A 124653-nucleotide genomic window follows, 5' to 3' on the forward strand; every position below is an offset into this window, starting at 1 on the left:
CCTGGGTAATTTTTGTATATTTTAGTATAGAGGGGTTTTGCCATATTGGACAGGCTGGTCTTGAACTCCTGACCTCAGGTGATCTTCCCACCTCGGCCTCCCAAAGTGCTGGAATTACAGGCATGAGCCACCGTGCGTGGCTGGTGTATTTCTTTTATAGTATTTAAGAATTATGATTAGTCTTAAAAGTACTTAGCTTGATTTCCTTATCCAGGAACCTACTTTTCTCTCAGACTAGCCACTTTGGTCTCCTTTTTCTGTCCAGTAAAATTTTTGTACCCTATGATTTGCTTTTGTCTTCAAAACCCACGATTAATTTGGTAAGAATATCCTGAGTGATGAGGAAACTTTGCCCTTTGAGGGTAGGTAAAGTTATCTGGAATCTTCTCTGATGAATAAAATACATAATTGAGTTGATTGTTACCATGTGGCAAATACTGTGCTAAGCACTTGATATGCATTATCTAAATTATTGTTGCAGTCGGGCACAGTGGCTCATGTCTGCAATCCCAGCACTTTGGGAGGCTGAGGCAGGTGGATCACCTGAGGTCAGGAGTTCGAGACCAGCCTGGCCAACATGGCGAAACCCCCTCTCTACTGAAAATACAAAAATTAGCTAGTGTAATGGTGGGCGCCTGTAGTCCCAGCTACTCGGGGGGGCTGAGGCACGAGAATCGCTTGAACCCGGGAGACAGAGGTTGCAGCGAACCGAGATTGCACCACTACACTCCAACCTGGAGAAAGAGTGAGACTCCATCTCAAAAAAAAAAAAAAAAAAAAAAAAAAAAAAGTTGCTTAGGCTCAAAGTACAAAATGATGGAACTGAGATTTGAATTAGGGTTGAATGACTCCAGAACCTGTGCTTTTAATCACTTTTATAGTCTTGCTTCATCCACTTAAGAGGCTCACTTGAGTGCAGCTTTGATCTCTGTATGGAAATTCTCCCGTACTTATCATCATCCCACATCAAACAAGGGCTATGGGGGCATCTCTTTTCCTGCTTCGGGGGTACTGCTTGCCATTTGGAGGCACAACCTGTAAGTGTGGGGGAATTAATATCCCAGGGGAATTCTCAGTTAGAATTGGTGGATAAATGCCCCAACCTCCCTGCTCTTCAGTAGGACGGTCCAAAGTACTGTCTACATGGTTCCTTAGAGAGTCCCAGTAAGATTGAGCCCCAGTTGTTCTTTGCATGGTGACCACTTTAGTAACACCCTTTATTGGATTTTTTTCCCCTTTCTTATTTCTTTTCCTTTTTTTTTTTTTTTGAGACGGAGTCTCGCTCTGTCGCCCAGGCTGGAGTGCAGTGGCGGGATCTCAGCTCACTGCAAGCTCCGCCTCCCGGGTTTACGCCATTCTCCTGCCTCAGCCTCCCGCGTAGCTGGTACTACGGCCCCGCCACCTCGCCCGGCTAGTTGTTTTTTTTTGTTTTTTTTTTTTTTTTTTTTTTTCACCAGTTGTCAAATGATCCTTTATTGAAATACTTTCCTTTGTGCTTAACTGGCTGGGCATTCCACAGCACCACTGTTGATGTCATCTATGATGTCATGAGGGTGGCGGCCATCAACATTACAGCCCACAGACTGGGCAGTCCCCAGGATCTCTTTAATGGTTCCAGAGAGTTCTCTGGCTAAGGATCGGTGCCGCATCTGTCGAGCAATGTTGATGATCTCATCAAAAGTGATATTCCCACTGTGTTTAATGTTTTTCTGTTTCTTTCTGTCTCTTGGTGGTTCCTTGAGGGCTTTGATGATCAGGGCAGAGGCAGAAGGCACCACCTCAATCTGGGCCTGTCTGTTCTGAATGGTCAGTTTCACTGTAATCCTCAGGCCCTTCCAGTCACCCGTTGCCTTGGCAATGTCATCACCAACCTTCTTCGGAGACAGACCCAGGGGGCCGATCTTGGGGGCCAGCGCAGAAGTGGCACCGACTTCACCTCCGGTGCACCTCAGGTATACGACTTTGATCTCGTTGGGGTCGAACTTCGGCGGCATGGTGGAGGCGGCTGGTGTCGGATGAACCCGGATTCGGGACGACCGAAGAAGGTTGCACCTTCGCCCCCTCCGAGCCGAACGCCGAGAGCTTTTTTTTTGTATTTTTTAGTAGAGACGGGTTTCACCGTGTTAGCCAGGATGGTCTCGATCTCCTGACCTTGTGATCCGCCTGTCTCGGCCTCCCAAAGTGCTGGGATTACAGGCTTGAGCCACCGCGCCCGGCCATCCCTTTCTTATTTCTTTTTTTTTTTTTTTTTTTTTTTTTTTTTTTGAGACGGAGTCTCGCTCTGTCACCCAGGCTGGAGTGCAGTGGCCGGATCTCAGCTCACTGCAAGCTCCGCCTCCCGGGTTCACGCCATTCTCCTGCCTCAGCCTCCCGAGTAGCTGGGACTACAGGCGCCTGCCACCTCGCCCGGCTAAGTTTTTGTATTTTTAGTAGAGACGGGGTTTCACTGTGTTAGCCAGGATGGTCTCGATCTCCTGACCTCGTGATCCGCCCGTCTCGGCCTCCCAAAGTGCTGGGATTACAGGCTTGAGCCACCTCGCCCGGCCCCCTTTCTTATTTCAATCATATTCTCCACTCCTTCACTTCCACTTCCTGGGGTCACCTCCCAAATAAACAACCCCAACCATGTCTTTGTCTCAGGCTCTGCCTTTAGGGAAAAAATACCTAAGAAATCTATGAATTCTGCCTCTAAGAAATGAGACTTAAAAAGTAATTGAACATGGGCCGGGCGCGGTGGCTCAAGCCTGTAATCCCAGCACTTTGGGAGGCCGAGACGGGCGGATCATGAGTTCAGGAGATCGAGCCCATCCTGGCTAACACGGTGAAACCCCGTCTCTACTAAAATACAAAAAAAAAATTAGCCGGGCGAGGTGGCGGGCGCCTGTACTCCCAGCTACTCGGGAGGCTGAGGCAGGAGAATGGCGTGAACCCGGGAGGCGGGGCTTGCAGTGAGCTGAGATCCGGCCACTGCACTCCAGCCTGGGCAACAGAGCTAGACTCCGTCTCAAAAAAAAAAAAAAGTAATTGAACATGAATATAAAAACAAGAAGATGGAACAAGATGTTCTATATATAGATGTTCTTATATTACTTGTCAGTTGTTCCTGAAATGTATATCTGAGCCTCTATAGAATTCCTAGTGTCTGTGAGTCACTAATTCTACCCACATTTATTGAGGGATACGTGATACACAATAAAATGCATATATTTAAACGGTATAATTTGATACTTTTACATTTTTTTATTTTTTTAGAGACAGGGTCTTTCACTTTATCACCCAGGTTGGCGTGCAGTGGTGCAAAGATAGCTCACTGCTGCCTTGACTTCCTAGGTCTGAGAGATCCTCCTGGCTCAGCCTCTCGAGTAGCTGGGAGTATAGGCATGTGCCACTATGCAGGGCTGATTTTTCTTTTTTTTTTTTTTTTTTTTGAGACAAAGTCTCGCTTTGCTGCCCAAGCTGTAGTATAGTGGTGTGATCTTGGTTCACTGCAGCCTCCGCCTCCCGGGTTCAGGCAATTCTCCTGCCTCAGTCTCCTGAGTAGCTGGGACTACAGGCACACACCACCATGCCTGGCGAATTTATTTATTTATTTATTTATTTATTTATTTATTTATTTAATTGGTTTTTGAGATGGAGTCTTGCTCTGTTGCCTGGGCTGGAGGGCAGTGGACCGATCTTAGCTCACTGCAACCTCTGTCTCCTGGTTCATGCAATTTTCCTGCCTCAGCCTCCCAAGTAGCTGGGAGTACAGGCACCTGTCACCACGCCTGGCTAATTTTTGTATTTTAAGTAGAGACAGGGTTTCACCATGTTGACCAGGTTGGTCTCGAGCTCCTGACCTCGAGTGATCTTCCCGACTTGGCCTCCCAAAGTGCTGGGATTATAGGCATGAGCCACCGCACCCGGCTGTGTTTATACTTTTTAGACAAAGGATGATGAACTTGAGAAGCAATGACAGAATAAAGAAAATCTGGCGAGGGGTAGTAAATTTCTAGGGGAGTCACTAGGCAATGTAGGGGAGGGTGTAAAACTAACAGAAGACAAGAGTTACTTAGTTGAGTATGTTTATTTGGGTCTATGGCAGCCTCACAGTGTGTCTCTGATAATGAGGGCTATTTTCTCACCCTGGTATGGGGAGGGTACTCCTCCTGGAGGAATCCTTATGGTTTGCTGCGTGCAGGAAGGGACAGGTCAGCTAGTTCTTCCCGAAACTACAATTTCGCTAACATTTTGTTTTGTTTTTGTTTTGAGACAGTCTCCCTTTGTTGCCCAGGCTGGAGTGTAGTGGTTTAATCTTGGCTCACTGCAACCTCCACCTCCCGAGGTTCAAGCAATTCTTGTGCCTCAGCCACCCAAACAGTTGGGATTATAGGTATGCACCACTATGCCAAGCTAATTTTTGTACTTTTTGTAGAGTCAAGGTTTCACCATGTTGGCCAGGCTGGTCTCGAACCCCTGGCCTTAAAGTGTTGGGATTGCAGACGTGAGCCACCACCTCTGTCCTCACCAATGTTTTTAGCTAGAAATAATCAATATACCAATCCAGCATATTTTGGGATGGCATGTCCTTCACTCCTTCAACATCAAGGTCTTTAAATTTGTACCAGACGTCCAGGTATCTGCAGAGGGCCTCCCTCAAATATTCAGCAGAGTGCTGATCAGTGCATGTGTGAGAGAAACTTCCTGAAACTGAGATAAAACCATTAGAATGGATTGGAGAACAGTGCCTGGCACTCATACAGGACTGAGAATAGTGCCTGTTCTCAGCAGCTAGACTAGAAAAATTCGTAATTCACCAGGCACTGGGAAAATAGGTAGGGCTTGCTTTGTCTAATTAGCCCCAGCTTGAGCACTACTTCAGACCTGCTGGACAAATGACAAAACTAGTAACAAAATGATCAAACTCTTTCCATGTAAGTTAACTGAATCCCAGAACAAAGAACAAGAAGTTGTATAATAGAAAATAGGCCGGGCGCAGTGGCTCAGCCTGTAATCCCAGCACTTTGGGAGGCTGAGGCAGGTGGATCACGAGGTCAGGAGTTTGACACCAGCCTGGCCAACATGGTGAAATCTGGTCTCTACTAAAAATACAAAAATTAGCCAGGCATGGTGGTGCACACCTGTAATCCCAGGTACTCGGGAAGCTGAGGCAGGAGAATCTTTTGAGCCTTGGAGACAGAGGTTGCCGTGACAGAGCAGGACTCCATCTCAAAAAATATATATATATTGTATGACTCCACTTATATGAGATCTCTAGGATAGACGATAGAGACGGAAAGACGAGAGATTATCAGACGTTAGGGTAGGGATGAATGGGAAGTTTCTGTTTGGGGGTAATAAAAAATATGTAAATAGATTGAAGTGATGGTTGGATAACATCGTGAATGTAGTTAATGCCACTGAACTGTATACTTCAAATGGTTAAAGTGGCAAGTTAAAAAAAAAAAACAACACTCAATAAAAGAAGAGCTCCCCCAACACTTTAAGGAGCTTAGAGGGCAGATATACATGCAAATAATTACAATACAGCGTGCTAAGGTTATAATTGTGATGTATACAGAGTGTGATGAGTTTTGGGAGAGAACTCATATGTTTGTGGGTGTCGGGAATTTGGAATAATCATGGTGAGTGCCGGAACCTCTCTCAGCTCAGTGTTAACAGGGTGTGGAAGGAAAATATCTTGGGCCCCCAAAATTACTGAGCTAAAGGGAAAAGTCAAGCTGGGAGCTGCTGAGGGCAAACCTGCCTCCCATTCTATTCAAAATCACCCCTCTGCTCACTGAGATAAATGCATATCTAATTGCCTCTTTTGGAGAGGCTAATCAGAAACTCAAAGGAATGCAACCCTTTGTCTCTTATCTACCTATGACCTGGAAGGCCCCTCCCTACATCGAGTTGTCCTGCTTTTGCTTTCAGTTGTCCCACTTTTGCTTCGAGTTGTCCCGCCTTTCTGGACCAAACCAATGTTCATTTTACATATGTTGATGGCTGTCTCATGTCTCCCTAAAATCTATAAAACCAAGCTGTGCTCTGACCACGTTGGGCACATGTCATCAGGACCTCCTGAGTCTGTGTCATGGGTGTGCATCCTCAACTTTGGCAAAATCAACTTTCAAAATGAACTGAGATCTGTCTCAGATTTTCGGGGTTCATGTTTTGGTAACCATGAAGGGATTCTGAGTGGAGGTGCCCCTGACCTTGACAAACCTCCTGTTGGTGCCTGGTACCAGCTTGATCTATCTTTATGGCTCAAACCAATAGGACAACCTGCTGAGGCCTGGATCACCCACTCCAGAGAATCCCTGATTTCCCAAGATTTGGTTGAGATCTAAAGGATTATTTTGCTGTACAACTTCCTTTTTTTTCTTTTAGTTTTACTTGCTTCCAACAAGGCAGGCAAGTTTTCCAGCTTCCATGATGATGGAATGCAGGTTAACTCCTCTACGGAGTTTGAGCTTGCTTCCAATAGGGAAGGTGAGTTTTTTTTTTTTTTTTCTTCTTGCTTCTAGGATGGTAGGGAGCAGTCTTCAGCCTGAGATCCATCCCTAAGTAAGTAGATGAATTGGAGTTTTGTCTTGTCTAAAGGTAACAACCAGCTGCTCTTAATTTCTCCTTACCATTAGAGCACTCAGTAATCCATGTAAGTTGTGCGGTCGTTTGTTTTGCTTAACTGTTTTTTGTTGTTGTTGTTTGTGTCCATTTTTGTTGCTGTTTTGGTCCTTTTCCCATTGGGTTTGACCAACTTTATCTGTCTTGATCAAATCCGAAGGAAAGTTCCAAATTATGGGGAACAAGGCCCTGAAATGGTTAAATTCCCCCTCCACCCCCACAACACAAAAGTGGTATGGTGGGGGAGAAAAAACAGCCAACAAAAGGAAAAAAAAAAAAAAAAAAAAAAAAGGAAAGATTTTTTTATTTTGACTACTAAGGGGTTTATTTACATAACAAGGACACCTTTTTGCTAGCCAGGCCAAACTGAAAGAGCAATGACTATACTTCCAAAATAGCAATTTGTCCTAGCTGAAATATGGTAATGAGGTTAAAATTTTTTTTTTAAAGGAACTCAATAGTTAAAAGTCAGCTTAATTAAAAGCTAGCATCCAAGATGTCTGTGTGATGGCTGGGTGCAGTGGTTCACGCCTGTAATCCCAGCACTTTGGGAGGCTAAGGCAGGCAGACCACCTGGGTCAGGAGTTTGAGACCAACCTGGCCAATATGATGAAACCCCATCTCTACCAAAAACACAAAAATTAGCTGGGTGTGCTGGCGGACACCTGTAATCCCAGCTACTCAGGAGGCTGAGGCAGGAGAATTGTTTGAACCTGGGAGGCGGAGGTTTCAGTAAGCTGAGATTGCGCCACTGCACTCCAGCCTGTCAACAGAGGGAGACTCCATCTTTAAAAAAAAAAAAAAAAAAAAAAAACCCCGCTCGCGGGCGGCCGCGGGGCTTACTGGGAAGGGAGCCGAAGCCCGGTCACCTTTCAAGGACCCAGAAGTAGGGTTTTGGCCTAGATAACGGGGCAGAGATGTGGTTCGAGATTCTCCCCGGACTCGCCGCCATGGGCGTGTGCTTGTTTATTCCAGGACTGGCTACTGCGTACATCCAGAGGTTCACTAACGGGGGCAAGGAAAAAAGGATTGCTCATTTTGGGTATCACTGGAATCTGATGGAAAGAGATAGGCGCATCTCTGGAGTTAATCGTCACTATGTGTCAAAGGGTTTGGAGAACATTGATTAAGGAAGCATTTTCCTGATTGATGAAAAAAATAACTCAGTTATGGCCATCTACCCCTGCTAGAAGGTCATACAGTGTATTATGTAACATGCAATGTGTTATGTAGTGCTTAATAAAAATAAAATGAAAAAAAAAAAAGTTAAGTGTACTTTATTTTTTTTTTATTTTTTTATTTTTTTTGAGACGGAGTCTTGCTCTGTAGCCCGGGCTGGAGTGCAGTGGCCGGATCTCAGCTCACTGCAAGCTCCGCCTCCCGGGTTTACGCCATTCTCCTGCCTCAGCCTCCGGAGTAGCTGGGACTACAGGCGCCCGCCACCTCGCCCGGCTAGTTTTTTGTATTTTTAGTAGAGACGGGGTTTCACGGTGTTAGCCAGCATGGTCTCGATCTCCTGACCTCGTGATCCGCCCGTCTCGGCCTCCCAAAGTGCTGGGATTACAGGCTTGAGCCACCGCGCCCGGCCGCCGAGTGTACTTTAAAAGCATCGCGTGGTCTAATCTCATAACAAGTCTCCCTTTTTAGAGACCCAGGATTCACTGCTAGCACTGCCCAGAGCTCAGAGATCCAGTTAAAAGATATCCCTATCTAAATAAAATTGACCTCCTTATACAATCCTATGATAGATTTCTAGAATTTTATGTTTGATTTGATATCCATCTTTAATTTCCCTCTAGCACCACCAGACTTTTTCTTTCTGTACCTTATGATGTACATTTTGCTATTTGATTTTCACCTGAGTTGTTTCCTTGAATATGCAAATTTAAGGCTATTTAGCTGACAGCTGCTTAGGGTTGTGAAACAGGTTATTAAGAATCTGAAAGTTTAAGATGGCAAAAAGAAAGGTTTTTATAAATCAAGATGTACTTCTATTGGCATACCTAATACAGCTGTGTATTCATGTATTGTGTACACAATGTTTCACTCCTGAAAATATATAAAATAGTTCTATTAATTGGCTTAAAGAAAAACAAAAGTGTATAAATCAAATACTTTATCTGAACATGGAAAGACTAGTCAAATGGTTTTTCAAGTTTACGTGACGTAAGTAAAATCTTTAATAAATGAGGTAGCTTTAAAATTATTGGTAAAGTAATATCAGAAATGTCTTAAGATTGCCAGCATACTTTTTTTTTTTTTTTTTTTTTTTTTGAGACAGAGTCTCGCTCTGTTGGCCAGGCTGGAGTGCAGTGGCATAATCTCGGCTCACTGAAACCTCCATCTCCCGGGCTCAAGCAATTCTCCTGGCTCAGCCTCCTGAGTAGTTGGGATTACAGGTGTGCGCCACCACACCTGACTAATTTTTGTGTTTTTAGTAGAGACAGGGTTTCACCATGTTGGCCAGGCTGGTCTCAAACTCCTAACCTCAGGTAATCTACCTGCCTCGGCCTCCCAAAGTGCTGGGGTAACAGGCGTAAGCCACTGCGCCCAGCCCAGCATATATTTTTGTTCACATTTATTAATCAAGCAATTTTATACTCATCCCTGCCAAATACTATAAGATGTCAAAATTTGGCATAGGGTTACAAAAGTATAAACATAGCCCATAACAGAATGATCTTTGCTTGTGTATTTTTAAATAAATAACACATTGATATTGGTTTAATGAAAATAGCTACATCTTGAATTTACTAAGATGACCATAACTTCTAATGCTTGGCTTTAGGCAGTCTAGTCCATAGGTAGTAAGGAGGTTTGCTCTGGGAAAGGACTGTTCGTCTTTTCTTCAAAGCTAAACTATAAACTAAATTCCTCCCAAAGTTAGTTTGCCTGACACCCAGGAATGAACACGGACAGGTTGGAGGTTAGAGGCAAGATGGAGTCAGTTAGGGCAGATCTTTTTCACTGTCTCAGTTATAATTTTGCAATGGCAGTTTCATAACTTTAAATGATGACAATTGCAATTTTCACAAATAATATAGGTAAATGATTAAAATAAAATAAGGTAAATGTAATGGGATAAATACTTGTAGACAAACTTGTCATAATTTAGAATCTAAAGTTATATTAAATAATACATAATTTGGCCAGGCATGGTGATTCACACCTGTAATCCCAGCACTTTGGGAGTCCAAGGTGGGAGGATCAACAGAGGTCAGGAGTTCAAGACCAGCCTAGCCAACATGATGAAACCCCATCTCTAAAAAAAATTAGCTGGGCGTGGTGGTGGGTACTTGTAATCCCAGCAACTTGGGAGACTGAGGCAGGAGAATCGCTTGAAACCGGAAGGCGGAGGTTGCAGTGAGCTGAGCTTGTACCACTGTACTCTAGCCTGGGCAATAAGAGCAAAACTCCGTCTCAAAAAAAGAAACCAAAAAACAAAAACAAAACAAAAAAAACCAACCAAACAAAAAACGTTGCTGATTCTTTTTTTTTCAGAGTCAGTAAAATTTTTCTTTTAAGCTATTTACAGCTTTTAACAACTGAGTAAAGTATACTCCTATGAACAAAATTTGGAGCATATTTGTTTCTCTCTACCTGATTTCTACAGAATTTGGAAAGTGTGAGTATTCTTAAATTATGACAATACAATTATTTGCATAAGTGCAATAAGAATCTGTTTTCATTTGTAACAGGACACAATTGGAGAAACTGGATATTTTACCAAGGCTTTGACTGGAATGGTGTGCTTTCCTTTAAGGAACTGAACATGACTTATGGAGCCAATAAAAGCCCCTTGGAAAAAACTGGCCTCATACTTTTGTCTACACAGTCCCTGTACAGGGTTCCTGACCTGTGGTAAGTAAAGAATGTCACTTTCTGACAGGCCCAGGAGCCCCAGGTTTATCTTGGAACCTCAGAGGAGATGAATTCACCCAACTCATAGGTATTTGATGATACAAATCCATGGCTGGGCTCACCTTTAAAAAAGTCTTATCTGAGATTCCTTCTATTGAACAAAGTTCCATCAAAGCCACTTTAAAAGCCTATGGAAAAAAATAATTATTATTCTTGCTGCAGTGTATACAAATAATCAGGCCAAGTATAACAAAGCACATCAGTCCTGAAACTGGAGAGAGAATAATTGTGTTTCAGAAACTTTACTACACCTGTTGTTAGATTCTAGTCTTGCCTAATGTTTACCAATTTTTATTTTTTTCTACAGTTTGGACTGAATTCTAATTTTCTTGGCTACGAGCCTGCAAAATAATATTTTCAATTTTTTTCTCCTTCTTCTTCTCCATTTTCCCTAATTTGGAGTCACTGAAAATTAAGCTGTGCTTTCTTTTCTTTTCTTTTCTTTTTTTGAGACAGAGTTTCGCTGTTGTTGCCCAGGCTGCAGTGCAATGGCACGATCTCGGCTCACCACAACCTCTGCCTCCCAGGTTCAAGTGATTCTCCTGCCTTAGCCTCCCGAGTAACTGGAATTACAGGCATGCACCACCATGCCCAGCTAATTTTGTATTTTTGGTAGAGATGCAGTTTCTCCATGTTGGTCAGGCTGGTCTCAAACTCCCAACCTTAGGTGATCCGCCCGCCTCAGCCTCCCAAAGTGCTGGGATTACAGACGTTAGCCACTGCGCCTGGCCTAAGCTGTGCTTTCTTAAAGCCCTGAGAACTGAAGCTAGACAACTTAAATTTCAGAAGAAAATAACAGCAACCTATTTACATAGATAACCCACTTTCATACCTGCCTACTAATGTACTGACTTCAGAGTATTGTGGCCTATATTGATTTTCCAGGATAGTTCTTTGTTTGTTGTTTTTCTCCCTTCCTCCTCTATTTTCTCTTTACAGGACATGAGACTTCGCAACCTTTTAAAAATAAGCTTTCTGGCCAAGTGCAGTGGCTCATGCCTGTATCCCAGCACTTTGGGAGGTCTAGCAGGGTGGATCGCTTGAGGTCAGGATTTCAAGACCAACCTGGGCAACATGGCAAAATCCTGTCTCTACTAAAAATACAGAAATTAGCCAGGTATTGTGACATGAGCCTACAGTCCCAGCTACTTGGGAGGCTGAGGCATGAGAATTGCTTGAGCCCGGGAAGTAGAAGTTGCAATAAGCCAAGATTACACCACTGTACTCCAGCCTGGGTGACAAAGCAAGACTCTGTCTCCAAAAACAGTCTGGGGGGAAATGGAATTGTCATTTTATCTCTGAAAGGATATTATATTAAACAAAGAAAAGGGGATACAGAGCTGCTTTACAGCCTCCTTGGAGGACAGAACAATAAGGAATATCATAGGCAACAGGAAGAGCTGAGATTTAAACAAAGAAAGAACTTTCCCAGGCCCTGGAACTAGTGGACAGGGAGATTTGAAGCATCTACTTCCCCAGGGCATTTCACTTCTTTTACATACTGTGAATGGAAGCAACATTTTTTTTTTTTTTAAAGCAGCCAGATGGATCACCTGAGGTCAGGAGTTCAAAACCAGCCTGGCCAACATGGTAAAACCCCCATCGCTATTAAAAATACAAAAATTAGCCAGGTGTGGTGGCAGGTGCCTGTAATCCCAGCTACTTGGGAGGCTGAGGCAGGATAATCGCTTGAACCTGGGAGGTGGAGGTTGCAGTGAGCCGATATTGTGCTACTGCACTCCAGCCTGAGCGACAAGAGCAAAACTCTGTCTCAAAAAAAAAAAAAAAAGAAAAAAAGAAAAAAGAAATAGGAAAGCAGCCAGAGAAAAAAAACACAGCATGTAGAGAATAAAGATAAGAATGACAGCCAAGTTCTTGAAGAAAACAATGCAAGCAGAGGTAGTTAACTCCTTTAAAGTACTGAAAGAAATAAAAAAAAAAAATCCAAAAACTATTAACCTCTAATTCTATACCCAGCAAAAATATCTTTCAAAACAAAATGCAGGCCAGTTGCAGTGGCTCATGCCTGTAATCCTAGCACTTTGGGAGGCTGAGGTGGGCAGATAACCTGAGGTCAGGAGTTCAAGACCAGCCTGGCCAATATGGCAAATCTCTGTCTCTGCTAAAAATACAAAAAGTAGCTGAGCATGGTAGCTCGTGATTGTAATCCTAGTTACCCAGGAGGCTGAGGCAGGAGAATCGCTTGAACCTGGGAAGCGGAGGTTGCAGTGAGCTGAGATCACACCACTGCACTGCAGCCTGGTGACAGAGTGAGACTCCGTCTCAAAAAACAAACAAAAAGACATACCTGTTCTAAACACTACACACTTAATAATAAAGATTCAAAATAGGCCGGGCACGGTGGCTCAAGCCTGTAATCCCAGCACTTTGGGAGGCCGAGACGGGCGGATCACGAGGTCAGGAGATCGAGACCATCCTGGCTGACATGGTGAAACCCCGTCTCTACTAAAAATACAAAAAACTAGCCGGGCGAGGTGGCGGGCGCCTGTAGTCCCAGCTATTTGGGAGGCTGAGGCAGGAGAATGGCGTAAACTTGGGAGGCAGAGCTTGTAGTGAGCTGAGATCCGGCCACTGCACTCCAGCCTGGGTGACAGAGCGAGACTCTGTCTCAAAAAAAAAAAAAAAAAAAAAAAAGATTCAAAATACACAAATCCAAAACTGCTAGAACTGCAGGAAAAATAGAGAAGTTCATAATTAAGGTTGGAGATTTGGTGTGCCTTCATAATCAATATTATGCAATTATTGAGAAAATCAGCAAGGAATAAGAAAATTGAGCAACACTATCAGCCAACCTTATCTGATATTTATTTATTTATAACTTTTTTTTTGGCTGGGTGTGGTGGCTCACGCCTGTAATCCCAGCACTTTGGGAAACCGAGCTGGGTGGATCACCTGAGGTCAGGAGTTCAAGACCAGCCTGGCCAACATGGTGAAATCCCATCTCTACTAAAAATACAAAAATTAGCTGGGCCTAATTTTTTTTTCTAGAGACTGAGTCTTCCACTGTCACTCAGGCTGGAGCGCAGTGATACGATTATAGTTCACTGTAACCTCAAACTCCTGGGCTCAAATGATCCTCCCAGCTCAGACTGCCAAGTAGCTAGGACTATAAGTGCATGCCACCATGTCCAGTTAAGCTTGTTTTTGTTTGTTTGTTTGCTTTTGGTAGAGAGGGTCTCACTATATTGCTCAGGTTGGACTCGAACTCCTAGCCTCAAGTGATTTTTCCAGCCTTAGCCTCCAAAATCATGCGGATTATAGGCATGAGCCACCATGCTGGCCTAATTGATATTTATAGACTACTCTACCTAACAACAACAGAACACATGTTATTTTTAAGGGCAGATGAAAAATTTACTAAGATAGACCACAGTCTGGACTGTAAAATAAGTCTGGTGATAAACATAAATTTTAAAAGATTCAAATCATCCAGTGAATGTTCTCTGACTACAATGGAATTACATTAGAAATTAATAACAAGATACCTGGAAAATACCCCCAAATTTGGAGATTACATAATATACATTTAAATAACTCATAAAGGAGAAATCAAAAGGAAAATTAGAATTTTTTATTCTTTTGAGATGGAGAAATAGCCAATTTTTTTTAAAAAATTATTTTTTATGGTTAAATATTACTTTTATGTTTTAATTAATTTTTTTTATTGAGATGGAGTCTTGTTCTGTCACCCAGGCTGGAGTGCAGTGGCGTGATCTTGGCTCACTGCCAACCTCTGCTGCTGGGTTCAAGTGATTCTCGTGCCTCAGCCTTCGGAGTATCTGGGATTACAGATGCACGCCACCAGACCCGGCTAATATTTTTTATTTTTAGTAGAGACGGGGGTTTCGCCATGCTGGCCAGGCTGGTCTCAAACTCCCGACCTTGGGTGATCTGCCCGCCTTGGCCTCCCAAAGTGCTGGGATTACAGGCGTGAGCCACCGTGCCCGGCTACTTTTATTTTTCCACCTATTTTGGTTTAGGACAGATGCCTCTGACTTGAACAGACCATCAGAGATGTGCAACATGAATTTTAGAAAACCAGTCAGAGAGTGCTGAGCTCACTTAGGAAACAACACAAGTTTCTGCTTTCCCACCACCCATGCTTTTGGGCCTGTGCTCGCAGAGAAGTCCTCTGTTATCAGGCTGGCTTCATAAGTCAGTCCCAGCATCTTTGAAGGCATATTGATGCTGAAATGGAAAGGGTTTCAGTGCAATCTCTTCCAGTTTCATAGATGAAGCTCTAGGACAGAAGTAAACTTTCCTATTTACAGAAGGTCTTTGAATAATGTTTTTTCAACATCATTTGGTTATAACATTGATGAGAAAAAAATCTGACTCCTGGCTGGGGCCACTGTCTGTTTGCATGTTCTCCCATGTTGGCGTGGGTTTTCTCCGGGTACTCCCACATCACAAAGCTGTGCATGTTTGGTTAGTTGGCATGTGTAAATAGTCCCAGTCTGAGTGTGAGAGTGTGTATGAGTAAGCCCTGTGATGGGATGGCGTCCTGTCCAGGGTAGGTTCCCACTTTGCAGTCTAAGCTGCCAGGATAGGCTCTGGCCACTCATGACCCGACCCTGCACTGCTTATTCATTTCTGTGATGTTTATTCAGACTTTGTTCAAACTCATGTCTCCAGATCCTATCTTCTCACGTTGTTTTTGCTTGCTGAGTAGTTTTTCATTAATTTTGGGGATTTCTTGGAATGAGTTTTTCTGATTAGATTCCATTGTTCGAAATTTTTCCTTGAGGGCATCCAGATCCTCCTTGAGAGCAACCTGCATCCACACCAAGCCAACATAGGCCACAACACAGGCAGCGAGGATGACAGAACCACAGAGCAGATAACAGATCTTGCAGCATCCTAAATAGCCTCCCTTGGCAAAGCGAGAGCCATTTCCAACCACAACGAATTCCTCTTCCTCCTGGGAGCTGGACTCAGAGTCTGAGTCAGGAGGCTCAGGGCGATGACTGCTTGGACCTTTCTTGGGCTTCTTTCTCTGGCTGTCCCCAGTCAAACCAATCAATGCATTGAGCTCTTTGGGCATTTTCATTTTCTTGTGTGGGGTAAGTGGAGCCCCTACTCCTGAGCTGCCAGGTGCGCATCGGATGCCCCATTCTCTTCCTGCCTTGGCAGCTGCCTTCCAGGGTTGGGGATCCTGGGCCAGAGGCCCCTGGTCACTCCCACCTAGGGGTGGGACTGACCGGATCCGCCAGGGACTGGAGATTGAAGCCCAGAGGAAGCTGGATGGGGGAAGACACATAGAAATGGCCAAGGAGCTGATGACCCCAAAGGATAAGGCCTTGGGCGCAGAGCGTTAGTAAAGAGGGTGGAAAGGGACCTTTATCTCCCAAAGCCGGGAAAAAAGCCAAGTCAAAAATGAAGGGTTCTCAACCCTGATAAGTAGGCAATACTTCTAAGGGTGCTGCTCCAAGAGCTGGGGAAGGGCACACAAAATAGATGTTTTGGACCTCCGGGGCAGAGTTTTCAATGGAGAGGGAAGAGAAACTTATTCTTGAGTGGGAAGAGTGGGGAGGTGTAGAGCAAGAAGGTGGGAACGCGTCAGTCCCTTCCTAGCAGGAGAGGTGGCGGCAGGAGGGAGCTCCCAGCGGCTACAACCCCAACACTGCTTGGCCGCGGAGAAAATGCCCAGGCCAGGAAGCCGGACGGGGTGTGTGATGATCACCGTTCTCTGCCTCTGGCCTGAAAGTGAAGGGGGCCCGAGGCCGAGGAAGATCTCGAGCCGGGCTCTAAGGGCTCGCTCTGAGAGAAGCCAGTCCCGCGCCTGCTAGACCTTCGCCCCGCGGTCTGGGCCTGGGGGGCGCCGCGCCGCGGGCGACGGCTGCTCAGCCCACCAATAACGCTTCCGCCTGGAGTTTGAGGTCTCCGGCAGGGGCAACTCTCGGCCACTCATACGCGCAGGCCCCACGCTAGCCGCAACTCTGGCCCCTGCTCAGTCTCCGGCCGCCGCTACTCCCTACACGTTGTTGTTGTTGGCGGTGGCGGCTGCTAGCTTCAGACCGGGGCCATCGCCCCCGCCCCCTATTTTTTAAATATTTATTTATTGAGACAGTGTCTTACTCTGTCATCCAGGCTGCAGTGCAGTGGTACAGTCACAGCTTACTACAGCCTCGACCTCCTGGGCTCAGGCAGTCCTCCCACTTTTGTCTCCCAAGTAGCTGGGACTGCAGGTGTGAGCCACCATGTCCAGCTACTTTTTTTATTTTTTGCAGAGACGGGGTCTCACTATGTTGCCCAGGCTCTTTTAGCTTGTTTCGAAACATCATGTTAATTTTCACCTGTTTGGTAGGGATTTACTTTGCTGTTTTCTATGCAATTTTGTATTATATTTCATAATCCTTTTTTGTTGCTTACTTTCATGTGAAATGCATTTTCCTGTACTTATTGGGAGAGACGGGCCAGAATAGCTTTTCTAGCCTCAAGGCTCATGAAGTTCCATTATTTTCACAAAGTGACTAAAATAGCCTAATACTTTGAGATGTTTCCTCTGCTTCTCTCTCACTTCTGTCTGTACCTTTTCTTTCCTTTACCTCTTACTGTCACTGTCCTGCTCAATTTGGAGTCTACAACCTCAGAGGAGTTTTGTTTTGGAATGAAGCTCAAATTTGTTAGTTTCAAGACTTCATGAGAACCTAGACCACTACAACATCTTCAGAACTTAGCACTGTCGGCCGGGCGCGGTGGCTCAAGTCTGTAATCCCAGCCCTTTGGGAGGCCGAGACGGGCGGATCACGAGGTCAGGAGATCGAGACCATCCTGGCTAACATGGTGAAACCCCGTCTCTACTAAAAAAAATACAAAAAACACAAAAAACTAGCCGGGCGAGGTGGCGGGCGCCTGTAGTCCCAGCTACTCGGGAGGCTGAGGCAGGAGAATGGCGTAAACCCGGGAGGCGGAGCTTGCAGTGAGCTGAGATCCGGCCACTGCACTCCAGCCTGGGCGACAGAGCAAGACTCCGTCTCAAAAAAAAAAAAAAAAAAAAAAAAAAAAAGAACTTAGCACTGTCCCCAAACTCACGGGCAAATTGGAGTCAATAGAAACTTTCCGTGTTTCAGCTGTTGCTAGATTTTTTTTTTTTTTTTTTGAGATGGAAGTCTCGTTCGTTCTGTTGCCCAGGCTGGAGTGCAGTGGCAGGATCTCGGCTCACTGCAACCTCCACCTCCTGGGTTCGAGAGATTCTCCTGCCTCAGCCTCCTGAGTAACTCGGATTACACGCGCCTGCCACCACCACCTCTGGCTCATTTTTGTATTAGTAGAGATGGGGTTTCACCATGTTGGCCTGGCTGGTCTCGAACTCCTGACCTCAGGTGATCCACCTGCCTCTGCCTCCCAAAGAGCTGGGATTACAGGCATGAGCTACCACACCTGGTTCCAATTTTTTAAATTTTTTTTTTGGCCTACCATGCTTTCCAGTGAAAACATGTTGACTTGGGGGCTCTCCTATTCTTAAGGCCATCAGATGTCCCACTGCCTTTCCTCCATGGCTTTCTACACAGATGTCCCAAGCAGATCTTATAGCTGCTTTTGAGTTTGTCACTATCTGATCATATTTTGGAATTGTGGATACCTTGTCACAAAGATTAGCAGTAGATGCCGTGCATAGATTTCTGCTTTAAGTCTCCTAGTTGCTGTTTTTATGAAGGGATTTGGGGAGATTAACAAATGACACAACTATTTCTGACATCTACTTTTTTTTAAATTTTTTTCTGCGCCAGAGTCTCGCTCTGTCACCTAGGCTGGAGTGCAATGGTGCAATCGTGGCTCACTGCAACCTCTGCCTGTCAGGTTCAAGCAGTTCGCCTGTCTCAGCCTACCAAGTAGCTGGGAATACAGGTGTGCACCACCACGCCTGGCTCATTTTTTTGTATTTTTAGTAGAGATGGGGTCTCACCATATTGGTCAGACTGGTCTTGAACTCATGGCTTCAGGTGATCCACCCGCCTTGGCCTCCCAAAATATTGGGATGACAGGTGTGAGCCACCATGCCCAGCCATCTATTTTTTAATGGACTTCTGGTAATCTTTTATTTAGGAATATTTATAAGTGATAATGGTTGTCTAAGAGGTAGTACAGCATGGTGATTGATAGGATGGGCTTTGGAGTCAGGCTACCTGGGTACAAATCCTAGTTTCCCCCGTATTAGTTGTGTAATCTATAATGTCTGTTTTTTTTTAAGTTTCCTCTGTAAAATAATAGGTTGTTGTGAGAACTAAATGAAATAATATATGTAAAACACTGAGGGAAGTACTAGGTTACTTAATAGGCTAATAGGCATTCAACAAAGATAGCTGTTATACTTAAGTTCATTTTTTTACATTATTGGCTTTATAATAGACTACAAAGAGTAGAAAACACTTGAAAATGAAAATAAGAACACCAACCTCTTGATTTTATGACAAGGTAGAAACTACAACTAAAAACAGCTGGAAAATGATGAAAAACACACATGGTTGACCAAGGTGACTTTAGAGGAAAGTTCATAGTCTAAAGCACTTCCATTAAAAGACTGAAAATATATGCAATAAGCATTCAATACTAGAGTTAACTGTCTTCTATTTTCTTTTCTTTTTTTTTTGAGACAGAGTTTCACTCATTGCCCAGGCTGGAGTGCAATGGCGCGATCTTGGCTCACTGCAACCTCTGCCTCCTGGGTTCAACTGATTCTCCTGCCTCAGTCTCCTGAGTAGCTGGAATTACAGGCACCCACCACCATGCCCGGCTCATTTTTTTTTGTATTTTTAATAGAGATGGGGTTTCACTATGTTGGCCAGGCTGGTCTTGAACTCTTGACTTCGTGATCCGCCTGCCTTGGCCTCCCAGTGTTGGGATTACAGGCATGAGCCACCATGCCCAGCCTATTTTATTTATTTTTACCTTTTTTTGAGAATTTCGCTTTTGTCGCCCAGGCTGGAGTGCAATGGCACGATCTCGGCTCACCACAACCACAGTCTCCGGGGTTTAAGCTGTTCTCCTGCCTCAGCCTCCGGAGTAGCTGGGATTACAGGCATGTGCCATCACGCCTGGCTAATTTTGTATTTTTAGTAGAGACGGGGGTTTCTCCATGTTGGTCAGGCTGGGCTCGAACTCCCAACCTCAAGTGATCCGCCTGCCTCGGCCTCCCAAAGTGCTGTGATTACAGGTGTGAGCCACTGCGCCAGGCCTGTTTTCTCTTTCTTAAGGTGGAAATCAGTTAATTAGGGCTGGGCATGGTGGCTTATGCCTGTAATCCCAGCACTTTGGGAGGCTAAGGTGGGTGGATCACTTGAGGTCAGGAGTTCGAGACCAGCCTGGCCAACATGGTGAAACCCCATCTCTACTAAAAATACAAAAAAATGAGCCAAGTGTGGTGATGGGCACCTGTAATCCCATTTACTTGGAGGCTGAGGCAGGAGAATCGTTTGAACCCGGGAGGTGGAGGTTGCAGTGAGCTGATATTGCGCCACCTTACACACTCCAGCCTGGGCAACAGAGGGAGACTCCATCTTTAAAAAAAAAGAAAAGAAAAGAAAGAAAGTAAAACAGGTATATAGAAGATACTAAGAGAATTTTTTCTACAACTCTAGGCAAATGCATTTGAAAGAAAGCCTCAATGAAATGGATGTTCTCCTAGAAAAAGTATAAGTTTTCAAAATTGATGAGAGGGTAAAGGAGAAACAGCTGGAGAAAAGTGCCAGAGAAATAGTCTTTAAAAAAAAATTCCAGGCCTAGATATATACACCATTTGATTCTTTCAAATCTTTGAATAAAACATTTTCTTTGTTATTCAAACTTTTCTGGCCAGGCATGGTGTCTCATGCCATAATTCCAGCACTTTGCGAGGCCCAGGCGGGCGGATCACCTGAGGTCAGGAGTTCAAGACCAGTCTGGCCAACATGATGAAACCCCATCTCTACTAAAAATACAAAAATTAGTTGGGCATAGTGGTATGCGCCTGTCATCCCAGCTACTTGGGAAGCTGAGGCAGGAGAATCGCTTGAACCTGGGAGGCAGTGGTTGCAGTGAGCCGAGATCACACCACTGCACTCCAGCCTGGGCAACAAGAGCAAAACTGTCTCAAAAAAAACCCTCTTCTCTAGTATAAATAGTCTTTTCTTTTGAGGTTACTTAAATATAGTTATATTTTCATAACGTGGCTTAGTAATTTATTGTGTCATACAGCTGAGATGTATAAACCAAAAACACAGCAATGACTTTAACATTTAAACAGGACAGTTTACAAAAAAGGAAATACAAATGGCTCAAACAAATAGATACCTAATTTTATTCTTGTTTTTTTTATTTATTTTTATTTTTATTTTTATTGTTTTTGAGACAGAGTCTCGCTTTGTCGCCCAGGCTGGAGTGCAGCGGCGCCATCTCGGCTCACTGCAAGCTCCGCCTCCCGGGTTCACGCCATTCTCCTGCCTCAGCCTCCGAGTAGCTGGGACTACAGGCGCGCACCACCACGCCCGGCTAATTTTTTGTATTTTTAGTAGAGACAGGGTTTCACCGTGTTAGCCAGGATGGTCTCGATCTCCTGACCTCGTGATCCGCCCGCCTCAGCCTCCCAAAGTGCTAGGATTGCAGGCGTGAGCCACTGCGCCCGGCTCTTGTTTGTTTTAAAGAGATAAGGTCTCACTCTGTTGCCTAGGCTCTGGAGCATAGTAGTGCAATCATGGTTCACTGCAGCCTCAAATTTCTGGGCTTAAGCAATCTTCCTGCTTCAGCCTCCCAAGTAGCTGGGACTTCAGGTATGCACCACCACACTTTGCTAATTAAAAAAAAAAAAAAAATTGTAGTTTTGGGGTCTTACTATGTTGCCAAACTGATCTTGAACTCATGGTCTCAAGTGATCTTCCTTCCTGCGTAGGCCCTCAAAGAGCTGAGATTATAGGTGTGAACCACCATGCCCAGTCCCCAACCTTATTCTTAATATACAAAATTCTACTGAGATTAAAATGCCATTTTTAAAGTAAGAGATTGGGAAAGATCAAAACATTTGATAACACTTATAAAAATTTAATAGGCACTCTCATGCATTGTGGGTGGGACTGTAAATTGGCACAATACTTATAGATGGCAACTTGCCAATATCTATCAAAAGTAAAAATGCACATATCTTAACCTAATAATTCTAACTTTAGATTTCCAGCTTACAGTAACTCACTCGAGTGCAATATGACCTATATAAAAGGTTAAAAAATGAATCATTATTTATACTAGCAAAAGGTTAGGAAAAAACATGTCTGTCAGCAGGGACTGCTCAGATATATTATGGTACATTCATACAATAACATCTGCAGTTATAGACCAAGAATCAAGAAACTCTTCATGTAACGACATGGGACAATCTCAAAAATATGTTACACAGAGAAGACAAGCTAAAAACAGTATACACTGTACAATACCACTTAGGAAAAATATCTCTAGAGGGATATTTAAGGAAAAGATAACACTTTCTGGGATGAGAAAATGAGTTCTAAAGGAGGGAAGAAAACTTCACTGTATATCATTCTGTGTCTTTTGAATTTTGAACAATTTTGAAATAAAAACATTCCAACAGATATACAAGTCTTTTAGGTAAGTTCAAATGAACAAGTATTATATTTCTTTCATCTGACTGATAAACTTTTCCACAATTTCATTGAGTCTTTCAGGCTCCATTAGTTTATTTACCAACTCCTGCTCAACAGCCATTAGGGCTGGGCCAGTAAGCTTCTCTTGTCCCAAGGTATTACATAAATATGTCTTAAGACGAGGCAGGGTAGAAAATGAATTCTCAGTACTTGCTGAAGTAATTGGCCAAGACAAAGCAATATACAATAGCTTTGAGAGACAAGGAATATTACTGTGAAGACCATGCTGAATAAACAAACAGCCGAGACTGACGAAGTTTATGCAATTATCATCTATGACAAAGTTGAGCTTTGCATAATGTCGATAAAATCTAAGTTCTGGGATAATGTCCTCATCCAGTTTATAAAATTCCTGAACATGTTTTGCTGTTGATTCATTTAATGGCTCATTCCATTTAAATAACAGTTCTGAAATTTGCTTTATTTTGCAATAATCAAACTCTGAAAAACATAACTTTAAATTTTGTAATATAGTATCTAATCCTTGGTAATAGATATTAATTTTATATTGTTCTTCTGTTGAAGTAGGAAAAAACGTATTATCTGAATTGCCAAGATCTACTGATTTCTGAATTTTTCTTCTTTTCTGAAGAGAAGGTTTTTCAACTTTAAAACCTTTACAGGTTATTTTTTGACATATTTCCTCTGCTCCATCCCAGATTGTTTTAAAGTATACATCATTTCTTTCAGATGATAAACATTCCAAAATTGCTTCTATTTTTGAAGACAAAGAAAAAATGTCTATGGTTTTATTTTGAAGCTCTTTGGAAAGAATTCCTGTAACACTCAGCACTCGATACAGGAATTTCAAACAAAAGACAAATTCAAATTTGGAAACCAATGTCAGCAAATGACTCAATTCATCAGCAAAACTTGTATTTGAAGAATGGCTTGCTATAACTTCCAATGTTTCAATAATCTCTGGAAGAGTGTCAATCACAGATAGTAATGTACGATCATGGACTGTCCAACATGATTGTGATATATGTTTCTTGCATGTTTTGTTTTGACTTAGCCTACAAATGTTTCGAAAATTTGCCAACATTTCTCCAGACATACAAATAGTGTTGAACAAAGAACTGAGAGTTTTTAGAGCACTTCGGAGTTCTTTTACTTCTTTACAAAACCTAATTATTGATAAATCCAAAAAGTGTGCATAACAATGTATGTATAAAGCTCTTGGTTCTTCTTTCTTGAATTCTGCTGCTACTTTATTAAATTTTATTCTCAAATTAGTGGTGCTATCATAGGCCTGGCCATGTATTTTATCCATATCTACTCCAATTTGCTGCAGATAAGTTTTGATGGTGCTATGTAAGTGGGTCCCAGTCATCTCCTCAGTATCAACAAAACCCAAGAATCTTTCCTTAATTAAGATAGCCTTTGATGATTTTTGTGGGTATCTTACACAAATTGAAAGCTGTCCTTTCATGGCACTGTTGGTTGTCTCATCACATATTATTGAAAATGCTGAGGAGTCATTGATCTCATTCACAATATCCTGCAACATTTCAGTCTTTATTATTTCAATAATATCACTTTGAATTTGTGTACTGTTATAGAAGTCAACTTGTGAATTCATAAGTCGAAATGTTTCTTCTCCTTTATCTTTTGCTCTCATTTCTAACAATTCTAAAAAATTGCCTTTATTCGCAGATGAAACTGACTGGTCGTTTCCTCTTAAGGGTAAACACTGCTTTCCAAGAAATAAAATATTTTCAATTATAAGCTTTAGGTACTTTTTATTTCCCTCAATCTGTTTCGAATGAATAGATAAATCATCAGTGACAGCTCCATCACAAAATTGGTATTCTCTCCAAAATTCCAGTGACTTCAAATGCATTTCACTTTTTTCATGCTTTCTGAATTTTTCCAGAGTTTTTTTCCAATTAGAGGTTCCATGCGTTGCAAATGACTCTCTTCCACAGCTAAAATATTTTTGGCAGAACAACTGGCATGAATAACAGAATGCCACATCTTTTTTACTGTTTTCCAAACACTGAAAATCTGCACAACAAGATTTTTTAATACTTCTTGATTTACCTTTAACTTTTTGTACTTTGGATGTACATTTTGGGTGACATAGTTCATCACTTATTTTCATAGATTTCATATTGTCTTTTTGTACTTCTATACTGGAACCAATTGCATGCTGACTGAATACTGATGAAGATGGTGAAAGGCTTGGCTGTTCCATACTACTACTAGCAATAGCACTGCTGGGTTCACTAGGTGAACTCTTAGAAAGCTTTGGGAGAAAATGGGAAAAGAACATTTAAGAGTTTTCAAATATTAATTAAAATATCAAATATATCTACTCTAATAACATAGTAAAATAAATGGCTGAGTTACAGTATGAGCTCCACTAGGGGGAAACATTAACAATTACGTATAACTTATTTATTTGCAATCTAGATTCAGCATTAAATGTTTGAAGGACCTTTTGGTATGTAATTGTCATAAAAATAATTTTTATTGCTCAGATGACTCAAATTGCATAGTATTTTTTTAAACGAAGAACCCAGAGGAAGCCGGGCGTGGTGGCTCACGCCTGTAATCCCAGCACTTTGGGAGGCCGAGGCGGGCGGATCACAAGGTCAGGAGATCGAGACCACGGTGAAACCCCGTCTCTACTAAAAATTACAAAAAATTAGCCAGGCCCGGTTGTGGGCGCCTGTAGTCCCAGCTACTCGGGAGGCTGAGGCAGGAGAATGGCGTGAACCCGGAAGGCGGAGCTTGCAGTGAGCCGAGATCGCGCCACTGCACTCCAGCCTGGGCTGGGCGACAGCGCGAGACTCCGTCTCAAAAAAAAAAAAAAAAAAAAAAAAGAACCCAGAGGAAAAAAATCCTTCTGTTTAAAACAATCTACACACATATAATACATATATTTAAAAACATATAAGAAATATATAAAATATAGAAATATATATTAAATATATATATAAAAAACATCTGGGCCGGGCGCGGTGGCTCAAGCCTGTAATCCCAGCACTTTGGGAGGCCGAGACGGGCGGATCACGAGGTCAGGAGATCGAGACCATCCTGGCTAACACGGTGAAACCCCGTCTCTACTAAAAAATACAAAAAAATAGCCGGGCGAGGTGGCGGGTGCCTGTAGTCCCAGCTACTCGGGAGGCTGAGGCAGGAGAATGGCGTAAACCCGGGAGGCGGAGCTTGCAGTGAGCTGAGATCCGGCCACTGCACTCCAGTCTCGGCGACAGAGCAAGACTCCGTCTCAAAAAAAAACAAAAAACAAAAAAAAAACATCTGGGCCAGGTGTTTTTTCATGAGCTGAGATCATGGCACTGAACTCCAGCCTGGGTGGCAGAGCGAGACTCTGTAAACAAACAAACAAACAAACAAACAAACAAAAAATTCTGCTTATTAAAAACAGACAGTGGTAAAAAAAAAAAGGTTAAAATAAAACCTACCTCCACAATGACATCTGCTGTTGCTGTTACTGAAGAAACTGTATCTGTTAAAATAGAGCATAAATTCAAGATCTTACATACTATAACCTATAAAATAGCATCATAAACTATAATTGCTTATTTCATACAAGAAACAAAAAGGAAATTTAGCATATAGACAGATTTATCAAGTGTGACAAAACAATATTTATGTCAAATATCTTTTTTTTTTTTTTTTTTTTGAGACGGAGTCTTGCTCTGTCACCCAGGCTGGAGTGCAGTGGCACGATCTCGGCTCACTGCAAGCTCCGCTTCCCGGGTTTATGCCATTCTCCGGCCTCAGCCTCCCGAGTAGCTGGGACTACAGGCGCCCGCCACCTCGCCCGGCTAGTTTTTTGTGTTTTTAGTAGAGACGGGGTTTCACCGTGTTAGCCAGGATGGTCTCGATCTCCTGACCTTGTGATCCGCCCGCCTCGGCCTCCCAAAGTGCTGGGATTACAGGCTTGAGCCACCGTGCCCGGCCTATGTCAAATATTTTAACGTCAACTTTTACCTTGCAAGACATCAGTGTTCATGATGGGCAAGGCAACATCGGTGTCTGCCAATGACACTATATTGCTTATAACTGGAGTCGTATCTTTCTTTGGAGAGAGAAGCTCTGTTGAAGTATTGTGCACCACGGAAACAACATTTACTGACAAAAACAAAAAGATTTCTTATAAACTAAGCGAAAACAATCATCAGAAAGTACTGTTATAGTAATACTGTTTCAAGAAATAATGCAAGCATCTAATAGCTTAAGGAATTGGTAGTTACTGAAGTAATTTTTATTAGGGCTTAGGAATAGCCAGGTTCTTTAGTATCATATTTATAATTACAACACTACACTGAAAATTTACACTTCTCCAATATTTTATGTCTTTTACCTTTGTGCACAATTTCCCAGTCCTTTTAAACAATTTAAAAAGTTTAAATTATGAGAAAATTTTTCTGTGAAATTACTCATGAAGAAAAGAGATTCTGATAGAATCTCCTAATGGGCATCAATTTCAAACTCTTTCAGGATTCATAAACCTTAACATCAATAGAGTGCTAGGTTGGTGTCCCAGCTATTATTGCAGAAATTTCTGTAACAAGCCAGTTTGTATGACTTACAAATCCCAGAGGCAGCAGTCACTCTATGGTCTATGTAAATAGCACCACTGGTCCTATCCTGGGGCTTTTTGATGGAATACTTAGTTGGCTCAGATTATTTGTGTTTTTTTTTTTTTTTTTTTTTTTGAGACGGAGTCTCGCTCTGTCACCCGAGCTGGAGTGCAGTGGCCGGATCTCAGCTCACTGCAAGCTCCGCCTCCCGGGTTTACGCCATTCTCCTGCCTCAGCCTCCCAAGTAGCTGGGACTACAGGCGCCCGCCACCTCGCCCGGCTAGTTTTTTGTATTTTTTAGTAGAGACGGGGTTTCACCGTGTTAGCCAGGATGGTCTCGATCTCCTGACCTCGTGATCCGCCCGTCTCGGCCTCCCAAAGTGCTGGGATTACAGGCTTGAGCCACCGCGCCCGGCCTATTTGTGCTTTTTAATTATTAAGTCCTAAAGCATTTACAATCACCTCTATTTCATGTGAAAAATGTAATGAAAACTCTTTTTACAAAGCAGGGCTAAGTAAAACATTCTATATTCTAATAAAAGCAGTCTTGTAAATGGATTAAACTCTATATTGAGTGCCTCCTATGTACCATGTTTTGCAGTAGTTGCTCAATATATATTGATGTAAACATACATATGTTCATTTACTAAAGAATCTAAATAAAGACATGTATCTTTTAATTTTTATTATTATTATTTTTGAGATGCAATCTTGATCTGTTGCCCAGACTAGAGTGCAATGGTGCGATCTTGGCTCACTGCAACCTCCACCACCTGGGTTCAAGTGATTCTCCTGTCTCAGCCTCCTGAGTAGCCAGGACTACAGGGACCCACCACCACGCCAAGCTAATATTTTTGTATTTTTAGTAGAGACGGGGTTTCACCATGTTGGCCAGGCTAGTCTCAAACTCCTGACCTCAGGCGATCTGCCTGCTTTGGCCTCCCAAATAGGCATGAACCACCGTGGTTGGCCTACAAATATTAACTCTCTGGTGGTAAAGTAGCCTTCCTTTTATACAAAAATACTGAAAAATAGTTCTTTGCAACAGGTTTAGATTGTTTTGACTTTTAAAAGTCAGTTTAATTTGAAAATGAATCAAGGTTATAAATTAAAGCCAAATAATAGTATTTATTAATAATTACTAAACCCCTACAATTGCTAAACAAACATTACCTGAAGAAGATTCCATCTTAGCTTTACTGTATGCAGAGAAACAATTAATAGAGCAGAAAAGCTCTGTCTTCCCCAAATCACTGGTAGTCTCAATCATTTCATCTGAGGGCTTCAATGGTTTGCAAGGAACAGATATAAGTGGTTTGGCAGGTTTCTGTTTAGAGATTAAAATAATATTCATATTTCTGGTATGTGATATATTGTTAATGAAGAAGAACCTATCACCACTGCTTTTAGTTGGAATATTAAAAAGAATAACAAGATATTTTTTACATTTTCTTAAAAAAAAAGACACTACAGATTGCAATAACTAAAATGAAGAAAATTGGCAAATTTGAAAATGATCTTTATTATTTATCAGATATATTTAACAGCAATTATAATAATAATACCTATGAAAGCAATAAGGCCGGGTGTGGTGGCTCACGCCTATAATCCCAGCACTTTGGGAGGCCAAAGCAGGCAGATCACCTGAGGTCAGGAGTTTGAGACCAGCCTGGCCAACATGGTGAAATCCCGAGTCTGTACTAAAAATACAAAAAATTAGCTAGGTGTGGTGGTGAGCACCTGTAATCACAGTTACTCAGGAGGCTGAGGCAGGAGAATCACTTGAACCCGGGTGGCAGAGGTTGCAGTGAGCTGAGATCGCACCACTGCACTCCAGGCTGGGCAACAAGAGCGAAACTCCATTTCAAGGAAAAAAAGAAAAAGCAATGAAGAAAGTGGTCACAGAAGAAGTTAATCATTTCAGGCAGTCAAAGCCTATTGGATAAACAAAGGCCTTTTATAGTTATAGATCTATCCTCAATGGTAGCTTGGGAATTAACTTGGGAAGATGTCTACTGATGCTGAGGAGGAGCCAGGAAGGAGTGCTTAACACACTTTATAAGATACTGTGGGAATAACTGTTTTTCTAGGCTAACTTCATGGTAAAAATTACAAGCATATTGTAAGAAAGCAGCATACAAGCAATAGACAGTATAGAGTATTCTGAGTTGAGTAAGTAGTAACTGTGCAAAAGAAAGGATATAAGCTTTGAAAGGCAGGCATTACTGCAAAGATTATGCTCACCATCTATTCTTTCTAGTCAAACAGGAACCAATATTCCTGGATTTCAGAATATGTCAGAGCCTAGGCACAGTGGCTCACGCCTGTAATCTCAACTTTCAGAGGCTGCAGCGGGAGTATCACTTGAACCCAGGAGTTTGAGACCAGACTGGTAAAATAGTGAGACCTCATCTCTAATAAATAAATAAATAAATAAAAATAAAAAATTAGCCTAGTGTGGTGGCCTGCGCCTGTAGTCCCATTTACTTGCGAGGCTGAGGTGGGGAGGATCATTTGAGCCCAGGAAGACAGAGGTTGCAGTGAGCTGAGATCATGCCATTGCACTCCAGCCTGGGCAACAGAGTAAGCCTCTGTCTCAAAACAAGAAAAAAAGAAAAATTAAACATCAGGCTGGGTATGGTGGCTCCTGCCTGTAATCCCAGCACTTTGGGAGGCTGAGGCAGGAAGATCACTTGAGCCCAGGAATTCGAGACCAGCCTGGGCAACAAAGTGAGACCCATCTCTACAAAAAACACAAACATTAACCAGGTGTGGTGGCGCATGCGTGTGATCCCAGCTACATGGGAGGCTGAGGCAGGAAGATTGCTTGAACACCTGAGGTTGGGCCTCCAGTGAGCTTTGCTCACACCACTGCACTCCAGTCTCCAGCCTAGGTGGAAAAGCAAGACTCAGTCTAAAAAAAAAACAAAAAACAAAAAAAGTCACTGATGGAATAAAACTGCTTTCGGAGATACAAAGTACACAGACAGGCTGGGTGCCGGTGCCTCACACCTGTAATCCCAGCACTTTGGGAGGCCGAGGCAGGCAGATCATCTGAGGTCAGGAGTTCAATACTAGCCTGGCCAACATGGTGGAACCCTGTCTCTACAAAAATACAAAAATTAGCTGGGTGTGGTGGCGGGCACCTGTAACCCCAGCTACTTGGGAGGCTGAGATGGAAGAATTGCTCGAACCTGGGAGGCGGAGGCTGCAGTGAGCTGAGATTGTGCCATTGCATGCCAGCCTGGGCAACAGAGCAAGACTCTGTCTCAAGAAAACAAAAACAAAAACAAAACAAAAAAAACCCCACCAAAGTACAAAGACAAAAAAATACATATATGTTTTTCTGTGAGAGAATGGGATATTGGCAAAGGCACAACAAAACAAAAAGGATAATTTTGAAAATTTCTATTTTTATCCTTTATTAGTATGAAAAACTTTTATATTTTGAGAAATCTTAACAATTCACTAATCTTTAACATTAATCAACAATAGTGGCGTCATTTATTTTTATTTATTTATTTATTTTTGAGACAGAGTCTTGCTCTGTTGTCCAGGCTGGAATGCAGTGGTGCGATCTCGGCTCACTACAACCTTTACCTTCCCCAGGTTCAAGCAATTCTCCTGCCTCAGACTCCTGGGTAGCTGGGATTACAGGCATGTGACACCATGCCCAGCTAATTTTTGTATTTTTAGTAGAGATGGAGTTTCACCATATTGGCCGGGCTGGTCTTGAACTCCTGACCTCAAGTGATCTTCCTGTTTGGCCTCCCAAAGTGCTACGATTACAGGCATGAGCCACCGCTTCTGGTCCAATGTATAATTTATAATTAAGTTAGTTTATTATTCATAAGAGAAGGCTAACTTAATATACTCTATTAACATATGGCCAAAATAATTATAATTGCATCTAATAATCCACTTTTAAAAAATAAAAAGCTATCCCATTTTTAGATTCACATATTTGGACATTTTTCTAATTCTGGATTATAGTTCCCTAACATTGTAGATTTACTCCAGTATCACTGTCACATGATGTCTTACATTCAGATGTAAGAGGAAAGTGTTAGGTTGTGCTTGTTAACTAACTTGTTTACCCAAATCAGTCCTGCCCCATCACATAAGCTGAACAACTGGGTACTCAATACAGGCTTTTAAAAACAGAACAAGGCCTATTTATTGAGTGTCAAAAATAAAGAAAAAAAAAAGGAATATTATTTCCTGCCTTTGGGAGAAGTCTTCTGTGCTTTCCATTCTGGTCCCAAGACAGGATACTCTCAAGATGGGGGCATTCTGCCATAGAAAAGATGTGAGTCACAAATGATCTATTTGAATTATGGCTTGTTTTGACTCCCATCTTCAACTGCTTTTTTTTTTTTTTTTTTTTTGAGGCAGAGTCTCACTCTGTCGCCTAGGCTGGAGTGCAATGGTGCCATCTCGGCTCACTGCAATTTCCGCCTCCCGGGTTCAAGCAATTCTTCTGCCTCAGCCTCCTAAGTAGTTGGGATTACAGGTGCCCGCCACCATGCCCAGCTAATTTTGGTATTCTTAGTAGAGGCAGGTTTTCGCCATGTTGGCCAGGCTGGTCTCCAACTCCTGACCTCAGGTGATCCGCCCACCTCAGCCTCCCAAAGTGCTGGGATTATAGGCGTGAGCCACCGCACCAGGTCAACTGCTTGTTTTTAAGGAAATTGTATAGGGAAAGAGTTGGGTCTCAAAACATGATATGAACAAGCAACATATCTAAGAAGTCCCACCTCATCTCATTTGCTCTTTCTCTGTTCTCAGAAGCACCCACCCAGAGCTCGTCTCATCAGAAATAGGGACAAATAATCCAAATCTCATTGGATTATTTCCTCCTATGACTGATTCAGAAAAAGCATGTGATATTTTTTGTTTGTTTTTTTAAAGATGGGTTCTTGATATGTTGCTCAGGCTGGTTCTGAACTCCTGGCTCAACTGAACCTCCTGCCTTGGTCTCCCAAAGTGCTGGGATAACAGGTGTAAGCCACCATGCCTGACCACATGTGACATTCTTGATTCATCTTTGCATTGTTTGGTATAAGAGTTAAACACGTGGAATTAAAAACAAAAACATGGCTAGGTTCACATCTGTAATCCCAGCACCTTAGGAGACCAAGGCAGGAGGATCAGCTGAGTTCAGGAGTTTTAAGACAAGCTTGGGCAACACAGTAAGAGCTTGTCTCTACAAAAAATTTAAAAATTAGCCAGGTGTGGTGGCGTGTGCCTGTAGTCCCAGCTACTCGGGACGCTGAGGTGGGAGGATCACTTGAGCTAAGGAGGTCAAGGCCACAGTGAGCCATGATTGCCACTGCACTTCAAGCTGGCTGACAGAAGAGAAAGACCTTATCTCAAAAAAATAAAAATAAATAAAAAAAATAAATAGCTGGGCACGGTGGCTCATGCCTGTAGTCCCAGCTCCTTGGGAGGCTGAGGCAGGAGAATTGCTTGAACCCGGGAGGCAGAGGTTGCAGTGAGCCAAGATTGTGCCACTGCACTTCAGCCTGGGCAAAAGAGTGAGACTCCTTCTCAAAAAAAAAATAAATAAAAATAAAAACAGAAATACTTTCATGTTTGGGTTTTATTGACCAATAAAATAGTCAATAAAATAGTATTTTTGCTGGTCAATAAAATAGTATTTTTGCTATACTTATTTGTAGTTTATAAACTGGCTCCAGCCTGCTTGCCTTTTCTTTAAGATAACATAATCAATCTGAGATTATTTAGGAAAATCTCCATATAGCATTTATCATGAATTCTTATGCAAGAAGAAACTGTTAAAAAGTCTTCTATTTCATCTTCATCAACTTACCAACTGACATTATTCCAAAGGGTACCAAAAACTACTTCCCACATTTTCCTAGAGTGAAACCATTCATAGGCCAGTTAATAGAAGAAACCATAGGTCTTTATTCATACCTGCTTATATGCTGTAATGCTCTTTGAACTATTAAAGTAATGAGACTGTCCTTCCATCTGAAGTATGTGAGACAGACTAGAGCTGGTGTAACAGTAAGTGCCACAGTTCTCACAGCAGTTCATGATGAAGTTGTTAGCAGAGTGAAACTTTGAAAGGCAGGCATTACTGCAAAGATTATGTTTCACATTCTGGTATTTTACTTCATACTGAATCTAGGATTTAATAAAAAGATTCAGTAAAAACTCTGATATTTAAGCAGAATCATCAGAATCCCTGTAAAGGTTATAATTGGAACTTACAGTAGCAGTCTTCTGGCACATGCTGCACTTGGTCATAATGCTATTAGTACATATGGTAACAAATGGTTTTCTTTTTTCTTCATATGATGAAAGACAAGACAGGCTGCAAAAAGTTTTGCATGAGGTAGTGTCTTCCAGTTGAACACTGATCACATCCTTTGGATTTAAAATGTCTCTAAGAATAAATAACAAGGACACCATTAAACAGTTTAAACACAATTATAACTTCTTCCTCTTTATAAACAAAATCACCTCTCAAAATAGAGTAAGAACGTTAGCCTTGAGATGAGAAAACCTGAATTTGGTATCCAGTTCTGTCACATTTATACTCCCTAAATTTTAATTTTCTCATATATAAAGCACATCTAATAGTGCAGTTTTGTTTTTTTTTAAGAGATAGGATCTTGCTATGTTGCCCAAGCTGGCCTCAAATTCCTGGGCTCAAGAGATTCTCCCACCTCAATCTCCTAAGTAGCTAGGATTACAGGCACATAATGTCACCATGCCTGACTTTGATGGTGCAGTTTTGGAGACTAGCCAGCCTGTAGTATTAGGTGGTGCTAGTGAAAACCGAGGGATCACATATTCACACGAGCAACTCTAGAATCTACAGGACAGAGAATCTCAAAGAATAGTCTTCAAATCCCTGGGCGGGGGGAGTCCCCAACATCAAAACTATTTTCATAAGATGTTATTTGCCTTTTCACTGTGTTGATGTTTGCAACATCACTTTGCCACTGATGTTGCAAAGCTAACGGTAGGACCTTGCAATCCCGCTCCTTGGTAAACACCCAAAAAAACTAAAAACAGGTACTTAAACAAGCACATGTACATGCAAAACAGCACTATTCACAATAGTCAAAAGATGAAAACAGCCCAAATGTTCATCAGTAAGTGAATGAATCAATAAGCACATTGTGTTACATACGTACAGTGGAGTATCATTCGCCTATTAACAAAAAGAATAAAGTACTGATACATGTTACAACATGGACAAACCTTGAAAATATTATGCTAAGGGAAAGACCCAGACACAAAAAGTCACTGCACTCTAGCCTGAGCAACAGAGTAATAATACCCTGTCACAAAAAAAGTCATATATGATTCCATTTATATGAGATATTCAGAATAGATGAAATCTATAGATATAATGCATACTGGTGGTTGACAGGCACTGGGGGTAGTGCGAACTTGGGAGAAACTGCTTAGTGTTTAAGGTGTTTTACTTTGAAGTGATGGAAATGTTTTGGAACAAGATAGAGGTGATAGTCACCCATTATGAATATACTAAATGCCAATGAAATGGTTAATTTCTTGGTATACAAATTTCACTTCAATGAATTTGGAAAAGAAAAAAGGCAATGGTGGGTAAAACTGTCAGAGCCTTAGCAGAAATCAAGGCAGTGGCATCAAAATGTACTAATATTCATGTTACTCCCTGCTACACATTCTCTGCCAAAAAAAATTTTTTTTAAGTATCAGTTTCACTTAAGGATGTACTCAATGAAACAGCAAAATATTTTAGATTATTTAAACTTCATCCTTAAGTACATTTAAAAAATATTCTGTCTTGGCCAAGTGGTAGGGTGAGGAAAAAAAAATTCTGTGTGACAACATGGGACATAAGCATAAAGTACTTCTGCACACCAAAGGATGATGGTTGTCTCAAGGAAAAGCCCACACGGAAATGTTGAGTTATAAATGAATTAGCCACTTTTTTCATGGAAAACATTTTTACTTCAAAGTACTATAAACAGTTTACTGTAAATAGTTTAAAGACAAACTATTATCCACAAGTGGGTATCTGCAGATATTTTCTTGAAAATGAAAAAAAATGAGACTGCCACTTCAAGTAAAACAACTGACAGTATTTATCGCCAACAACAAAATGTTGGCTTTCAAGTGATAAGTAGAATTTGGAAATCTTGTATCTTCCAAATTAACTTGATCGATACCCAAAACTTAAAAACTTTTCTGAGACTAGTGGTGATTTTTAAAATACTGCATAATAAAATATGAGAACACTTAGAAGATCTGCAGAACTCGGTGAACCAGTATTTTCCAAATTACAATAGCATATTATAAAAATCATTCACGTGTAAAAGATTCATTCAAAGTACAAGATAAATTAATGAATTTTAACATAACAGAGTGCAAAAAGTTCACTGATCCACATGGTACAAAAAGTTTGATCCCACATTGCAACTAGCCTTTAAGAAACTACCACTTGATTTTTGGTTGTAGTATCAAAAGTATCAAAGAACGCCCACAACAATCTAAAAGCCTACTAAAACACTCCCTGCTTTTCCAGTCACGTATTTCTGAGGCCAGATTTTCTTCAGACTTCAACCTAAACGACATTTTGCAATAAAGCGAAGGCAGAAACTGATACAAAAATCCAGCTAGGCCGGGCGTGGTGGCTCACGCCTGTAATCCCAGCGCTTTGGGAGGCCGAGGCGGGCGGATCACAAGGTCAGGAAATCGAGACCACGGTGAAACCCCGTCTCTACTAAAAATACAAAAAATTAGCCGGGCGCGGTTGTGGGCGCCTGTAGTCCCAGCTACTCGGGAGGCTGAGGCAGGAGAATGGCGTGAACCCAGGAGGCGGAGCTTGCAGTGAGCCGAGATCGCGCCACTGCACTCCAGCCTGGGCGACAGAGCGAGACTCCGTCTCAAAAAAAAAAAAAAAAAAAAAAAAAAATCCAGCTAGATGTAAAGTGATTTGCAAAACTGATAATGATATTTATCAATTTTTTAAAAATATGGGTATTTTTCATTTAAAATGTCATTTAATTTTTGATACAGTTAATATTCATAATCTACATAACTAAAGCTCTTTGGGTCTTCAATAATTTTTCAGGGTATAAGAAGTCCTGAGACCAGAAAGTTTGAGAACTGCCACTATAGAAAATACCTATATACTTAATAGCCAGGCGTGGTGGCTCATGCCTTTAATCTTGGGAGGCCAACGCGGACGGATCACTTGAGCTCAGGAGTTCGAGACCAGCCTGGCCAACGTGGTGAAACCCCATCTCTACTAAAAATATTTAAAACCATTAGTATTTTGTGATCAGTGTTTTGGGAGTTATGAACACAACACTGTAAAATCACAGACCACAGAAGAATTAATTTGGGGAGTGGGTGGTTGTAAGAAGAGAGTGAGGAATGGTGTGGGAATAGACAAAAGGTAAAGATATTTGAGGCATACCTTTCAGACAGAATAAAGACACCAGCCAGATGGGAAGGGAGAAGAAACTACATCAACGACGCATGGACGTCTGAAAATGCTTCCTAGTTTTATTGTTATCAGCATACTAGATTGCTGGCTTCTAGTGATCTACTAAAGCTTTATAAAAAATTAAAAAATGAATGTTGGTCAGGCACGGTAGCTCACATCTGTAATCCTAGCACTTTGGGAGGCCGAGGCAGGCAGATCACCTGAGGTCAGGAGTTAGGGACCAGCCTGGCCAACATGGTAAAACCCCGTCTCTACTAAAAATACAAAAATTAACTGGGCATGGTGATGGGCACCTGTAATCCCAGCTATTAGGGAGGCTGAGGCAGGAGAATCTCTTGAACCTGGGAGGCGGAGGTTGCAGTGAGCCGAGATCCTGCTATTGTGTTCCAGCCTGGGCAAAAGAGGGACACTCCGCCTCAAAAAAAGAAAAAAAAAAAAAAGAGAATGTTGGCTGGGTACAGTGGCTCACGCCCATAATGCCAGCACTTTGGGAGGGCAAGGCAGGAGGATCATTTCAGCCCAGGAGTTCAAGACCAGCCTGGACAACATGGTGAAACCATCTCTACAAAAAAATACAAAAACTGGTCAGGCAGGGTGGCATGTGCCTGCAGTCCCAGCTACTCGGGAGGGTAAAGGTGGGAGGACTGCTTAAGCCCAGGTGATCGAAGCTGCAGTGAGCCAAGATGGTGCCACTGTATTCCAACCTGGGTGGCAGACAGAGATCTTGTCTCAAAAAAAAAAAAAAAAACAAAAGAAAGAAAGAAAGAAACGCCAACAAATTAGGAACAACTTTCTGATAAATAAATCAAACCTAGTGCAGGGGCCGATTTTGGGCTTTATTGATTGCATTCAGGATTTCTGGTTGGTTCCAACTGAGACACTAAAGTGAAGAAATGACACTTAAATACACAGTTCCCAAGAACAAGTCACATCGTTTTTTTTTTTTTTTTGAGATAGGGTCTCGCTCTGTTGCCCAGGCTGGAGTGCAGTTGCACAATCTCAGCTCACTGCAACCTCTGCCTCCTGGGTTCAAGCAATTCTCCTGCCTCAGTCACTGGAGTATCTCGAACGCCTGACCTCCAGTGATTCTCCTGTCTTGGCCTCCCAAAGTGCTGGGATTACAGGAGTGAACCACCTTGCCTGGCCCACAAGTTGCATCTTTCTAGTAAGATTTAAAATGTTATCTTCAAAGTGATCTTCCATTTAGTCCATGAAATAGAATAAAAACTGCATTGACTCAAAACAGATATTAAATCATTCCTATAACAGAAATCTTAAAAAGTAATTAAAAATCAGGCAGGGTGTGGTGGCTCATGCCTGTAATCCCAGCACTTTGGGAGGCCGAGGTAAGCAGATCACCTGAGGTCAGGAGTTTGAGACCAGCCTGGCCAACATGGCAAAAGTGCATCTCTACTAAAAATAAAAAAGTTAGCTGGGCACAGTGGCGTACGCCTGTAATCCCAGCTATTTAGGAGGCTGAAGCAGGAGAACTGCTTGAACCCAGGAGGTGGAGGTGGCAGTGAGCTGAGATTACACCACTGCACTCTGGCCTGGGTGACAGAGTGAGACTCTGTCTCAAATGAAACAAAACAAAACAAACAAACAAAACTGAAAACCAGCATGGTGGCTCACACCTGTAATCCCGGCACTTTGGGAGACCAAGGCAGGAGGATCACTTGAGCTCAGGAGTTTGAGACCAGCCTGGGCAACACAGTGAGACTCTGTCTCTGCAAAAATAAATAAATAAGTAACTGAAATTTATTTTCAGTTCAGGATAGTTTCACTGGAAGATAAAAAACCCCAGAAGACTAGCTAAAATTTATATAAAAGGCTAATTAATGTGGAATTTTTAAGTTTTGAAAAAAGCACAGTCTACTCTGAATCATGGATGGCGTTTCCCAGCCTAAAATTTACTACCATCTTTCTACCCACTACAATATAGTATTTTTAATTTAAAAATTTTATTCTAGAGGAAGTAAAACTTATCTTATTTTTACTCATATTGGATTTTCATGCCTAGGAGAACTTACACACTAAATCTTTCCTGCTTCAGCCTTTTTCAATCTGTCTGGGACATCTGCTGAAGATGTGTAGTGAGTCTCTAAGGTCCCTTCCAGTTTTATGATTCTGCAGGGAGAGAAAGCAGGCTGAAGAAAGTACTATATGGCCCATAGCAAGAAAGTAAAAAGACAAAAGGCTAGTATAGTATTGAAGGGTTGAAAAGCAAAAGAGAATGTAAGTAACCTTCCATGGAATAAGACCTGAAGCAACAGATAAGAACTGAAGCAGCAGCCAGAGGAGCTGAAGCAACCCATCAAAAGGGTTTGTGAGTTTGTTAAGAAAATAATAAGTTAGGCCGGGTGCGGTGGCTCAAGCCTGTAATCCCAGCACTTTGGGAGGCCGAGACGGGCGGATCACGAGGTCAGGAGATTGAGACCATCCTGGCTAACACGGTGAAACCCCGTCTCTACTAAAATACAAAAAAAATTAGCCGGGCGTGGTGGCGGGCGCCTGTAGTCCCAGCTACTCGGGAGGCTGAGGCAGGAGAATGGCGTGAACCTGGGAGGCGGAGCTTGCAGTGAGCTGAGATCCGGGCACTGCACTCCAGCCTGGGTGACAGAGCGAGACTCCGTCTCAAAAAAAAAAAAAAAAAAAAAAAAAAGAAAATAATAAGTTAACATTTATTGAGTTCTTATTACCTGCTAGTATTATTCTGACCACTTAAATGTACTATTTAATGCTCATAATTCTTTTGTACATTTATAAAAACAGATACGAATACTAAGTAACAAAGAAGTTCTCAATAGTGATCCAAATTTGGCATGTATAGGAATCACATGGGGATAAATGCAGTTATGAATCAGTAGGTCTGGGTGAGACCTGAGAAAGTGCATTTCTTGTTTTTTCTTTTTGAGACAGAGCCTCACTCTGTCGCCTGGACTACAGTGCAGTGGCCTGATCTCAACTCACTGCAACCTTCGCCTCCCGGGTTCAAGCAATTCTCCTGCTTCAGCCTCCCAAGTAGCTGGGATTACAGGCGCACGGCACAGCACCCGGCTAATTTTTTGTATTTTAGTAGAGACAGGATTTCACCGTGTTGCCCAGGCTGGTCTCAAACTTGAGCTCAGGCAATCCACCCACCTCGGCCTCCCTAAGTGCTAGGATAACAGGCATAAGCCACCGTGCACGGCCTGAAAAAGTGCATTTCTAACAAACTCTTGGGTGATGCTGATCTAGCAACTCAGGTATGAAACTTTGAGTAGTAAAATATAACTAAACAGAAGCAGCAAAATTCAAATTATGGCAACCTGAGTCCAAAACAAGTATTATTTGGAAGAAATTTATATTTAGAAGCACTGTGGTTGCCTATGAATTTTCTTGTTCTGAATAAGAACATTTAAAAATTAGCATTCCTAAGTGCTAACAATCATAATTATACTGCCTTAGGACTCTCAAAGCCAAAATGACACTGATTTTTCACATATTCTCACATAAGTTTTTAAAAGATTACATACAGTCACGTAGGTTTATCTATGGCCATCAATTTTTCAAAAGAATCACTTCATTTACCATTATAAAAGAAACGTAGTATTATTCTACATCTTGGAAAATCCAAAATAACTGTCATAGGATTAATTTTGTAGTAGGTTGCTCCCTATACAGTTAAATAGAACAGAATGGATAAACAATAATCCCACTTACAGAGAATTTCAAACGAAAACGAAAGTAGGAAAGTAAGTTTTGGAAGTCACATTACTTAAAGGTGAACAGAAACAGAACTTTTCACATGTTAAATTTCTGCAAAAAAAAATATTTCTAGAGAATCCATGAGAGGAACTAAAAGTAGAAAAAACTTTTTACTAAACCAAGACGACGTCTTCAAAAGAAATGAAAATGGCCGGGCACAGTGGCTTACACCTGTAATCCCAGCACTTTGGGAGGCAAAGGCTGGCAGATCACCTGAGGTCAGGAGTTGAAGACCAGCCTGGCCAACATGGCGAAACCCCATCTCTACTAAAAAATACCAAATTAGCCAGGTGTGGTGGTGCATAGCTGTAATCCCAGCTACTCAGGAGGCCAAGGCAGGAGATTCTGGTTGAACCCAGGAGGAGGAGGTTGCAGTGAGCTGAGATGGTGCCACTGCACTCCAGCCAGGGCAACAAGAGTGAAACTCAGTCTCAAAAAATAAAAAAAGGAAATGTAGAAATTACAACTAAGACTATGATCAAGAACAAGGTAGGGAAATAAAAAGGGGCATAATTTAGAATTATATACTTTGAGCAGTTTGAACAAGTTCTCTTAGAAGGAACTGATGAACTGGCAGATGAAATGTATTCAGTGATGCATGGTATGGAGCAGAAAAGTTGAGCAGATCCTTTCCTCTGATAAGCAGTTTGCCCCTTCTGAAGAATTTTTTTACAACCAGCACAGGAAACCTGAATAGCTGTGGTTGAAACTGAAGGAAGCATTTTATTCATGCCAGATGATGCCAGAGAAAGCTGAATGCCTGTAGTCAACTGTGAAGCTATAAAAACAGAAGAGGGAGAAAAAAAATCGAGTTACACAAAATTAAGTAGGCATTCTTTTATTTTCTTTCTTTCTTTTTTTAGAGACAGGGTCTTGCTCTAGTTGCCCTCTTTTGCACTCTAGGAAGTGTAGTGATATGATCATGGCTCACTGCAGCCTTGACACCCTGTACTCAAATGACCCTCTCGCCACCTGGTGCGGTGGCTCACGACTATAATCCCAGAACTTTGGGAGGCCAAGGCGGGTGGATCACCTGAGGTCAGGAGTTCAAGACCAGCCTTGGCCAACGTGGTGAAGCCCCATCTTAATAAAAAATACAAAATTAGCCAGGCGCAGGGGCTAACACCTGTAATCCCAGCATTTGGGGAGGCCAAAGTGGGTGGATCACAAGTTCAAGAGATCGAGACCATCCTGGGCAACATGGGAAAACCCTGTCTCTACTAAAAATACAAAAATTAGCTGGGCATAGTGGCACACACCTGTAGTCCCAGGTACTCGGGAGGCTGAGGCAGGAGAATCACTTGAACCTGAGAGGTGGAGGTTGCAGTGAGCCGAGATCGCGCACTGCCCTCCAGCCTGGCAACAGAGCGAGACCGTCTCAAAACAAAATTATCTGGGTGTGGTGGCATGTGCCTGTGATCCTAGCTACTTGGGAGGCTGAGGCAGGAGCACTGCTTGAACCTGGGCAGCGGAGGTTGCAGTGAGCCAAGATCATGCCATTGCACTCCAGCCTGGACAACAAGAGTGGAAACTCCATCTCAAAAAAAAAAAAAAAAAAAAAAAAAAATCCTCATGCCTCAGCCTCCCAAGTAGCTGGGACTACAGGCATGCACCATCACACCTGGTTTATAAATCTTCTGTAGAGATGGGATCTCACTATGTTGCCCAGGCTGGTCTCAAACTCCTGCCCTCAAGCGATCCTTCCACCTTGGCCTCCCAAAATGTTGGGATTACAGGCATGAGCCACCATGCCCAGGCTCTTTCATTTTCTTCTTTTTTTTTTTGAGACAGAGTCTCGGTCTGTTGCCCAGGTTGGAGTGCAGTGGTGTAATCTCAGCTCACCACAATCTCCACCTCCCAGGTTCAAGTGAATCTCCTGCCTCAGCCTCCTGAGTAGCTGGGATTACAGGCATGCACCACCACGCCTGGCTAATTTTGTATTTGTAGTAGAGACGGGGTTTCACTATGTTGTCCAGACTGGTCTCGAACTCCTGACCTCATGATCCGCCTGCCTTGGTCTCCCAAAGTGCTGGGATTACAAGTGTAAGCCACCGTGCATGGCCTCTCTTTAATTTTCTTACAGGTTACTTCTCCTGGACTTGAAACCCAACACAAACAGAGCAACATTCAAAGGCATTAAAAAAGAATGAATCAGCTATCATATTGGTCTGAATAAACATAATTAACTTAAATCATTCTATTACCACTCTCTGAAAACACAGCGTTTATTTTCAGTTCATTCTCCTGAGTTCTGGATTGTTGCCTATGACAATACTCCTAAAAAGAAAAAAAGAAAAGAATTAAAAATAATGAATACAATGAATTTAAGACAACCACTCATTCAACAGAAAATGATAAATTGTGGTCAGGTCTGGTCAATGAATTGTAAACTGAATTGAACCAAAATACATGGGTATGCACTACCCTTTTGGTGCTCTTTGACTGACAATACCAATCACCTAATACATTATTTTCTGTGGTATCCAGGTGTGACATCAGATTCTTTTGTCAACAAAATCCTTCCAGTCACTACCAATAGGGAGCAGACATATTGAATTACAACTATTTTCCCTACTTTTTTTTTCTTTTTTTTTTTTTTTTGAGACGGAGTCTCGCTCTGTCGCCCAGGCTGGAGTGCACTGGCCGGATCTCAGCTCACTGCAAGCTCCGCCTCCCGGGTTTACGCCATTCTCCTGCCTCAGCCTCCCGAGTAGCTGGGACTACAGGCGCCCGCCACCTCGCCCGGCTAAGTTTTTGTATTTTTTTTAGTAGAGACGGGGTTTCACCGTGTCAGCCTGGATGGTCTCGATCTCCTGACCTCGTGATCCGCCCGTCTCGGCCTCCCAAAGTGCTGGGATTACAGGCTTGAGCCACCGCGCCCGGCCGTTTTTTTCTTTTTTTTTTGGAGACAAGATCTTACTCTGTCACCCAGGCTGGAATACAGTGACGCGATCTCGGCTCACTATAACCGCCTACTTCTGGGTTCAAGTGATTCTCATGCCTCAGCCTCTGGGACTACAAGGACGTGCCTCTATGCCCGGCTAATGTTTGAATTTTTAGTGGAGGCATGGTTTCACCATGTTGCCCATGGTCTTGAACTCCTGGCCTCAAGTGATCTGCCTGTCTCACCCTCCTAAAATGCTGGGATTGCCGGGCACGGTGGCTCAAGCCTGTAATCCCAGCACTTTGGGAGGCTGAGACGGGCGGATCACGAGGTCAGGAGATCAAGACCATCCTGGCGAACACGGTGAAACCCCGTCTCTACTAAAGAAATACAAAAAACTAGCCGGGCGAGGTGGCGGGCGCCTGTAGTCCCAGCTACTCTGGAGGCTGAGGCCGGAGAATGGCGTGAACCTGGGAGGCGGAGCTTGCAGTGAGCTGAAATCCGGCCACTGCACTCCAGCCTGGGCTACAGAGCGAGACTCCGTCTCAAAAAAAAAAATAAAAAAATAAAAAAAAATAAAATGCTGGGATTACAGGCATGAGCCACCATACTCAGTCTTCCCTGCTTGTTCTAATCATTAACAGCCAATTGTTTTCATAAAGACCTTAACCCCAGAAATTGTTAATTGGACAGAATGATTCTTACAAAGGACAATTTTTTCAGAGCAGGAGGCAATTTCATAGCTGCTATATCTAAACTTGATCTATGTATGAAAGTCCACGGGATGACGAAGCAATAGATAGTTCCTAGATTAATAACATTCCCCAGTGTCAACAACTCAATGGTAAGCATACCCTTATTAATATTAAATATTAATATTTAATTATTTAATTAAATATTATTTAATATTAATATTAAATTTATTTATATTTAATATTTTAATTAATCTTATTTAATATCAATCTACTTTGGGCTATTTCTAAATAGAATACTACAAATAAATTACTCTTTTTAGCCATTTTTCTTTCATTAGAACTTTCAGCTGGTTCACAGTTCATATACAAACATTCTTCTTTTTTTTTCTTTTTTTTAAGAGACAGGGTCTCGCTTCATCACCCAGGCTGGAGTGCAATGGCACAATCATAGCTCACTGCTTCCTTGAATTCCGGGGCTCAAGCGATCCTCCTGCCTTAGCCTCTCAAGTAGCTGAGACTACAGGTGTGCACCACTATGCCTGGCTAATCTTTGTATTTTTTATACAGACAAGGTCTCGTCATCCGGTTGGTCTCAAACTCTTGGGCTCAAGTGATCGTCCCGCCTTGGCCTCCCAAAGTTCTGGGATTACTAGTGAGCCACTGTGCCCGGCCATATATTACAAACATTCTAAGGAATGTTTTCCCTACTTAAACAATACTCACAGCTCAAGTCAGTTCATCCTTTATGGGTTCTTTAGTAAGCAATATGTATAAAATTTTTTTAAAATTTACATAAAAAATTAATTTAGATTAAAAAATTGTAATTTGTATTGTTTCAAGTTAAGAAAAACAAAAATAAAATGTGTTAACCTCTGGAAGTAGACTCTGGCAGAAAAAAAAAAAAAAAAAAAAGTGTTAACCTTAGCCAGGCCCATAACACCTTAAACAATCCTTTTATCTACACAAAAACTCAATTCCAGGCCGGGCGCGGTGGCTCAAGCCTGTAATCCCAGCACTTTGGGAGGCCGAGACGGGCGGATCACGAGGTTAGGAGATCGAGACCATCCTGGCTAACATGGTGAAACCCCGTCTCTACTAAAAAATACAAAAAACTAGCCAGGCAAGGTGGCGGGCGCTTGTAGTCCCAGCTACTCGGGAGGCTGAGGCAGGAGAATGGCGTAAACCTGGGAGGCGGAGCTTGCAGTGAGCTGAGATCCGGCAACTGCACTCCAGCCTGGGCCACAGAGAGAGACTCTGCCTCAAAAAAAAACAAAAAAAAACCCAAAAAAACCCAATTCCAAACAGTCTAATTTTTCCTCAAATCATTTTCTTACATATACTTGTAATGGCACTTAACACCATATACCTTGTATTATTTCATTAACTGCTTTGGAGCAGACAAAGATTTGAGTTTTTCAATGAATAATTTCAGCACCTTTATAACTAAAATTTATAATTAAATGCTGCTCTAGAAATAATGGAAATAAGGGAAAAGTGTTTACTTGAGCATTGTCGGGTTCTGTCTTAACTTCATCTAGCAGCCCCAGCTGTGATGCCACTGACTTGTCACATTCACCACCTAACAGTGGTTCTTTCATTTTAGTATCTGATGCAAAGGAATTCTCCAGTTCCAAACTAATGGGTTTCTTCCTGAAGAACAGTTTCCAGATTCCTAAAACAAAATATTGATAAAGAGTTTGATTTTAAAATTAGTCCTTTTAAATACAGTAATTTTCTGGAACCACAAAAGGGTCTTTAGACAGCTTGGCATCAAGGTTCCTTCACTGTAAGAACACTGGCTTCTTTCCTTTCATTCATTATTCTTCAATATAGTTTTGCTGTATACTTCTCTGGTAGCTACTACCAACTCTGTGCTTTCTTCTGAAATAGTCTCCATTTCTGTTCCCCCAAGCCTGAATGCAGCATAAAACCACCAAAACTTACAAGTTTATTTTTAACTTTTCAATAGTAGAGAACGTAAAGCTTTCAGCCGGGGGCGGTGGCTCACGCTTGTAAACCCAGCACTTTGGGAGGCCTAGGTGGGTGGATCACCTGAGGTCAGGAGTTCGAGACCAGGCTGGCCAACATGGTGAAACCCCATCTCTACTAAAAATACAAAAATTAGCCGGGTATGGTGGCACGTACCTGTAATCCCAGCTACTTGGGAGCCTGGGGCACGAGAATCGCTTGAACCTGGGAGGTGGAGGTTGCATTAAACAAACACTGAGCCACTGCACTCCAGCCTGGGAGACAGAGTGAGACTGTGCCTCAACAAACAAACAAACAAACAAAAAAGAAATGTAAAGCTTTCTATCTGAGGTTAACCCAATCTGTACTCACTACCCCTCTCTGCCCTCCAGTTATCCTTGTCATTTGCTTCTTCGATTTCTCTTCCATTCCAGGATATAAGCATTTAAATACATTCTAGAATCTAAAGCTACCCACCGTCTCTCTGACCACCCCTTTCCCCATTCTTGAAATTCCTTTGATTTTTCTTACTCCGACGTCTCCTGTTTCTCATTTTACCTCTTTGGCAGTATTTTTCACAAATACTTATTTTACCGCTTCTGAAATGTTTGTGTTCCTCAAAAACACAATTTCCCAGCAGTCTTCTTGCCTGCTCTATGATCTTGAACTCCTGGCTTTTAAAAAATAACCAAGTTGGCTGGGCGCAGTGGCTCACGCCTGTAATCCCAACACTTTGGGAGGCTGAGGAGGGTGGATCACGTGAGGTCAGGAGTTTGAGACCAGTCTGGTCAACATGCTGAAATCCCATCTCTACCAAAAATACAAAAAATTAGGCTTGGTGGCATACGCCTGTAATCACAGTTACTCGGTAGGCTAGGGCAGGAGAATAGCTTGAACCTGCGAGCAGAGGTAGCAGTGGGCCAAGATCATGTCACTGCACTCCAGCCTGGGTGACAGAGCGAGACTCTGTCTCAAAAAAAAAAAAAAAAAAAGAAAGAAAAACCTGTTATCTGGGTGCCGTAGTTCACACCTGTAATCCCAGCATTTTGGGAGGCTACGGCGAGTGGATCACCAGAGGTCAGGAGTTTGAGACTGGCCTGGCGAACAAGGCGAAACCCTGTCTCTACGAAAAATACAAAAAAAAAAATCAGCTGGGTGTGGTGATATGTGCCTGTGATCTCAGCTACTCGGGAAGCTGAGGCAGGAGAATCGCTTGAACCCAGGAGGTGGAGGCTGCAGTGAACTGAGATTGCACCACTGCATTCCAGCTGTCTCAAACAAACAAAAAAACCAAGTCTTTGGCCAGGCGCGGTAGCTCATGCCTGTAATCCCAGCACTTTGGAGGTCAAGGCAGGTGGATCACCTGAGGTGAGGAGTTCGAGACCAGCCTGGTCAACATGGCAAAAGCCTGTCTCTACTAAAAATACAAAAATTATCTGGTCATGGTGGCAGGCGCCTGTAAGTCCAGCTACTCGGGAGGCTGAGGCAGGAGAATCACTTGAAAATGAGAGGCAGAGGTTGCAGTGAGCCGAGATCGTGCCATTGCACTCCAGCCTGAGAGACAGAGCGAGACTCCATCTCAAAAAACAAAACAAACAAAAACCAAGTCTTTTTTTATTTTTTTTTTTGAGACAAAGTCTCGCTCTGTCACTCAGACAGTGGCACTATCTCAGTTCACTGCAGCCTCACCCTCCTGGGATCAAGCAATTCTCCCACCTTAGTCTCCCGAGTAGCTGGGACCACAAGCATGCGCCACCATGCCCAGCTAATTTTTTTTTTTTTTTTAAGAGAAGGGGTCTCACTATGTTGCCCAGACTGATCTCGAACTCCTGGCTCAAGTGATCCTCTCACCTCAGCCTCCCAAAGTGCTCAAATGACAGGTGTCTATCTGCGCCCGGCCTATGATCACAACCACAGATTCAACTATCACCTATGGGCTGTTTCTCCCTTACGTTCCTAAGCTGCAGTCCATATACCTAACTGCCTATTAAATATCTCCATTTGGCCGGGGCGGTGGTTCACACCTGTAATCCCAGCACTTTGGGAGGCTGAGGCGGGTGGATCATGAGGTCAGGAGATTGAGACCATCCTGGCTAACACGGTGAAACCCCGTCTCTGCTAAAAATACAAAAAAAATTAGCCAGGTGCAGTGGCAGGTGCCTGTAGTCCCAGCTACTTGGGAGGCTGAGTCAGGAGAATGGCGTGAGCCTGGGAGGCGGAGCTTGCAGTGAGCAGAGATCGAGTCACTGCACTCCAGCCTGGGTGACAGAGCAAGACTCCGTCTTGATAATAAAATAAATAAATAAATAAATAAATAAATAAATATCTCCATTTGAATGTTCCACAGGTCCCTCAAACTCAAGGGATTTGAACTCTGGTCTCAAGCAATCCTCTTGCCTCAGTAACACTATATTCTTTTATTACCCCCACAAACCTGCTTTACAGATATTCCCTTTCTTGGTAAATAGCAGTGTCATATACCTAATTTCCTATACCAGAAATCTAGGATTAACCTAGAATTATTATTCTCCCTAAATCTAATCATGAAATTAGATCAATCTACCCCCTTTAAATAAGTCTTTTTTTTTTTTTTGAGACAAGAGTTTTGCTCTTGTTGCCCAGGATGGAGTGCAATGGCGTGCATCTTGGCTCACTGCAACCACAGCCTCCTGGGTTCAAGCGATTCTCCTGCCCCAGCCTCCTGAGTAGCTGGGATTATAGGCATGTGCCACCACGCCCAGCTAATTTTGTATTTTTAGTAGAGATGGGGCTTTTCCATGTTGGTCAGGATGGGCTCACTCTCGACCTCAGGTGATCCGCCTGCCTTGGCCTCCCAAAGTGTTGGGAATACAGGCGTGAGCCACCACGACCAGCCAAATAAGTCTTAAGTCTATTTTCCCATCACACATGCCTGCCTGCTTCTCCTCACTATCCAAATCAGTAGATTCATTTTTGGTCAATAGGCAGCTAAAATCCAAACTCACATTATAAAAGACTGTTGTGCATTCAGGTTTTAAAAAAATTCCATCTTACAATTTTTGAGGAACTACGAAAGCAAGGTCTCTTTTACTTTTTTCATTATACTTTAAGTTCTGGGGTACATGTGCAGAACATGCAGTTTTGTTATACAGGTATACACATGCCATGGTGGTCTGCTGCACCCATCAACCTGTCACCTATATTAGGTATAGCTCCTAATGCTATTCCTCCCAGCAAGGTCTCTTTTTCAAAGACAGATTGGTTCCTTATTTTCTCCTTTTTCCTTGACTGAGGCCTACTTTCCACTTTTCTGGTAACTGCCACCTCTGATTCTAAATCCTTTGGAACTCTTTCCTTTCCTGCTACTCTAGCTTGGCTTCAGAGTGCAAGTCTTCCTGTCTCCTAGATCCTTAAAAAAGAGCCTTGAGGCCGGGCATGGTGGCTCACGCCTGTAATTCTAGCACTTTGCGGGGCCGAGGTGGGCAGATCACCAGGTCAGGAGATAGAGACCATCCTGGCAAACACGGTGAAATCCCGTCTCTACTAAAAATACAAAAAAAAAAAAATTAGCTGGCCGTGGTGGCAGGCGCCTGTAGTCCCAGCTTCTTGGGAGGCTGAGGCAGGAGAATGGCGTGAACCCGGGAGGCGGCGGAGCTTGCAGTGAGCGGAGATTGTGCCACTGCACTACAGCCTGGGCGACAGAGTGAGACTCTGCCTCAAAAAAAAAAAAAAAAAAGAGCCTTACAGCAGGCATTTGTAGTCCCAGCTACTCGGGAGGCTGAGGCAGGAGAATAGCATGAACCCAGGATGCGGAGCTTGCAGTGAGCTGAGATTGCGTCACCGCACTCCAGCCTGGGTGACAGAGCAAGACTCTGTCTCAGAAAAAAAAAAAAAAAAAAAAAGCCTTCATTATGGAGGGCAGATGATAACTAACACAAATGTGGAGAAGCTGAAGTTGTTACAGGATCACTTAGAATGGGCTCCAAAAAAGAAAAAAAAACAAACAAAAAAATCTCTTATAGGAGTAATTCCAGGACTACGGTTTTATTCTGGGTTAGTACACGAAAGACCCAAGTAATCCTGCCATTATTTTTTATTTCTGTGATTGGGGCTCAACCACCTTCCCTCATTTCCATCTTTAGCTCAACTTTTGCTGAAAGTTCCTATCCCAACACAGAAAGTTAAATAAGGCCTGAGTGTCAAGTGCAATAAATAGTTCATACAGCCTCTGTCCAGCCGATTTGAGCACTACACACAAGTAGTAAAGCAAAACTCACTAATAATTAACTATTTGTCATTAGGTAGATTCCCTTCACCTGGAAGTACATACGCCATGCAAGTCTAAACATCAGTTAAAAAGAAAGCACCAAGTTTTGTGCAGTGGTGGTATCATAGCCAATGAAGTTTATGTGAGGTACAATTACTGCTATTTGTAAGACAAAACAAAACAAAGTAAAACAAAACAAAGTACCTATGAGCTTTGGCATCTTGCAACCCCTTCAAACATGTCATCATACAAACATAAAAATAGTGGAGACTGAGCGCAGTGGCTCACGCCTGAAATCCCAGAGCTCTGGGAGGCTGAGGTGGGTGGATCAGGAGGTCAGGAGTTCAAGGCCAGCCTTACCAACATAGTGAAACCCCATCTCTACTAAAAAATACAAAAAATTAGTTGGGCGTGGTGGTGGGCACCTGTAATCCCAGCTACTCAGGAGGCTGAGGCAGGAGAATAGCTTGAATCTGGGAGGCGGAGGTTGCAGTGAGCCGAGATCTCGCCATTGCACTCTAGCTCAGGCAAGAGTGTGAGACTCTGTCTCAAAAAGAAAAAAAGGAAAGCATCCTGAAAATTTCTGAGGCAAGGGAAAATGCAATGCAACATATGGCTATAAGAAGAGCAAAACATGTATTAGTGACAGATCCATTACTTCCTTTTCCAACAAGATGCACATTAGAGTAAAATAATTCCTACAGACTTCCTTTTAACATAGCCCTACTCATCTTTCCAAACTAGGGCTAAATCATAGTATAACAGAGTACAGGTATTAATAGTCAAAGGATGAATGCTGCACATCTTCCTGCTGGGCAATACTACTTGGTAGTAATATAAAATATATATACATATATACACATACACACATTTTGAGATGGAGTCTTGCTCTGTCACCAGGCTGGAGTGCAGTGGTGTCATCACGGCTCACTGCAACCTCTATCTCCCAGGTTCAAGCGATTCTCCTGCCTCAGCATGCTGAGTAGCTGGGATTACAGGCATGCGCTACCATGCTCAGCTAATTTTTGTATTTTAGTAGAGACGGGTTTTCACCATGTTGGCTAGGATAGTCTCTATCACCTGACCTTGTGATCCGCCCGCCTCGGCCTCCCAAAGTGTTGGGATTACATGTGTGAGCCACCGTGCCGGGCCATAAAATATTTTAATTCAAACCGAAGAGAGAAATATGATAGAGCACACAACAAAATTCACATTCATTCTTTCTTTTTTTTTTTTTCCGAGACGGAATCTCTCTCTGTCACCCAGGCTGGAGTGCAGTGGCACAATCTCAGCTCACTGCAACCTCCGCCTCCCAGGTTCAAACAATTATCTGCCTCAGCCTCCTGAGTAGCTGGGATTACAGGCGCCTGCCAGCACGCCTGGCTATGTTTTGTTTTTTAGTAGAGACGGGAAGTTTTGTTTTTTCAGTAGAGACGGGGTTTCACCATCTTGGCCAGGTTGGTCTCGAACTCCTGACCTCATGATCCACTGGCCTCAGCCTCCCAAAGTGCTGAGATTATAGGCATGAGCCATCACACCCAGCCCACATTCATTCTTAAAGTAAAACAGGAGATCACAAAGAAATTGGAAGTTTCAAGACCAGGCACGGTGGCTCATGCCTGTAATCCCAGCACTTTGGGAGGCCGATGCGGGCTGATCACCTGAGGCTGGGAGTTCAAGACCAGCCTGACCAACATGGAGAAACCCCGTCTCTACTAAAAACACAAAAAATTAGCCGAGCGTGGTGGCACATGCCTGTAATCCCAGCTATTTGGGAGGCTGAGGCAAGAGAATCACTTGCACCTGGGAGGCAGAGGTTGCAGTGAACCGAGATTGTGCCACTGCACTCCAGCCTGGGCAACAAGAACGAAACTCCATCTCAAAAAAAAAAAAAAAAAAAGAAAATGCAAGTTTCAAGAGTTATTTCCAGATACACATATAGACCTCCAGGGGATATCATCCAGATTCTTCCTGGAAAATTAGTAAATAGTATTAATATAACCCTGATGGTTCAAACTACTGTTAAAAAATGAATTTTTGGGCGGGCACTGTGGCTCACCTCTGTAATCCCAGCACTTTAGGAGCCTGAGGTGGGCAGATTATCTGAGGTCAGGAGTTCGAGACCAGCCCGGCCAACATGGTGAAACCCCATCTCTACTAAAAATACGAAAAATTAGTCAGGTGTGGTGGCACACACCTGTAGTTTCAGCTCTTGGGAGGCTGCGACAGGAGAATCTCTTGACCTGGGAGGCGGAGGCTGCAGTGAACGGAGATCGTGCCACTGCACTCCAGCCTGGGTGCAACACAGCAAGACTCCATCTCAAAACAAACAAACAAACAAACAAAAGGCCGGGCGCGGTGGCTCACGCCTGTAATCCCAGCACTTTGGGAGGCTGAGGTGGGTGGATCACGAGGTCAGGAGTTCAAGATCAGCCTGGCCAAGATGGTGAAACCCCATCTCTATTAAAAATACAAAAAAAATTAGCCGAGTGTGGTGGTGGGAGCCTGTAATCCCAGCTAGTCGGGAGGCTGAGGCAGACAATTTCTTAAACCCAGGAGGTGGAGGATGCAGTGAGCCGAGATCAGGCCACTGCACTCAAGCCTGGGCAACAGAGCAAAACTGCATCTCAAAAAAAAAAAAATTTTTTTCAATTGAAAAAAAAATTTGCATGAGATTTCAATGAAATATAAGGCAGCTACAATAATGAAAGGAAACTGCATGACGATGAGTAAGATGCACAGACATATAATCTCAAAACTAATTTATATAGAGACTATTTTTTTACTGCTACAGATAAAGTTATAATCTTGGTTGGAGAGAGATCTGAACAAATTTAGCAACAAACTTTCTGGGTTTTTTTTGTTTGTTTGTTTGTTTGTTTTGAGACGGAGTCTCGCGCTGTCACCCGGGCTGGAGTGCAGTGGCCGGATCTCAGCTCACTGCAAGCTCCACCTCCCGGGTTTGCGCCATTCTCCAGCCTCAGCCTCCTGAGTAGCTGGGACTACAGGCGCCTGCCACCTCGCCCGGCTAGTTTTTTTGTATTTTTTAGTAGAGACGGGGTTTCACTGTGTTAGCCAAGATGGTCTCGATCTCCTGACCTCATGATCCGCCCGTCTCGGCCTCCCAAAGTGCTGGGATTACAGGCTTGAGCCACCGCGCCCGGCCAACTTTCTGTTTTTTACAAGTAATAGCCCAGACTGTAGTCCCAGCTACTCAGGAGGCTGAGGCAGGAGGATCACCTGAACCTGGAAGGCAGAGGTTGCGGTGAGATACGATTGCGCCACCGCACACCAGCCTGTATGACAGAGTAAGATTCCATCTCAAAATAAATAAATAAAATAAACTAATAACCCAATATTGAAAATTTTGGGGAAAAACCTTAAATTCTGTATGACTATAAATATAACTTGAAGAAATTATTTTTTAAAAAGTCATATTATGGATGACATTGATTTATATAATGAAATTCAAATCTTCTATATTTTCTGTGATAACAATTTACCATGAGTGACCCAAATACAATGTTTAAACATAATACACAAAATTGAATTCTGACATCATTGATAATTTGCTTACTTTCAGTCCTGAAAACCACAGCTTTACATGTATTTTTCTATTTGGTCATTACAAAGGTGTATTTGTCACAGTAGGAGGATGGAACTCATTTTATTCCGTGATGTGTTAGCTTAATTTATAACTTTTAAATATTTAGACACAGAGTTCATAATCTTAGCAAGGACCCCACAAAGGCTAGGGGCCAGTGTGAACCTAGCACCCCAACCACAAGTATGTTTCAAAACTAGACTGGGAATGAGGGGTGCAGAATACTGATTAACAACAATTCCCTATTAGAGCTAGGTGGCTGGCATGTGCCACACCAAAGGCAGGAATGGGCAGGCCCAGGAGAGCCCTAGGAATGACTGTTCAAGGAAGGAGGCTATTGTCCCTCAAGCTGGAATGTAGTCAAGGAGATGCTTTCAGCGTCAGCAAATGACAGCTGCAGCTAAAGGGAGATCTACAACAACCACAGAAGAAAACACCATCCTCCTCTTTGGGCCAGAGGGAAAGAGAGACAGATGTCAAGGCAAAGAATCAGCTGCACCTTAATCTCCTCACTTTACTTGTCCCCATACTGCTTTCCTTCCTGCAAGTCATTTCTGCCTAATCAGATCCTACGCAGTTTGTAAATCAACTGAACTCCAGATTTTATCAGACTAGCAAGAATTAAAAATAATATGGGGGCTGGGTGCAGTGGCTCACACCTGTAATCCCAGCAATTTGAGAGGCCGAGACAGGTGGATCACGAGGTCAGGAGATCGAGACCATCCTGGCTAACACGGTGACAGCCCGTCTCTACTAAAATTACAAAAAATTAGCCAGGTGTGGTGGCAGGCGCCTGTAGTCCCAGGTACTCGGGAGGCGGAGGCAGGAGAAGGGTGTGAACCCTGGAGGCAAGACCGTACCACTGCACTCCAGCCTAGGCACAGAGCGAGACTGTCTTAAAAAAAAAATAATGGGGCTGGGCATGGTGGCTCACACCTGTAATCCCAGCACTTTGGGAGGCCAATGCGGGTAAATCATCTGAGGTCAGGAGTTCAAGACCAGCCTGGCCAATATGGTAAAACCCTGTCTCTACTTAAAATATAAAAAAAATTAGCCAGGGCCGGGCACAGTGGCTCACACCTGTAATCCCAGCACTTTGGGAGGCAAAGGTGGGAGGATCACTTGAGGTCAGGAGCTCAAGACCAGCCTGACCAACATGGTAAAACCCCATCTTTACTAAAAACACAAAAATTAGCAGGGCATGGTAGCACATGCCTGTAATCTCAGCTACTAGGGAGGCAGAGGTTGCAGTGAGCTGAGACTGTGCCAGCCTGGGACTCTGTCTCAAAAAAAAAAAAAAAAAAAAGTTGGGCATGGCGGGAGGCACCTATAATCCTAGCTACTTGGGAGGCCAAGGCAGGAGAACTGCTTGAATCCAGGAGGCGGAGGTTGCAGTAAGCCGAGATCACGTCACTGCACTCCAGCCTGGGCAACAGAGGGAGACTCTGTCTCCAAAAAAACCCAAACAAAACAAAACAAAACAAAAAATGGATAAATCCAGGCATAGTAGAGTAGCCTTTAGCATACTAAATCCTTTCACTAGAATCAATTACAAAATTTAACAGACTTTATTTACTGGTAAGGGGACTTTCCATGACAAAATAGTGGAAACCCAAGCAGAAAACAGCAGGAGACAGTTAGCAGTACTGGATTCTAAAGTAGCTGGAACTCAAGAGGCATAATCTGGGAGAGGAGGAAACCACAGAAAAATAATGTGCATACAAATCTCCTCTCCTCCAAGTCATTGGCTGACTCCTAAACTGCACATTTACAGAGTGAGACTTCAAAAACTTAACAGTTAAATGTCAAAGAGCAGTTAAATGTCAAAGAGCTGATAAGATTATAGCAGCTATGCTGAGTTGAGAGTTGAAATTTAAGACTAGCAAGAGAGGGGTTTTGGTAAAGACCTGGATTTCTGGTTGAGACTCAAGGAGGGCCTTGCTCTAGGAGTAATGGCCATGCCCCAAGAAGAAAAGAGACCACTTCCAAGAAGAAAGGACAAACTGAAATAGAACAGCCTTAACAAGGCCTGTAATCAACAGGATCAATGTCATCTGCTACTACTATCCACCTGCCTAATGGCAACCTTAGCCTGAAGGAAGTACATCCAGATGCTAATAATGTTCATCCAAAATATCCAGAATCTAATAACAATTTATGGACCAAGAGGAATTTTTAAAATCCCAAAACTGACTGAAAAAAAATGGCAACAGAAACAAACCCACAGGTGACTCAGATATTGTTCTTGTCAGACAAGGACTTGGTTATGTTTGAGAAAATAGAGGAAAAGATGGAGAAGTTCTGCAGTGACCTGGAATCCATTAAAAAAAAAAAAAAAAGAGAGAGAGAGTTAAATGGAAAATCTAGAATTGGAAAACACAGTGAGGAAATTAAGAATTCAATAGATGAATATCAAATTAGTGAAGACAAGCTAGAAGGTAGACTGACGCACAGAGATAAAAGGATGGAAAATTGAAATAATGTGCCATGTGGGATTCCTATTCAGTTCTAGAATAAGAATCTAGAATAATGTGCCATGTGGGATCTCTTATTCAGTTCTAGAATAAGAGAAAATAGACAATGCAAAAGAAGCAATATTTGAAAGAAAATACCAGGCAAGGTGGCTCACGCCTGTAATCCCAGGACTTTGGGAGGCCCAGGCAGGAGTTTGAGTCCAGGAGTTTGAGACCAGCCTGGGTGACATAGTGAGACCCTCATCTCTATAAATAAATTAGAAAAATTAGCTGGGCATGGTGGTGGATGCCTGTAGTACAGGCTACATGGGAGGCTGAGGCTGGGGGATCACTTGAGCCCAGGAAAGAGTTCCAGGTTATGGTGAGCTATGATCGCACCACTGCACACCAGCCTGGGTAACAGATGAGACACTGTCTCGAAAAAAAAATAACAAAAAATACCTACCATTTTTTGGGACAATTTCCCAAAACTGAAGAAAAACATCAAACCACATGAATTCAAGAAGTTCTGTGAATCACAAATAAGACAAATATAAAGAAAAAAGCAAGTAGGCATATCATAGTCACACTGGTGAAAACCAAAAAGAAAATCTTAAAAGCAGTAAGAAGGTTGGGTGTGGTGATTCACACTTGTAATTTGAACATGTTGGGAGGTATTGGACAGAGGACTGCTTGAGCCCAGGAGCTCGAGGCCAGCCCCTGGCAGCATAGTGAGACCCTCCCATCTCTAAAAACAAAAATTAGCTGGGTGTGATGGTGTGCATCTGGAGTCCCAGCTACTCAGGAGGCTGAGGTGGTAGGACTGCTTAAGCTGGAAGGGTGAGGCTACAGTGAGCTGTGATCATGCCACTGCATCCAGCCTGGGGGACAGAGTGAGACCCTGTCTAAAAAAAAAAAAAAAAAGAAAAGAAAAGAAAAGAAAACAATGAAACTTCAGAAGCCAATGTAGTATCTTTAACGTGCTGGGGAAAATCTACCTAAAATTCTATATTCAGTAAAAATATCCTTCAAGATTAAGAGCAAAATAAAGACACTTTCAGATAAATGAAAACACTGTAGAAATGCTAAAGGAAATTCTTTTTTTTTTTTTTTTTGGAGACAAGAGTTTTACTCTTGTCGCCAAGGCTGGAGTGCAATGGCACAATCTCGGGTCACTGCAACCTCCACCTCCCAGGTTCAAGGGATTCTCCTGCCTCAGCCTCCTGAGCAGCTGGGATTATAGGCGTGCATTACCACTCCCGGCTAATTTTTTGTGTTATTAGTAGAAAAGGGGTTTCACCATGTTGGCCAAGCTGGTCTGGAACTCCTGACCCCAGGTGATCCACCTGCCTCGGCCTTCCAAAGTGCTGCGATTACAGGCGTGAGCCACTATGCCCAGCCACTAAGGGAAATTCTTTAAGCTAAAGTAAAATAGTAGATGGGAATTTAGCATAAAAGTTCGAAAGGAGGCCAGGCATTGTGGCCCATGCCTGTAATCCCAACACTCTGGGAGGCTGAGGCAGGCGGATCACTTGAAGTCAGGAGTTCGTGACCAGTCTGGCCAATGTGGTGAAACCCCATCTCTACTAAAAATACAAAAATTAGCTGGGTATGGTGGTGCACGCCTGTAATCCCTCGGGAGGCTGAGGCAGGAGAACTGCATGAACCCAGGAGGTGGAGGTTGCAGTGAGCCCAGATCACGCCATTGCACTCCAGCCTGGGTGACAGTGCAAGATTCCGTTTCAAAAAAAAAAAAGAAATTGGAAAGGAAGAAAACTGTTTTTATTTGTAGGCATGACTGCATATAGAAAACTCTAAGGAACCTCCCCCAACTCAATCCCGGTAAAAGAAACTACTGGAGTAAGTGAATTCAGCAGAATCATAGGATAATACAAGATCTGCGTTTTAGAATTTTTCTTATCGCTGATCTTCAACATTGTAGTAGAAGTTCTAGTCAGATCAATAAAGCAAGAAGAAATAAAAGACAAACTTTGAAAAGTAAGTAAAATTGTTATTATTCATGGATGACATGATTCTGTATAAAGAAAATTCAAAAGAATCTCCAAATTATTAAGCTTAGCAAGACATTTGAAAATTAATTTTGGCCAGGTACAGTGGCTCACACCTGTCATCCTAGCAATTTGGGAGGCAGAGGCGGGTAGATTACCTGAGGTCAGTAGTTCAAGGCCAGTCTAACATGGTGAAACCCGTCTCTACTAAAAATACAAAAAAATTAGCTAGGCGTGGTGGTGGGCACCTGTAATCCCAGCCACTCAGGAAGCTGAAACAGGAGAATCACTTGAATGTGGGTGTCGGAGGCTCCGGTGAGCCATTGCGCCACTGCACTCCAGCCTGGGCGACACAGCGCGACTCCGTCTCAAAAAAAAAAAAAAAAAAAATCAATTTTATTTATTTGCACTAGAACAGAAAAATATAAAAATAACCATTTCTACAGTATCATAAATATCAAGTATATGGATAACTCTAATGAAAGCTATTAAAGCTACAGTGAAAACAAAACATTGCTGAGTGAAATTAAGGAAGATCTAAATAAATGCTCATTGATGGAAAGAGTCAATATTAAGTTAATTTTTCTCCTAATTAAGCTGTAGAAGAAAATCCCAGCAGAGGTTTTTGTGGAATTTGCAAGGTAATTCTAATGTATATATAATGTGCATACAGAGCCTAGAATAACCAAGACAATCTCAAAAAAAAAAAAAAAAAAAAGTTGGAAGGGCTTATAAAGCTACAGTACATTAAGATAGTGTGGTATGGACACAAGCAAAAACAAAACATAGAGTCCGGAAGCAGATATACTCCTCTTATTTCTTTGCATTATACCACTTCTTTATACATTACACTTTGCTAAGATTTATTTTATTTAGCCAGGCACAGTGGCTCCTGTCTGTAATCCCAGCACTTTGAGAGGCCGAGGCAGGTGGATCACTTGAGGTCAGGAGTTCTAGACCAGCCTGGCCAGCATGGTGAAACCCTGTCTCTACTAAACCAAAATTAGCCAAGTGTGGTGTAATCCCAGCTACTTGGGAGGCTGAGGCAGGAGAATCACTTGAATTTAGGAGGTGGAGATTGCAGTTAGCTGAGATCGCGTTACTGCACTCCAGCCTGGGCGACAAGAGTGAAACTGTCTCCAAAAAAAAAAAAAGAAAATTATCTTATTCAACTGAGTTCTGCAAGGTCTTTTACTAGTCTGATGGGAAGGCTGGAGGCAGAAGGCTATATGCTTTTCAAACCAAACTAAAATGTCCATGGTTAATTCTGCAGGCAATGGGGAGCCATCATTTCTGAAGTGCCTCAGTACGGGGTTACACTGATGAGCAGGATGTCCCAACCAGTAAGTATATACAAGGTACTGAGAAGAAATGAGAGGTGAAATTTGAGCTGGGTTTTAAAGTGTCTACTACCAACCAATAATACGGGATATTCCTGGTATAGAGACAGTAGGTACAGAACCACAAATAGTCGGGCACAGTGGCTCAAGCCTGTAATCCCAGCCCTTTGAGAGGCCGAAGCGGGTGGATTGCTTCAATTCAAGAGTTCGAGACAGCCTAGGCAACATGGAGATAACCTGTCTCTACAAAAAATATAAAAATTAGCTGGGCGTAGTGGGGAGCACCTGTTGTCCTAGCTACTCTGGAGCCTCAGGTGGGAGGATCGCTTGAGCCCGGAAAGCTGAGGCTGCTTGTGAGCCGTGATCTTGTCACTGCACTCAGCCTGGGCCAAAGAGCGAGACCCTGTCTCCAAAAAAAAAAAAAAAAAAAAAAAGAAAAAGAAAAAAAGCACAAATACATGGGAACTAGAAGGAGCGGGACTATTGTTGCAGATAAAGTACAAATGCAAGAGTGCCAGTAAAAGGAACTGGAAAGCTGGGAAAGTAGACATGGGTCATGGGTCATGTCAGGAAGGTCCCTGATACCAAATGCCTTAAAATTAATCTTGTAAATCAGCAGCGTTCAAACTGTGCTTTTGGGGTTCAGCAAACATTTCATTCTTTTTTTTTTTTTTTTTTTTTTTTTTTGAGACGGGGTCTCGCTCTGTCGCCCAGACTGGAGTGTAGTGGCGCGATCTCGGCTAAATGCAACCTCTGCCTACAACTCAAGCGATTTTCCTGCCTCAGCCTCCTGAGTAGCTGAGATTACAGGCGCCTGCCACCAAGCCCAGCTAATTTTTGTATTTTTAGTAGAGACGGGGTTTTCGCCATGTTGACTAGGCTGTTCTCGAACTCCTGACCTCAAGTGATCCGCCCGCCTCGGTCTCCCAAAGTGTCAGGATTACAGGCGTGAGGCACCGCGCCCGGCCAGAGTCAAACTTTTGAAAAATCACTGCTTAATGAAGGAGAGCTACAGGTGTGATGAGGGCTTTTGAAACGGAGGCTGCGGAGGGAGACCAAAGTCTGAGGGCCCAGTTACGACACAGGGGCAGGAGGCGGCGAGAATCGCTAGAAGCGGGGAGCAGTAACCCCCCGAATGTGTGAGGGTAAGATTAAAGGGGGCGACAAACACAATCCAGGTCAGGGCCTGGCCCGGAGTTCCCGACCCCCATCTGGCGGAATCTGCACTCAAAGTCCCATCTCTAAAACCCCGACCCGACGCCTCATCCTCCCTCCGACCGACAGGAGAAACCCTGCCCCTTTCGAGTAAGGCGCAGGAGTAAAGACCGAAACCAGAGCCGCATGAGGAGGCTTACTAATTTCTCTCAGAGACGCCCGCCGCGCAAAGCTTCTCAATCTCGAAGCGAAACGGCCCCGCCGGCCCCGCCCCTCTCCCGTCGTGCTCTGCGGCTGAGCATGCGCAGGGCAGCTGGCCCAGGGTGGTCCCAACTCCCTGCGTTGGGAAGGGCGACCTTGGGATTGAAAACGTGGGAGAGAGGGAGGGGAAGAGTCCTTACGGCCTGCATAGGATTTTACCCTTGAAGTTGTCCCTGGCTGGCAGCCAAAGTGGGACCCTTGACTCAGAGCTCAGGCAAGGCAGTTAGATTTCCTGTATTTGAGAGATGGCTTTACCACTTATTAGCTGTGTGCTAGTAAGCGATTTGACAACTTCTATAAATCTCAATTTCTTCGTCCTTGAAATGGGGATAATTGTAGTGGCTGCATCGTAGTTTTGTAAAGATTCGGCAGGCTTCTGCAGAAGCTGGACTGAAAAAAGGGCAATGTTAGTGAAGTGCCAGGTGCAGAGTAAATTTCCAGTAAAAGGAAATTATCCTCAGAGGTAGGGAGTTCAGACTTCTTTCATTAGTACATTAAAATTAAAATGACCCCAGGCTGGGCGTGGTGGGTCACGCCTATAATTCCAGAACTTTGGGAGGCCCAGGCGGGTGGACTGCTTGAGTTAAGGAGTTCAAGACCATCCTGACCAATATGGTGAAACCCTGTCTCTATTAAAAATACAGAAATTTGCAGGGCATGGTGGTGCGCGCCTATAATCCCAGCTACTTGGGAGTCTGAGGCAGGAGAATCGCTTGAAGCCAGGAGGCAGAGGTTGCAGTGAGCCGAGATCCCACCATTGCACTTCAGCCTGAGCGACAGAGACTCTGCCTCAAAAAAAAAAAAAAAAAAAAAAAAAAAAAAAAAATTAAAATAACCTTAAACTGCATGTCAAAAATAATGGTATATTTTAAATGTTTTTAACAATACTTTCAACATCTAAAAAAATATAGGATCAACTGTGCCATTCCTAAAGGCATAAGAGGATTCTAAAATATATTTATATAAAGTTGAATGATGAACTTATTATAATCATATTTGACAATTACTTTTAAAGGAGATATTCTCAAAAATCTAAATTTGAGGCCCTTGTGAAGGTGAGGTCCAGACCAAAAGGGCCTCCTGATCCTTGCTGCTATGGTCCTTAAACATCCTTTGGAGTTAGCCTCAAATCTAATATAAACCCTTTGATAATTTGAAATATTATACAAGTAACTGAAGTTAATTTCTTCAACATTTATTATTACCTTCTAATATTCATAATAATCTATTTAGACTGTTAGGATTAGAAGGGACCGGCCGGGCGCGGTGGCTCACGCCTGTAATCCCAGCACTTTGGGAGGCCGAGGCGGGTGGATCACAAGGTCAGGAGATCGAGACCACGGTGAAACCCCGTCTCTACTAAAAATACAAAAAATTAGCCGGGCGCGGTGGCGGGCGCCTGTAGTCCCAGCTACTCAGGAGGCTGAGGCAGGAGAATGGCGTAAACCCAGGAGGCGGAGCTTGCAGTGAGCCGAGATCGCGCCACTGCACTCCAGCCTGGGCGACAGAGCGAGACTCCGTCTCAAAAAAAAAAAAAAAAAAAAAAAAAAAAGGATTAGAAGGGACCTTACTGAAATGATCTCTCCCCTAATACTCCCTTCTTACCAAAGGAAAAGCTGAAGGCAAGAGGATAAAGGTAATTTGCCCCAAGTTACACAGCAACTCAGTGACTGGGATTAGATTGGAACCCAGAAATCAGTCCTGGTTCAGTGGGCATCCAAAGGCAAGTGATGTCATTGTAACTGCCCAGTGGGCTCACCTTGCCTGCTACTTGAACAGAATCCATTTATCAAGACGGGAATTGCAATAAAGAGTAATTCACGTAGAGTCAGCTGTGCGGGAGACTGGAGTTTTATTATTATTCAAATCAGTCTCCTGGAACATTTGGGGATCAAGAGTTTTTAAGAACAGTTGGTGGGTGGGGGGAAGCCAGTGAGCCAGGAGTGCTGATTGGCTAGATAGCAGATGAAATAATGGGAAATTGAAGCTGTCCTCTTGCGCTGAGTTAGTTCCCTGATGGGGGCCACAAGATCAGATGAGCCTGTTTATCGATCTGGGTAGTACCAGCTGATCCATCAAGTGCAGGGTCTGCAAAATATCTCAAGCACTGATCTTAGGAGCAGTTTAGGGAGGGTCAGAATCTTGGCCTCCAGACTCCTAAACCATAATTTCTAATCTTGTGGCTAATTTGTTAGTCCTAAAAAGGCAGTCTAGTCCCCAGGCAAGAAGGAGGTTTGTTTTGGGAAAGGGCTATTATTGTCTTTGTTTTAAACTATAAACTAAATTCCTCCCAAAGTTAGTTCAGCCTATGCCCAGGAAAGAACAAGGACACTTTAAAGGTTAGAAGCAAGATGGAGTCCTTTAGGTTAGATCTCTTTCATGGTCTCAGTCATAATTTTGCAAAGGTGGTTTCATCATCACTACTAACTTCCTTGGGAGTTGAAAAAAATGATAGGATTCATGATATCACCAAAAATTGAAAGGATGTGTGATAATTCTGAGATGTGATATTCCAACCACCCCCACAGATAGATCTGAAAATTTGTCTCAATATTTCAAGCAGTAGATGTAAGTCACAAGTTACATGTGTCTTTCTTGCCCTGAAGTCTCAATAGTTTATACTGGCTGAAAGATTAAGTCCTAAGGAATAGGAGGAGAGCTCTGGGAGATAGGAAGCTTGATTCATTCTTTTTCTTTTGTTTTTTTATTTTGAGATGGAGTTTTGCTCTTGTCGCCCTGGCTGGAGTGCAATGGCATGATCTTGGTGGCTCACTGCAACCTCTGCTTCCTGGGTTCAAGCAAATCTCCTGCCTCAGCCTCCCAAGTAGCTGGCACTACAGGTGTGTGCCACCACGCCCAGCTAGTTTTGTATTTTTAGTAGAGATGGGGTTTCCGCCATGTTGGCCAGGCCGGTCTTGAACTCCTGACCTCAAGTGATCTGCCTGCCTCGGCCTCCCAGTGTGCTGTGATTACAGGTGTGAGCCACCGTGCCTGGCTGATTCATTTGTTTTCTTTCTTTTTCTTTTTGTGATGGAGTTTCGCTCTTGTTGCCAGGCTGGAATGCAATGGCGCAGTCTTGGCTCACCATAACCTTCACCTCCCTGGTTCAAGCGATTCTCCTGCCTCAGCCTCCTGAGTAGTTGGGATTACAGGCATGTGCCACCATGCCCAGCTAATTTTGTATTTTTAGTAGAGATGGGGTTTCTCCATGTTGGTCAGGCTGGCCTCGAACTCCCAACCTCAGGTGATCCACCCGCCACGGCCTCCCAAAGTGCTGGGATTACAGGTGTGAGCCACCGCATCCAGCCAGAAATCAAACCTTGTTTTACTGGGGGCATATGGGTAAAATCAATTTGCCAGTCCTGTCCTGGGAGGTGTCCCCTGGCTTGATGGGTTGGGAAAGAAGGAGGTCTAGTGTTGCAGTGGGGTGAAGCTTTCTGGCAAATAGAGCATTGATGGGGGATGACTTTTAACTGTTCCTTTATATGTGGGGTTATGCCTGCCTCCCTCCCTCCCTCCCTCCCTCCTTTCCTCCTTTCCTCCCTTCCTCCCTTCCTCCCTTCCTCCCTTCCTCCCTTCCTCCCTTCCTTCCTCTGTTGCTCTGTTACCGAGGCTGGAGTGCAGTGATGCGATCTCAGCAACCTTCACCTCCAAGGCTCCAGCAATTCTCATGCCTTAGCTCCCTGTCGCCCACGCTGGAGTGCAATGGCGTGATCCCCTGCCAGCCTCCTGAGTAGCTGGGCTATGGGGTTCTGGGTACTGGCTTCAAGCAATTCTCCTGCCTCAGCCTCCCAAGTAGCTGGGACTATAGGCGCCCGCCACAATGCTGGGCTAATTTTTTATTTTTAGTAGAGATGGGGTTTCACTATATTGGCCAGGCTGGTCTGGAACTCCTGACCTCAAGTGATCCACCCGCCTTGGCCTCCCATAGTGCTGGGGTTATAGGCATGAGCCACTGTTCCCAGCCTTTTTTGTATTTTTAGTAGAGATGGGGTTTCACTGTATTGACCAGGCTGGTCTTGAACTCCTGGCTTCAAGAGATCTACCCTCCTTGGCCTCCCAAAGAGCTGGGATTACAGGTGTGAGCCACCATGCCTGACCAAGAAGAAATATTTCTAATTAACTACCTAACCATGCACCTCAAGAAACTAGAAAAACAAGAAAAAATGAAACCTAAAATTGATAGAAGGGAGGAAATAATAAAGCTCAGAGCAGAAATAAAAACATAGAGACTAAAAAAAATTCAAAAGATCAATAAAATGAAGAGTTGGTTTTTTGAAAAAAAAAAATTAACAAACTTTCAGCTAGACTAACCAAGCAAAAAAGAGAAAAGACTCAAATAAATAAAATGACAGATGAAAAAGAAGACACTGCAACTGATATCACAGGAATACAAAGGACCATAAGAGACTATCATGAACAACTAACTATATGCCAACAAACTTTAGAAGATTGAATTCCTGAACAAATACAACCTGCCAAGATTATATGATGAAGAAGTAGAAAATCTGAACAGAGCAATAATGAGTGAAGAAATTGAAACTGTAATAAAAAGTCTGCCATCAAAAGACTCCAAAACATAAATACATGCAGGACCCAATGGCTTCACTGCTGAATTCTTTTTTTATTTTGTTTTATTTTTTGAGATGGAGTTTATCTCTTGTTGCCCAGGCTGGAGTGCAATGGCATAATCTTGGCTCACTGCAACCTCCACCTCCTGGGTTCAAGCAATTCTCCTTCCTCAGCCTCCCAAGTAGCTGGGATTACAGGCATGCACCACCATGCCTGGCTTATTTGATATTTTTAGTAGAGACAGGGTATCACCATGTTGGTCAGGCTGGTTTGAACTCCTGACCTCAGATGATCTGCCCGCCTCAGCCTCCCAAAGTTCTGGGATTACAGGCATGAGCCACTGCACCCAGTCTTCACTGCTGAATTCTACCAAACATTTAAAGAAGAACTAATGTCAATTATTCTCAAACTATTCCTGAAAATTGAAAAGAAAGGAATACTTCCAAACTAATTTTAAGATGCCACCTTTACCTTGATGCCAAACCATACAAAGACAAAACAACAACAACAACAACAACAAAACTACAGTTCAATATCCCTGATGAACATAGATGCAAAATTCTCAAGAAGATACTAGCAAACTGGAAGGCTGGGTGCAGTGGCTCATGACTATAATTCCACCACTTTGGGAGGCTGAGGTGGGAGGATTGCTGGGGCCAGGAGTTAGAGATCAGCCTGGGCAACATAATAAGACTTTGTCTCTACAAAAAATTTGAGAAGATGCACCTGCAGTCCCAACAACTCAGGAGGCTAAGGTGGGAGGATCACTTGAGCCTGGGAGGTCAAAGCTGTGGTAAGCCATGATTGCACCATTCCACTCCAGTCTTGGTGACAGAGTAAGACCCGACCCTGACTCCAAAAAAAAAAAAAAAAAAAAAAAAAAAAAAAAAAAATACTAGCAAACTAAATTCAAAAGCACATCAATAATATAGTTCACCATGAACAAGTGGGATTCATCCTAGGGATGCAAGGATGGTTCAATATATGCACATCAATATGATATATCACATTAACAAAAAAAAAAAAAGGTTGGGCTTGGTGGCTCACACATGTATTCCTAGCACTTTGGGAGGCTGAGGTGGGCAGATCATCTGAGGTCAGGAGTTTGAGACCAGCCTGGCCAACATGGTGAAACCCCATCTCTACTAAAAATATTTAAAAATTTGCTGGGTGTGGTGGTGTACACCTGTAATCTCAGCTACTTGGGAGGCTGAAGCACGAGAATTGCTTGAACCTAAGACGTGGAGTTTGCAGTGAGCCAAGATCGTGCCACTGCACTCCAACCTGGGCAACAGTGAGACTCCGTCTCAAAAAACCCAAAAACCAAAAACCCATTATTTTAATACATGCAGAAAAAGTATTTGACAAAGTTCAACATCCCTTCATGATTAAAAAAAAAAAAAAAAAAAAACCTCAACAAATTAGGCATAGAAGGTATGTAACTCAACACAATAAATGCCATATATGACAAACCTACCACTAACATCATCATATATCACAAACCCACAGCCTAATATTAGTGTCAATGAGGATATGGAGAAAAGGGAACACTTACACACCATGGTGAAACTGTAAACTAGTACAGCCACTATAGAAAAATGGATAGCAGTTCCTCAAAATATTAAAAATAGAACTTCCAGGCCAGGTGCTGTGGCTCATGCCTGTAATCCAGCACTTTGGGAGGCCGAGGCAGGCAGACCACCTGAGGTCAGGAGTTCGAGATCAGCCTGGCCTACATGGTGAAACTCTGTGTCTACTAAAAAACCCATCTCTAAAATTAGGCAGGCGTGCCTGTAGTCCCAGCTACTTGGGAGGCTGAGGTAGGAGAATCGCTGGAACCTAGGAGGCAGAGGTTGCAGTGAGCCAAGATCATGCCACTGCACTCCAGCATGGGCGACAGAGCAAGACTCCATCTCGGGAAAAAAAAAAAAAAAAAGAAAAGAAAAAGAAAAACAAAAGAAAGAAAAAAAGGACTGCCACATGATCCAGCAATCCCACTACTGGGTACATAGCTAAAGGAAATGAAATCAGTACATCAGGGAGATATCTGCACTCTCATGTTTATTGCAGCCACTATTTACAATAGCCAAGATATGGAATCAATCCAGGAGTCCCACAATGAATAAATGAAGAAAATGTGGTATATGTACACAATGGAATATTATTCAGCCATAAAAAAGAATGAAATCTTGTCATTTGCAACAACATGGATGGACCCGGAGGCCATCATGTTCAGTGAAATAAGCCAGACACAGAAAGACAAATACTGCATAATCTCACTCCTATGTGGGATTAAAAAAAAAAAAGTTGATATCGTAGAAGCAGAGAGTAGAGTTACCAGAGACTGGGGAGGGGAGGAAGGCGGGAAGATGGGATAAGTTGGTCAACAGGTACAAAGTTACAATTAGACAGGCAGAATAAATTCTGGTGTTCTATTGCAACAAAGGTTAATAGTATGGTATTGTATATTACAAAATAGCTAGAAGAGAGGCTTTTGAATGTTCTCACCACAAATAAATGATAATGCATGGGGTTGTGGGCACACTCAATACCCTTATTTGATCATTATAAAACATATATATGTATGTTATATATATGGGGTATAATTATATGTATATATAATTATATACAATGACTTATACATATGGTATATTATTTATATGTATGTACTTGTATGTATACCATACATATAAGTAATATACCATACATATAAGTATACCATATGTATGTATACTTATATGTACATAGAAGTAATTGTACATATCTATGGGCATAATTATATGTATATATATGGTATAATTATATGTATATATGTATGCATACATATATACATATACAATTATATGTACATCATACATATACATATACAATTACGTGTATACCATGCATATAATCACATATAATTGTACCATACATATATATACACACACACACAACATATATATTGAAATGGGAAAAATTCCCTTTTCCCCCTCACAAGGCATGCAATGGGAGAGTGGCTCGCTTCTTCAGTGCCCTGCTGCTCAAACCCCTAGGGGGAGCAAGCAGATGGGTTGGTTATGGGGCTCTCCCCTATGGCAGTGTCCAGGGTAAGTGTTTACCGCTCCTGCGGCCCCAGTGGGCATGTGTTACTGTGTCCTCTTTTACTTTAGTCGTCCACAGGGGGCTTGTGTTTGCTCAATTAGATCTCCTGCCTTATCACAAAGACAGAGGGCTTTCTGTGTCCTGGGGTTTCTTGCCTTGGCGTACTAGAAGAATCCGAGGACACGTAGGCTTGGAGAATGAGTGCAAGATTTTATTGAGTGTAAGCAGCTCTCAGCAGATGGGGGAGCCAGAAGGCAGATGGAATGGGAAGGTGCTTTTCCCCTCAGCCCGCGCTCTCCTCCAACCGCCCTGGCAGCCAAACTCTGAGTAGTTCCGTGGTCGATGGTCTGCTGGTGTCTGTCGGCAAGCTCTTCAACTGTTGTGCTCCTCTCGACGTCCAGCCACATGTGTGTTCTGCTGATGTGATCCTCTGATGTCCAACCACTTGTGTACCTGCCTGCTAGGGTCTTGGGGTTTTCATAGGCACAGGATGGAGGCGTGGTGGGCCAGGATGGTCTTGGGAAATGCAACATTTGGGCAGAAAAACAGAAATGCTTGTCTTCACCTAGGTCCGCAGGCACAGGCCCAGGGATGGAGCCCTAGTTAGGGACCACGCCCTTCCCTTCCCTGCACTTCCCTGCCCCTCCCAGGCTGGAGTGCAATGGTGTGATCTCGGCTCACTGCGACCTCTGCCTCCCTGGTTCAAGCAATTCTTGTGTCTCAGCCTCCTGAGTAGCTGGGACTACAGGCGCCTGACACCACACCCAGATAATTTTTGTATTTTTAGTAGAGATGGAGTTTTGCCATGTTTGCCAGGCTGCTCTTGAACTCCTGGCCTTAAATGATCCTCCCATCTTGGTCTCTCAAAGTCCTGGCATTACAAGCATGAGCCACCGCACACAGCCAACACAATTTCTTTCTCTTTTTTTTAGACGGAGTTTCACTCTGTCGCCCAGGCTGGAGTGCAGTGGCGCCATCTCGGCTCGCTGCAGGCTTCGCTTTCTGGGTTCACACCATTCTCCTGCCTCAGCTTCCCAAGTAGCTGGGACTACAGGCGCCCGCCACCATGCCCAGCTAATTTTTTGTATTTTTAGTAGAAACAGGGTTTCACCATGTTAGCCAGGATGGTCTCGATCTCCTGACCTTGTGATCTGCCCGCCTTGGCCTACCAAAGTGCTGGGATTACTGGCATGAGCCACTGTACCCGGCCACAATTTCTTGATTACAGTAGTTATACAGTAAGTCTTAAAAATTTTAGGCTGAGTTCTGTGGCTCACGCCTGTAATCCCCACACTTTGGGAGGCCAAGGAGGGAGGATCACTTGAGACCATGAGTTCAAGACCAGTCTGAGCAAAATAGTGAGAACCTGTCTCTACAATTTTAAATTTTTTTAAAAAAATTTTTCCATAGATACAGGTGGTGTTTGGTTACATGAATAAGGTGGTTTTCTTTTTGGACAGAGCTTTCCTCTTCTTGCCCAGGCTGGAGTGCAATGGTGCGACCTCAGCTCACCACAACCTCCACCTTCTGGGTCCAAGCGACTCTCCCGCCCTAGCCTCCCAAGAAGCCAGGACCACAGGCGCACATCACCACGCCTGGCTAATTTCTGCATCCCTAGTAGAAATGGGGTTTCACCATATTGGCCAGGCTGCTCTCGAATGCCTGACTTCAGGTGATCCACCCACCTCTGCCTCCCAAAGTGCCAGGACCACAGGCATGAGCCACCATACCTGGCCATGAGTAAGTTCTTTAGTGGTGATTTGTGAGATTTTGGTGAACCCATCACCTGAGCAGTATACACTGCAACCCTATTTGTGGTCTTTTATCCCTCACCCCTACTCCCAACCTTCCCCCCAAGTCCCCTCTACAAAATTAAAAAAAAAAAAAATTAGCCAGATATGGTGGTGCATGCCTGTAGCCCCAGCTACTTGGGAGGCTGCAGCAGAAGGATTGCTTGAGCACAGAAGTTAGAGGTTGCAGTGAGCTGTGATCACACCACTGCACTCCAGCCTGGGCAACAGAAGGAGACCTTGAGTTTTATTTTTATTTAAATAAAAAGATTTAGGCCGAGTGTGGTGGCTCATGCCTGTAATCCTAGCATTTTGAGAGGCCAAGGTGAACAGATTACTTGAGGTCAGGAGTTCAAGACCAGCCTGGTTAACATAGTAAAACCCCATCTCTACTAAAAATACAAAAATTAGCCAGGCATGGTGGTGCGTGCCTGTAATCCCAGCTACTCAGGAGGCTGAGGCAAGAGAATTGCTTGAACCCAGGAGGCAGAGGTTGCAGTGAGCCAAGACTGCACCACTGCACTCCAGCCTGGGTGACAGAGTGAGACCCTATCTCAAAACAATTAAATAAGTAAATAAAAATATTTAAATATTTCGATCTTTTTCAAAATTGTTTTGACTATTTTAGTTCCCTTGATTTTCCATAACATTTTAGAATCAGCTTGTCTACATTTACAAAAACATTCTGCTGAGATTTTCTTTTTGAGATAGGGTCTTGCCGTGTTGCCTGGGCTGGCCTTGAACTCCTGGGCTCTAGTGATCCTCCTACTTTACCTTCCTCAGTAGTTGGAACTGCGGGTTCAATAGGTGCAATTACTACCTTTGCTGAGATTTTGATTGTGTGAAATTTATAGATTAATTTGGGAAGAATCAGTGTCTTTAGTACATTAAGTCTTTCAATCATGAACACCTATAGCTCATCATTTATTTAAATCTTCTTTTAATTTCTTTCATTATTCTTTTCAGCCACAGAACATATTTTATTAGATTTGTATCTAATTATTTCATATTTTGAGCTATTGTAAATGCCATTTAAAAATTTTTATTTTTGGCCAGGCGCAGTGGCTAATACCTGTAATCCCAGCACTTTGGGACGCCCAGGCCGGGGGAGCACCTGAGATCAGGAGTTCGAGACCAGCCTGGCCAACATGGTGAAATCCCATCTCTACTAAAAATGCAAAAATTAGCCGGGTGTGATGACGTATGCCTGTAATCCCAGCTACTTGGGAGGCTGAGGCAGGAGAATTGCTTGAACCCAGGAGGTGGAGGTTGCAGTGAGCTGAAATCAGGCCACTGCACTCCAGCCTGGGCAACAAGAGAGAGACTCCGTCTCAAAAAAAAAAAAAAAAAAAAATTATTTTCGAATTGTTTGTTGCCAGTATATAAAAATACAATTGATTTTTGTATGTTAACCTTGCAACCTTACTAAGCACATTTATTAGTTGTAGGAGGTTTTTTATAGATTCCTTGGGATTATGTGCATATAAAATCATGTCACATGAGAGTCTCTCTGCACCTATTATGGCTCAGGAGGCTGCTTGATTTGAAAAAAGAAAAGAAAAGAAAAGTGGCCGGGCGCGGTGGCTCACACCTGTAATCCCAGCGCTTTGGGAGGCTGAGGCAGGCAGATCATGAGGTCAGGAGTTTGAGACCAGTCTGGCCAACATGGTGATACCCCGTCTCTACTAAAAATACAAAAATTAGCCAGGCATGGTGGCAGGCGCCTGTAATCCCAGCTACTCGGGAGGCTGAGGCAGGAGAATTGCTTGAACCCGGGAGGCGGAGGTTGCAGTGAGCTGAGATTGTGCCCTGCACTCCAGCCTGGGCAACAGAGCGAGACTCCATCTCAAAAAAAAGAAAGAAAGAAAGAAAGAAAGTTGTATTTCTTTCTTTCCAATCTGTATGCCTTTTATATTGGTTAGGACTTGCAGTACAATGTAGAATTGGAGTGGTGAGAGTAGACAATCCCGGTTTATTGACGTTAGGGGAAAAGCATTCAGCTTTTTGCCACTAGGCATCATGTTAACTATAGGTTTTTGTAGATCCCTGTTATCAGGCTGAGGAAGTTCCTCTTTATCCTACTATTCTGAGAGTTATTTTTCTTTTTTAAAATTATGGACGCTGAATTTTGTCAGATACCTAGAAAGGTATCCAGTGCAGAACATCAACTGCGGAAATGGATATGATCATGTGGTTCATCTTTAGATTATTAATATGTGATTAGTAACAATCTTTAGATGATTAATATGTGAGTAATAACAATCAATCTGATTGATTTTCAAATATTGAACCAGGCTAGGTGAGGTGGCTCACACCTATAATCCTGAGGCCGACATGGAGGATGGCTTGAGCTCAGGCGTTCAAAGATGCAGTGAGCTAGCTATGGTTGCACCACTTTACTCCAGTACAGGTGACAGAGTGAGATCCTCTCTCTTTAAAAAAAATTAAAAAAAAATGCACATTTATATATACATAACACATACATTTATATATAAATATATATAATATAGAATTATATAAATTATATAAAATTATATTATGTTATATAAAATTATATAAAACCAGACTTCCTGGAGTAAACCCCAATTAGTCATGGTGACTTAGTCATGGTGTGTTATTCTTTTTATGTATTATATTTAATAATATTTTAAAGATTTACTAAGATTATTTGTTGAGGATTTTTGTGTCTATATTGATGACAGATATTGGCTTGTAGTTTCTTTTTTTTTTTCTTTGAAACAGAGTCTCGCTCTGTGGCTCAGGCTGGAGTGCAGTGGTGCGATCTCGGCTCACTGCAACCTCTGCCTCCCGGGTTCAAGCAAGTCTCTGCCTCAGCCTCCCGATTAGCTGGGATTACAAGTGCCCACCACCATGCGAGGCTATTTTTTTTTTTTTGTATTTGTAGTAGAGACAGAGTTTCACCATGCTGCCCAGGCTGGTCTCAAACTCCTGAGCTCAGGCAACCTAACCACCTCAGCCTCCCAAAATGCTGGGATTACAGGCATGAGCCACTGCGCCTGGCCGGCTTGTGGTTTCTTATCTGTCTTTGTCTTGCTTCAGAATCAGGATAATTCTGGCTACATAGAATGAGATGAGAACTGTTTCTTTTTCTTCTACTAGAGGCTACTTTGAAGATTTAAATGTTATTTTTTTCATTAAATGTTTGGTAAGGTTTACCAGTGAAATTATCTGGGCCTGGAAATTTATATTTTAGAAAATTTTTAGCTATGAAATCAATGTATTTAATTTGTATAGAACAGTTTATCTGGTTTATCTTGGATGGGTTTTGCTAGTTTTTGTTTTCTGAGCTCTTGGCCCATTTCACCTAAATTATTGAATTTTTATGGGTAGAGTCGTTTGTGGTATTTTTGTCCTTTTAATGTTTGTGTGCCCTGTAGCAACATCCCCTCTTTCATTCCTGATATTAATTAGTTGTGGCTACTCTAATTTTTCTTTCTCAGTCTTGCTAGAGGTTTATCCATCTTATGATCTTTCCAAAGAGCCAAGTTTTGGTTTTATCAGTTTTCCCTATTTTAATTTCATTGATTTCTGCTCTTTATTTCCTTCCTTCTGTTTGCTTTGGGTTTATTTTCCTTTTCTTTTTCTAATTTCTTAAGATGGAAGCTTAGATTATTTATTTGAGATCATTCTTCTTTTCTAACGACTTAATGCCATAAATTTCCCTTTAAATACAGGAAATACAGGTGGTTGACTCTTGGCCAACCACCCTGCACAGTTGAAAATCCATGTGTAACTTTTGAATCCCCCAAAACCTAATTACTAATAGCCTACTGTTGACCAGAAGCCTTCAATTAACTATATTTTGTATATGTATTATGTACTATATTCTTACAATAAAGTAAGCTAGAGAAAAGAATATGGTATTAAAAAAATCAAAAGGAAGGGAAAATATGATTATTATTTATTATGTGTAAATGAGTCATAAAAGTCTTTTTTTTTTTTTTTGGTGCCGAAAGCTGGGAATGAACCAGTCATAAATGTCTTCATCCTCCTCATCTTCAGGCAGAGTAGGCTGAGGAGGAGGAGAAAGGGAAGACAATGGTCTAGCTATCTCAAGGGTGGCAGGGGGAAGAAAACTTACGTATAAAAGTGGACCCATGCAGTTGAAACTCATGTTGTTGAAGGGTCAACTGTACTGCTTTAGTTGTATCCCACAAATTTCGATAAATTATATTTTTTTGTTCAATTAAAATATTCTAATTTTACTTGAGTCTTCTTTAATCCATGGTCAGTGTGTTTAGAAGTTTTAGAGCTGGGCGCGGTGGCTCACGCCTGTAATCCCAGCACTTTGGGAGGCCGAGGTGGGAGGATCATGAGGTCAGGAGATTGAGACCATTCTGGTTAACACGGTGAAACCCCATCTCTACTAAAAATACAAAAAACTAGCCGGGCGAGGTGGCGGGCGCCTGTAGTCCCAGCTACTCGGGAGGCTTTCTGTCATTTGCAGCCAGTCATCCTAACAGTCACATGCTGCATAAGGACGTTTTTATCAAGGACAGACTACATACACAATCGTGGTCCCATAGGATTATAACATTGTATTTTTCACTGTAACTTTTCCATGTTTAGATATGTTTAGATACACAAAAACTTACCATTTTGTTATAATTGTCTATAGTATTCATTACAATAACATGCTGTAATAGGTTTGTAGCCCAGGAGGAATAGTCTATACTGTATAGCCTAGGTGTGTAGTAGGCTATACCATCTAAGTTTGTGTAGGTACCCTCTATGATGTTCGTGCAATAACAAAATCACCTAACAACACATTTCTCAGAACATATTCCCATCGTTAAGCCACGCATGACTATATGTGTGTGTGTGTGTGTGTGTATATATATATATATTCATGAGTGATTCCTGATAGCAAGTATGCTTTAGTTTGTAAATTAATAGAGTTTGTTTCACTAAGCAAGATAAAGCAGTTGACCCTATAAGACATGTAGGCGCCTGTTTCCAATAAATGAATAGTTCTTGCAAGTAAAAAATATCAATGAGAGATAAGCCCTAGCACTTTTGTGTAACGCCTTTACACGAAACAGGAGAACTAGAGTAGTGAGTATACATCCGTGCCTCTGATGATAGGAGCGAGAGGGAACAAATGCTATAAAAAAGATAGAAACCTGGTTCCAGGTGAGGACTTCCATTGGATATAAGCTGCTTGTTCATGGGGCAGGGTATGTTTTCGGTTTTGTTGTTGTTGTTGTTTTGAGATGGAGTCTTGCTCTGTCTCCCAGGCTGGAGTGCAGTGGCATGATCTTGGCTCACTACAACCTCCGCCTCCTGGGTTCAAGTGATTGATTCTCCTGCATCAGCCTCCTGAGAAGCTGGGATTACAGGCAAGTACCACCACACTTGGCTGATTTCTGTATTTTTTTTCTGGGAGCCGGCAGGGATGGAGTCTCGATCTGTCTCCCAGGCTAGAATGCAGTGGCGTGATCTCGGGTCACAGCAACTTCCTCCTCCCGGGTTCAAGCGATTCTCCTACCTCAGCCTCCTGAGTAGCTGGGATTACAGGCACGTGCCATACCCAGCTAATTTTTGTATTTTTAGTAGAGATGGGGTTTCACCATGTTGGCCAGGCTGGTCTCAAACTCCTGACCTTAGGTGATCCGCCCACCTTGGCCTCCCAAAGTGCTGGGATTACAGGTGTGAGCCACCAAGCCCAGCCTAATGTTTGTATTTTTAGTAGAGATAGGGTTTCAACCATGTTGGCCATGCTGGTCTTGAACTCCTGACCTCAAGTGATCCTCTTGCCTCGGTCTGCCAAAGTGTTGGAGTTACAGGTGTGAGCCACTGTGCCTGGCCATAAGTTTTGAAATATTATTTTTTGTTGTTTGCTGTGTACCATTCCTCCCTTGCATCCTTGTCTTAAGGGTTTTGGTAGGACCAAAAGCAGAAGCTGTTGGAAGTCAAGAGCTGGTCCTAAATTTTGCAAAAATTTTAGCTGACTGAAAACATTATGAAAGTATCCAAGGAGGGAGGGAGTGTGTGTGTGTGTGTGTGTGTGTGTGTGTGTGTGTGTCTGTGTGTGTTTGCATGTGTGTGTTGGCCTAGGAGATAGGCAAGTATTTTTGAGAAAACTAAGGGAGAAAATATTTCAGAACGGTAGGAGGAGGGTGAAGTTCTATAGGTTGTGTGATTTGAGGGTACCTGTGCCATGTTCTTTAACAGCATGGTGGGGAGAGGGCTGAACCCTGAGCACACAGAGTCCTGTTCTTGATGAAGATGCTCATGCCCCAGGCCACTGATCCTGATAATAACATGTAGGCTGGAGCAATGGCCATCTTTGACGTAACCAGGCTAGAGGCTAGACTATTGAGCCAATGGCTACAGAGCCTCTGGGATGCTTTGGTGGTGAGACTCACTGTGGGACCTGTACATAACCCTAGTGGTAGTCTTCTTAGGAATGCCAATAACAACTGAGATTAAATTTTCTGCCAGTATACCAGCACAAGGTCTCAGATTCTAATTTAATTTTAATATGAGAAAAGGAAGAAATACGTTCTTTCTTCCATACCTGAGTCTGCCCCAAAATGTATATTTTACTTTATTTATTTATTTGAGATGGAGTTTCGCTCTTGTTGCCGAGGCTGGAGTGCTATGGTGCGATCTCGGCTCTCTGCAACCTTCACCTCCTGGGTTCAAGTGATTCTCCTGCCTCAGCCTCCCAAGTAGCTGAGATTACACGCATGCACCACCAAAACCAGCTAATTTTGTATTTTTAGTAGAGATGGGGTTTCTCCATGTTGGTCAGGCTGGTCTCGAACTCCGGACCTCAGGTGATCTGCCCACCTCGGCCTCCCAAATTGCTGGGATTACAGGCTTTAGCCACCACGCCTGGCCTATTTTACTTTAGAATGAAGCATTGGAAGCCAACTTGGTTCCTTGATTTTTCTCTTTTGAATAAGTATCTGAAGAGAGAGGCCAAGTAGCAGCCAAACCATAATCCAAGAAGGGTTCCCAGGATCTCATGCATCATCAGTGACATTCATACTCTTAGGAGAATACACAGACATTAAGAGTACACTCTTGCCGGGCGCGGTGGCTCACTCCTGTAATCCCAGCACTTTGGGAGGCCGAGACGGGCGGATCACGAGGTCAGGAGATCGAGACCATCCTGGCTAACACGGTGAAACCCCATCTCTACTAAAAAATACAAAAAACTAGCCGGGCGAGGTGGCAGGCGCCTGTAGTCCCAGCTACTCGGGAGGCTGAGGCAGGAGAATGGCGTAAACCCGGGAGGCGGAGCTTGCAGTGAGCCGAGATCCGGCCACTGCACTCCAGCCCGGGCGACAGAGCCAGACTCCGTCTCAAAAAAAAAAAAAAAAAAAAAAAGAGTACACTCTTGGCCGGGCGCGGTGGCTCAAGCCTGTAATCCCAGCACTTTGGGAGGCCGAGGCGGGTGGATCACGAGGTCAGGAGATCGAGACTATCCTGGCTAACATGGTGAAACCCCCGTCTCTACTAAAAATACAAAAAACTAGCCGTGCGTGGTGGCGGGCACCTGTAGTCCCAGCTACTTGGGAGGCTGAGGCGGGAGAATGGCGTGAACCCGGGAGGCGGAGCTTGCAGTGAGCCGAGATCACGCCACTGCACTCCAGCCTGGGTGACACAGTGAGACTCCTTCTCAAAAAAAAAAAAAAAAAAAAGAGTACACTCTTTTGAGGGCAGGTGCAGTGGCTCATGCCTGTACTCCCAGCACTATGGGAGGCCTAGGTGGGAGGATCACTTGAGGTCAGGAGTTTGAGATTAGTCTGGGCAACATGGCAAAACCCCAGCTCTACTAAAAATACAAAAATCCGCTGGGTGTGGTAGTGGGCGCTTGTAGTCCCAGCTACTCCCAGCTACTCAGGAGGCTGAGGCAGGAGAATGGCTTGAACCTGGGAGGTGGAGGGTGCAGCGAGCAGAGATCACGCCATGCACTCCAGCCTGGGTGACAGAATGAGACTCCGTCTAAAAAAAAAAAAAAGAAAGAAAAAAGAAAAAAGTAAAAGAGTATACTATTTTGAGTTCACAACTAGTAGAGAACTAATGGAAGTTAATACTACCGTTTTATTCTTTGTATTCTATATCCACAAAAATAGTCTTCATCTACTTTTTAACAGCCTAGTGCTAAAATTTCTTCATTTGATTATCCCGTGTGTGTGTGGGGGGGTATATCTGTTTAGCATGCTTGGTTGCCAGTAATATATAATTCAACTTTAATAGATTTAAATAATAAAGGGAATACATTGACCCATTAATTGAAAAATAGGAAAAGAGGACAAGCTCCAAACTTGGCTCAACCTGGGCTGGGCTGCATTTTTCTGTAATTCTCTCAGCTCTGCCCTCTTCGATTGTCTTTATTCCCAAGTTGGCTTCTTTGTGGTAACAAGGTGGTTATCATGGAATATATACCTCCTCATTCACAACCAGGAAGAACGAGGGTATTTCTTTCCACAACGGTTTGATTAGCTGGCCTGTCTGGGGTCTTGTGCTGCTTCTGAATCAATTAAGTGTGATAAGGAGGTTGAGACACTGTTACTGAATTGTACCAATCAGATCCCACCCACGGACTTGGATGGAGGTAGTGTCAGTCCCATTCAAAGCACATGGCTGTCACAGAGCGAGAAGTGTTGGAATGGAGGATTGCACAAGTAGCACAATTTCAAATATTTTATTTATTTTATTTTTTTGTTTTTTGAGATGGAGTCTTGCTCTGTCACCCAGTCTGGAATGCAGTGGCGTGATCTCATCTCGCTGCAACCTCCGTCTCCTGGGTTCAAGAGATTCTCCTGCCTCAGCCTCCTGAGTAGCTGGGATTGCAGGCATGCAGCACCATGCCCGGCTAGTTTTTGTATTTTTAGTAGAGATGGAATTTCGCCATGTTGGCCAGGCTGGTCTCAAATTCCTGACCTCAGGTGATCCACCCGTCTCAGCCTCCCAAAGTGTCAAATACATTTGAAAAAACAACTCATGAAAGAAGATGGGGGGCAGGTGCCGGGCATGGTGGCTCATGTCTGTAATCCCAGCACTTTGGGAGGCTGAGGTAGGCGGATCACTTGAGGTCAAGAGTTCGAGATCAGCCTGGTCAACTTGGTGAAACCCCGTCTCTACTAAAAATACAAAAATTAACAAGGCGTGGTGGCACGTGCCTGTAATCCCAGCTACTCGGGAGACTGGGGCAAGAGAATCTCTTGAACCCTGGAGGCAGAGGTTTCAGGGAGCCAAGATTGTGCCACCACACTCCACCCTGGGTGACAGAGCGAGATCCGTCTCAAAAAAGTAAAAAAGAAAGAAGATGGGGGCGGGAGGGAAATACATTAAATCTAAAGTGTCTTTGAGACAATGAAACTGAGGGTGGATTTCTCTTTCTGTTACATTTTAACTTACAAATCTGTATATCTATACTTACATAGTTATAGATAGATAGATATCCCTGACCATAATAATGTACCACCTTTATAATGGAAAGAAACACCCCACACATTTACTGGGGGAAAAAAACAAGAGCTGGAGAATGATGCAAAATAGAGATATAAGAATTCACCAGATAGCACACAGCTAATTGCCAATAAGTGGAACAATCTGCAATAGGGAGAGTAAGAATGAGTCATAATTCTGTTTGTCTCCTTGAAGAACCCTTCTCTCTCTTCAAGGCTCTTTATGCTAAAGAAAAAACTAAAAAGCACTGTAATTATGTGTAACATCCCATCTCAGGACAGCATTTGAAAGGTTTTTTGAGTTTTATTTGCTGGCTATCAAAGCCAAATGAAACTTTCTGTATAGGTCTTGCTCTACACTTCTGCCTGACATACACTGTCGGTTTTTTTTTTTTTTTTTTTTTTGAGACAGAGTCTTGCTCTGTCACCCAGGCTGGAGTGCAGTGGCGTGATTTCGGCTCACTGCAAGCTCTGCCTCCTGGGTTCAGGCCATCCTCCTGCCTCAGCCTCCCGAGTAGCTGGGACTGTAGGTGCACACCGCCACGCCCGGCTAATTTTTTTGTATTTTTAGTAGTTTTTTGTATTTTTTGTATTTTAGATTTCACTGTGTTCGCCAGTATGGTCTCAATCTCCTGACCTTGCGATCCACCTGCCTCAGCCTCCCAAAGTGCTGGGATTACAGGCATGAGCCACCGCACCTGGCCAATAGTACTTTCTTTATGGGGCTGCTGAGAAGATCAAATGGAATAATATATGGAAAGCATATCTGCCCTGCGAAGAGTACTGAAAAAAATGTCAGTAATTATTATTATTTAACATCCATCTGTAGAGTGTTGTCTGTGTGCTAGATAGTGGGGATTTTTAAATTCCCATCACTATACTAGATGGTGGGGATTTTTTAAAGAAGAAGAACCAAGATAGATATAGTTTATACTCTCATGGAGCTGGTCCAGAGGGGTATTTGAACATGTAAATAGGTATTGCCAACATGAGACTATGAGAGTAGAAGCACAGTGTGCTAGGAAGCCCATTCAAGGACCACTTATTCTGAGCTTGGAGGTTAAGGAAGGCTTCCAGAAGAAAGTGACATAAAAAGTGACACAAGAAGGCTGAGTAGGACTTAGCCAAGTGAAGAGAAGGATATTCTAGAAGCAGCATATTCAAAGGCTTAGAAACCGGAAAAAGCTTGAAGTGTTTGAGGAATTAAATTTGGCATATTGTAACCTATCATGCAAGGTGGAAGTAGTTGCAAGAATTGAGGCTGGGCTGGGTGTACCTGTAATCCCAGCACTTTGGGAAGCTGAGATGGGAAGATCACTTGAGGGCAGGGGTTAGAGACACTCCTGACCAACCTGGTGAAACTCCATCTCTAAAAAAAATACAGAAATTAGCCAGGTGTGGTGGCACATGCTCTAATCCCAGCTACCTGGGAGGCTGAGGCACAAGAATCACTTGAACCCAGGAGGTGGAGTTCGCAGTGAGCCGAGATCGCATCGCTGTACTGGGCAACAGAGCAAGACTCTGTCTCAAAAAAAAAAAAAAAAGAGGCCAGGTGCAGTGGTTCATGCCTGTAATCCCAACACTTTGGGAGGCTGAGGCGGATGGATTACGAGGTCAGGAGATCGAGACCATCCTGGCTAACATGATGAAACCCCGTCTCTACTAAATATACAAAAAATTAGCCAGGCGTGGTGGCGGGCGCCTGTAGTCCCAGCTCCTGGGGAGGCTGAGGTGGGAGAATGGCATGGACCCGGGAGGCAGAGCTTGCAATGAACCGAGATCGCATCACTGTACTCCAGCCCGGGCGACAGAGGGAGACTCCATCTAAAAAACTAAAAAAAAAAAAAAAAGAATTGAGGCTGGAGGCAGATGAGGCCACAGCATACTGAACCTTATAAGCCACATTAGGAAGTAGGAAGAGTAGTGGGAAGACTAAGAGAGCTCTAATCGAGAAAGTGACTTGATCAGATTTGCATTTTAGAAAGACTGCTCTGGCTGTTTCTGTTAGGGGTTAGGGTGGGGAGGGCAGAAAAACTATGCCACAGAGAACACTTCTGAAGATGAATTCAGAGACTGTTGTAATCTAAATCAGAGATGATGATGGCCTGAACATGGAGGGTGGAAGTGGGAATGGAAAAATACATACAGATTAAAGAGACATTTGAGAGAAAGAGTCACTGTGGATGAATGTGGAGTTGAGGGGGTTTACTATGATGATCAGAAAACTTGGTGGATGGCAGTATTATTCCACGAGATAGGAAACAAGGAGGAGGAGCAATTGAAGGGGCAGGGCCCTGGGGCAAATAATGGGTTCAATTTTAGATCTATTGAGATGAGGTGCCGTGGAATAACTGAAGGGAAATATTTAATAGGCAGTTGGAGAAACAATTCAGAAGAAACGCCTGGGAAGGGGTTATAGCTTTGTGAGTCATTCCATAGGGTTGATTATAGCCACAGAAGTGTACCCCTATTATGGGCACAGTGAGGTGAAAAGAGGGCCAAAGAGAGAAATCTTGAGGAACACTGATAGATAAAAAATTAGTATAGATATGGAAATGCAGAAAGAGATTATGAAGAAATGGGATATTTCTTCATAAGCCAAGGGATATGAGGAAAACTTGGGGAATAGAGTATCATAAAGCCAAGTGGAGAGGTTGATTAAAAAAGATAAGGTCAATCCTGGTGCAGTAGCTCACACCTGTAATCCCAGCACTTTGGGAGGCTGAGGTGGTTGGATCACTTAAAGTCAGTTGTTCAAGACCAGCCTGGCCAAGATGATAAAACCCTGTCTCAAAAAAAAAAAAAAAAAAAAAAAGAAAAAAAAATAGTAGAAGAAAAAAATAAATTGACTGAGAGACCAGGATGTTAGAAGTATCCGTGAGAATAGTTAAATTGTGGCAGGATTTGGGGTGGAGAGGAAAACAGGAAGCAGCAACATTTTTGTGGGTGTGTTGCAGAGCAACGAGGAGATGAGTAGAAGCCAAGTAATAAGGAGAGGTAGAAGTAGGGTCTGATAAAGCCTGATGGAATAACCTTTTTTAAAAAATTTTTTTGTTTTTTTTTGAGACAGGATCTTGCTCCGTCTTGTAGTTCAGTGGCATGAACACAGCTCACTGCAGCCTCAACTTCCTGGGATCAAGCAATCCTCCCACCTCAGCCTCCTGAGTAGCTGGGACTCCAGGTGTGTGCCACCACGCTTGGCTAATTTTTTATTTTTATTTTTTGTAGAGATGGGATCTCACCATGTTGCCAGGCTGGTCTCGAACTCCTGGGCTCAAACAATCTTTCCACCTCAGCCTCCCAAAGTACTGGGATTACAGGCATGAGCCACTGCACCTGATGGAATAAACTTTAAATGAACATGAATTTTTGCTTAAGAGCAGCAATGGGGAGCAGAAAGGACATAGACTCAACTTTAGAGAATAAGCAGGTGGTATAGGAGTATTCTCCACTTGACAGAGCTGCAGGTCAAGTAGTTATCACTAGAAATAAACACAGTCAAGAGACCACAGAGGAGTGTGTCTAAATGAAAAAAGAACAGGAACTGGATCCATACAGTATTGGTGTCCACATTCTATGTCTATCACTTACAACCTGACAGAACCTGGGGAAGCTGCTTACTATCTCTAAGCCTGTTTCCTAATTTGTCTGTAATCAGCATTTCTTGGGCTCTTTGCCTAGTAATGTGGATCTCTGGATATCTGGAATAAAGTGAAGAGGCCAGGTGTGGTGGCTCAAACCTGTAATCCCAGCACTTTGGGAGGCCAAGGCAGGAGAATCGCTTGAGTCTGGGCGTTGGAGATCAACCTGAACCACATAGAGAGACCCTGTCTCTACAAATAATTTTTTTTTTTTTTTTTGAGACGAGTCTCGCTCTGTCACCAGGCTGGAGTGCAGTGGCGTGATCTTGGCTCACTGCAACCTCTGCCCCCTGGGTTCAATCAATTCTCCTACATCAGCCTCCTGAGTAGCTGGGATTACAGGCACCTGCCACTGTGCCCTGCTAATTTTTGTATTTTTAGTAGAGATGGGGTTTCACTATCTTGACCAGGCTGGTCTTGAACTCCTGACCTCGTGATCCACTTGCTTTGGCCTCCCAAAGTGCTGGGATTACAGGCGTGAGCCACTGTGCTTGGCCTACAAATAATTTAAGAATCAGGCAGGTGTGGAGGTGTGCACCTGTGGTGGTCCCAGCTACTTGGGAGGCTGAGACAGGAGGATCACCTGAGCCCAGGAGGTTGAGACTGCAGTGAACTGTGATTGCGCCACTACACTCCAGCTTGGGGGACAGAGTGAGACCCAGTCTCTAAATAAATAAATAAATAAATAAAAGTGAAGAGATGATCTCTTCCAAATTTGGCATCACACTCTATTAGAGGGATTCCCAGGTAATGTTAATACCTGTCAGAATTTTTAGGAAATCTTCCATTTCAAATGTTGATTCTTGCTTTTTCTTGCTTCCTCTCTTCACTCCTCTGTTCTCTCCCATTCTCTAGATCTAGATATAACTCCGTTTGAGCTGAGGCTGAATTAGATCCAAGTGACAGACACTGTACTCTGTTCATTCTGTTCTCAGTCCCTGTGTCTCTGTTACTGACCAGGTTTATCTTGCTGGCTTATTTTTTTCCCGCCTGTTAGGGAAGCAGGAGGCTAGGAGAGTCAGAGTAAGGCCATTTTAAGTTCAGCTCCATCTTGAGACTAACAAGGCACATTCCTTGCTGGTCACTACCCGTAGTCACAAGATATTTGCATTTGAGGAAACAGCCTAAAGATACCTACAAAGACACACTCCTACAACAATAGAAAGTCCAGATGTCCCTATATTCATCACAGTGTATGTTTTCAAGATAATTATAGTTATGCTTTGATGTATTCACACACACTAAAATGTCAAGGATAGTTTTTTTTAAATCAATAGAATAATAAACTTTGTCATGCTGTCAGCCCACCCACACGTAGGCACAGTTTACTTTAGTCTTTACATAGACAAGACCCTATATAAGAAAAACGTAAAGATGATGTGTTCCTCTGCTTGCTTTCTGAGAACACTTCACTCTGTAATGGAGTAACTTTCAACAAACTCTCTTTTCACTGCACTCTGCAACTCATCTTGAATTCCCTCCTGTTTGAGATCCAAGAACCTCCTCTCGCGGTCTAGATCAGATTCCTTTTCCCATAATACCTTCACATCAGTTTTCTCCCGGAAGTCCCTCAGCAAACAGATTTCTTGGCCATCCTACCAGTTAGTTAGACCTCGGGGATATGTCTAGATCCCAGCCGTGGGGACACAGCTAATCTGGTTTCTCTTCATTGTGAAAAAGACTTGTCATTGGAACTGATGTGAGGTTTCCATGATATTTGGTTATAAACATCTCGTCAATCACATAGTATTTTATAATGTACTATGTCTTGTTAGAAACAAATGCTTGGTGCTGCAAAGAAGAATCAGCACTCCAGCAAAAAGATTTCTCAGCAAAGCAATTTACTTCTGCAGAAGGGTGCCACTCGTGCTGGGTATGGTCACAAGGGCACACCGAGTGGGGTGGGGCAGGGGTTTTTATTCCTAACACAGCAGCTCCTGTACATGTGTCCTTTCCCCACTGGCTGGAGTTGGACTGCACAATCTAAGCTGACCCGAGTGGCTACTGTTTAAAATTGAATAGGGCTAACTAGGCGGGAATGGAGAGGCTGTCCGTTACAGTTTTAGGGTGCAGTAAAGACGGGAAGGACAGTTTCAGTGGGAACCAAGGAAATCGATGTGTTATAGATTAGGACTGCCAGGAAAGTTGTTTACTGTAAACAGGGACAAGGAGGCACAAAGAACGAGGAAGTTAGGCTTGGAAAATCGAGATCAAAGAACAAGAAAGGTGAACAAGCTGACTCTTTGAAGAGGAACCCATAAAAGATACATAGAAAAGGTTATTTCTCTCTTTTCCTAACCATCCCAGGCTGGGTTAACTCCTCTTCCCTCTGTGCTTCCAGAGCATCCCTTCTGTAACATTCACCACACCATAGACTAATCACCTGTTTGGCTGTCTTCTCAGAAATTATACATGCCACAGTAACCCTCATTCCAGTTCCCTTAAGTGGTAAGTCTCCAGACTCATCACTTCCCCTTCTTCCTAAGGAGTGGTAAAAACAAATTATCTATTTGGTGCCTTGTGACTCAGTATTTTTGATGGATTTTTTTTTTCATGTCCAAAGGACTTTTGTGCATGGACAGGAATACTAATAGCTATTTTATTGTTTAATGCCCAATTTACTAGTTATATTTCTAATACACGAAACATTGAAACCCTTTTTTTCTTGACCATTAAACATGTAATAAATTTAATTTAATTATATTAAACAATTTAAACTGCAATTACAAAATTATTAGGTCTGATACAGTTGAATACTTCAAATGCCTTAAACATTAGTAAAGCATGCACAAATGCAAAGATTACAAAATGACTACACATATTTAAGTCAATGCCATAGGTTAAATAGTCCTGCATTATTTTTGCAGTTTTTATACCTATATTTACTTTGATATCTTCTTAAAGTTTCAGTAATATTATTTTGGTTATTTTCTGGGATTTTTGGAAATCTTATCAAATCTAATAGAAAAAATAAATACAATATTATACCAGTTGAGATTACAGAACCTGTGATATCAACTAATTCTTTCTTGGTGGGCTATAAAACATAGTTTTGCTGTCCAAGGTAATTTAGACTGGGCTGAGTGCAGTGGCTCACCCCTGTAATCCAAGGCAGGAAGATCTGTTGAGGTCAGGAGTTTGAGAACAGCCTGGGCAACATAGTGAGACCCCTGTCTCTCCAAAAAAAAAAAAAAAAAAAAAATAGCTTAGCTGGATAAGTTGATAAAACTACTAAAGACCAAATTTAGGTTTTCGGTGTGTGCATGAGTAAACGTTGGGCAAAAATGTTAGACCTGCTATTGGGTCTCTTTTAGTAGTGACAAACCTGGAAAAAAAATTGTAAGGTTCTGACCTTGCAGTCCTGTTTCCATTTTAATGTTTAGTTACTGAATCACACTTTTCTTATGGTATACGGTTTTATTGGCCATTAATGCTTTCTCATACATTGACAAATATTATCCTTTTCTTTTAATTATTTGCTCTTCTGAAAGTGTGGGAGGCCCGCAGGACTCAGGGAGGGCCATTGTCCCTCAGTAGAACTCTCTGGACACCTATATTTTTAAAAATTCTTGCATCTGAATAATAAACTACTACAGTTGAAAAAACCCTCAGAAACTTTCTCTTTTTTTGTTGAGACACAGTTTCACTCTGTCGCCCAGGCTGCAGTGCAGTGATGCCATCTGGGCTCACTGCAACCTCTGCCTCCTGGGTTCAAGTGATTCTCATGACTCAGCCTCCCAAGTAGGTGGGATGACAGCTGCGTGCCACCACACCCAACTAATTTTTGTATTTTTAGTGGAGACAGGGTTTCATCATGTTGGCCAGGCTGGTCTTGAACTCCTGGCCTCAGTGATCTGCCTGCCTTGGCCTCCCAAAATGTTGGGATTATAGACGTGAGCCGCTGTACCTGGCCAGAAACTTTCTTTTATTCTTTCTTTTTTTGTTTTTTGAGATGGAGTCTCATTCTCTCGCCCAGCCTGGAGTGCAATGGTGTAATCTTGGCTCACTGCAACGTCCACCTCCCAGATTCAAGCAATTCTCCCGCCTCAGCCTCCTGAGTACCTGGGATTACAGATGAGGACAACCATGCCCAGCTGATTTTTATATTTTCAGCAGAGACAGGGTTTCACCATATTGGTCAAGCTGGTCTCGAACTCCTGACTTCGTGATCCACCTGCCTTGGCCTCCCAAAGTGCTGGGATTACAGGTGTAAGCCACACGCCCAGCTGAAACTTTCTTTTTTTAAATCCATGCAGATTACAGATGTACTGGATATCTGTCATTTCGGGCTATCTGGCGTCCATCTCTTCACCTATCTGTAAACACCCTGATCTCCCTTTTAGGGAAATTCTCCATTATGAGTGAGGGCAATTCTTCTGCCTTCCCTCTTACTGCCACCTCTCACAGTGGAAGTAAAGAGGGACAGATCCTTCCTATATTTCTTTCCTGATACAACTAGTAGCTTAGCATGTGACCTAAACTTGTCCAATCAGGTGATCCTTCTCAGAACTTTGAACCTTGTTCACGTAATATTGTGATAGAGACCGTCAAATGTTCAGCAAACCCCATTTCCTTATCTTCTTGGGCATACAGATGGACTACATTTGTTGTTGTTGTTGTTTTGAGTCGGAGTCTTGCTCTGTCGCCCAGGCTGGAGTGCAGTGGCGTGATCTCGGCTCACTGCAAGCCCCGCCTCCCGGGTTCACGCTATTCTCCTGCCTCAGTCTCTTGAGTAGCTGGGACTACAGGCGCCCGCCACCTCGCCCGGCTAGTTTTTTGTATTTTTTAGTGGAGACGGGGTTTCACCGTGTTAGCCAGGATGGTCTTGAACTCCTGACCTCGTGATCCACCCGTCTCGGCCTCCCAGTACATTTTTTTTTTTTTAAAGTTAGCTGTGGCCTTATGTCTTGAGTTCCAGACAATAAAATTTAGATAGAAACTAGGTTCAGTGGCTTGTGCCTGTAATCCTGGTTACTCAGGAGGCTGCTTGAGGCCAGGAGTTCTAGACCAGCCTGGGCAACATGGTGAGACCCCATCTCTAAAAAAATATTTAAAAGTTAGCCATTGGTTTGTGCTGGTGGTCCTGTAGTAGGATGAGCCACAGACAAAACTCCTCAGACACCGGATTAAAGAAGGAAGAGGTTTTTTATTTGGCTGGAAGGGTCGACAGACTCGTGTCTTAAGAGCTGAGCTCCCCGAAAAAGAAATTCTTGGCTTTTTTAAAGGCTTACAACTTTAAGGGGTCCACGTGAAAGGGTCGTGATAAATCGAGCAAGTGTGGGAAATGTGACTGGGGGCTACATGCATCAGCTAACAGAACAATAAGTTTTACAATGCTTTTTTCATACAGTGTCTGGAATTTACAGATAACACAAGTAGTTTAGGTCAGGGGTTGATGTTATTACTATTACTTTTTTTTAACTCCTAGGGCCGGGTGGTGGTGCCAAGGTTGTCTGGCTATTTATCTTACTTTTGTTTCTTTCTAACTTTTTGCTTTTTCTCTTTCCTCCTGTCTTGTGAACTAGGGAAGGTAGGGGGAGGAGGGCAGCAGGAGTAGTAGTGGTCTCCTTCCTTAGTCCCAGATACTCAGGAGGCTAAAGTGGGAGGATTGCTTGAACCCAGGAGTCTGAGCCTGTGGTGAGCCAGGATCATGCCACTGCACTGTAGCCTGGGTGACAGAGCAAGACCCTGTCTCTTAAAACAAAACAAAACAAAAGAAAACACCACAAAACTTAGCTGAATGTGGTGGCACGTTCCTGTAGTCCCAGCTACTCCAGAGGCTGAGACTGAAGAACCACTGGAGCCCAGGAATCTGAGGCTGCAGTGAGCTATGATGGCACCACTGCATTCCAACCTGGGTGATAAAGTGAGGCCCTGTCTCTTAAAAAAAAAAAAAAAAAGGCCTGACCTATTAAAACCTCCCACATTTGATCTTTGCCCTCTCTTTTCCTAACCATTGGCTGAATGGAGAGGACACCACATACAGAGAAGCACGGAGCCATAAGATGGCAGGAGTCTGGGTCCCTGAGTCACTGCCTGGAGGAGAGCTGCCAAGAAAGCCGCTAGACCAGAAGCACGCATGCTGGACTGTTGTGTGAGACAGAAATAAACTTCCATTGTGTAAAACCTCTGTGATTTGGAAGGTTATTTTAGCATTTGTTCTTACCCAGATTAAAAGACAGTATGTTTGGCATAAGGTTTATTTTAGCATTAGCAGTGATGTGGATCAAGCTGTTCTTACTGACAGATCTTGGGAGGTCCTTGGTTCTGTCTATTGTCTAAACCTTTTATCTTAGTTTCTCATCTCTTTGCAAGCCATCAGTATCCTTATTACACATTTCCCCTTTTTGGCTTAAAATAACCAGACCTGGTTTCTGTTGCTATAACCAAAAATTTAGATGTATTTATTAGACAAGAATTTGAGGCCTTAAATGGCAAGTGATTTGCCCAAGGACACAACTGGTTAAGTGTCAGATTTAGGATTACAAACCTGGCCTGGTATCTCCTGCTTCAGTGTACTTTCTACTGTACTACTGGGAGTTCAAAGGGAGCCCAGTAATTAACACTGCTCTTCCCCACTCACTTCTAAACCAATTGAGAAATAAGAGTCAATAGAAATGGCAAATAAAAGGTAGCATCACCTTCATTACTGGAAAAAGCTAGGTTGGAGGGTAGAACCTTCTTACTGTTTTCTGCTCCTGTGAGATTTAAGGCAGAAAAGAGCAAAGAATAACTAGTGTTCCCTGTTGACAACTTGCTTCTAAGTAGAAAGAAAAGAGGAAGAGGGTGTACTACACACAATGAGTTTCTCCTTCCAAAGTTTCCATTTAGAGAAGTCACTACCTCAACTGGGTAAGAATGAGAGGGTGGACAGGAGTCAGGACTAGAATGCTAATAATTGACCCTTTACATAAAAAAAGTGGGATATAACGCCGGGTGCAGTGGTCACACCTGTAATCCCAGCACTTTGGGAGGCCGAGATGGGCAGATCACGAGGTCAAGAGTTTGAGGCCAGCCTGGCCAACATGGTGAAACCCCATCTCTATTAAAAATACAAAAAAATGGCTGGGCGCAGTGGCTCAAGCCTGTAATCCCAGCACTTTGGGAGGCCGAGACGGGTGGATCACGAGGTCAGGAGATCGAGAACATCCTGGCTAACACGGTGAAACCCCATCTCTACTAAAACACAAAAAACTAGCCGGGCGAGGTGGCGGGTGCCTGTAGTCCCAGCTACTCGGGAGGCTGAGGCAGGAGAATGGCGTAAACCTGGGAGGCGGAGCTTGCAGTGAGCTGAGATCTGGCCACTGCACTCCAGCCTGGGCCACAGAGCGAGACTCTGTCTCAAAAAAAAAAAAAAAAAAAAAAAAAAAAAAAAATTAGCCAGGCGTGGTGATGCGTACTTTTAGTCCCAGCTACTCGGGAAGCTGAGGCAGGAGGATCACCTGAACCTGGTAGGTGGAGGTTGCAGTGAGCCAAGGTTGTGCCACTGCACTCCAGCCTGGGTGACAGAGTGAGACTCCATCTCAAATAAATAAATAAATAAAAATAAAAGGGAAATAATATGTCTATGTTTCTATCTATGTATCTATCTTACTATGTCTATCTATCTTGACTGACAGATAATGTTTTGGCTGCTAGAAATACTTTATTTCTGATGATACATGATTGGGTTAAACATTGAAACAAAGTCCCCTAATATTCTCCCCATCACATTTAAATGTTATTAACAGTTTAGTAGTATGTGTCCTTCTTTATGAACATGCTGAAGTTGAGTTATGGTGAGTGATGGTCGAGTTATTAATCTGTGTGAGGCACCCAGCGTGGTGCCTGTACAGGAGGAATTCACTTGCTTCCTTTCTTCCTTTCTAGTGCCCCAGAGCCTTCTCTAGTCTAAGAATCCATGACTAGTGTTGGATGAGGCTGATGTGACCATAGAGTCCAAGGTGTGCCCTGGCTTTTGGGGGTGCTGACAGACTTAGGCCTGGAAGTACTGCCAGAGAACAGTAGTTAGGGGCTCAAGGCCATGGCAAGTGTCTACTGGGCAGGAGCTGTTCAGCCCAGCCAGGCCCCTGGCCTTTCCTACCCTCTGTTCCAGCTGGGCCCAGAGCTTGGGACTGCCTCCTGGATTAGCACACTGTCCCATAAGCTATCTGTGTGAGCTAGGACAGTAGTTTCAAGCACCAGGGCCAGTCTCCTCCTTCTAGGCCTCTCTCATAGGCACAGGGCTGGGCCCTATGAGGTCCCACAAAGGCCGGCTGGTCGGCTGACTGCTGAGTTCACGTGGTGCCACCTGCCCTCCCTCAGCTCTGCCTGAAATGCTGCCTGATCTTGCCCCAGCCTCAGAGATGTCCAAGCCCCTGCCCTCCTTTGTAGATTTCTGGACTTAGCAGGAGAAAAGATATCTGGGAGCTGAGGACACAGCAGGAGAGGAGGGACGAGGAGACAGCACAGACTGAGAGCTACCTTTGCCTGCCTTTGCCCTCTGACTTAGTTCAGAGGTCTTCCTTCCTCCAGGAATTTCTCCTGAAGCCACCTCTCTTTCCCCTAGGCCAAGTTAATCAATCCCTCCTCTACTCTTGTTAATAGTTTTTTTCCAGCTGGGTGCGGTGGCTCACACCTGTAATCCCAGCACTGTGGGAAGCCGAGGTGGGCAGATCACCAGAGGTTGGGAGTTCGAGACCAGCCTGACCAACATGGAGAAACCCCATCTCTACTAAAAATACAAAATTAGTCAGTTGTGGTGGCGCATGCCTGTAATCCCAGCTACTCGAGAGGCTGAGGCAGGAGAACCCAGGAGACAGAGGTTGCAGTGAGCCGAGATCATGCCATTGCACTCCAGCCTGGGCAACAAGAGTGAAACTCCGTCTCAAAAATAAATAAAATAATAATAATAGTAGATTTTCCCCCATGTTTGTCCCTCCACTAGGGTGTGAACTTTAAAGGCCAACATTTATTTCATCCATCTATATGTATCCATCTATATGTATGCTCAGCACTGGCTCTGGCTCAATAATACTCAATGACTTGAGACTCAGTGATCTAGAAAAGGAAAGGTGGCACCCTAGAGCTGAATTATAGAAGTAAGGGTGAGGGCAAGAGAGAGAAAGGAGGCTGGGCGCGGTGGCTCACCCCTGCAATCCCAGCACTTTGGGAGGCCGAGGTGGGTGGATCACGAGGTCAGGAGATCAAGAGCATCCTGGCTAACAGGGTGAAACCCCGTCTCTACTAAAAATACAAAATTTAGCCGGGCATGGTGGTGGGTGCCTGTAGTCCCAGCTACTTGGGAGGCTGAGGCAGGAGAATGGCGTGAACCCAGGAGGTGGAGCTTGCAGTGAGCGGAGATCGCACCGTTGCCCTCCAGCCTGGGCAACAGAGTGAGACTCCATCTCAAAAAAAAAAAAAAAAAAAAAAAAAGAGAGAGAGAGAAAGGAAATACCTTTTTGTGGCTGGGCCAGGTTTTGTAATCAGAACCTCTCTGACAGCCAAGTTATTCGCTGTGGAAGGAGCTGCAAGGAAGAAGTCAACTTCCAGTCTTGAAAACTGCAAAGAAAGGCTGGAGACTCCTTTAAGAATGCTGCCATGAGGATTCAAGTACGACACAAACCTGAGATCATGTAACCACCAAGCTGCATTGCAACTCTGAAATCTAAGAGTTTGGAAGAATACAAGACTGGTCCCAGAGATGCAAAGACTCAGAAGATTACATATCTGTTTTGTTGAGGTTAAGGTTGCCTGGAGGACACTCAGGATTATGTCACAAGCTAATCAGCCTCTACTCCTTCTATCCCTTGCATGCAAATACATATTCACAACAATTTAAATAACAAAAAACTGGATGTGGTGCCTCATGCCTGTAATTCCAGTACTTTGGGAGGCCAACGTGTGAGGATTGCTTGAGGCCAGGAGTTCAAGACCAGCCTGGGCAACATAGTAGGACTCTAAAGTCTATAAAGTCTTTAAGTCTTAAAAAAAAAAAAAATCACATAAAACTTACATAATCACCTGCCTGTATGTACATGTTGCAATGAATTTTTTTGGACTGTCAAATTATCTTTTATTGAATTTTTTTTGTGTGTGTACATTTTAACTAGTGGAACATTCTGTTGCACCACTGTCGATGTCATCTATGATGTCATGAGGGTGGTTGACAATCAACTGTTATGCCCAGACCGTTTATTCCCCGAAGAAGACCACCAGAGTCCAGAGTCAAAGCCAAGCAGCAAGGATCTTTATTACAGGTTCGAACCTGGAACTCTCCCTCGCTCGTGAAACGAGACGGGCAGGAGAGCTCCCCCACTGAGCTCCGAGCAGTGTTATATAGTCTAAGAAAAGTGGGCATAGAGTTATTATACAAATCAGATATATGATTGGCTAGTGTTTGAACAAGGCGATTTGGCTAACTATGATTGGTTCCCGCCATTTCTGATATTTTGGTTCAAACTTTGAGGCGGGAGAGCAGGTTTATGGCAGCAAGAGTTTATCTTACTTAAACACGTCTTGTGACCTTGCCTCAGAACTTACAAAATCTCTGGTATGTGCAAAACAAAATCTCTGGTACGTGCAGAAAACCAGGTACTCACAGAACTTACGAAATCTCTGGTATGTGCAAAGATTAGAGAGCAGAACAAGGGTGTAGCGGGTGGGGGGCGGGTACACATCTATCTTTGTGTCCTTTCATTTCCCCCTTCTCATAAGTAACTGGATGTCCAATCTTGGATTTCCAGAGTCTTATAATATAGCCTCACTTTCTGGGTGCAGGAGAGGCTGGTGATGGCTACGGAGGACCATTAGTTGGATGGTATCAAACCTTTCTCTGACAAATTGTAAAATTTTATTTACCACACAGGGGCCTATAGTGAATAGAAGTAGTAAAGACATTAGGGGGCCTAAAAGGGGTGCCAGAAGGGAAAACATTGAAGAGCTCCACCAATTGTTAGCGGCTGTAGTGAATTGTTGCTTTTTCATTTCTAAGCTTAGTTCGTGTAGGCGTTGGACTCTTTTCTCAACTAACCCTGACTCATTTATATAGAAACAGCATTCTTCTTTGAGGAACATACAGGTACCTCCTTTCTCAGCCGTGAGTAAGTCTAAGGCTCTGAGGTTTTGAAGGGTGACCTGTGCTAGGGAGGTGAGCTGCCGCTGAAGGGAGGCTAGGGAATAGGCGGAGTCTTCCATAGCAACAGAGAACTGTTGTAACAGCTTGTCGTTTTCTATCATGGAGTGTTGTAGGGCCCCTCCTGCTAACCCTGCTGTGACGACAGAGGTGGTTAAGGATATTCCGGCAATTAGTGGTAGAAAAACTGCTCGTCTATGTCGCGCAGTTTCAGTTGGGGCAGTCCCTGCCCAGCCTATGAACTCTGCCGGGGTCAGCAGGGTCAGTCGGGGAACTAGTGTAACAGGGATGCACAACTGTCCGTCAGAGATGCTTTTGGACAGAGTTTTTAACAGAGTCATATTACACCAGAAGAACACACCAGGGGGAGCACGTATGGGGCTATTAGGGTATGTAGCCGTCTGGTTGCAGAGGCTGCTACTAAATGCTGAATAACAGTAGGGGTATTTCTCTTGGTATGGGTCACGGTACAGGGCTACATCAGGTATTGCAACTGTTGATGAATTAGAATCTGGCATATAGTTTGTGGGTGGGGAGGAAAGGGGAACAGCGGTTAATGGTGGTCTTCCTAAGGTTGCACACATAAAGCAAGAGGACAGGTCGCCTAAACCGGTGAGGTTGGTGAATGCTAGCCCTTCTTGTAATAGGGTTAGCCAGGAGAAGGGCTGCAAGTCTTGTGATAGCTTGGTTTCCTGTCTGGATTTGTGTATGGATTAAGGGTCGAATCTGGACTAGACTCCGCCACAAGTACAGGTGGCTACTAGGCCAGCTACTACTGGCATCGTAGTAGACTGCCCCATGTTGGGGCGATGTCCACCGGGAGTGCCCTGGATCTGTTATTATCCAAGTGAATATGTTGGGAGTCCCTGTCGGGTAGCGAGTCCTGAGGAGGTTAGACTTTCTCGGGTATTCGTCCCATACCCTGGCTGAGTGCATTTTACAATAGTGGTATGGGCAACCCGCATTCTGTTGCCACCAATAATTCTTACAATTATATTCAGTCTGATCATATTCAAAACAAATCATGGGTATCCCCGGTTGGGCAATTTGGAAATTAGTGAAATTGAGGTAAATTGGAGTATTGCACCCGGAGGGGGGGCAGTCTGCACTAGCTGGCAGTTTACCCGCTTGGGGGGTTTCCCCGGGGTGAGTTTTGTTCTCATAGAGCCAGAACCTCCAGACATAGGGATTAGACGGCGCAGCAGTTAGGAGAGTCAGATGTATAAGGCATAAAAGCATAGGCAAGCTAGACATGGTTACGGCTATGTGGGTGACGGCGCAGGGTTAGCTTTAAGGGATTGTTCTTAGCTTTGTCTACAGTCCATGTAACTGGTGCTCCAGACGGCTCGAGAAGGTCGGATGTTGGGTCCACTGGTTTGACGTGTGTGTAGTGGATCCACGAAGCGATGCCTTCTACTTTGAGAGCGGTGGGAGTAGTCAGGAGTACTTGCAGTGGTCCTTTCCACCTGGGTTGAAGAGTTTCTTGCCGGTGGCGCTTGACTAGGACCCAGTCTCCCGGCTGGAACGGATGAGGCGTCGGCGGAGGTCCTGCCTTGTACAGTTCTCGTAGTCTGGGCCAAATTTCCTGGTGAATTTTCTTAGCAACGAAGGCTAGTCCATTGTCTTACCCTATTTGGACGGGAAAGCCATACCTGGGGAGGATTTCTTTCAAAATTTTCTTTGCTACAACCTGAGCAGTTTCTCTCTTAGTTGGGAATGCTTCTGTCCATCCTCAGTCTCTGACGTTACAGCCGCTCCTGCATACCGCTGGCCTTGGTGGACGTAGCTGCTGCCATCAGTGAACCAGGTGAGTTCTGTGTCGGGGAGTGGACGATCTTGCAGGTCCTCCCGCACCCCATGCACCTGAGCCAGTATCTCAGTGCACTCATGGAACGGGGCGTCCAAGTCTGATTTGGCAGCAGTGAAGCAGGGTTTAAAGAGGTTAGGGGCAGAAAAGTTATTCTCAGGGGGTTTAACAGCAGTCCTTGATAGTGGGTGAGCTGGGCGTTACTAATCCATCGGTCCGGCGGCTGCCGGAGGACGCCTTCAATGGCATGCGGGGTTATAACGCGCAACTCTTGCCCCATGATAAGTTTATCAGCGTCTCGGACCATTAGGGCGGTCGCCGCGATTATCCGCAGGCAGGGTGGCCAGCCAGCAGCCACTGAATCTAATTTTTTTGACAAATAGGCAACTGGCCTCTGCCAGGGGCCTAGGTACTGTGTTAACACGGCTTTTGCAACACCCTTACTTTCATCTACGTATAAGTGGAAGGGCTTGGAGACATCAGGGAGCCCCAGCGCGGGGGCTGATAACAAGGCAGTTTTGATTTGTTGAAAGGCCAGCTCAGCCTCTTCCGTCCAATTGAAGGGCTGCCGTTCCTTTGTTGCCTGGTATAGGGGCTTGGCTAACTCAGCAAATCCGGGTATCCATAACCTACAGAACCCTGCCGACCCCAGGAATTCTCTCACTTGCCGTGTCGACTGGGGTCTAGGGATGCGTAGGACTGTTTTCTTTCGGGCTTTGGTTAGCCAGCGTTGCCCCCCTTTTAATAGGTACCCCAGATAAGTTACCTCCGACTTGCAGATCTGAGCCTTTGTTGCTGAGGCTCGGTAGCCTAGCTCCCCCAGAGTCTTCAAGAGGTCCTCAGTCCCTTGAACACAAGTTTCTGGGGATCTGGCTGCTATTAAGAGATCATCAACATATTGCAAAACAGTTATTTCAGGGTGTTGCCGCCGGTACTCACCCAGATCTTCATGAAGGGCTTCATCGAACAGGGTTGGCGAGTTCTTGAACCCTTGTGGCAACCTGGTCCATGTTAGCTGACCGTTGATGCCCCTCTCAGGATCCGTCCATTGAAATGCAAAGAGTCCTTGACTTTTGGGAGCCAGAGGAAGGCTGAAGAAAGCATCTTTTAGATCAAGAACGGTATACCACTGTTTTTCGGGATGTAAAGCACTCAGAAGGGTGTATGGATTGGGCACAGTGGGATGTATGTCCATGACCCTTTTATTAACTTCTCTTAAATCCTGTACTGGCCTGTAGTCTGTACTGTTGGGTTTACGAACAGGTAACAGTGGAGTATTCCAGGATGAGTGGCAAGCCCGTAGGACTCCCTGGTCTAGGAGTCGGCGGATATGGGGCGTAATTCCTTTTCTTCCCTCCAGGGGCATAGGATATTGCCGAACCCGAACCGGGTCCGTCCCTGGCTTAACTTTTACAAATATGGCAGGTCTATGTTTAGCTAGCCCTAAGTCCCCAGTTTCTGCCCACGCTTCAGGGAAACGCTGGAGCCAAGAGTCAATTTCCTGATCGGGGGGCTTTTGCTCTTGATGGAGTCTGTACTTATTTTTTAAGGTGACAGTCAGGATAGATATTGGCCTGTTTTGGGAATCAGTTATCTTGGGCCCTTCTGGCTCAAAGTGGATTTGGGCCCCCATTTTTGTCAGCAAGTCCCTCCCTAGTAGAGGGCAGGGCTCTCTGGGATGACTAGGAAGGAATGGGAGACTTTTCCCGTTCCTAAGTCTACAGTCCTCTGGGTTGTCCAGGGGTATTTTTTGATGCCTGTGGCCCCGTGCACCCAGGATGTTTTCTTAGACATTTTTCCAATTGGTTTGGTTAGGACTGAGCGTTCCGCCCCAGTATCGACCAAGAAGCGAACTGGGGACCCCTCCACTTGCAAAGTTACCCTGGGTTCGGGGAGGGGGTCCGAACCTCGTCTTCCCTAGTCAGAGTCCTGGGTAACGAGTACGGAGGTAGGGTTAGCTGGTCTCCGTTTCCTTGGGGAGTCTTTAATCCAGTGACCACGTTCCTTGCAATAAGCACACTGATCCTTTTTTAATCCTTGCCTAGAGCCTTGCTTTGTCTGCTTTCTGCTTTGGCCATTCCCTGCCTGGGGGAAAGCTGCTACTAAAACTTTGGTCATTTCTTTGGTTGCCTTGAACTGTTTTTCTTCTGGAGTATCCCTATTATTATAAACTCGCTGGGCCATCTGAAGGAGGTCCTGAATCTGCTTTCCCTCTAAACCTTTTAATTTCTGGAGTTTTCTTCTAATATCTGATGCTGCCTGGTTTACAAAGGACATTACTACCGCAGCCTGATTTTCCGGTGCTTCCGGGTCCATAGGGGTATACTGTCTGAAAGCTTTCATTAATCTTTTTAAATACACAGCGGGGCTTTCTGTCTTACCTTGTAACACAGAATATACTTTAGCCAAATTGGTGGGCTTGCGAGCTGCAGCCCGGAGACCCGCCATTAGAGTCTGGCGATAAATGAGCAGTCGTCCCCTACCTTCTGCCGTGTTGTAGTCCCATCTGGGCCGGGTCAAAGGAAAAGCCGCGTTAATGAGGTCAGGATTTGCAGTTGGCTGGCCGTCATCTCCTGGAACCAGCTTTCTGGCCTCAACTTGGATTCTTTCCCGCTCCTCCGTTGTGAACAGGATTCGCCGTTGTGAACAGGATTCGGAGGAGCTGTTGACAGTCATCCCAGGTTGGCTGGTGAGTAAACATGACACTGTCTAACAACGAGGTTAGATCTTTGGGATTATCGGAGAACCGAGCATTTTGGGACTTCCAATTGTATAAATCACTAGTGGAAAAAGGCCAATACGTGAGACGGGAGAGCCCGGTATCATCGAGCGATTCTATTTCTCTGAGAGGCAGGGCTATGGTGGAGTCAGGGAGTCGGGAAGCTTGGTCCCGCAGTACGCGGCCTCGCGTTTGGCCGGCCAGCCCCCCCGGGTTACTTTCGCTCTCGGCTGCTTCCGCTTCTCGGTTTCCCTCTACGGAAGCACCACCCTGGGGGACTGGGTCCTGCGGGATAAGGTGCGGATATGGTGGGGGAAGTGTGGGTTCTAACGTTAGGGGGTCCTGGCTGTCTGGCAGCACAGGGGCCGAGGGAGCAGAGGGAGTCCTTTGTCTTGTAGGTCACATTACTAGGACCTTGCAAGGCTCAAGGATGAATGGAGTTATCCAGGGCGGTGGGTCTTCCACAAGATTTTGCCACACTAGAATATAAGGAATTTGATCAGGATGTCCTGACTGCCCTGGCAGGAAAATCTTAGTTTTTACCTTAGTAATAATAGAGAGACAGAAAGTTCCTTCGGAGGGCCACCCTACGCCGAAAGAGGGCCACTCCGAATGGCAGAAAGTAACTAGCTTTCCCTTCTTTAGTTCTACGCTTAAGTTACGCCCCCGAGCCTTTACATCCTTAAAATTGGTAACAAGGAGTGAGAGCGGCGTGCTCTGGTTGTTGCCCATCTTTGGACTGCTCCTACAAAGAGAAGGAGGGACGAAAATGAGTGTGAAGCAGAGGGGAGTATCCGACAGGTCCGGTCCTGGAAGGGGAAGAAAAGGTTTTATGTTTCGTTTTGGACTTACACTTAACACTTAACAATAACGGACAGACAGTGAGAAACGATGAGCCTTCGCGAGCGCGTGTCGGACTTCCGACCTGAGTCAGACGGGGCAACCAAGGATGGAGGCCCCCAGATGGGCACTGGGGGACGTCTCCCACCAGTCCCGAGTGGCTGTCTTTTAGCGCGTCCGCCAAGACCATGCCACTTATAAAACAGACCAATACAGATTACAGATTACGGATTTTGCGAAATTTCAGGGAGACAGACAGAGACAAAGACAGAGACAGTGACAAAGCCGGCTTACCTACAGATTAAGATCCATTGACTTGGGGGTCTGGTGGGCTTGGGGGAAATCCCGGACGAGCCCCCATTTGTTATGCCCAGACCATTTATTCCCCGAAGAAGACCACCAGAGTCCAGAGTCAAAGCTAAGCAGCAAGGATCTTTATTACAGGTTCGAACCTGGAACTCTCCCTCGCTCGTGAAACGAGACGGGCAGGAGAGCTCCCCCACTGAGCTCCGAGCAGTGTTATATAGTCTAAGAAAAGTGGGCATAGAGTTATTATACAAATCAGATATATGATTGGCTAGTGTTTGAACAAGGCGATTTGGCTAACTATGATTGGTTCCCGCCATTTCTGATATTTTGGTTCAAACTTTGAGGCGGGAGAGCAGGTTTATGGCAGCAAGAGTTTATCTTACTTAAACACGTCTTGTGACCTTGCCTCAGAACTTACAAAATCTCTGGTACGTGCAAAACAAAATCTCTGGTACGTGCAGAAAACCAGGTACTCACAGAACTTACGAAATCTCTGGTATGTGCAAAGATTAGAGAGCAGAACAAGGGTGTAGTGGGTGGGGGGCGGGTACACATCTATCTTTGTGTCCTTTCACAACATTGCAGCCCACAGACTGAGCAATCCCCAAAATCTCTTTAATGGTTCTGGCCAAAGACTGGTGCCACACCTGTTGGGCAATGTTGATTATCTCATCCAAAGTGACATTTCCACTGTATTTAATGTTTTTGTTTCTATCTCTTGGAGCTTCCTTGAGGGCTTAGAGGATCAGTGTTACTGGTGGCAGGTATCCTAGTTATGCCGGCAGCAAATCCGTACAGGTCTGCAACAAATTCAGTCCTTGCCTCCTCAGAAGAAATAATTCAACTGAGGGGCATAAGGCAGAGGGAGAGACCGAAACAAGTTTCAGAGCAGGAGTGAAACTTTCTTTAAAAGCTTTGGAACAGCAAGGAAAGGAAGAAAAGTGTTATAAAGTTTTGGTGCCGCAAAAGAAATAGCACTCGAATATAAAATTTTCTTTTTAATTCTCAGGGAGTCAAGTTACTTCTATATAGAAGGGTGCGCCCTTACAGCTGGAACAATGGTGAGTGCACACCTGGACAAGGAAGGGGAAGGGGTTCTTATGCCTGACACAGGTGGCCCCTGCTGCTGTGTTGTTCCCCTATTGGCTAGGGTTAGACCGCACAGGCTAAAGTAATTCCGATTGGCTAATTTAAAGAGAATGACGGTGTGAGTGCTTTGGCGGGAGTCAGAGCTGAGCAGGTACCAGGTAATCAGAATGAGTTAGGGTGGAGCAGGTTATTGGAATGCAGGGTGGAGCAGATGATCAGAATGAGTCAGGGTGGAGTATGTAATCGAAAAAGGTTGCTTTACGAGGAAGTTAAGTGTAAAAGTAGAACGCAAAGAATTGAACATACTGACATATCAATTCTTTGAAAAGAAATTTAGAACTCATATCTAACAAAAGGAAAGAAAAGAAGAAAGTGTTTGGGTGAAGGAGAAAGGACAAGATGGAGGAAGCTGAACAAGAAGGCATAATCCATGTTGCTTCCGGGTTCTTCCTCACCAACTTTCCCACGCAGGGAAAATGCAGCCGGCCCGGGAAGATGCAGATCAACCGAGTATGCGCCAGGTGATGTCAATCCAAAGAGATCGAAACTTACCCCGCCACGCCTACGGAGACGCCCCTATCATGCCCTTATCCCGCCCACTGCCCGCCCCCTTCCAGTACCAATGCATAAAAGTCCGCTGCCGCCAGGAGCCCGCGTGACTTCTTCGGCCCCCACATTTGTGGACCGGAAAACATCACCCAAGAGCCTCGGTGCGACTTCCCTGGCCCCCCACACCTGAGGACCAGAGAACTTCGCCCGAGAGTGTGTGCATATTTGCAATAAAAGACTGCCACTTTCTTACGTACTTTGGCCTCATGTTTAATTATTTAGCTCTCCTAAATTAAGTGAAATTAAATGAAACAAAACAGAAAGTACAACTTGGAATAGGGCAAACGGGTGACTTGAGAAATCAAGTGTGCAGCTTGACCTCTTGATTTGGGGTTTATACATTGGCGTGCTTCTGGGATTCTTGCCTTACTTCTCCCCACCCCTGAGATCTTATTGGGAAGTTGATGATCAATTTTCAGGTGTTTTCTATCTATTAGGAGACTGCCTTTCCCTGGCACTGGCTGTGACCAATTATTGAGAGAAACAGTTAACAACTGCCTGACCATCACCTGATGGCCGCCTGGCAGTCCCGGTGTGTGTGTGACTCCTTTCTTGCTCTGCTCCGACCAGACTAGCTACCTACTGTAACATCAGGACAGAGGCAATAGGTCCCACTTCAACCTGAGTCTGTCTATTCTGAAGGGTCAATGTCACTGTGTCAGGCACCCAGGCTAAGCCATCATATCCTCAGTGACCCACACATATACATCCAGATGACCTGAAGCAACTGAATATCCACAGAAGTGAAAATAGCCTTAACTGATGACATTCCACCATTGTGATTTGTTTCTGCCCTGCCCTGACTGATAATGTACTTTGTAATCTCCCCCACCCTTAAGAAGGTTCTTTATAACTTCCCCCACCCTTAAGAAGGTTCTTTGTAATTCTCCCCACCCTTGAGAATGTACTTTGTGAGATCCACCCCCTACCCCCAAAACATTGCTCCTAACTCCACCGCCTATCCCAAAACCTATAAGAACGAATGATAATCCCACCACCCTTTGCTGACTCTCTTTTCGAACTCAGCCTGCCTGCACCCCGGTGAAGTAAACAGCCATGTTGCTCACACAAAGCCTGTTTGGTGATTTTTTCACATGGACGCGTGAAACAACTGTAATCCTGAAACCCTTCTAGTCACCCATTAACTTGGTGATGTCATTTACAACCATTTTTGGAGATGGACTCAGGGGCTTGATCTTGAGGGGTGGGGCGGAAATGGCACTGACTTCCCCACCGGTGCAAACCTCAGGTTTGCAACATCAATCTTGTTGGGGTTGAACTTGGGCAGTATGGTGGAGTGACTAGTATCAGATGTACCCAGATGTGAGATGACAGAAGAAAGTTGCACCTTAGGCCGTGCACGGTGGCTCATGCCTGTAATTTCAGCACTTTGGAAGGCCGAGGTAGGTGGATCAAGACCAGCCTGACCAACATGGTGAAACCCTGTCTCTACTAAAAATACAAAAAATTAGCTAGGCATGGTGGCACACATCTGTAAGCCCAGCTACTCAGGAGGTAGAGGGAGGAGAATTGCTTGAACCCAGGAGGCGGAGGTTGCAGTGAGCCAAGATTGTGCCACTGCACTCCAGCCTGGGCAACAGAGACTCTGTAAAAAAAAAAAAAAGAAAAAAAAAAAAGGCAAGTTTGCACCTTGGCCTCCTCTGAGCTAAACAACAAATACTCACTTGTCTACATTGATACACACCCCTTCACCCTAACTAAAACTTCATCCATTGCTTCTAGACCTAAAGAACCAAGGAGTTTCTTCCTCTTGGAATTGGCTAGGTAGCCCTGAGAGAGGAACAAGAGGAGAAGGCGTGGCCTGCCTGTGATGGATAGGATTAATCTTCTAAAATGAAGAAACAAAATAATTAAATTCTTAATCACCCCTAAGCCAGCAAGGCTGATATAGCTGAGGGAGGGAGCGGGCTCTGAGGCCCAGACCAATATCCTAGAAATGGAGAGGGACTTAGGAAGAGAGGCACGGACAGAATCTTTTAGGCCAGAAGGAAAACCAGTAGGCAGGAAGGCAGATACACCTCGCTAGTGCCACAGAATGTTTGTTTCCAAGAGGAAATGGAGAAGCCTTGGAAATAAAGCCTCCCATCATCCACTAAAACAGGGTGTTAGGAGGGTCTGGGCCCTCTTCAGCCCTCCCCAGAGCCCTTCCTGCCCCTCCATGGGATGCATCCTGGGAGTGTATAGGAATAGTATACACGGCTCACAAATTGCCTAGAATCTTGAGTTTCATCAGGCATAGGGTCAACATTCCTCTTGGGATCCCCAGCTCTCAGCAGTGACAGGCCTATTTTCTGGTTTGGCAGAATGGCAGGAGATGATGTCTTCCACGCAGATTCCTTGGCTCCCTTCAGAAAGTAAAAAAGGCTGGGTGTGACGGCTCACACCTGTAATCCCAGCACTTTAGGAGACTGAAGCAGGAGGATTGTTTGAGCCCAGGAGTTCAAGACCAGCCTGGATAGCATAGTGAGACCCTACAAAAAATAAAAATTAGCTGAATATGGTGGCACATGCCTGTGGTCCCAGATATTTGAGAGGCTGAGGTGGGAGGATCATGTGAGCCAGGAATGTTGAAGATGCAGTGAGCTGTGATAGCGCCACTGCACTCCAGCTTGAGTGACAGAGGGAGACTTTGTCGCAAAAAAAAAAAAAGTAAACTAAAAATGATAAGTATTTGATAGTAGAATTAATGAGAACTAAATTCTGATTTAAAATGTCTTCCTGGCTGGGTGAGGTGGCTCACGCCTGTGATCCCAGCACTTTGGGAGGCCAAGGCGGGTGGATCACCTGTGGTCAGGAGTTTGAGACCAGCCTGGCCAACATGGTGAAACCCCGTCTCTACTAAAAATACAAAAAGTAGCCAGGCATGGTGGCATGTGTCTGTAGTCCCAGCTATTCAGGAGGCTGAGGCAAAGGAATCACTGGAACTCATAAAATGCAGGCTGCAGTGAGCCGAGATTACGCCACTTCAGCCTGGACGACAGAGCGAGATTCCATCTAAGAAAAAACCAAACCAAAACAAGACAAAATGTCTTCCTCCTGAAACCTGACAAATGACATTAAAGGAATTTTTTTTTTTTAAGCTACAAAAGGGCAAGAAGAATAGGAAAGGAGATACCAAAGAATGAAAGAGTTCAACACATTTTTGAAGACTGAAAACTTACAGATGGTGAAAACTACCATGTGCCTGCAGAGGTAGGGTATCCTTAGAAGGAAGTCAATGCATTCCACAGAACTCCAGAAAGGCTCAAGTTGCAGAGGCATTTGGCATTTTAGAGGGTGAGTGGTGACATTGGGATGAAAACATAGGAATTGGTAGAAACTCTAAATGTGGAACAGCTAGATGCCCCAGTAATCCCTCCAGCATCCATTACAGCCAGACAACAACCCAGACCAGACTCCTTCATTTTGGAGAAACAACCAGACAGACTTCATGTCTGGGGATATCTGGCAGGATGGAGAGTAGAGATAGTGAGTAGGGATGAAAATGGGGGGAATAGGGAATGAAAAGAGTGAAAGTCTACGAGTGATAGGGCTTGCAGCCCTCTTCCCTCATGTTGTTCTCAGATCCGTGGTCATAAAGCAAGAACTTGAAGGATTCTTCTCTGGAGAAACTGAATGACTCTAGGGTAAAGATCTTTAGATGAGTCATTTGGCGATCCCTCAATGAAAAAGCCAGTGAAGCCCATTTCTCCATGTGCTTTACTACAAAATGAATAAAGCAGCAGTGATCATAGACATTTGAGGGAACTTTAAAGGTGAAAGAGGGACTACAATTATTAATAAGAAGCAGGAAAAAGAAACCTGGAGTAAGGACAATGCAAGAAACAGAAAATTATTTAAGCAAATTACTTAAAAAGCTCACCAACATGAGTTAATATACCTAAAGAGTTAAGATAATTTTTATATGTGTAAAACAAGAAGCAATGCTATGAAATAAACAAACAAAAAAACAGAATAAGGGAGTAAGAAAGAGCTCTTGGAAATTAAAAATACAGTAGTTGACGTTAGAAATTTAATAGAATAGGCTGGTTGCAGTGGCTCACACTTGTAATCCTAGCACTTTGGGAGGCTGAGGTCAGGGGATTGTGCAGTCAACTTTTGTGCTTTAATAAAGGACACCATTAAGAAAGTGAAAAGGCAACTCAAAGAATGGGATAAAAGTTTTGCAAATTCTATATCTGATACTGGACTTGTATACAGAATATATAAAGAACTTTTACATCTCCACTGGGTGTGGTGGCTCACGCCTATAATCTCAGCACTTTGGGAAGCCGAGGTAGGAGGATCACTTGAGGTCATGGTCAACATGATGAAACCCCTCTCCACAAAAAATACAAAAGTTAGCCAGGCATGGTAGCGCGTCCCTGTAATCCCAGCTACTTGGGAGGCTGAGGCATGAGAATGGCTTGAACCCAGGAGGTGGAGGTTGCAGTGAGCCAAGATGGCATTACTGCACTCCAGCCTGGGTGACAGAGCAAAAAAAAAAAAAAAAAAAAAAAAAAGATGTCTTACATCTCAGTAATATAAGGACAAATAAACCAATAAAAATGGGCAAAGAATCTAAATAGACATTTCCTCAAAGAACATACACAGTTGGCCAATGAGCACATGAAAAGATGCTCAACATCATTAGTTACAGAGAAATGCAAATCGAAACCACAGAGAGAGATACCTCTTTGTGCCAAGATAGCTATAATAAAAAATAGAGATAATAACAAATGTTTTTGAGGGAGAGGAGAAAATGGAACTCTCACACACTGCTACAGGGAATGTCAAATGGGTGCATCCACTTTGGAAAACAGTATGGCAGTTTCTCAAATGGTTGAACATAGAATTACCATATAACCCAGCAATGCCACTTGTAGGTATATAGCTAAGAGAAATGAAAACATGTCCACACAAAAGCTTATACATGACTATTCATAGCAGCAGTTTTCATAATAGCCAGAAGGTAGACACAACCCAAATGTCCATCAATTGGTGAATGGATAAATAAAATGTATATCCATACAATGGAGAAATAAAACATGGCAATCCATCCATATTATTTGGCAATAAAAAGAGGCTTGGCATGGTGGCTCATGCCTGTAATCCCAGCACTTTGGGAGGCTGAGGTGGGTGGATCACTGGAGGTCAGGAGTTCTAGACCAGCCTGGCCACCATGGCAAAACTGCATCTCTACTAAAAATACAAAAATTAGCCGGGCATGGTGGCATGCTCCTGTAATCTCAGCTGCTCGGGAGGTTGAGGCAGGAGAAATGCTTGAACCTGGGAGGCGGAGGTTGCGGTGAGCCAAGATTGCACTACTGCACTCCAGCCTGGGCAACAGAGCAAGACTCCATCTTAAAAAAAAGGGATACTAATATTTGCTACAACATGGATGAACCTTGAAAACATCATACTAAGTGAAAAAAGCTAGTCACAAAAAACCACATATTGTATGATTCCACTCATACAAAATGTTCAGAACAAGCAATTCCATTGAGACAGAAAGTAGATTGGTAGTTGCCTAGGGGTCCGTGGGAAATGGAGAGTGACTGCTAATGGGCAGGTTTTTTTTTTTTTTTTTTTTTTTTTTGAGATGGAGTCTTGCTCTGTTGCCAGCTGGAGTGCAGTGGCATGATCTCAGCTCACTGCAACCTCCACCTCCCGGGTTCAAGTGATTCTCCTGCCTCAGCCTCCCAAGTAGCTGGGACTACAGGCACACACCACCACGCCCAGCTAATTTTTGTATTTTTAGTAGAGACAGGGTTTCACCATGTTGACCAGGATGGTCTTGATCTCTTGACCTCGTGATCCGCCTGCCTCAGCCTCCCAAAGTGCTGGGATTACAGGCATGAGACACTGTGCCTGGCCATTTTTTTTTCTTTTTTCAGCAATGAAAATGTTATATCAATTGTGGTAATGGTCGCACAATTCTGTAAATAAACAAAAATCCATTGAATTGTACCCTTTAAATGGGTGAATTGTATGGTATGTGAAACGTATCTCAATAAAGCTGTTATAAATTTAATTTTCAAAGAAGAAACCCATTTCGTGAGAGCCGTTTACAGGACATGCTCAATTTAGAGGCAGGTAAAGCACCAGAGTACCAGAAGGGGAAGTCCCAGAGAGAGCCTCCTGAGGCCGTTTCTGGCCAGCAGAGTTATAAAAAAGAAGTTCCATTCCTAGAGGTCAGATAACAGAGGCAATCTGGTGGTTTCTGAGTCACATAAGGACAATTTAATCCCACAAAGGAATTCTGACACCCATGGGGGAAATCGTCTTCCTCCTCCTATAACCAGAGAGAAAGGAAATGCCAAGTGCAGAGAAGCCTAGCAGACAGAGTGTGTCAAGCCTTGACGTGAAGGAAGAAAAATGAAAGAGACCTCACTTCTGAGGCCTGTGGAGCAACAGCTGGAGGTGAGGGTGAGAATCGAGGCCAGAGTGGGTCCAGTCAGAGGATGCAGGGCCAGTGTGTGCAGGTGTGTGCAGAGCTGAGGAGCTGGGCCAGCTCTGGCCATGGGTGGGAGACCTATGATCAAGGCTGAGGGAGAGCGAGAGAGTGAGGATATCTCTGTGATCTCTGGGAAGCAGCAGTTTCTGGATTGGACACTGAACCAGTTCTGACCCCACAGAATTAGGGCATAACCAGAGTGTTTGTGGGTGGTGTCAGGCCTCTGAGCCAAAGCTAAACCATCATATCCCCTGTGACCTGCACATACACATCCAGATGGCCAGATGGCCGGTTCCTGCCTTAAGTGATGACATTCCACCACAAAAGAAGTGAAAATGGCCTGTTCCTGCCTTAACTGATGACATCACCTTGTGAAATTCCTTTTCCTGGCTCATCCTGGCTCAAAAGCTCCCCCACTGAGCACCTTGTGACCCCCACTCCTGCCCACCAGAGAACAACACCCCTTTGACTGTAATTTTCCTTTACCTACCCAAATCCTATAAAACTAGTATAAGACATCTCTACTCCCTCCCTGGGAACCGATCACATGCCCATTACCATCCCATTAAAACCTAATCACCCTTACCCCATCAACGCCAATATCCCATCCCACAGCACTCTTTAAACGGATTAAAGCCTGTCATCACTCGCCTGTTACAGCATGGGCTTCTAAAACCTATAAACTCTCCTTACAATTCCCCCATTTTACCTTTCCAAAAACCAGACAAGTCTTACAGGTTAGTTTAGGATCTGTGCCTTATCAACCAAATTGTTTTGCCTATCCACCCCATGGTGCCAAACCCATATACTCTCCTATCCTCAATACCTCCCTCCACAACCCATTATTCTGTTCTGGATCTCAAATATGCTTTCTTTACTATTCCTTTTCACCCTTCATCCCAGCCTCTCTTTACTTTCACTTGGACTGACCCTGACACCCATCAGGCCCAGCAAATTACTTGGGCTGTACTGTCACAAGGCTTCACAGACAGCCCCCATTACTTCAGTCAAGCCCAAATTTCTTCCTCATCTGTTACCTATCTCGGCATAATTCTCATGAAAACACACGTGCTCTCCCTGCTGATCGTGTCCGGCTAATCTCCCAAACCCCAATCCCTTCTACAAAACAACTCCTTTCCTTCCTAGGCATAGTTAGTGTGTTCAGAATTCTTACACAAGAGCCCGGACCGCACCCTGTATCCTTTCTGTCCAAACAACTTGACCTTACTGTTTTAGCAGAGCCCTCATGTCTGCCTGCAGCGGCTGCTGCTGCTTTAATACTTTTAGAGGCCCTCAAAATCACAAACTGTGCTCAACTCACTCTCTAATCTTTGCTAGCGGGGCTATGCTGAACCTCCTTAGGCACTCTCTAATTAGATGTCCTGAGTCCTCCCAATTCTTAGTCCTTTCATACCTGTTTTTCTCTCTCTCTTATTCGTACCTTGTGTCTTCCGTTTAGTTTTTCAGTTCATACAAAACCATATGCAGGCCATCGCCAATCATTCTATAGGACAAATGCTCCTTCTAACAGCCCCACAATATCACCTCTTACCACAAAATCTTCCTTCAGCTTAATCTCTCCCACTCTAAGTTCCCACGTCGCCCCTAATCCTGCTTGAAGCAGCCCTGAGAAACATCGCCCATTATCTTTCCATACCACCTCCAAAAAAATTTTTGCTGCCCCAACGCTTCAACACTATTTTGTTTTATTTTTCTTATTAATATAAGAAGACAGGAATGTCAGGCCTCTGAGCCAAAGCTAAGCCATCATATCTCCTGTGACCTGCATGTACACATCCAGATGGTTGGTTCCTGCCTTAACTGATGATATTACCTTGTGAAATTCCTTTTCCTGGCTCATCCTGGCTCAAAAGCTCCCCCACTGAGCACCTTGTGACCCCCACCCCTGCCCGCCAGAGAACAACCCCTTTGACTGTAATTTTCCTTCACCTACCCAAATCCTATAAAACGGCCCCACCCCTATATCCCTTTGGTGACTCTCTTTTCAGACTCAGCCTGCCTGCACCCAGGTGAAATAAACAGCCTTGTTGCTCACACAAAGCCTGTTTGGTGGTCTCTTCACACGGACATGCATGAAATTTGGTGCATGAAAGGTGGGGGCAGTGATTGGGTATTGTTCTCTCTGCTGGAGAGACGGGGAGCCCAAGGCTGTCAGGTGATAGCTATTGAGAAGGTGTAGCAAGCGAGTTTTTCTCAGGTCTGGGACCAGCATGTGGTCAAGGCCAAACCAGGGCTTCAGTCCACGTAATTCCATGGATGCATTTGTCCTCATTCTGGGTTGAGGAAGGGACTCTGCATCAAATCTCTGAAGGCTGAAACAAGCCTAGAGTGGAGGCATGCTGACATATTGGCTGAACACTTTCCTGTGTGGGCTGACATTCCTGGGATAGTTCATATTCACTGTCTGACTCTTCTCCAGATGCCTCTGGGTACAGCCCTTGCATTGACCTGTTTTTCTGTCCTGAACCCAGAAGCTTGGTGTTGGAGTTGGTTTTGCCATAACGCAAAGCTGGGCCCTTTTACCTCTGTTTCCAAATTCCTGTCTGGTCTTGCTATGGGTCATGTGACTTCGTGTTGGCACCATTGTTCCCCCAATTTTCCCCTAAGTCCACCCCCTCATCTGGTTGCCAGAAGACTATTTATCTTCCCAATTTAAAATTTATCATTACTAGCCTGGAAAAGATCGTGAGTCCCTGTCTCCACAAAAATTTTTTAAAAAAATTAGCTCTACTAAAAATACAAAATTAGCCAAGCGTGGTGGCACATGCCTGTAATCCCAGCTACTTGGGAAGTTGAGGCAGGATAATCACTTGAACCTGGGAAGTGGAGGTTGCGGTGAGCTGAGATCGCGCCATTGCACTCCAGCCTGGGCAATAAGAGTGAAACTCCATCTCAAAAAACAAAAAGAAAAACCTTTTCCTTGATTCTTACCATCATAAACAGAAACTTCATGAGAAAGTAGGAAAAGTTTAAACTGAAATTTACAGGTCCACAGTCTCTTACTTAACAATCTTGAAATTTGAAAGGTTCTAAAAAGGAAAGGTTTTCATAATTCAGTTGGTGGCATAATATGATTACACCTGAACTCTTTTAGCAGCAAAGCCTGACTAGAACTGATGTGAAGCTATGTTTAGTTTTTATTTACTCTATTTAGGAGAAATAATCACTAAGTTTTGCTGAAAAAATAACATATTGGGTTATGAAGTGCTTTTAAAAAGTTGCTGGAGGCCAAGTGCCATGGCTCACGCCTGTAATCCCAGAACTTTGAGAAGCCAAGGCAGGTGGATCATTTGAGGTCAGGAGTTCAAGAGCAGACTGATCAATATGGTGAAACCCTGTCTCTACTAAAAATGCAAAACTTAGCCGAGTGTGGTGGCATGCGCCTGTAGTCTCAGCTACTCAGGAGGCTGAGGCAGGAGAATCGCTTGAACCTAGGAGATGGAGGTTGCAGTGAGCCAAGATTGTACCACTGCACTTCAATCTGGGCGACAGAGCGAGACTCCATCTCAAAAAAAAAAAAAAAAAAAAAAAAAAAAAGTTGCTGGAAAGTGATAGGCAGCTCTCCAGTTCTTGAGTATAGTGCAGAGTGGGTGAGTGACTGGGGAGAATCGTAACTGAAACAAGGATAAAGAAAAAAGACTTACATGATTCCAGGTATTAAAAAGAACATTTTACTTATAAAGGAAAGAGAACTGGACTAGCTTTGCATTTCTCTTCTACAGTACTATGATAGAAACTAAAATCCAAGAATCTTATGCATAGCTGTCATTCTTGGGCAAATTGATGACAATTTTGGAAATGCTGTGCAAGATGGTAGGGAGATTGCTAGCCTTCCAGTAAAATTCAGTCTTCTCCTTTCCTGTGGGATTATAATTGTAGCCTCAAACATGACCTTCTATATCCCAGCCCCCACTGTAGTTAGACGTGGCTACGTGGACTAAGCTGTCTCTGATAGAATGTGATCAGAAGTGTTATGCGCCATTTCTGAGCCCAGTGACTTAAGACCAGCGTGTGCCCTCTTCATACTCTCAGGAAGACGTGCCTGTGACTCAGTTTCAATGCTAAAGAAACAAGATGGGGGAATACTATGTCCATAAATGATTGTGTAGCAGCATAACTGCGAATGTCCTAAAACAATGCTCTGAAATGCAACATGAGAGAAAGATAAACTTCAATTTTACTCGAGCTATTACATTTTGGGGTTTCTTTGTTATAGAAATTTAGTCTTTAACTAATAATCAGGGATTCAGGCAGTATATCATCTGTAACTTTATCTGAGAAAAGTAATTGAAAGAGTACTCTAACTAGTTTTCAAGATAGGAGAAAATAAAATGAAAGACTAATAATAAATCTGTAATCTCTACAGTGAAATCTAAGTAGAACATAACATTGCAGCTGGGAATTTTTCTTTTTTCTTTTTTTTTTTTTTTTGAGACGGATTCTCGCACTGTGTCACCCAGGCTGGAGTGCAGTGGCGCGATCTCGGCTCACTGCAAGCTCCGCCTCCCAGGTTCACGCCATTCTCCTGCCTCAGCCTCCGAGTAGCTGGGACTACAGGCGCCCACCACCACGCCCGGCTAGTTTTTTGTATTTTTAGTAGAGACGGGGTTTCACCATGTTAGCCAGGATGGTCTTGATCTCCTGACCTCGTGATCCACCCGCCTCGGCCTCCCAAAGTGCTGGGATTACAGGCTTGAGCCACCGCGCCCGGCCGGGAATTTTTCATAGAAGGACAAAGAAAACATTCTTGAAACTGAACACGCATACTGAGAGGAAATTGTTAATAACATCAGACTTAAAGCTGCAGACTTTTAGTGTGTCAGTTATCTATTATAGCAAAGTACCCCAAAACTTTGTGCCTTAAGATGATAATTTGTTATTTCTCATGATTCTGTGATTGGCTGGGCTCAAAGTGGGAGTTCTGTTCCACTTCATGCTGACCGGGGTTATTTGTGGCTACCTTCTTCTAGGAACTTGGCTGGAACATTCAGAATGGCTTCACTCACGTGCCTGGGACATTGGCAGGGAGGTTCTGGGGCTTTTTTCTCTCTCTCTCCATGTGGTCTCTCCAGCAGGTTGGCCAGACCTATTTATGTGGTGGCAGAAGTTGCCAATCCTCTTAAAACCTACACCCGTAACTGTCACAGGGTCACTTCCCTTGTAATTGATCGGTCAAGGTAAGTCACAGTCCAGCCCATATTCAAGTGGTGGGAAACTAATTCCACTTTTTTCTCTTTTTTTTGAGACAGGGTCTCACTCTGTTGCCCAGGATGGAGTGTAGCAGTGTGATCTCAGTTTACTGCAACCTCCACCTCCTGGGGCTCAAGTGATCCTCCCACCTCAGCCTCCCAGCCTCCTGAGTAGCTGGGACCACAGGCATGTGCTACCATGCCTGGCTAATTTTTGTGCTTTTTGTAGAGATGAGAAGTATCTTGCCTAGGCTGGTCTTGAACTCCTGGGCTCTGGCAAACCACCTGTCTCAGCCTTCCAAAGTGCTAGGACTACAGGTGTGAGTCACTATGCCTGGCCTTCCCACCTCTTTTAAAAATTATTTTTATTTTTATTTTTTGTGGGTACATAGCAAGTATATATACTTATGAGATACATTAGAGATTTTGAGACAGGCATGCAATGTGTCCTAATCATATCATGGAAAATGGAGTATCTATTGCCTCAAGCATTTATCCTTTGTGTTACAAACAATCCAGTTATACTCTTTTAGTTATTGTAAAATGTACAATTATTATTGACTATAGTCACCCTGTTGTGTTACCAAATGCTAGATCTTATTCATTCTTTCTAACTATTTTTTTGGTACCCATTAACCATCCCTACCTTCCCACGCAACTATCCTTCCCAGCCTCTGGTAACCATTACTTTCTATCTCCAAGAATTCAATTGTTTTGATTTTCAGATACCACAAATAAGTGAGAACATCTGATGTTTGTCTTTCAGTGCCTAGCTTATTTTATTTAACATAATAACCTCCATTCCAACCATGTTGTTGCAAATGACAGGATCTCATTCTTTTTTTTACGACTGAATAGTACTCCATTGTGTATAAATATCACATTTTCTTTATCCATTATCTGTTGATGGGTGCTTAGGTTGCTTCCAAATCTTGGTTGTTGTAAGCAGTGGTGCAACAAACATGGGAGTGCAGATATCTCTTCAATATACTGATTTCCTTTCTTTTTGGGTATAAACCCAGCAGTGGGATTGCTAGATCATGTGGTGGCTCTAGTTTCAGTTTTTTGATGAACCTCCAAACTGTTCTCCACAGTGGTTGTACTAATTTACATTCCCACCAATAGTGTACGACGGTTCCCTTTTCTCCACATTTTTGCCAGCATTTGTTATTGCCTGTCTTTTGGACACAAGCCATTTTAACTGGGGTGAGATGATATCTCATTGTAGTTTTTATTTGCATTTCTCTGATGATCAGTGATGTTAATCTTTTCACCTTTTTATGTCCACCTTTTCATGTGACTGTCATTTGTATGCCTTCTTTTGAGAAATGTTTATTCAAATCTTTTGACCTCTTTTTTGTTGTTTTTGAGATAAAGTATGGTTCTGTTGCCCAAGCTGGAGGGCAGTGGCACGACCTCAGCTCACTGCAACCTCTGACTCCTGGGCTCAAGCCATCCTCTCACCTCAGCCTCCCAAGTAGCTGGGACCACAGGTGAGTGCCACCATACCCAGCTAATTTTTGTATTTTTGTAGAGACGAGGTTTTGCCACGTTGCCCATGCTGGTCTTGAACTCCTGGGCTCAGGTGATCTTCCTGCCCTGGCCTCTTGAAGTGCTGGGATTATGTTTTTATTTCTGTTTATGGCGAGAGAAGGGGGTCAAGTTTCACGTTTCATTCTTCAGGGTTTGGATGTCCAGTATTCCCTAAGCCGTTTATTGAAGTGACTGTCTCTTCCCCAGTGTATGTTATTGGCCCCTTTGTGGAAAATGAGATCACTGTAGGTGCATGGATTTGTTTCTGGTTTCTCTATTCTATTCTATTGATTTATGTGTTTGTTTTTATGCTAATATCATGCTGTTTTGGTTACTATAGCTCTGTAGTATAATTTGAAGTCAGGTAATGTGATTCCTCCAGTTTTGTTCTTTTTGCTTAAGGTAGCTTTGGCTATTCTGGGTCTTTTGTAGTTTTATGTTAAAAAAAAAATTTTTTTTTTTTTTTTTTTTTTTTTGAGGCTTGGAGTGCATTGTCTTACTGCAACCTCTGCCTCCTGTGTTCAAGTGGTTCTTGTACCTCAGCCTACAAGTAGCTGGGACTACAGGCAGGTACCACCATACCCAGCTAATTTTTTGTGTGTTTTTAGTAAAGATGAGGTTTCACCATGTTGGTCAGGCTGGTCTCGAATTCCTGATATCAAGCAATCCACCTGTCTCTGCCTTCCAAAGAGCTGGGATTACAGGTGTGAGCCATTGTGCCTGGCCTGTTCTATACAAATTTTAGGGTCGTTTTTTCTATTTCTGTGAAGAATGTCGTTGATATTTTGATAGAAATTGCATTGAATCTATAGATTGCTTTGGGCAGTATGAACGTTTTAACAATATTGAGTCTTCCAATCCATGAACGTGGAATATCTTACCATTTTTTGGTGTCCTCTTCAATTTCTTTCATCTGTGTTTTATAGTTTTCATTACAGAGATCTTTCACTTCTTTGATTAATTCCTAGGTTTTTAATTTTATTTGTGGTTACTATAAGTGGGATTACTTTTTAAAATTTCTTTTTCAGATTATTCACTGCTGGCATATAGAAGTCCTGCTGCTTTTTGTATGTTGATTTTGTATTCTGCAACTTTACTGAATTTATCAGGTTTTTTTTTTTTTTTTTTTTTTTTTTTTTTGAGATGGGGTCTCACTCTGTCACCCAGAGTGGAGTGCAGTGGCATGATCCTGGCTCACTGCAACCTCCACCTCCCAGGCCCAGGCAATCCTCCTACTGCAGCCTCCCAAGTAGCTGGAACCACAGGTGCACACCACCACACCTGGCTAATTTTTTGTCTTTTTGGTAGAGATGGAGTTTCACCCTGTTGCCCAGACTGGTCTTGAACTCCTGCACTCAAGCAATCTGCCCACTTTGGTTTCCCAAAAGTGCTGGGACTACAGGTGAGTCACCGTGCCTGGCAATTTATCACTTTTTTTTTTTTTTTTTGAGACGATCTTGCTTTGTTGCCCAGGCTGGAGTGCAGTGGTGCGATCTCAGCTTACTGCAACCTCTGTCTCCTGTGTTCAAGTGATTCTCCTGCCTCAGCTTCCCAAGTAGCTGGGATTACAGGTGCACGCCACCATGCCTAGCTAATTTTTGTATTTTTAGTAAAGATGGAGTTTCACCATGTTGGCCAGGCTGCTCTTGAACTTCTGGTCTCAGGTGATCCATGCATCTTGGCCTCCCAAAGTGCTGGGATTACAGGTGTGAGCTACCACGCCCAGAGGAATTTATCACATCTAATAATTTTTTGGAGGACTCTTTAGGTTTTTCCAAATATAAGATCCTATCATCTGCAAGCAAAGATAATTTAACTTCTTCCTTTCCAATTTGGATACCCTTTTATTTCTATTTTTATTTTTTTGAGATGGAATCTCACTCTGTCACCCAGGCTGGAGTGCAGTGGCATGATCTTGGCTCAATGCAACCTCCACCTCCTGGGTTCAAGCATTTCTCCTGCCTCAGCCTCCTGAGTAGCTGGGACTACAGGCGTATGCCACCATGCCCAGCTAACTTTTGTATTTTTAGTAGAGACGGGGTTTCACCATGTTGGCCAGGCTGGCCTCAAACTCCTGACTTCAGATGATCCACCCACCTTGGCCTCCCAAAGTGCTGGGATTACAGGCATGAGCCACTGTGCCCAAGAATACCCTTTATTTTTCTCTCTTGTCTGACTGCTCTAGCTAGGACTTCCATTACTCTGGTGAATAACAGTGGTGAAAATGGGCATCCTTGTCGTGTTCCAGATCTTAGAGGAAAGCCTTTCAGTTTTTCCCCATTCAGTATGATACTAGCTGTGGGTCTGTTGGATACGGCTTTTATTATGCCCAGGTATGTTCCTTCTATACTGCTTTTTAAGGGTTTTCCTCTTGAAGGGTGTTGAATTTTATCAAATGTTTTTTCAGCATCAATGAAATGATTATATGGTTTTTGTCCTTCATTCTGTTGATATAATATATCACAATGATTGATTTGCACATGCTGAACCATCCTTGGATCCCAGAGATAATTCCCACTTGGTCATAGCAAATGTTCTTTTTAATGTATTATTGAATTATTTTTGCTAGTATTTAATTGAGGATTTTTGCATCAATATTCATCAGAGATATTGGTTTGTAGTTAATCCCACATCCTTATGGGAGAAGCATCATGCACATCGAACATGGGATTATTGACAGCATCTTTGGAAACAATCTTTCTTTCTTTTTTTTTCTTTGAGACAGTGTCTCACTCTGTCACCCAGGCTGGAGTGCAATGGCACAATCATAGCTTACTGCAGCCTTGACTCACTGCAGCCTCAACCTCCTGGGCTCAAAGGACCCTCCTGCCTCTGTTTGCTGAGTAGCTGAGACCACAGGCACATGCCACCACGCCTGGTTACATTTTGTATTTTTTGTAGAGATGGGATCTCACTGTGTTGCCCAGGCTGGTCTGAAACTCCTGAGCTCAAGTGATCCTCCCGCCTTGGCCTCCCAAAGTGCTGGGATTATAGGTGTAAGCCACCACACCCAGCCCAGCAATAATCTTTCATAGTTCACCTTCTGGCCATAACAATCCATATCATTTCCCAATCAAAACACACTCATCCACTCCACCAAAAGTCTCAAACCATTATGGCCTTGGATCAAAGTCCAGCATTTCACTATCTAAATAAGGCCCATGAAGAAGTTGTTCCTGTGGTATAGTTTATTGGGTGTGCAGGTACAACTTCTTCAACCCAGAGACCTGTGAACTAAATAGATGACTTATCTGCTCCCCTTATTCCTCATTCCCCACACCCACATACCAACACATTGATAATATAAAGACATAATGACTCCACTGAATAGTCTTATTCAAAAAGGGGAAGAATAGAAGGCACATTAATAGTTTTCGATTCATAATAATTCTGAAATTTACCTGGGCACCTATTGTCAGGTTCTCCTACTCTGAGGACAGGAATTGTTCTTTGATTGTTTTATTGAATGGCTTTTTTTTTTGAGACTGAGTCTGACTTTGTTGCCCAGGCTGCAGTGCAGTGGCATGATCTTGGCCACTGGGCTCAGGTCATCCTCCCACCTCAGTCTCCTGAGCAGCTAGTACTGTAGACACGTACCACTACACCCAGCTAATTTTTGTATTTTTTTGTAGAGACAGGGTCTCACCATGTTTCCCAGGCTGGTCTGGAACTCCTGGACTGAAGTGATCTGACTACCTCGGCCTCCCAAACTGCTAGGATTACTGGTGAGCCACTGCCCCTGGCAGGAATGGTTTCATAATCCATTTTATTTTCAGAAGTTTTTAATTCTGCCTTTTGCCTTCTGGGATCTTGGCTTCACACCCTGAGAAAGCAATTTCCATAAGAAACGGTCCATATTTGTAGTTCAGTAGCTTTTTCAGTTTCTTTCCACCCATAGAAAGTTGAGGGCCCTGGGATCCTTTTCATTTCAAACTGTCTTTGCCCCTTATAATCTATAGTTTCACTTTTGTCAATACACTTCTCTTTAAAACTTTGTGGGCATTTTATGAATATTACTTGGATTCACACCATACCCCCAAACCACATCCATACTTCTGAGACAGAAGTCTCTCTACTTTGGATATGTCTCATTGCTATAGTGCAATGCCCTTATGTTTCTCAGAAGCCCTTTTGTCTAGGTGAGATGGTCTACAAGGCACTGCCTAATTCCTTCTGAAGTCTTACAGCTGCACTCTTGATTTGATCTTGACCTTGAGGCCACATTTAACTTGCAATTTCCTAGATTTGATCTTTGCTCTGAAGCCATTTCTTATTTTGCTAAGTCCTTAGTCCTTTACTCACTAAGTCCTTTACATTTTGTCTCGTTTCTGCTTGAAAATTGAATAGTTTCTTCTTTGGCTTATTTCTCTTTTGCACTACAACATCCTATGTGGTTAAAATAAATCAGCGAACACTTTTAACATTCTGCATGGGAGTCTCCTAAGGCAGATCCAGATGGTCATTAAGTATGTCTCCTAGCTTCTAAGTTATCACAGATGACAGTGCTGCCAAACATTTTGCCAATGCATCACACTGGTTGTTCTCTCTCCAGGCTTTAGTAAGTTTCCTCACTGCTCTTCTAACCTCCACTCATAGCCTCCTTGCTGTCTTTCCAGGCTCTACCTCCTTTCTGGTCCCAACATCAATGCCACATGTTTTATGTTTTAGTTATGGCAGTATCCCATTTCTAGATACCAATTCTCTAACAGTTATCTGCAAAGGAGTGTTTTGTTATGTAACAACAGATACTGTCATCATTTAGTAATCTGGAGGAAAGAAGATGGCTTCACTCTTATGTATGGGGCCTTGGTGCTGGCCATGGGGTCACTCTCCATATGTGATTTCTCATCAGTCAGCAGTTATCCCATTTAACTTTGACATGGTGGTAGGAGTGTTCTATGACAGCATAAGCAGAAGCTCTAAGGACGATAGAGGCCTACGCTTAGGAACTCATATGATATCACTTCTGTAACATTTTGCCAGTCAAAATAATTCACAAGCCCAGTCAAGAAACAACAGGTAGGGAAAAAGACTATGTATTAGTCAGAGTTCTCCAGAAAAACAGAACAAATAGGATACGAATATTTATTATTATGAACAATTGGCTCACATGATATGGAGGCGAAGAAGTCCCACAATCTGCTGTCTGCAAGCTGAAGACCCAGGGAAGCCAGTGGTGTAATTCAGTCTGAGTCTAAAGGTCTGAGAAGCAGGGGAGCTGATGGTATAAATTCTAGTACGAGGGCAGGAGGAGAGGGGATGTTTCAGCTCAGACAGTGAAGCAGGAAAAAAAAAAAAAGAGAGCGAGTGAGAGAGAGGGCAAATTCTTCTTTCCTCCACCTTTTGTTCTATTTTGACCTTCAATGGATTGGATAATGCCTTCCTATATTGGGAGGACATTCTATTTCACTGAGTCTACAGATTCCAGTTGACACATGAAATTAACTATCACAGACTCCCTCTCTCTCTCTCTCTCTCTCTTTTTAAATCTGCCATCCGCACACTAAAGACTCCTCTTAATGGGAAAAGTTGTAACAACTTTATGGCCATATTTAACCTCCCACGGGTAACTACAAACATCTTAAAGTAAATATAATATTCAATAATTTTATGTTGAAAGCAACATAACAGGAACAAGATATAGATACCCAATATCACTATTTCCATTTAATACATTACTAGAGGTTTTAGCCACTGCAATAGGCAAGAAAAAGAAATGAAAGTTATATAATTGGAAAGAAATAAAATGGTCATTATTTTCTACATAGCTGGAAACAGAAAGTAAGAAAAATGGCTAGACTATTAGAATTAATTAGTTTAATTAATAATTCAGCAAAGGTGTTAGCTTCAAGACCAACATACAAAATAATTGTATTTCTATATTTACACTGAAAACAATTAGAAAATAAAAATTTACATTAAAAATGACATGAAATATTAAATGCCTAGAATAAATCTAACAAAGATGTGTGCAGTTTCTATATTTAAAAACTGTAAAGCATTAAGAGAAATTACAGACACCAAAATAAATGGAGAAATATATCATTTTTATGGATTGAAAGATTCAACCCCACATAATGCTGTTATTAGTCTCCTAAGACTGCTTTAATAAAGTACCACAAACTGGGTTTTTTTTTTTTTAAAAACAACAACAACAACAAAAAACACCCAGAATTTATTATCTCACCATTCTTGGGGCTAGAAGTCTAAAATTAAAGATCGGTAGGGTCATGCTTTCTCAGAAAACTATACGGGAGAATCTTTTCTTGCCTCTCTTAGGTTTTGGTGTTATCAACAATCCTTAGCATTCCTTGGCTTGCAACTGCAGTACTTCAGTCTCTGCTTCCATCATTGCATGGGGTTCTCCTCGCGTGTGTATGCCTCCATATCTTCTCCTCTGTTAAGGACACCAGTCATAATGGATGAAGTGCGCACCTTCCTTCAGTATGGCCTCATCTTAACTAATTACATCTGCAACAATCCTATATGACTAAATAAGGTCCCATTTTAAGGGTTAGAACTCCAACGCATCTTTTTAGGTGACACAATTCAACACAATGAATAACAAATACCAATTCTCCAAAACAGGCATACCACTTCAGTGTAATAGTAAACAAAATCCCCATAGATTCTAAAATTTATAAGGAAAGTTTTGTCACAACTGGCAAGCTGATTCCAAAATTTACATGAAGATGCAAAGGACCAAGGAAAGTAAAGATAATCTTGAAGGACATAATAGGAGAGAGGACTTTTTCTATCACATACTAAGATTTATTATAAAGCTATTACAGAAATTAAGACAGTATGGTATTTCCACAAGGAGAAACAAAAGGAACAGCCTTCATAGTCCTGAAACAAACCCATATATATATATATATATATACACACACACACACACACACAGACAACTGATACATGACAAAGGTGTCAATGCAGAACAGTGGGGAAAAGGACAGTCTTTTTAAAAAAATAGTGCTTAATCCATGTAAAATTCACATGGAAAGGTTGAAATCTGACTTACCTTACACTATACACATAACCCAACCTCAGCTGGATTATAAAACTAAATGTGAAAGACTAATAACATTTCTAGAAATTTTCTTCATTTGGTAGGAAAATATTTCTTAAAGAGTATACAATAAGCACTAAGCACAAAGGGTTTTTTGTTTGGTTTTTGGATGCAGTCTTGCTCTGTTGCCCAGGCTGGAGTGCAGTGGCACAACCTTGGTTTACTGCAACCTTTGCTTCCCGGTTCAAGTGATTCTCCTGCCTCAGCCTCCTGAGCAGCTGGGACTATAGGTGCACACTACCATACGCGGCTAATTTTCTTTTTTTTTCCTGTGGCAGAGTCTTGCTCTGCCACCCAGGCTGCAGTGCAGCTGTGCGATCTTGGCTCACTGCAAGCCCTGCCTCCAGGGTTCAAGTGATTCTCCTGCCTCAGCCTCCCTAGTAGCTGGGATTACAAGTGCCCACCATGCCCAGCTAATTTTTGTATTTTTAGTAGAGACAGGGTTTCGCCATGCTGGCCAGGCTGGTCTCAAACTCCTGGCCTCAAGAATTCCACCTGCCTCAGCCTCACAAAGTGCTGCTATTATAGGTATGAGCCACCGCACTAGGCCACAAAGGTCTTTTAAGTTCATCAAAAGACACCAATGAGTGAAAAGGCAAACTACTGAGTGGGAGAAGATATTTGCAATATATGCAGTAGTCCTCCCTTATCCATGGGGATATGTTCCAAGATGTTCCACAGATGCCTGAAACCTCCAGTAGTATTGAACCCTATATATGCAATGCTTTTTCCTATACATACATATCTATGATAAAGTTCAATTTATAAATTAGGCACAGAAAGAGACTAACAACTAACAATAGAACAATTATACTTTAATAAAAGTTGTTTAAAACTTAAGAATTATTTGTTACTGGAATTTTCCATTTAATATTTTCAGACCGTGGTTGATTATGGGTAACCAAGACTTCAGAAAGCAAAACCGTGGATGAGGGGCGCTATTGTATATTCAAAAAAGACTTATCTTAGTGTATTCCTGATTGCCAAAAGAAAATGCCACAGACTGTGTAATTTATAAATGGTAGAAATTTATTTCTCACAGTTCTGGAGGTTGGCAAGTCCAAGATCAAGGCACTGGCAGATTTGTTGTCTTGGAATTACTCTCCAATTCCAAGATGAAACTTTGTTGTTGTCCTCTTGCTGGGAGGAACATTGTTATCATACAGTGAGGGGTTAAAAGGGCAAAAGGAATGAACCTTTGTGAAAGGCATGAATACCCTCTTTTGTAAGGGCATGAATCCCATTCACGAGGATGGAGTCCTCATAGCCTAACCCCTCCCAAAGGCTCCACTTCTTATACCATTGCCTTAATGTTTAAGTTCCAATATATGAATTTTGAAGGGACACATATATTCAAATCATAGCAGGACTGATACCTAGAATATATGCCCATAAGAAAATGTCAATGCAATACAAAAATGAGCAAGAGACTTGAACAGGCACTTATGGGAGATATCCAGATACCCAAAAAACATGAAAATGGGCTCAGCCTCATTAATAATCCGGGAAAATGCAAATTAAAACCACAATGAGATACCACTATACCCCCTTCAGAATGATTATAATTAAAAAGATGTGCAGTAGTAATTATTGGCAAGGATGTTGGGAAACTGAAACTCTCATACATGGCTGAAGGGAGTATAAACTGAAACCACCATTTTCTAAAATTGCCTGAGATTATCTACCTAAATTTTACATATACATAACAAGCAATTTCACTTTTAGGTATAAACCCAACAGAAATGTGTGGATATGTATCCCTGTTAAATAAAAATTGTAGGCCATTGTTTTGGGCTAAGTTCCTGCACTAGGTCTCAATGAATCAGACTAAAAATCAAAATGGAGTCACTCACACTGAGGTTCCATGTCATCAAATGGAAACTACCTTGTTATCTGAAGTTCTGAAAAGTCAGGAAAAAGAGTCTAATTTCCCCTGAGTGCCAGTTTCAATTAGCATAACAATGAAATTCCTTCTGCTTTAATCCTTACCAAAAAAAGGTAAACTGAAGTTACCTGATGTTAACCAATCAGTTATTTCTCTATTGTTTTGTTTCTCGGTTCTGCTTTACAAGGAAAATAACTTATTTATTTAGTTTTTGGAAAGTTACTTTGAAATGGACCAATCTGTTTTCTATTCTTATTTCTGCTTTCTCCAGCCCTTCTCTGTCTATAAAACCTAACTCTTCTGCTCAGCTCATTGGAACACTTGTTCTATTTTCTGGAATGAAGTGTTTCCAGATTCTAGAATCACAAATGAAGCTAATTGAGATCTTTAAATTAAATTTGTTGTAATTTTGTCTTTTAACACCACCAATGACAAGAATGTTCACAGAAGCATTACTCCTAATAGCCACAAATTGGAAACAACTCAAATGTCCATCAATAGACGATTAAAATTGTACCATATTCACAAAACAGAATACTATACAGCAATTAAAATGAATGAACAGTCACAAATCACAGATGTACCTGTGAAACAATGAATAAAAAAACCCAAATCTCAATTTTGAGCAAGTTAACTAATCTTTTCATTTCTATCTCGAGATTAAAAAATTATACCTCCTAGGGTTAAATGGTGAGGATTAAGTGGGATGGTGCATGTGAAGTGCTCAGCAAGCCAAGCATTTTTTAATATCATGCTCTCTCAGTAGGCCAACTTTCAGGAAATGGGCACTAAAGAATGCTACAGATTAGCTGGATGTGGTGGCACGTCCCTGTAAGACCAGCTACTCGGGAGGCTGAGGCAGGAGAATCACTTGAATCCAGGAGGCGGAGGTTGTAGTGA

General features: G+C 43.3%; 3 protein-coding genes and 1 long non-coding RNA gene across 12 annotated transcripts; 2 read left to right on the forward strand and 2 right to left on the reverse strand.

Moving 5' to 3' along the window:
* Positions 1-1457: 1457 nt before the first annotated feature.
* On the reverse strand, positions 1458-2078 carry LOC139363278 (large ribosomal subunit protein uL11). The gene has a single exon (XM_071096270.1). The coding sequence runs from the start codon at positions 1992-1994 to the stop codon at positions 1497-1499; it is 498 nt and encodes a 165-aa protein (XP_070952371.1). The 5' UTR covers positions 1995-2078; the 3' UTR covers positions 1458-1496.
* A 5350-nt stretch (positions 2079-7428) lies between these two features.
* LOC112428998 (NADH dehydrogenase [ubiquinone] 1 alpha subcomplex subunit 1) lies at positions 7429-7874 on the forward strand. The gene has a single exon (XM_071096280.1). It carries the CDS (start codon positions 7527-7529, stop codon positions 7737-7739), a length of 213 nt encoding a protein of 70 aa, XP_070952381.1. The 5' UTR covers positions 7429-7526; the 3' UTR covers positions 7740-7874.
* A 9935-nt stretch (positions 7875-17809) lies between these two features.
* LOC105494694 (zinc finger MYM-type containing 1) lies at positions 17810-60598 on the reverse strand. Of its 9 annotated transcripts, none has more exons than XM_071096241.1 (11): positions 45690-45737; positions 45047-45216; positions 42170-42242; positions 40494-40743; positions 32981-33155; positions 32681-32893; positions 27914-28067; positions 26148-26288; positions 25616-25659; positions 24228-24432; positions 17810-21319 (listed from the first exon to the last, which is right to left on the reverse strand). In XM_071096241.1, the coding sequence occupies exons 2-11, from the start codon at positions 45140-45142 to the stop codon at positions 21240-21242; spliced, it is 1431 nt and encodes a 476-aa protein (XP_070952342.1). In that variant the 5' UTR covers positions 45143-45216; positions 45690-45737; the 3' UTR covers positions 17810-21239. The 9 variants fall into 9 exon arrangements, with proteins under 9 accessions (XP_070952342.1, XP_070952321.1, XP_070952320.1 ...); XM_071096220.1 differs by lacking the exons at positions 17810-21319; positions 45690-45737 and adding exons at positions 57983-58191; positions 60520-60578 and having other exon boundaries at positions 22123-24432; XM_071096219.1 differs by lacking the exons at positions 17810-21319; positions 45690-45737 and adding an exon at positions 60520-60598 and having other exon boundaries at positions 22123-24432.
* On the forward strand, positions 57645-89204 carry LOC139363280 (uncharacterized). Its single transcript, XR_011623289.1, has 3 exons — positions 57645-57813; positions 59098-59167; positions 89084-89204. It is a non-coding gene; the product is annotated as an uncharacterized lncRNA (long non-coding RNA).
* The last annotated feature ends 35449 nt before the right edge of the window (positions 89205-124653 follow it).

The sequence above is a fragment of the Macaca nemestrina genome, chromosome 1, assembly GCF_043159975.1.
Source record: "Macaca nemestrina isolate mMacNem1 chromosome 1, mMacNem.hap1, whole genome shotgun sequence".
NCBI classification, from domain to species: Eukaryota; Metazoa; Chordata; class Mammalia; order Primates; family Cercopithecidae; genus Macaca; species Macaca nemestrina.

What these genes read in the sequence shown, in the direction of transcription:
- LOC139363278 (XM_071096270.1), bottom strand. Translation starts at nt 1,994, where the DNA reads ATGCCGCCGAAGTTCGACCCCAACGAGATCAAAGTCGTATACCTGAGG.
- LOC112428998 (XM_071096280.1), top strand. Translation starts at nt 7,527, where the DNA reads ATGTGGTTCGAGATTCTCCCCGGACTCGCCGCCATGGGCGTGTGCTTG.
- LOC105494694 (XM_071096219.1), bottom strand. Translation starts at nt 45,142, where the DNA reads ATGAAAGAACCACTGTTAGGTGGTGAATGTGACAAGTCAGTGGCATCA. An exon ending in TGTGCCAGAAGACTGCTACT is followed by an intron (nt 32,894 to 32,980) that starts GTAAGTTCCAAT and finishes ATTAAATCCTAG; the next exon opens with ATTCAGTATGAAGTAAAATA. An exon ending in GAACACTGATGTCTTGCAAG is followed by an intron (nt 25,660 to 26,147) that starts GTAAAAGTTGAC and finishes CTATTTTAACAG; the next exon opens with ATACAGTTTCTTCAGTAACA.